The 144,179-nt window shown below is 33.8% G+C and overlaps 3 protein-coding genes and 5 pseudogenes across 3 annotated transcripts; all 8 read right to left on the bottom strand.

Moving 5' to 3' along the window:
* Nucleotides 1-36,307: 36,307 nt before the first annotated feature.
* On the bottom strand, nucleotides 36,308-39,318 carry LOC139875038 (protein TRAUCO-like; annotated as a pseudogene).
* Nucleotides 39,319-42,994: 3,676 nt separating this feature from the next.
* Nucleotides 42,995-43,987, bottom strand: LOC139877605 (uncharacterized). Its single transcript, XM_071865033.1, has 4 exons — nucleotides 43,973-43,987; nucleotides 43,528-43,868; nucleotides 43,353-43,411; nucleotides 42,995-43,276 (listed from the first exon to the last, which is right to left on the bottom strand). Exons 2-4 carry the CDS (start codon nucleotides 43,808-43,810, stop codon nucleotides 43,127-43,129), a joined length of 492 nt encoding a protein of 163 aa, XP_071721134.1. The 5' UTR covers nucleotides 43,811-43,868; nucleotides 43,973-43,987; the 3' UTR covers nucleotides 42,995-43,126.
* A 1,400-nt stretch (nucleotides 43,988-45,387) lies between these two features.
* On the bottom strand, nucleotides 45,388-66,241 carry LOC139875037 (TMV resistance protein N-like). The gene is made up of 7 exons (XM_071862417.1): nucleotides 66,133-66,241; nucleotides 62,221-62,394; nucleotides 59,672-59,859; nucleotides 47,235-47,266; nucleotides 45,650-46,757; nucleotides 45,431-45,541; nucleotides 45,388-45,393 (listed from the first exon to the last, which is right to left on the bottom strand). Exons 1-7 carry the CDS (start codon nucleotides 66,239-66,241, stop codon nucleotides 45,388-45,390), a joined length of 1,728 nt encoding a protein of 575 aa, XP_071718518.1.
* Nucleotides 66,242-71,863: 5,622 nt separating this feature from the next.
* Nucleotides 71,864-74,873, bottom strand: LOC139875036 (protein TRAUCO-like; annotated as a pseudogene).
* Nucleotides 74,874-78,549: 3,676 nt separating this feature from the next.
* LOC139876924 (uncharacterized) lies at nucleotides 78,550-79,423 on the bottom strand. Its single transcript, XM_071864321.1, has 3 exons — nucleotides 79,083-79,423; nucleotides 78,908-78,966; nucleotides 78,550-78,831 (listed from the first exon to the last, which is right to left on the bottom strand). Exons 1-3 carry the CDS (start codon nucleotides 79,363-79,365, stop codon nucleotides 78,682-78,684), a joined length of 492 nt encoding a protein of 163 aa, XP_071720422.1. The 5' UTR covers nucleotides 79,366-79,423; the 3' UTR covers nucleotides 78,550-78,681.
* Nucleotides 79,424-79,558: 135 nt separating this feature from the next.
* Nucleotides 79,559-83,325, bottom strand: LOC139875035 (TMV resistance protein N-like; annotated as a pseudogene).
* A 41,644-nt stretch (nucleotides 83,326-124,969) lies between these two features.
* On the bottom strand, nucleotides 124,970-127,980 carry LOC139875034 (protein TRAUCO-like; annotated as a pseudogene).
* Nucleotides 127,981-131,656: 3,676 nt separating this feature from the next.
* Nucleotides 131,657-136,431, bottom strand: LOC139875033 (TMV resistance protein N-like; annotated as a pseudogene).
* Nucleotides 136,432-144,179: the final 7,748 nt, after the last annotated feature.

The following is a 144,179-nucleotide window of genomic DNA, read 5'->3' as shown; positions in this document are numbered from 1 at the left end:
TTTTCAGTTTTACCCTTACATTTTCTTTCTCCTTTAATCTAACAATATAAATTAAGTGCATAATAGAACTTAAGCTTCTTATTCTTTTCTATTTATAGAAGTGGACTATTAATTTGGGACATTCCAAAATGGAATACTGGACTATTAATTTCTATTAATTTGGGACGGAGGGAGTAATAAATAAAATAACACCATCAACCAATTTATATTTCAAACTACCAATTAACAATTCATAATATTAACAATTCATGATTTAGTCACCCGAGATCCAAAATTTTGACAATTCCTGCAAAGTGGGAATTAAACTTCAACGTGAAAGTAGGTAATGAACTAGTCGTGTAGTTTGAAGGGCTATATGCCTTGTCATTCCTTATAATTTCAAGACGCTCGACTAGAGTGCCCAAGCCTAATCCTAGGTATTCTCCATCAGCAAACTACTTGCTCTATACTGAGAACGGTGAACCCGAAAGTTACTTTGAGGCAAGGAAATCAAAAGAATCCATACAATGGAAGCTTGCCATGAAAGAAGAGATGGGGTCACTTGAGAAGAATAAAACTTGGTCACTAGTGAAATTACCTCATGATAAAAGGGCGTTGCAAAGTAAATGGGTGTATCGAATCAAGAATGAGTTGGATGGCAAGAAAAGGTACAAGGCTCGTTTGGTGGTTAAAGGCTTTCAACAAAAGGAAGGGGTTGACTACAACGAGATATTTTCACCCGTAGTTAAAATGACTACTATTCGTTTGGTACTTTCCATGGTTGCATCCGAGGACTTACATCTTGAACAACTAGATGTGAAGACCGCATTCTTACATGGTAACCTTGATGAAGAATCTATATGAAGCAACCCGAGGGCTTTGAGGTAAAGGGTAAAGAGAAGTGGGTTTGTAAGATAAAGAAAAGTTTGTATGGATTGAAGCAAGCACCTCGACAATGGTACTTGAAGTTTGACGAGTTTATGAAGAAGATTGGTTTCTTAAGATGTGAAGCGGATCACTGTTGTTACTTGAAGAAATTAAAGTCTTGTTACATAATCTTATTCTTGTATGTTGATGACATGTTACTTGCAGGTTCCAACATGTTCAAAATCAACAAGTTGAAGGGAATACTTTCCCATGAGTTCGATATGAAAGATCTTGGTGGTGCTAGGCAAATACTTGGCATGATTATTGTGTGTGATCGTGTGAAGGGTACTCTATACTTGTCTCAATCCAAATATATTGAGAAAGTTGTAGAGAGGTTTAACATGAAAAATTCAAAGGCTCGTTCTATGCCTTTGGGTAGCATGATAAAGTTATCGAAAAGTCAATCACCTAAAACGGAAGAAGACAAAACGGAAATGGAAAAGGTTCCATATGCATCGGTCGTGGGTAGTATTATGTATGCCATGGTTTGTACAAGACCCGATATTGCTCACGCAGTGGGAGTTGTAAGTCGTTATATGTCTAATCCGGGAAAAGAGCATTGTGAAGCGGTTAAATGGTTGCTTCGTTATTTGAAAGGTACTTCTAATATGAGATTGTGCTTCTCTAAAAGCAATGTCATACTTAGAGGTTATGCGGATGCTAATTTGGGTGGATGTAATGATTCAGGGAAAAGCACTACGGGTTATGTTTTCACAATAGGGAAGACGGCGGTTAGTTGGATGTCTCGACTACAAAATAGTGTTGCTTTGTCAACCACTGAGGCCGAATATATGGCTATTGCGGAAGCTTCTAAAGAGCTTGTTTGGTTGAAGAACTTCTTAGGTGAATTGGGTAAAAGACAAGACTATTGCGTCTTGTATTGTGATAATCAAAGTGCGATACATCTTGGGAAGAATCCGGTGTTTCATAGTCGTACGAAACACATTAAGTTAAGGTATCATTTTATTCGTCAACATATAAATGATGGTACTTTAGCATTGGTGAAAGTCCTTGATACAAAGAATCCTGCCGACATGTTTACTAAGGTGGTTACGACGGAGAAGTTGAGGTTTTGCATTGCCTCAACCGGTCTTCTCATGACTTGATGAGAGAAGACGTCGACTAGGGAATTAGAGAGTTGATATTTCAATTCTAACAAGTAGTGTTGAAGACCTTGTATCGAAAGTCTGCTCATCCGAAGTATGTGTTGAGTGTGCATGTCCCAAATGGAGTTTGGCGGTATAATGGTGGTTTAACGTTCTTGGTTAGGTCGTTGATATTTTGGGTTGACGAAGGTTGGGTTTGTTCAAAGTCTCCAAGTGGGAGATTGTTGGAAATATGGAGATCTTTAAACAATAAAGGAAAGGAAATTAGAGGGAAGATGTTAGGAAACTCACAAGAAGCTTCCACGAAATTGTTAGGAAACTCACATGTAGCTTCCACGAAGTTGTTAGGAAACTCACATGTAGCTTCCACGAAACTGTCAGGAAACTCACTTGTAACTTCCATGAAGCTGTCAGGAAACTAACATGAAGCTTCAAGGAAATGTTTTAGCTTACTCAAACTATTCTATTAATAGACCCTCTTGTAACTCATTGTAAACACACCAAGAAAAATTATCAATAATATTCCCTAGTTGGCCGTGGACTAAAGCAATCACTACGATTGCATATAACCACGTTATCTCGCTTGTGTCGATTTACTTTTCTAGTCTATTATCTTTCGTTCATTATTGTGGGTGAGTGATTCTATTGAATTACTGTTGTTGTTTGGGTCCTAAATCCTTACAGAACGTGCACTTATTAAAACAGATTTCAAATCACAGCCGGCTGATTAACTTTGATTTAATGCAAAATTCAAATAAACAGTTATATTGACTATTGAAATGCTTTAATATCAGCGACAACATGGTACATACTCATCCCGTGGAATGAGTAGGCGACTGTTTTTGATGACATCATGTACGATTTGATGGACAATCCAATAGTTATAGCAGTTACTTCTTGCAGAGTTGCAGACCAAAGATATTCAACAGTCAATTAAAAAAATGCACCTGCTATTAAAATTTTTCAGTTTTATTCATATTTGGATTTAATGGTTACAAATAGTAACAACACATTCAAAATGGTTGCATTATAGAACAAATGCAGTAAAAAGCTACTCCATCCACTCACTGGTATTTCAACCCAGATGATCCAGCAGGAACCATAAAGAAATAAACCCCATGGCTTTTCAGACCATGCTCTTTACATTTTATAGTCACTGTTGTTGCGGGTGTACTTTAAGCTGTCAGCTACTTCTTGATCCCATGCCACCCATTGAGGTTAATATTTAATTGAAACCTTGCATTACGTGTTTTACAGTCAGTTGAATTCACGTGTGAGGGGGTCATCGAGCAAATTGGGGTGACACAAAGATTGGTTCTACACTTCTACAGAGCCTGCGAGAGTTGTTAAAACTTATTGTGTGAAAAAAACATTTAAACTTATGATATTACTGCTTTTCAGCCGGTTAGCGTAACTGCTTCACTGACTCCTATCATGATATCCATATTTGTTTAATCTCTGTAAGTTAACTAATACATATAAAATGAGTCAAAAAAATATTTTACTTTACACTTGCTTACTTCAGAGGTTGACATTTTACACATCCTATATACTGTTAAATTATAAGACCCACATGTACAAGTGTACGTGTTGAGGACGCCACCGCCACCACCACCACCCACCGAAACCAAACAAAGCCCAGTACCCCAACAGCCAATTGAAGCAACAGGCAACAACGACAACACCACCACCTCTCGATCAACAGCCAAATTCAATTGTGCCAAAATCTTTATATCTATTTTTCCATACAACTCACAATGGTAACTCTTTGATGATACACTTCACTTGCCATCTGATTTTGTCCTCTTCACTTTATGATATAAATAGTAGTGCTCTCTATCGTCAGCTAATGTTATTTGTGAGTTACTTTGACGCACACAAGGTGTTTGATTAAATGTCACCCAGACGGCCATACAAGTTCTGTTATTTCAATTTGATTTGTTGTTTTAAAAGTCATCTTTGTAAATTAAAAGTTTGATTAGATTTTTATATGACATGAAACTTATCTGGATGCCTTAGTGAATGGTGAGTTGAATAGAAGTATTCTTCTCTTGTTAATCTGTATATACATAAATACATATGTACTCAGTTGTTATATCTTGCTTATGTATAAAGTCTAACAATCTATATTTCGAATGTAAAATGTGATAATGATTTATGCATACTGGATATAAATGTATGTGATCTCCATCTATCGATAAATTCATTTTGGTCCTTATACATGCCTTTTAACTTGATATTTTGCAGTATGAGGTGTTTGCAACCCAAATGAAAAATGGTGAAAAATAACACTTACTTAAATATCTACCTTTTGTAAATTTTATATAGCTACCAAATAGGTCTGTATTGCATGTACAGTATTATTCAAAACTAACTTGCCACTAGTTAAATGTGTACTACAGCTGATTATTATCTTAATCTACTACGTTAACAGCAATGACCATGCTTTATCTTCCTAAGTACTTTGAAAGTGACCGTTAATATCTGACACCAGTATGTGATGAACCAAGTGTATCAGTTATAACACTATTTATTTCAGATCATGACAACGCAGCATTACAAGGTTTTTTGGTAACATCCTGGAAGAGCAAAAATATATATATATATATATATATATATATATATATATATATATATATATATATATATATATATATATATATATATATATATATATATTAATTAATAGTATTAAATTTAGATGTGTTTGAGTGTTTGTGAAGTGTACCTCTATTGCTCTAACAGGCTTGTTGGACTTATTTTCTGAGAAAGCTCTAAAAAATGCTGTATGTTCTGATAAAAAGTGATACATAAAATGTTAATTGTTATGTTGTGTCGGGATACAAGTCAAATGACTCATCCCAATCACCTACTTTTTCACCAAGTGTTGATAAAATTGAAGATCTACCTTTAACTAAGAATTCTTGACGTGAAACTCCCCCAAAACACCAGTTGTATAGAAAGTACTCTCCGACAGTTAATTGAAAAGCGGAGAGATCACCACCAATTATATGATTCCATGATTTGTAATAACCCAATGCATCTTTTTCTTCATCTTCAATACTTGCATCATCATACACAAAACTAACCCCACACTCCCGTGTACCTTCTTCACGAAACTCATGTGTGAGCATATTAATAGTGACGTGGTCCCCAGCTTCCATGTCATTCACTGTAAACATCCAATGACTTATGTATGTTACACACTCCCCACCTGCTTTGACTTCATCGAAGATGCGGTTCTTTGTTATATTAAAAAATGTAATAGTTGGCAAGGTTAGTCTAATTTGGTTGGATGTTCTTTGTCATGATCTATTCATTTATAGATTAATAGTATGGTGGTCATATTACCACATAATATCTGCCGCATGAAATTATGCATCTTAGCCATATTTATTACTAACAGCGGTTGTGTTTTGTGGTTCCAGGCACTAATTTTTCAAAATATCACATCATGGCACAAATCACACCTCTCGCACAACTCAGGCCGGGTTACCGAAACAGAGTTAACGAAGCAAGAGTATACGGTAAGTGGAATTGTAGAAACACCTCCGCAGTAGCACTAACCGGATATGGTTATATGCTTATTGACCTGACGATCAGCATATGTCATTCACATGTAATCCAATTCTGTGTAAATTTGGTAACATCATGGAATCAAATGCAATTTTTTGTGGTTACCTATCACTAACTTAGATTAAAAGCGAAATTCAAAATAAACAGTTAGATTGACTATTTTAATGCTTTAATTTCAGCGACGACATGGTACAAGCTCACCCTGTGGAGACAAGAAAGTGGTTATAATTTTCAGTGACTTCTTGCAGACCAAAAATTTTCAACTGTCAGCATAATTCTCAGTTTATTATATTTGGATTTAATCGTTATAATTTACAAATAGTAACAACACATTCAAAAAGTTTGAGCTTAAGTAACTTGTTTGCATCAATATGTTAATTACCAACGATTTTTGACGTTAACAATCTAGTTTCAGATTTGTGTTCTGATTTGTAATGACCCGGAAATTTCCGATCAAATTTAAACTCTAATCTCTATATGTATCCGACACGATAAGCAAAAACCTTAATGTTGAGTCTAGAAAGCTTGAAATCTATATTCGGATAATCAGTTACCCTTTGACCTTCAACTATTTTCGACGATTCACGAACTATTAGGTGCAAGTAAATATATATATATATTTAATAAAAAAAATTATTATATAACATATTATGTGATTATTAAGTATGAAATAATTAGTAATAATAAGTTAAAATGTAATTGTTATTTGATAATGCTAAAAACGAACATATATTTCATAGCATTATTCCTCAAGAAAGACAAGCTTTTAGTTGCAATTGTTCTATTTACAAGTGATATTCGTTTAAATAATAAAAGGTGAAGACAAAAGACAGATTCGATGAATTGAAGACGCAAACGACCAAAAAGCTCAAAAGTACAAAAGACAATCAAAGAGGTTCCAATTATTGATAAGAAACGTCTCGAAATTACAAGAGTACAAGATTCAAAACGCAAAGTACAAGATATTAAATTGTACGCAAGGACGTTCGAAAATCCGGAACCGGGACCAGAGTCAACTCTCAACGCTCGACGCAACGGACTAAAAATTACAAGTCAACTATGCACATAAATATAATATAATATTTAAATAATTCTTATAATTATTTATATATTATATAAATATTTAAAACCGTCGGTAAACAAAGAGCCAAACTCGTGTGAGCTATAAAAGCAAACTCCGCGACTCGCGGAGTTTGAAGGCCAAAAGGGCCGCGAGTCGCGGAGCCCCAAGTTTTGAAACTCCCTATAAAGCCAACCGAATTCTGATCATTTTTATCATATTTTTTTCCTTCTTCTCTCAATATATACGTAATATATATATTTATATTTTAATTTTAATTTTAATTTTAATTATAATCCTAATAATAAGGGTATGTTAGCGAATGTTGTAAGGGTGTAAGTCAAAATTCTGTCCGTGTAACGCTACGCTATTTTTAATCATTGTAAGTTATGTTCAACCTTTTTATATTAATGTCTCGTAGCTAAGTTATTATTATGCTTATTTAAAATGAAGTAATCATGATGTTGGGCTAATTACTAAAATTGGGTAATTGGGCTTTGTACCATAATTGGGGTTTGGATAAAAGAACGACACTTGTGGAAATTAGACTATGGGCTATTAATGGGTTTTATATTAACTAAACAATACCTTGTTAATTTAATATACAAACTTATAATTCGACGTATTTATATATAACCACATACGCTTGACTGGGTACGGTGGGCGGGATATCTATAAATACCAATAATTATTCATTTTACCGGATACGGAACTGGATTAATAGATAATAGACTTGTTGAAACAGGGGTGAATTACATTCAAGGGTAATTGGTGTAATTGTTAACAAAGTAGTAAAACCTTGGTTTACACGCAGTCGATAACCTGGTGTATTCATTAAACAAAGTATTAAAACCTTGTTACAATTCGAATCCCCAATTAGTTGGAATATTTGACTTCGGGAATAAGAATAATTTGACGAAGGCTTTCGCTCTTTATATTTATGACTGATGGACTATCATGGACAAAATTCGTATGGACATATTAAATAATCCAGGACAAAGGACAATTAACCCATGGGCATAAAACTAAAATCAACACGTCAAACATCATGATTACGGAAGTTTAAATAAGCATAATTCTTTTATTTCATATTTAATTTCCTTTATTTTATATTTAATTGCACTTCTAATTATCGTATTTTTATTTATTGTTATTGTATTTAATTGCACTTTTAATTATCGTACTTTTTAATTATCGCAAGTTTATTTTATCGCACTTTTATTATTCTCAATTTCATTATCTTTATTTACTTTACGCTTTAATTTAAGTCTTGTATTTATTTTTAATATTTTACATTTGGTTTTAACTACGATTAAAGTTTTAAAATCGACAAACCGGTCATTAAACGGTAAAAACCCCCCTTTATAATAATAATATTACTTATATATATATATTTGTATTTTTATAAAAGTAAACTAATATAGCGTTAAGCTTTGTTTAAAAAGATTCCCTGTGGAATGAACCGGACTTACTAAAAACTACACTACTGTACGATTAGGTACACTGCCTATAAGTGTTGTAGCAAGGTTTAAGTATATCCATTCTCTAAATAAATAAATATCTTGTGTAAAAATGTATCGTATTTAAAAGTATTTCCTGCTAAAATTTAATAGTATTTTATACCCCTTAGCTTTGACATCAAGTATTTTTGGCGCCGCTGCCGGGGAACTCTCTTAAACGCCGGAAGCGTAACGCTAATATAAAAAAAAAAAAAAGATTTTTAGTTAACTTTTATTAAAATTCACTTTTGTAAAAATACGTTTTAAATATTCGAAAATATAAAAAGAAAAAAACAAAAATATAAGTATTTTTAAGATTTTGTTAAATATTTAAGTTTTATAAAGTTTCTTTAGTTTGTAAAAATATAAGTTTTATTTAATTTATTTTATAAATATATTTTATAAATACAAAAACCGAAAAAAAATATATATATAAATCTAGTTTTAAGATTTTTATTTATAAAATTATAAAATATTTCTATTTTAGTTTTTAGATATAAGTTTTTATTATATAAATACTTTTATTAAAACAGAAAATATAAAACAATTAAATAAAAAAAAAACGCGTCGAATTTTAAATAAGCTGTCATTTGAATTTCTGAACCCCGCGACTCGCAGGGTTTGCTGCCTTGAATACCGCGACTCGCGGAGTAAACCTGACACGCTGACAGAAACCCTAATTCAGCATTAATTACGGGTAATTATTAATTAATTATTATTATAAAACCTAATTATTATTATTATTATTATTATAATTAGTTTTATTTTAAGTTTTACTTTTTATTTAATTTGTTTTATTTAGTTAAATTAGTTTTATTAAATTATAAAATTAATAGTTTTAATAAATAAAAATAATATTTTTATAAAAATTGTAATTTTTACAACTTTTAGTATATTTTTATATTTTGTCCCTTTTTAATCGTTTTAGCGTAATATTTGTATTTTTAGCTCATATTTAGTTTTAAACTTAGTTTTTGCCATAGTTATCTTTACTTCTAGATTTTTAGGCTTTGCCGTAGAATCCCTTAAGTGCTTTTTCTTTAGACTAAGATTTAAGTGCTTTAGAATTTTGCGACGCCTTTTTAAGTTTTAGTTTCTTTTTAAGTTATTTCCAATTGGGATTTAGTTTTTCCTGTAAGCTTTAATATTTTTAGACGACTTTTACCTATGTATCAATTATCATTCCAATTAGTAATCTCAATTTACGATTATAATTTTAAGTTAGTTGTAGTAATAAGGTTAGGATAGTCAAGTATTTTTAAGTTTTATAAGTTTCTTTTATTTTTCCGTCACCTTTTATTTTTCAACCATTTTTCTTTTTCGACCTTTTTCGACGAACTCTTTTACTTTCTTATTTCTCGCTATTCTAGTTTTAGGACATAGATTTTTATTCTACTTCTTATCTAAATTTCTTAAAATTACGAAAATTTATTTTAAGTGGTTAAATTAATAGACATCAAAATTTTCTGGTTCGTAGTAATAGTTGGATTTGTACGTGGACCTGGTTATTGGAGCCAAACAGTCCTCAATTATATTGAGACCAAACGAATCCTGCCCCTCTGCTGCATCTTTTGGCTATTCGAAACGTGGGCAAAATCAGAAAAGTCTATTGATTGGATAACTTATTATAATTTTTCTTTCCTTTTAAAAACTAATAGGATATTCAGTGAATGCACCGAGCAAGACGTTCACCACCTTTTGTACGTTCACCACCTGTAACTAGATCAAGACATTTAGCAAATATTACCTCCGTTGATTTTTCTTTAGAATCGTCATCCAGTCGACCAAGTACTCCAGTTCAAATTTCCGATAATCCATTTTTTGAACCCGACCTCACAATTGAGAATCCGGAGAATATTCAGGAACGATTCGTAGATCCTGAACCACTAAACTTTCCTCCGGAACCACCAATCATTCAAACAGAGATTGTTGAGGAACGAACCATTAAATCAGAATCCTCTAGTGATTCCGATTCAACAAATTCAATTATGGAGAATCTGGAACCTTTAAGTATGGAAGACCGAATGAGAGCTAAACGCACTGGCCAAGGTCACGCAATTACTCATCCAGACATTAATGCGCCAGATTATGAAATCAAAGGACAAATTCTACACATGGTGACTAATCAATGCCAATTTAGTGGTGCGCCGAAGGAAGATCCAAATGAACATCTACGTACCTTTAATAGGATCTGCACACTATTTAAAATCCGAGAAGTAGAGGATGAACAGATATATCTCATGTTATTTCCCTGGACTTTAAAGGGAGAAGCCAAAGATTGGTTGGAATCATTACCTGAAGGGGCGATTGAGACATGGGACGTTTTAGTTGAAAAATTTCTTAAACAATTCTTTCCTGCATCTAAAGCCGTAAGACTTCAAGCAGAAATTGTTACGTTTACACAGAAGCCAAATGAAACTCTATATGAGGCATGGACAAGATATGGAAAGTTATTAAGAGGATGTCCGCAACATGGTTTAGATACCTGTCAAATAGTACAAATATTCTACCAAGGATGCGACATCACTACAAGGAAAGACATAGATATAGCAGTTGGTGGTTCTATTATGAAGAAAACCGAAACTGATGCTTACAAAATTATTGATAACACTGCTTCCCACTCACATGAGTGGCACCAAGAAAAAGATATCGTTAGATCATCTAAAGCAGCTAGAGCCGATTCTAGCCATGACTTAGATTCCATTTCTGCAAAGATAGATGCTGTGGAGAGACGAATGGAAAAGATGACTAAGGATATTCACTCAATACGAATTAGTTGTGAGCAGTGTGGAGGACCACATTTGACAAAAGATTGTCTCAGTATTGAATTAACAATGGAACAAAGAGAGAATATTTCATACATAACCCAAAGGCCTGGAAATAATTATCAGAATAATTATCAACCGCCAAGACCGATTTACAATCAAAACCAGAATTATAACAGAAATATTCCATACAACAACCAACAAGGTCCTAGCAATCAACAAGTATCCAATAATACTTACAATCAGCAAAGACCTAATTTTCAAAACAAACCACCACAACAAACCGATGATAAAAAGCCGAATTTAGAAGATATGATGACGAAGCTAGTTGAAACTCAAACGCAGTTTTTCACATCTCAAAAACAAACCAATGAACAAAATGCTCAAGCATTTAGAAATCAACAAGCTTCTATTCAAAATCTGGAACAAGAAGTAAGTAACCTAGCAAGGTTAATAGGTGAAAGAAAACCGGGAAGTCTACCTAGTGATACAAATGCTAACCCCCGGAATGAAACAGCTAAAGCCATTACCACAAGAAGCGGTACAACACTTAAACCACCTGAAATACCTGTAACTTCTGATGAAGCTATTCCTACTCCACAAGAACCACAACCTGATCAAGATAAGGAAAAAGAACCGGTAGTTGAAAAGGTTAATGAAGATAACACAGTTAAGGCTAAACCTTATGTTAAACCATACCAACCACCACTTCCTTACCCGAGTAAAATGAAGAAAGAGAAACTTGAAGCCGAGCAATCCAAATTCTTGGATATGTTTAAACAGATAAATGTAAATCTTCCTTTCATTGATGTGATTTCAGGAATGCCTAGATATGCTAAATTCTTGAAAGATCTAATCTCAAATAGAAAGAAAATGGAAGAACTCTCGGCTGTTACTATGAATGCTAATTGTTCAGCAGTGCTGTTGAATAAGATACCAGAAAAACTATCTGATCCAGGAAGTTTCACAATTCCATGTTTTCTGGGTAGTCTTAGTTCAATAGAAGCATTGACAGACTTAGGTGCTAGTATAAATCTAATGCCGTATTCACTATACGCTAAACTAGACCTTGGAGAATTGAAACCAACCAGAATAAGCATACAACTAGCCGATAGATCAATAAAATATCCTAGAGGGATAATGGAGAACATGCTAGTTAAAGTTGGTACTTTAGTATTTCCAGTAGATTTTGTTGTTTTGGACATGGAAGAAGATTCTCAAGTTCCTCTCATATTAGGAAGACCATTCTTAAACACGGCTAAAGCAATGATAGACGTGTTCGGTAAGAAATTGACCCTAAGTATAGAGGATGAGAGTGTTACCTTTTCAGTTGATAGAGCAATGCAACAACCGCAATCTGCAGATGATACATGTTATTATATTCAAACTATAGATGCACATGCAGAATTATTAGAAGAATTTCCAGAATTACAAGGAACAGGAGATTGTTCTTTAGGAGAAGGTAATGAGCCAATTGATGAAGCTGAAATGTTAGCTACACTTATAGCTAATGGATATGAACCAACAACAGAAGAAATTCAAATGCTAAAAGAAGAAGACAGATATCGATATAAATCATCGATAGAAGAACCACCGAAATTAGAGTTAAAGCCACTTCCAAACCATTTGGAATACGCTTATTTACATGGTGAATCTGAATTACCTGTAATAATATCATCTTCTCTTACTGAAAATGAGAAATCACAACTCATTTCTATGTTGAAAGCTCATAAACCAGCCATTGCATGGAAGATTCATGATATTAAAGGAATAAGTCCTTCGTATTGCACACATAAAATCCTTATGGAAGAAGGTCATAAAACGTATGTGCAACGCCAACGAAGACTAAATCCTAATATGCAAGATGTAGTTAAGAAAGAGATTATTAAACTGCTAGATGCAGGTTTAATTTATCCAATCTCTGATAGTCCATGGGTAAGCCCAGTTCAATGCGTGCCTAAGAAGGGTGGCATGACTGTCATTACAAATGAGAAAAATGAGCTATTCCTACTAGGACTGTAACAGGATGGCGTGTGTGTATTGATTATAGAAAATTAAATGACGCCACCAGAAAAGATCACTTTCCCTTACCTTTCATAGATCAAATGTTGGAAAGATTAGCCGGAAATAGTTACTATTGTTTTCTAGATGGATTTTCCGGATATTTTCAAATTCCAATAGCACCCGAGGACCAAGAGAAAACCACATTCACGTGCCCTTATGGTACTTTTGCTTACAAACGCATGCCATTTGGACTTTGCAATGCCCCTGCAACCTTTCAAAGGTGTATGATGGCGATTTTTCATGACATGATAGAAGAATGCATGGAAGTTTTCATGGATGACTTTTCAGTCTTCGGTGATACATTTGAATCATGTCTAGCTAATCTTGAACGAATGCTTATTAGATGCGAACAATCAAATCTAGTACTTAATTGGGAGAAATGCCATTTCATGGTTAAAGAAGGCATCGTTCTTGGACATAAAATTTCAAAAGAAGGAATTGAAGTGGATAGAGCTAAAGTAGATGTAATTGCTAAACTTCCACATCCCACCAATGTTAGAGGAGTTAGGAGTTTTCTAGGGCATGCCGGTTTTTACCGACGTTTCATAAAAGATTTTTCTAAAATTGCCACTCCTATGAATAAACTCCTAGAAAAGGATGCTCCATTCATCTTTTCAGATGAGTGTATCAAATCTTTTAATATTCTTAAAGAGAAACTCACTAATGCGCCAATCATGATAACACCAAATTGGAATCTACCATTTGAACTAATGTGCGATGCAAGTGATTTTGCAATGGGAGCCGTTTTAGGACAAAGGATTGAAAAACGATTTCAACCTATATATTATGCTAGTAAGACGTTACAAGGAGCACAAACGAACTATACAACTACTGAAAAAGAACTCCTTGCTATTGTCTTTGCTTTTGACAAATTTCGATCATATCTCGTTCTAGCAAAAACGGTGGTCTATACCGACCATTCTGCTCTTAGATACCTATTTTCAAAACAAGATGCTAAACCAAGATTAATCCGTTGGATCTTACTCTTACAAGAGTTTGATATTGAAATCCGAGATAAAAGAGGAGCAGAAAATCTCGCCGCTGATCATCTTTCTCGTCTTGAAAATCCTGAGTTAGAAGTTCTAAATGAATCGGCCATACAAGACAACTTTCCTGATGAATATCTATTGAAGATAGATTATAAAGAAATTCCATGGTTTGCAGACTATGCAAACTACTTAGTTTGTGGATTCCTTGAAAAAGGATTATCGTACCAAAGACGAAAGAAATTCTTCAGTGATATAAAACACTATTTTTGGGAAGATCCACATCTGTTTAAAAGTTGTCCCGATGGAATAATACGCCGATGTGTATTTGGAGATGAAGCTAGTAAAATTTTAAACCATTGTCACACAGGACCAACAGGAGGGCATTATGGGCCTCAACTAACAGCAAGAAAAGTTTATGATGCTGGATTCTATTGGCCTACAATTTACAAAGACGCACACCTTCTTTGCAAATCATGTGATGCTTGTCAAAGGGCCGGAAAAATAAGTCAACGTGATGAAATGCCACAAAATGTCATACAAGTATGTGAAGTATTTGACATTTGAGGTATTGACTTTATGGGTCCATTTCCAAAATCTCATAATAATCTCTATATTCTCGTAGCCATTGATTATGTATCTAAATGGGCGGAAGCACAAGCTCTCACAACTAACGATGCACGAGTTGTAGTCAACTTTTTAAAATGTCTTTTTGCAAGGTTTGGAACACCGAAAGCTTTAATAAGTGATCGGGGTACTCATTTCTGTAATAATCAACTTGAGAACGTTCTTAAAAGATATGGAGTAACTCATAAAATCTCCACCGCATATCATCCACAAACAAGTGGACAAGTTGAAAATACCAACCGAGCTTTAAAACGTATTCTAGAGAAAACCGTAGGATCAAATCCGAAGGAATGGTCCATTAAATTGGAGGATGCACTCTGGGCTTTTAGAACAGCCTACAAAACTCCAATTGGAACCACACCTTTTAGACTTGTTTATGGAAAAGCATGTCATCTTCCAGTAGAAATTGAACACAAAGCATTTTGGGCTTTGAAGACATGTAATCTTGATTTACATGAAGCTGGACGTCTACGATTAAGTCAACTAAACGAATTAGAAGAATTAAGACATGAAGCATACGAAAATTCGTTAATCTATAAAGAAAGAACGAAGAAATGGCATGATAAAAGAATCAGAAGTTCAAAAGAATTTAAGGAAGGAGACAGAGTTCTTCTTTTCAATTCACGATTCAAGCTATTTCCTGGAAAATTGAAATCAAGATGGTCTGGACCATTCATAGTCAAAAGAGTTTTCCCATACGGAACGATAGAATTGATAAATTCAAATGGGATTGAATCTAAAGTTAATGGTCACAGAGTTAAACATTACATACATGGTCCGATGGAAGTCGACAACGAAGTTAATCACAATTTCGACACCACAGCTAACTAAGTGTGGGGAGAATCAAGTCTTTAAAGGATAATATGTATTTCTGTTAGAGTTAGATTGTCTGTTTTCGTGTAGTTCTCGAAAATGGAACCCGAATGGTCTTTCCCTAGCAGACCCTAAAGAACTAGTCTTCTCCCCCCATTCTGAATTTTTTTTTTTTTTTAGGTTTTTACAAAATGAAGACTGCCTGTGAACTAAACCATGGTCTAATGCTACACGCTTTGATCACTAAACGTAATAATGACATACTACCGAGTGAAATAGTATCAGTAATCAGAGAAAGAATGGACGGAGTTAGAAAAGAATCCAGATGCGAAGATAATAAGTTACAATTTGGTAAAGGAAAATCAAAATCCGCAGCGAAAAGAAGAGCACGACACCTAGAAAGATGTCACAAATGCGGAAAATGGTCACAAGGAGGTAAATGTTCAAATAATCAAACCTATTCAAACACCGAATTTGTTACTTTATGCAGAGACGGACCGTTCATATGTTTAGAAGAAAAGACACTGAATGCTCGAGGTTACGCCTATGTAGCTATGGAAAACCAATTAAACTGACTATCTTATGAATGGGATAGATCATATAACTAAGAAATCTATTTCACAGGTATGTTTGTACAGTTTTTATTTTTATTTTTATTTTTAACCTTTTGATAATAAACGCTAATTTGTTCGCTATAAAGTATTAAATTGGTATTGAATAAAATTAGGTTTGGCGACCGAAATTGTTGATATCATCCAAAAATTTATTACATCACTGCGAAATTTAACGTTTATTCTTAAGGTATAAATATCTTTAATCAATCAACCCAAAATATTTCAAAAATTCGTCATGAGTTAAATTAGGTTTTGGAACCGAAATTACTTTACCGAAAAGAGGGGCGCATATTTTTGATAATATTTGATTGATTAAAGTGGGATAAAAAGCCAAAAAGATTTTTAATTTTATTTTTACCATGTTTTTAAAATTAATATTTAAATCTTAAATTAATATTGTAAACTTTATAAAATCAATATATTTAAAATTGTAAATATTTGAAAAATTAATATAAGTTTGGTGTGAATTTATAATATGAATTTTTAAATTAAGTTTGGTGTGATTTTTTTATATTAATTTTGAATTTTATATTTAAATTGTGTGAATTTAAAAACAAAAATTTACTTTATCTCATTAAGTTAAAAATATGATTTTTAAAATTCGTCGTAAGTTGAAGACTAGGTCTTTGAACCGAAATTGCTTTACCCAAGAGAGGGACGAGAACTTTTATTATCATTATTTTTAATCTTATTGAATTAAAGTATGCCAAAAACATTAAAAAAACCCCAAAAATCTTAGCTTTTAAAACAATCGCTACAAAAAGACAAATTTTAAAATTTTGTCGAAGGACGGACTAGGACATCGATCCGAAACGACCTCGTCCTAAATAACAAGGGAAACAAAATTTTAAAATTAATTACTTAATTGTTTTAATTAGTATAAGTTAAAAAAAAAAATACCAAACTCCGCGACTCGCGGAGTTTGAAGGGTCCAAACACCGCGAGTCGCGGGAGGACCAAAATACAGAAAAAAATATAAACGCAAAAACTGATCAGTCCACACCCCAAAAACAGAAAACACTGCGAAATACTCCGAAAAAACACCCAAAAACACCCCCAAAATCACAATTTTTAACCGTTAATCATCAAATCATTTACTAAAATCATGTTGAGAAGGATGCTATCAAGGAATTACTCAAGAAAAACGGTAAATTTCTACACCTAAACACCATTTAATCCGAAATTAGTGTTCTTGAGCAATTTTTTCCCCAATTTGATTTTGATGCTTTTTAGTGTAATTAGGCTTAAATTGTTTATGTATTATGCTTGTATAACCTAGATTGATGCTGTTTAACATGATTAGAAGCCTTAAACTTCAAATTTTGAGTAATCTAGGGTTTGTGTTCTTGAGCAAATTTGGGGCTTTTTGATATAAACAGGTTATGGCCGATTTTTGTCATGAATTGTTGCTAAATTAAGTAGTGTAACATGTTTAGGTAGTTAAATGATCCAAACATTGAGCCTAAACATGATTTTGAGAATTAAAGTGGACTTTTTCAAGTCTAAAAATTCATGAACTTGATTTTAGAGAGATAATGCCATTTGAAACTTGTTTAATTGCTAGTAATGATTATTTTGACATGTTATTTGAGTTGAATGCTTATGAACTTGGCGAACATTTTCGTATATGCTTATTTGAAAAAGTGTAGATTTGATAAAAATGTGAAAATGAGCTTAAGTTTGATATAAATTGATCATGTCATTGTAATTATTTTGATTGATTATTTTGCTGACACTAATGCATATTTGGATGCACAAAAATTGTGTTTGATGTGTTTTGCAGACTGAAAGGGGTGAATCTTCATCCCAAGCCCGCAATGCTCCTGTTGAGAATGCGGAACAACAGGAGGTGGATAACTACTACAAGCAAGATATACCTCATCCAGTCATGACATTTTCTGATATACACTTGAAAGAATTGCACCCGAACCTGAGATTTGACAGACTTTGGATAGATTATCCAAAATATCAAAGGGGTTTGCATACTCTTCATTCTAAGGTTGTTGAGGTACCTAGAGTCATAGAATGGGGACCATTAGAAGCTGTAGAATTGGCCGGGCCAATTAGGGAATTACTTGCACAGAGGTATGGTAATTCTACTTTTAATGACTGGGTACGTTTATTCACCATGCGTAGACCTGTATATAAAGTATGGTGTGAAGAATTGTTGTGTAGTATAGAATTAAATGATCGGGTAGCTAGTTTAACCGATCGATCTTTTATTAGATTTTTGTTAGGAGGTTCGATGCGCCACATGTCTTTACTAGACATGGCTCAGGCTTTACGTATATATACGCCTGCAGAGTTAGCATCTGCCGATTGTAGAGGGTTGATACTAAATGGTAGAAAGATAGATGAAAATTTTGATACACACGGTGTGTGGAGTCAAATGACAAGCCATCACCGTTTCAAAGGGGGAAATTACTCTTATTTGGATATAGATAGAGCTGAATTAAGAGTGATTCATAGGTTTTTAGCTAATTTGATTACACAAAGAGGTAAGAACAAGGAAAAGGTAAATGAACAGGATTTGTTTTACCATATGTGTATTCGAGACCCACAAAGCGCTGTAAGTATACCTTATTGTGTGGGTTATTATTTATCAGCTATGGTTAGGGGGATGAGACCGCATAGCATAATAGGAGGTGGTATTTTTATTACTTTGATTGCTGAATATCTCGGTGTGGATATAAGTCGGGGGGGATTATTAGTAGAAGAACCAGAACCCCGCGATACTATAGGTTTAAATGTATACCATGGTGCGAAAGTTTTGAAGAGGCGAAATAACGCCGCAGTACAATACCATGGTAGACATCCACAGGTTGAGAGAAACCAACAGTAAGGTAATGTAGGAGGGGAAATGAGATGCAAGAAATGCAAAGGTTTATAGCTGCACAGGAGTACGAAAATGCTAGACAGAGAGCATTTGAAGATTGGCAAGTTCATCAAAACCAAATCATAGCTCATTGCCAACATATAGGTAGAAACTATATTCCTACACCAAAACCCATATTCCCTCACTGGTCTATAGAGATGCAACCACCATATCCTACGTATAACCCTGCCGAAGCATTCTATAGCACCTATGGTTATGCTTGGAACCCCTATTGGTATCAATATCATCCCTAGTCTACTTAGTTTTATTTATTTTGTAATTTGTAATATTGATACGTTTAATACTTATGTTAATATTGTAATAGTTTTTATAATTTCCTAACTTTTATTCTTAGATTTTAATAATTTTTGAATGTGGAGTAATATACCAAACTTCAAAAATATGTATATATGTTTGCAGTTTATCTTATGTACACAACAGGGTAAAACAACGCATTTTCAAAGACTGGCATTAAGTTCAGCAAAAGCAACTAATTTTGACGACAAGATGCAAAATATATGTGAAATAACAACAAGACGGAATGAACAAATGATGTGCACCATTTATCATTCAGCAAACAAACGCCAATATATTTGGAAACTTTGGTAAAAATTTAATCATTTTCACACAAATCACCCTCAATAATTTAAATTGTTACTGATTTCTTGCAAATGAGGGCATTGCAAGATCTTAAGTGTGGGAAGGGGTTAAATTGTTTCGGACTTTAAAATTTTTACTTTATTGGTTACCATTAGAAATACTAGTAAAGCAGTAGTTGTATTAGAATCTAGTGCTCTCTGATAATAAAGAACAGCCCTAGTCTTATATACTGACTACCCAATTCTAGTAAAATTTTTCAAAATATTCAATTAAATGAACTCAAAATCATGTTTATACATATTTATGAACAATAAAACTAGGTTTTAACACCGAAATTATTGTTACCTCAGAAAGGACATAAATTGAGAAACAAACCAAAATGTTAAAATTCATTTAAAATGGAATAGAGGACGATAAAAAGGAAAATAAAAGCCAAGTGTGGGAAAATTTACCAAGTTATCTTAAACATATGTCACATATATCTGTAACAAATAACTGAAAATACTTTTGCTTTGAACTAAACTAAAAAGTTTTACCTGATTTACTGTAAGAAAGATGGATCTACACGATAAATCAATTCCATCATTAAAAGGAAGTAAAGTCTTCCGAAAAAGACACGCGCTTCTTGATTTAGGTCATGAAGTTGTCGTCCAGACCAGCTGTAGGTTGACGAAAAATCTAGAAAAGTCATCACTAAAATCAGCAGGAAATCCACGGACCTCAGCATTAAACAGGGTCGCCAAGTGGTCAGATTTATCCTAACCATGAGAAGGATTTATCTCGTACAATGGGGGGCACCATGCAAATTAGCTGGATAAGACTAATAAATCAGATCCCCAGAAAGGATAATCTCCTTAAAAGATCAAAAATCAGCTTTTAAGCCTGATATTACTCAATCCTTGAGATTGACCTTAAAGATTGAGAATTACAAACTCATGGAATTCAATGATATCTAAACTCGAGCTTGAACGAGAAAATATTTTGATCAAAATTACAAACCGATTTGTTTTCTGAAAACCCTATTTTCAATGCGTTCATTACCATTGAACGTAAAATCCTAGGAATTCACCTGGAATTCATTAGGTCACCTGAACCAAATCGGGTGTCAACCGTAAGAACGGTGGTTGCATAGCATGGTCAAAGACAGGACCTTGTGCAGACCGAAAAATCATAAGGGTGAGCTTTACTATTGCTCCTACCAAGGATAGTAATTGCGTCCGACACGTTATAGACCATAATTAAAAGCATGTCAGGGGACATTGCCTTAGCAGTTACTTGTTCAATGCTTTCCTTTACAACCAGACGGTAGTTTACCGAAAGGTAATATACGGGATAAGTAAACTGGACGTGTTGCTTTCCAAATACAAGGTTAGCAAGTGGGTGACACAAAACCATAAGTTTTGAGCTAAAATTTTCAAATCTGAAACCCACCAAACCCACAAAAATATTTTGCAAACACCGGTAAAGGGTTATTCCGGAAAACTTATCTAGGGTAAAAACTAGATTTAATTTTCAAAAGATCAAATGTTTTCATAAAGATCCAATTTCCTTAATGGATCCAAAATTTTTATAGTCATGTGGGACTGTAAACCATATCGTTACTACCATTGTTTATACCGCCATATAGAAATCACTGATGTACAAAGTGTGAAGAATAAAGAAGTGATTCTAGTATTTCAAGACGATATTGCTTGAGGACAAGCAACGCTCAAGTGTGGGAATATTTGATAATGCTAAAAACGAACATATATTTCATAGCATTATTCTTCAAGAAAGACAAGCTTTTAGTTGCAATTGTTCTATTTACAAGTGATATTCGTTTAAATAATAAAAGGTGAAGACAAAAGACAGATTCGATGAATTGAAGACGCAAACGACCAAAAAGCTCAAAAGTACAAAAGACAATCAAAGAGGTTCCAATTATTGATAAGAAACGTCTCGAAATTACAAGAGTACAAGATTCAAAACGCAAAGTACAAGATATTAAATTGTACGCAAGGACGTTCAAAAATCCGGAACCGGGACCAGAGTCAACTCTCAACGATCGACGCAACGGACTAAAAATTACAAGTCAACTATGTACATAAATATAATATAATATTTAAATAATTCTTATAATTATTTATATATTATATAAATATTTAAAACCGTCGGTAAACAAAGAGCCAAACTCGTGTGAGCTGTAAAAGCAAACTCCGCGACTCGCGGAGTTTGAAGGCCAAAAGGGCAGCGAGTCGCGGAGCCCCAAGTTTTGAAACTCCCTATAAAGCCAACCGAATTCTGATCATTTTTATCATCTTTTTTTCCTTCTTCTCTCAATATATACGTAATATATATATTTATATTTTAATTTTAATTTTAATTATAATCCTAATAATAAGGGTATGTTAGCGAATGTTGTAAGGGTGTAAGTCGAAATTCTGTCCGTGTAACGCTACGCTATTTTTAATCATTGAAAGTTATGTTCAACCTTTTTATATTAATGTCTCGTAGCTAAGTTATTATTATTCTTATTTAAAACGAAGTAATCATGATGTTGGGCTAATTACTAAAATTGGGTAATTGGGCTTTGTACCATAATTGGGGTTTGGATAAAAGAACGACACTTGTGGAAATTAGACTATGGGCTATTAATGGGTTTTATATTAACTAAACAATACCTTGTTAATTTAATATACAAACTTATAATTCGACGTATTTATATATAACCACATACGCTTGACTGGGTACGGTGGGCGGGATATCTATAAATACCAATAATTATTCATTTTACCGGATACGGAACTGGATTAATAGATAATAGACTTGTTGAAACAGGGGTGAATTAAATTCAAGGGTAATTGGTGTAATTGTTAACAAAGTAGTAAAACCTTGGTTTACACGCAGTCGATAACCTGGTGTATTCATTAAACAAAGTATTAAAACCTTGTTACAATTCGAATCCCCAATTAGTTGGAATATTTGACTTCGGGAATAAGAATAATTTGACGAAGGCTTTCGCTCTTTATATTTATGACTGATGAACTATCATGGACAAAATCCATATGGACATATTAAATAATCCAGGACAAAGGACAATTAACCCATGGGCATAAAACTAAAATCAACACGTCAAACATCATGATTACGGAAGTTTAAATAAGCATAATTCTTTTATTTCATATTTAATTTCCTTTATTTTATATTTAATTGCACTTCTAATTATCGCATTTTTATTTATTGTTATTGTATTTAATTGCACTTTTAATTATCGTACTTTTTAATTATCGCAAGTTTATTTTATCGCACTTTTATTATTCGCAATTTCATTATCGTTATTTACTTTACGCTTTAATTTAAGTCTTGTATTTATTTTTAATATTTTACATTTGGTTTTAACTGCGACTAAAGTTTTAAAATCGACAAACCGGTCATTAAACGGTAAAAACCCCCCATTATAATAATAATATTACTTATATATATATATTTGTATTTTTATAAAAGTAAACTAATATAGCGTTAAGCTTTGTTTAAAAAGATTCCCTGTGGAACTAACCGGACTTACTAAAAACTACACTACTGTACGATTAGGTACACTGCCTATAAGTGTTGTAGCAAGGTTTAAGTATATCCATTCTCTAAATAAATAAATATCTTGTGTAAAAATGTATCGTATTTAAAAGTATTTCCTGCTAAAATTTAATAGTATTTTATACCCCTTAGCTTTGACATCATTATTGTTATCATTATTAATATCATTTAATATCATTGAAACTAGTAGTAAAATTATAATTTTTATTATTAATATTATAATTAGTATTATTATTAGTAATACGAATAATATTATTATTACCATTTTTATAGTTAATGTTATTATTATTATCTAATAATATTATAACTATTATTAGCATAATTATTATTAGTTTCTTGATCATTTCTAATATAATTAATTGTATTAATATTATTATACTTATGCATTATTTAATTATTAATAATATTAAAAATAAATTATATATATATATAAAACCTAGGTATAAACGCGTGTAATAGCAGATATGTATATCACTATCTATCTGATGGGGATAACAACAAAATTTCTTTTACTCTTCTTTATTTCTGGTTACCCGTGACTATATGTCACCTTCTTTTATAAATTGACTGGAGATATTAACAGATGTATTATTCGACCCTTTATCCTCAATCACTCAATTACACACTCTAAATCATTTACAGCAGCTATTAGACTTCCGGTTACAAACACCATCTAGCCACTCAAACGGCCACAACCATATCTATCTCTTTTCTTTTCTTCTTGTCCTTCCTGCTATCCGAGAACTATCACTCGCATCATCATCAACCCATGAAGAAACCTGCAACCGCTGCTATTTCCGTCTCTATCGCGAATCAACCCACTCCCTCACCTTTGTAAACACCATCGACCACAAACCCTCGAACACCACCATAACCACCTTTTGTTACTATATGAATAAGCTTCGGTATCGTTTGATAAACACCACCTTCGACAATCATCATGAACCATGAACCATCTTCTCTCTCTTACTCTCTCTTCTTGAATCATAAACATGAACTACCTTCAAGATCAACCGTAGCGCCACCACCATTTGATTTACTTTTCTATAACAACCATCTTCGTCACCCCATGATCCCTGCTACTGCTACGTTTGTGAATCTGTTTTTCTCGATTACCTTCAATTACGTTCAACAAGAACAAAACCCATAAACCTCCACCACCACGAAACCCTAATCGTACTTGCTGAAACCGCTGCCTTGTTTTCACCTTCTGATACGTCGAGCAGCAACAACAGTGAGGAACTACAACGATGATGAAGACTCAAACGATGACAATGAGATGATTAGCTATTACAACAAATGGGTGTGATATTGTGGCCGACAATCACACCTCACTCATTTGTTTTTATCAAAGTTTCAAAAAGCAATTAACCCCACTTGTTTAAAAAAAAAAAAGAGAAAACCTAATACTATATTAACGATTGATATTAAAGTGTCGGTTAAATCATTTGAAGTTAATAGGGTCTATTTAGGAGTTTAATCAGTCCATCAATCCAAAAATCGATCGGGCTTAGTAATTAAACTTATGGGCTAATGTTGGGTCGAATTCTTTGGGCCGAGATCGAATTATACCAATTGATGAATCAAAAATCGGGCTTATACTTTGCTGGTGAACTGTGAGGTTAAAATGATAAAGAGGATGAGGATATAAGTTATATGTTTTTTTAATCGATCCTAAAACAGAAATGAATAAGGGGAGTAGTGGTTAAGGGTGTTGATTCTAACCAAGAGATCTCAAGTTCGAGCCCGGTCTCTGATGAATTTCTTTTATATAAAAAAAAAGCCTATTTTGGAAAGGTAGTTTTATTATGTTATTTTATTATTATTATGATTATTATCTTTAGTATTATTAACATCATTATTAGTAAAAATATTATTATAGATATTATAGATATTATAGTTATTATTATTATTATTATTACTATTATTAAAAGAACCATTATTTTTTTGAAATTATCATTTTTATTAAAAACTACATTTTTATTTTCATTAAAATTATTAGTACTATCTTTATCATCAATATTAAAATTATCATTATTATTATTATTATTAGAATTATCAAAATTTTATCATAATTAGTATTATTTTTATCGTTACTGTTAAAATTTTCTATATAAAAATATATTTATTATGAGTTATACTAATATTACATAATATTATGTTCTAATTAATATAATATTAAAACATTAATTAAATTATATATATCAAATAAGTATCATAACAAAATATATAAATTTGCTCAAATACGATTATGTGTATTAATAAATATACAAATGATATAGGTTCGTGAATCCGAGGCCAACCTTATACGTGATTAGTGGTGTTATATGTATTTTTACTACAAAATACAGTATGGTGAGTATATAGTCCCTTTTTAAACTCTAAATATTTTGGAATGAGAATACATGCATTTTATGATTTACGTTATGGACACAAGTGATCAAAAATAAATTATATGTTGAGTTGTACCATGGCATATTTCTTTATACTTGGTAGCTGATATTTACATGAGGAATGTAAACGCGAATCCTGTTGATAGATCTATCGGGCCTGACAACCCCAACCGGGCTGGACGACCATTTTTCAACGGTTGCACAGTACTTCGTTTCTGTATACTACACTTGGTACGGTGTAGCGATTATTTAAGAATATGCTGCGATGATTTAAATGTTAAGTATGGTTACCAAGTGCTCAACTACTTTTACATACACTTGCGAGTGTATTATGTTTAAATATATGAAATCTTGTGGTCCATAGTTATAACGCTGCTAGCAATAAAACCTATATCTCACCAACTTTATGTTGACGTTTTAAAGCATGTTATTCTCAGGTACGAATTAAGTCTTCCGCTGTGCATTAGCTCATACTAAAGACATTACTTGATGTCGATCATCGCGATGGAACCAAATGTTGATGACTTCGTCCAGGAGGATTAGGACGGGTTGTTAAAGTTGGTATCAGAGCGGTGGTCTTAGCGAACCAGGTCTTCCATTAGTGTGTCTAACTGGTAGTTGTTAGGATACATTAGTGAGTCTGGACTTTGACCGTGTCTACATGTCAAAAAGTTTTGCTTATCATTTCTAGTCGGAAACCATCTGCTTATCATCCTTAGGGAATTGCCTGCTTATCATTCTTAAGTCTAGACACGTCTTACTGCATTTAGTGCATCGATAGTGTATAGACAAAATTCATATCTTAACGCATCTGTAGATTTGCCTGATATATGCCGTAAATTCTTCTGTAGTCTACAAAATCTTTAGTATTATATATAGATATTCTATGAAGTTAGAATATCATTCTATATTCGAAAATTATTTCACATCGAAGATCCCTTCCATTCATCAAATTGCCCTCTTAGCAAAGAACCTGAAGCACTTACCGACGAACCTATTCGAAACACCATTTTCTCGCTCATTTCTGGAGTATCTCGTTACGATTATATACTATCCCATATTTCGAATCTTGTTCATTCGATCGTTCCAACCGTCAATCATCCCGATATAACAGAAGAAGTCAACGAGCTTCACGTTCGAGTAGTGGCTTTGGAGAATCTGGTGCAAAGGATACAAACACCACCAGCAGCACCGGCAGCATAACCAGAACCGCCAGTAACATCAAAATCGTAATCTTCGGTACCAGCATCTTTACCAGCATCAATGGCATCACCATCATCAACGCCGACAGTACCCTTATCACCCCAAACCACAACCATGTCGTAAACCTCAACATCACAATATGTACCTCGGATATCAGCATCACACGTCCCAATATCACCGTCTGTACTTCGAATATGATCTTCGTTTTACATATCATTCTATATCGATTATCCTCGTTGTACGTATCGTTCTACTTCATTTATCTTCGTTCGACATGACGATTATGTAATCTCTGATGTTTTAGAGATTATGTAATCAAGTATTAACAATAAATCAAATGAGTTTAATATCTTGTTGACTCATTAAATCTATGATTACATCTGAAGAAAATATATATGCAGGTATATTTTCATAAAGATTGTAATTAAAAATCCTCTTGAACAAACTATTAATAATGAAAAATATTTTAACGGGTAGGTAGTACCCGAGGAATATTTAGATTTGACAATAATAAGTTACACTGAACATTCTCCGAATCTGATTCAACGGACATTTGTTATTCTATTTACAACCACCGTTATACGTATCCGTTCACCACAAAATAACCATTTCTGTTCGAATTTCATATTTGGATTTTGACCTATCAGAATCCAACAAGTGGCATAACGAAGAAAACATTGGACAAAATAAAAAGTGTTAGAAACAAACGAATTAACTAATTGAAATATTGTTAGGAATCTACGCTAACTGTTCCTAGCAAACTGTTCCTGGCTAACATTTAATTTATCGCAATTTACATTCTCGCAATTTTATTTCTGCACTTTACATACCGTCGGGACACATGTACAACAATACGTCGGATTAATTCTGAGACAACACGTTGTATAATGGGTCATGATATATATTTATTTATTTTACGCACTTTAAATAACGGGACACGTATGCAAGGTTTCGACTTATCATATTGACCCATCTATATATATATTTCGGAACAACCGTAGACACTCTATATGTGAATGTGGGAGTTGGCTATACAGGGTCGGAGTTGATTCCAAAATATATATATACTTTGAGTTGTGATCAATACTGAGACCGGTACACGGGTCACGATAAGTATTAATTAATTCGAATGTTATATATTAAATTATATATATATTATTGAGCTATCGGACTATTGGACAATTGGACTATTGGACTGCTAACTTTGGACAATTAAAATGAATTAAAATATCGATTATAACATATGAAACTAAACAATTCTTCAAGCTTGCCACTTGAATTCGTCTTAAACCTCATTTGCACCCCGACGATTACAATCCACGTTCAAATATATCATGATTCTTAAAAACACCTCGATCGAGAAGTTGAACCAGCCGCACCTCGTCGACGGAAGAAAGATTTATGCATACAGTTATGCACCTGAAAAACTTTCGAAACCGAAGATATAGTTAAAACGTATCCGCGTCGAATTCCTTATCATTCATTAGCAGAAACAACTTTACAATTCCTTTTCAAAGTAACCAATTTTGTTACAGCTCCACTTCGACTTCTCAGAAAGACTAGCCTTATTATAATCTCTATATATATACGATATCCTTTCGCCGTCGTTACCGAAGAACCTTTTATATTCCACGACATCATCAGCAGATGTACCAGCAGATCATCATTCCTTTGGCGAAATCAGCAATCAGTATTCCTAAAATCTCGTAGAACTTCTCCAGTTATACCTACAACGTGTATCCCTAAGAATTTCATACTCCAAAAGTGAAGTTCTGAAAAACATCTTGAACTACAGATAATTCTTGAAATGTTGATGAAGCAGCAAAAACTGTAAACGACTTTAACAGTCAAAAGTGTGACAATAAAATACAGTGAGTTGGTAAAGCTCATAAAAAGAGAAGGAAAATGGATTGAGCCAAGTATGAAAGAGGTTGTGAATAAATCACAAAGAATGGAACCTGCCATCAAAGAATCCAAACGATTCAGTGCCTGCTGAAACCGTTAGTAAGAACCCTACTCCTTATTCTAAACCTTTCCAGAAGATATTCATCATCATCATCTTATCTTAGATATTATAAGATATCTTCATATCTTCCGTTATACATATTCTCCATATTACTGGAGATATTTTCACAACTATTCTTATCTGGGATCATTTATCTCTCCGTAACATCTGCGTTACAACATAAAAGAAACTGTGTTAGTTTCTAAGTTCTAAAACCTTCGAGTTTAAAATAGGAATGTTCTGAAGCAGTGTTGGGAACTGATGCATGAATTAGTATAATATAATGAAACTTGATCAACTTCATTATATTACAGTAAGTCGTGTTGAGTTTCTAATGGAATGTGATGATTCACAGTACCATCATCATGTGCCATGTTACACGACTCTTACATTCTATCCAATCTCCAAACATATTAAGAACATATCATCTTGATAGTCCTATCTTTCCAGGATATTCTGGTAATTTGACAAATCAAAATCATGCCATTACCATTTCTTTCTGAAAGCATTAGCTATGTTCATTTCAAATTTCATATCTAAGAATTCCGGACCATTGCTCGCCTGACTTGAGGACGGGTAGGAGAAACGAAGGGATAGATTTATAGTTAAATATCCGACAGAGAAATCGAAACAGATTGCCGCATTAAATCAAAGAAGATCCTGATTTTCTAAATCGCCGAAACACCAAATCTTACTACGCAAGATTTTCTTTAAATCCCGAAAGTCAATAGTAACTAAATCATCGGTTGAAACGAATATATTTACTCATTTCACTCTTTTGTGATAGCTTCACTCGTACGCTTCACATGATCGAATCGTTCTATCTAAATCTTTCAATAATGATAAAACTCCATTATTACCTCATCTTTGTCATGAAGACATTCTTATTGTTATCTATGACGACCTCTATCAAATTTCAGGGACGAAATTTCTTTAACGGGTAGGTACTGTAATGACCCGGAAATTTCCGATCAAATTTAAACTCTAATCTCTATATGTATCCGACACGATAAGAAAAAACCTTAATGTTGAGTCTAGAAAGCTTGAAATCTATATTCGGATAATCAGTTACCCTTTGACCTTCAACTATTTTCGACAATTCACGAACTATTAGGTGCAAGTAAATATATATATATTTAATAAAAAAAAATTATTATATAACATATTATGTGATTATTAAGTATGACATAATTAGTAATAATAAGTTAAAATGTAATTGTTATTGTTATCATTATTAATATCATTTAATATCATTGAAATTAGTAGTAAAATTATAATTTTTATTATTAATATTATAATTAGTATTATTATTAGTAATACGAATAATATTATTATTACCATTTTTATAGTTATTATTATCTAATAATATTATTATTATCTAATAATATTATAACTATTATTAGCATAATTATTATTAGTTTCTTGATCATTTCTAATATAATTAATTGTATTAATATTATTATACTTATGTATTATTTAATTATTAATAATATTAAAAATAAATTATATATATATAAAACCTAGGTATAAACGCGTGTAATAGCAGATATGTATATCACTATCTATCTGATGGGGATAACAACAAAATTTCTTTTACTCTTCTTTATTTCTGGTTACCCGTGACTATATGTCACCTTCTTTTATAAATTGACTGGAGATATTAACAGATGTATTATTCGACCCTTTATCCTCAATCACTCAATTACACACTCTAAATCATTTACTGCAGCTATTAGACTTCCGGTTACAAACACCATCTAGCCACTCAAACGGCCACAACCATATCTATCTCTTTTCTTTTCTTCTTGTCTTTCCTGCTATCCGAGAACTATCACTCGCATCATCATCAACCCATGAAGAAACCTGCAACCGCTGCTATTTCTGTCTCTATCGCGAATCAACCCACTCCCTCACCTTTGTAAACACCATCGACCACAAACCCTCGAACACCACCATAACCACCTTTTGTTACTATATGAATAAGCTTCGGTATCGTTTGATAAACACCACCTTCGACAATCATCATGAACCATGAACCATCTTCTCTCTCTTACTCTCTCTTCTTGAATCATAAACATGAACTACCTTCAAGATCAACCGTAGTGCCACCACCATTTGATTTACTTTTCTATAACAACCATCTTCGTCACCCCATGATCCCTGCTACTGCTACGTTTGTGAATCTGTTTTTCTCGATTACCTTCAATTACGTTCAACAAGAACAAAACCCATAAACCTCCACCACCACGAAACCCTAATCGTACTTGCTGAAACCGCTGCCTTGTTTTCACCTTCTGATACGTCGAGCAGCAACAACAGTGAGGAACTACAACGATGATGAAGACTCAAACGATGACAATGAGATGATTAGCTATTACAACAAATGGGTGTGATATTGTGGCCGACAATCACACCTCACTCATTTGTTTTTATCAAAGTTTCAAAAAGCAATTAACCCCACTTGTTTTAAAAAAAAAAAAAAGAGAGAAAACCTAATACTATATTAACGATTGATATCAAAGTGTCGGTTAAATCATTTGAAGTTAATAGGGTCTATTTAGGAGTTTAATCAGTCCATCAATCCAAAAATCGATCGGGCTTAGTAATTAAACTTATGGGCTAATGTTGGGTCGAATTCTTTGGGCCGAGATCGAATTATACCAATTGATGAATCAAAAATCGGGCTTATACTTTGCTGGTGAACTGTGAGGTTAAAATGATAAAGAGGATGAGGATATAAGTTATATGTTTTTTTTAATCGATCCTAAAACAGAAATGAATAAGGGGAGTAGTGGTTAAGGGTGTTGATTCTAACCAAGAGATCTCAAGTTCGAGCCCGGTCTCTGATGAATTTCTTTTATATAAAAAAAAAAAAAGCCTATTTTGGAAAGGTAGTTTTATTATGTTATTTTATTATTATTATGATTATTATCTTTAGTATTATTAACATCATTATTAGTAAAAATATTATTATAGATATTATAGATATTATAGTTATTATTATTATTATTATTATTACTATTATTAAATTATTATTATTATTACTATTATTAAAAGAACCATTATTTTTTTTGAAATTATCATTTTTATTAAAAACTACATTTTTATTTTCATTAAAATTATTAGTACTATCTTTATCATCAATATTAAAATTATCATTATTATTATTATTAGAATTATCAAAATTTTATCATAATTAGTATTATTTTTATCGTTATTGTTAAAATTTTCTATATAAAAATATATTTATTATGAGTTATACTAATATTACATAATATTATGTTCTAATTAATATAATATTAAAACATTAATTAAATTATATATATCAAATAAGTATCATAACAAAATATATAAATTTGCTCAAATACGATTATGTGTATTAATAAATATACAAATGATATAGGTTCGTGAATCCGATGCCAACCTTATACGTGATTAGTGGTGTTATATGTATTTTTACTACAAAATACAGTATGGTGAGTATATAGTCCCTTTTTAAACTCTAAATATTTTGGGATGAGAATACATGCATTTTATGATTTACGTTATGGACACAAGTGATCAAAAATAAATTATATGTTGAGTTGTACCATGGCATATTTCTTTATATTTGGTAGCTAATATTTACATGAGGAATGTAAACGCGAATCCTGTTGATAGATCTATCGGGCCTGACAACCCCAACCGGGCTGGACGACCAGTTTTCAACGGTTGCATAGTACTTCGTTTCTGTATACTACACTTGGTACGGTGTAGCGATTATTTAAGAATATGCTGCGATGATTTAAATGTTAAGTATGGTTACCAAGTGCTCAACTACTTTTACATACACTTGCGAGTGTATTATGTTTAAATATATGAAATCTTGTGGTCCATAGTTATAACGCTGCTAGCAATAAAACCTATATCTCACCAACTTTATGTTGACGTTTTAAAGCATGTTATTCTCAGGTACGAATTAAGTCTTCCGCTGTGCATTAGCTCATACTAAAGACATTACTTGATGTCGATCATCGCGATGGAACCAAATGTTGATGACTTCGTCCAGGAGGATTAGGACGGGTTGTTAAATGATTGTTACAAATTTGTAGTTGACTACAAAAGATATGCTAGACCACAAGAACCAGTTACTCCAAATTCCAGGATCGAAGCTACTTTGGGGCTGTGAAGAGTTGGCAAATCTATCTACAACCAACAATTGTTTTTGTTCCAATTGAACCAATACTGAAACCTGAATAGTAACAACACATTCACAAACCTGGCACAACTTTAGCAGGCTCTTCTTTTGCATCTGCAGCATAAGCATACTTTTGGCCCTTATACATAACCAACTGTGGCTGTTTGGGTGCATACTCATTCCCATCGAGTAAATTAATATAAAACCCAATTACATCACCTTCAACTTATCCTTCATCCCCATACTTCTCCCTCAAAGCTTTATGCACTTTACTCCCATCAATATCTCTCTGCCCGTAACTATTCCCATCGTATCCAACTGGCGCCTGCAAATCGCCCTTTTCAGTCGACCACCCAAGTCTAGTATGCCATGTATCACCTATACTCACAACCTTAATTTCAAAATACCAAGCTTCATCCATCACACCTCTAGCAGCCCTAACCATTCTATACCCTTTACAGCTCCCTTCACTTAACCTATCTTCACTCAATTCCACTTTCTCCGCCTTATAAACTTTTGATAAACAAATTTTGATATATGCAATATCATCACAACTCTAGTACCTGTGAATCGGTGCAATTAAAACAGAATCCTGTGTTTGAGCAGTAGCAGTTGTGGTACTTTTGTTCCTCCTTTTCCCCTTTCATGATGCAGGTGTCAACCACACACCGTTAGATTCCTTCTTCTTCTTCCTCTTCCTCTTCCTCTTCCTCTTCCTCTCAACAACAAACAAGTCAACAAGATCACCTTGCGATTTCTTTATATTTCTATTTTTTTACTTTGTTTTAATTTCTTTCCGACACAAAAGCTGTTAGTCGTCACAAACACACAACAAGTTTTGGTCATAAAATCTTTCTTTGTTCAAATTTTTTGTATTCTTATCCGTTCCTAATCGGCGTGGGATGAGCCCCCTAGCTTGACTAGGTTTCATATCCTGAAGAAAAAAAAATAAAAAAAACACACTTTTTTGCAGCATTGAAGAACATTGGTACTGTCGACAAAGTTGTCTGCTCAAGTTCTGCTCAATCCTTAGGTAAAGCAAGCCACGACGTAGAAAAAAAGAATCAACAACAACAACAATACCCAATCCCGCACATGCGAGGTATGGGGGAGGTGAGATGTAGACAATCCTTCCTCTACCGTAGAGTAAGAGAGAAGTCGTTTCTTTAACCCTGAGTCGAGGCCCATAGGAAGAGAAAGTCATCCCCTCTCTACTCCAGGGCAGAGAGATTGCTTCCGTGAGAACCTTCGGCAAAAAAAAAAAATTTAAATAAATAAACTGAAAAAAAAGAAACTCCGTGAAAATGGTTTAATCAAATTTCCATGGGTTTTAAAGGCTGCCTGAAAATCAATTTAGGCTCAAAGATGCTAGGTGGAAGTTGTTGCAAAAGCAAAGAGCCAAACACCCGTGACAAACCAAACACCACTCATGCACCTTTACGGTAGACATCCCCGAAGCCACACGACTAAAGGAAACCAACCAAGCTCACGAGCAAAGAGAGTCGTCCTTAGCCATAATAGCCCCAAGATGCGCGCGCGCGCACACACACACACACACACACATACATATTCGTACATACACACATACACAAACCTATATACATGCCTACATACATTCGTACACAAACGTACCTACATACATACATACATACACACATACATACATACCATGCACACCTACATAAGCATACCATGCACACGCACGCACGCACGCACGCATGCACGCACGCACACACACACACACATACATACATACAAAAGCATATACATACATGCAAAAACATACATACCTACATCCATATACGTTGATACATACCAAGTCAACCATAAATCTACATCATACATACATAGAACACTTAGAAAGAAGATACATAAGCATACGTCCATCTTTGTATAACTGCATACATATGCATACCTACAAACATAAACATAAATACATACATTCCAAAACCTACATATGTAAAGTTTTCTGCTCTTTTTATCTTTTCTTCATCGATCGAGATTGGGTTAGTGTTGCCGAAGATCATTTCGAGATCTTCGAACATATTTAAGGGTACGAAAGAAGAATCAAATCAGTCAAGTTCCATGGGCCCAAAACATGGAGCTGACATTGAAATCTGAAATCATCTTCAGAGAAATAATTAAAGCTCTTCTTGAGTAAACTAAATTTGGTTGTTTCACACCTTTGGCCAATTTGATTCGTTGGAGAGATAAACCGGTGGCTGGTTAGTAAAGTCAAGTTTTTGGCCTTATCTTGCGCTTGAACAGTTGAGCGGCCGCCAGCCCTTCCGTGCAGATTCAATCGGACGACGAATTCTTGCACCAGTGATTTCGTATCCGGTCAAAATCTTGGAATAAAATCCAGTTGGAAAAGGAAATCGAATTAGAGATAAGCTCTCGCAAGAATTGTATGGGAGTCGTCCTCAGAGAGACTTCCCGAATGACCGTAGTTACGGAAAAGGAAACGCAGTCAAGCAAGACACAACGATATTAGCGAAGTCAGTCTACTCGGTGCAATAAATGAGGAAAAAAACTCTTTAATTTTTTTATTAATATTAATTGGTTTGTTTCAGTCCGAAGTTTCACGATTTCGCCGTTCGGACTGCAGAGAAGTGTTAGATAATATGTTGTGGCCCAAATCAATTGTGGGCTTAGGGTCCATTAGTGCTACTAAGGTTTATTAGGGTTGCTATGTATCTATAAATATTGCATGAATAATAAATCATAACATACGGGTTTTATTGTCTAACATAAATGACCTCAAAAGTTTATGCTCTACCATTCCCAAATTAGGTGTCGTAGAAGAGAAAGGAAAGGTCGCATGTTTAATTTATTTATTTATTTATTTATTACTAAAAGTCAATACTGGTCAATGCGCTACTCGTCCCCGATTCAACGTACTCATCCCCGATTCAACGTACTCGTCCCTCCAAGGTCCCAACCCACTCGTCCTGACTTGCGGCTTTTACAACCTTGGGCGTAACATGAGAAAGATAAAGCATATTGATAATTGATAATTTAACTTATAACACAAAACCTTATATTCGTCTTTCATTAATCTCGAAGGATTTATATGGTGACACATTACTCTTCACATCTAGAGTACGTTCCTGACAAGGCATGAGCATGTTGAGTGAACAGGCCAAGAGAATAGGTTACCCGCGTGCTCGCCTTTAATGACACTTAGCAGGATTATCATATAGCGGCAATAGTCAAGTCTTAAAGTTGCCTAGCTACTTAAGCCTATGACTTATAAACTACAACTCACTTAGCTGTTTAATTTTTAAGCAACTAATATTAAAATGTCTCATACAATGGACAATCCATATGAAACTAGTGGTCCTAATCCCCATTTAGTGCATCACCAAGCGTAGAAGATGATGAAGGATACAAGACTATGTACCTTTTTACAGAACCTCTTTCCATAAATTGAAACTAATCAACTGATACTTGTGTGTTTCCGCCATGTCAATGGTCGTCTTCTTTTACAACTTTCAGCCTGGGGCCCATTACAATGGCGCCAAAAGTATTTCCTGAAAGAAAAAAGAAAAAAACTTGCATCACAAAAACCAACCACGATTCGGCGTTCCTCTTCCTTAAGTACAATTAAATAGATTTATATGCCACGTGCAAAGAAATTGAAATACAACTTGCCTTTCAAAAAAAAAGAAAGAAAAATGAAAAGAAATTGACATACACAGACCCATTGTCAATCTGCTGGGAGTAAGGTTACACATTAAATGACAAAAGAAAGAAAGAAGGCCCGACTAATAAACATTGCACGCAAGGATTGGGAACGGCCTAAACTGGTATGACTAAAATCAAACCATAAGAAAAAGCTATTAGGCCAATAAAGGTTGTTCTAAATTCAATAATAAATCAAGTTATGTGAGTTCTGAAATCCGAAAACTTTGCAATCGTACAGCAACAAAAAAGAACAAAGTTACAACTATCAAAGAGTCAAATGAACCCCGTTGCAGAAATATGCTAGACACGTTATTATTGCTTTTCTTTGGACACACCGTTTTGAATTCTTCCATCAAAACCATGATATGGAGCTTCAACCATTAGTGTTGGGATAGAGCGTCCACCAAAGTCTTCCGGAAAGGCTTCAAAATTGGGACCAAAGTTGAATTTGACAACGCAATTAGTCTTATGTGGAATAGTATACATTGAAGCAGCATGATAGTAACGCCCACCATTGAGATCCTTGTATGCAGACCCTTGACAAATTCCATTTTTGAAAAAAAAAAAAAAAAAAAAAAACATATTTCACTTCCTGCACAATAAAATAATATATTGTATCTCTTCGTACTACAAGATAATCAGATTTGGAGAAAATAGAAATTCCAGAATGGATAATACAAAATTTGGAGTAACAACATTTACAAAGTGAACACATAACATACCAGATTCAGCAGGCAAACTTTCTTGCTATTTCGTTTTATGATTGACAGGCTAGAACAAATGAAGTACTATAGTATAAATTGTCTGAGATTTTCTACTTTCATAATTCAATATTGTTCTTTAAGTGTGTCAACTTAAACAATCAATCATAAAATTTGCTATTAATCAAAACAAATCGGCCCATTTAAACAGCTCAAAGATCAACAGCTCTGCAGAAAACTATACCATGTTAAGCTAAAAGTGATGTTCTAGTACCTACTAATATCTGCCTAAACTAACTTATAGTGGCCAATAAAAAAAGTTGATGCACTTGCATCAAATACTGTAGTACACCAAAAAGATCTAGCTCAACAACAGTATGAAGTTTTTACTTTAAATCTCTTTATAATCGAATTTCTTGACCAAAATTTAATCTACAAGCTATAGATCCTGCTTCAAAATATAAAAAAAAAAAAAAAAAATTGGCCTACAAATTAAATGATATTGCAATCATAGTCACATATGATGTGTTATCCTTTGTAACAGATCTCCCCTTTCTTATCTATGAACTTTTTGAAGGTCTTTAATACAGTTCTACCACATATAACCATTACCATATGAGATAATCTTCATTAAAGCACACATTCTATTTGGTTGTAGTAACAATAGAGAACAAACCCCATATAAAATTTGAAGAGCACGAGAAATGATTTTCTAAAATAAACCAAATCAATTAACAGCACTGCATCAATATACCCAAATCATAAGAAGCACAAAGGTCCAAATAGCTCAATTAGACAACAGCAAACACTAAACAGATAAACAGTCACAAACCTGGCAAAACTTTAGCAGGTTCTTCTTTAGCATCTGCAGCATAAGCATACTTTTGGCCCTTAACCAACTGTGGTTGTTACGGTGCATACCCGTTCCCATCTGGCAAATTAATATAAAAACCCAATTACATCACCTTCAACATATCCTTCATCCCCATACTTTACCTTAAAGCTTTATGCACTTTACTCCCATCAATATCTCTATACCCATAACTATTCCCATCCTATCCAACTGGCGCCTGCAAATATGCCTTTTCGGTTGACCACCCAAGTCTAGTATGCCCTTAATTTCAAAATAACAATCAAGCTCCATCCATCACACCTCTAGTAGCCCTAACCATTCTATACCCTTTACACCTCCCTGCACTGTACCTATCTTCACTCAATACCACTTTTTCGGCATTATAAACTTTTGATAAATAAATTTTCATATCCGCAGAATCATCATTCTTATCGGCGTACCTATGAATCGGTGCAATTAAAACAGAATCCTCTGTTGTTTGAGCAGTAGCAGTTGTGGTACTTTTGGTCCTCCTTTCCCCCTTTCGTGATGCTGGTTTCGTCTACACGCTGTTTGATTTACTCTTACTTTTCTTCTTCTTACAGTTACTTGATTTGTTACCTTTTGGTTTTGCAATTTCCGGTAGTATTGGCGTAACCAGTTTTGCTGCAGCTACATCAATAGACATTTCATCCTCTTCATCCGGTTCTGGTACGAGTGATGATATGCTTTTAATTTTTACACTACTGGTTCGTCGTTATCTGATATGTACTCCCTGAATTCTGAACTGAATAGAGGACTCACTTGTTACACAATGAAAACTACAGAAATTAGAAACAAGCCTTGAACAATGTAACAAATTTTTTAATTGAATTACTCAATTAGGGTTACAAGAATTGAGGGAAAGAAGAATACAATTTGACTGAATGACTAAATATGTTACTGAACTAGCTACTTATGACACCAGGTAGCTAATAACAGAATCTGTTGTACAACTGTTTCTCTGGCCTAATTGAACTTGATTGTAACTAACGCATGTGACCTGTACATATCATTATCCTCCAGATCGTCTTTGGAGGATATGACTTTGGTGAAATTAGGTGAGCGTTTAGGGTTTGGTTCAATGTCTGAGAGTTCTTCAGATTGAAGTGGATCATCTTGGTGCCGGAATCTGTGTCAGGAGTTGCGGAGGTCGTAGATGTGGTCATAATTTTAGTGGTTAGGGTTTCGTCAACGACTGTAGTGGTGAGTTCACGTTTTTGGATCCATCATTGGTCATCATGATCGTCCATTGTTTCCTCGTAAAGCGTCCAACTAGAAACTGAAACGGGAAAAGAAAACCAAGAGGCGAATTTGAATTTGAAACGCAACCTGAAAACGGAAAATAAGAAATTGAATCCTAAGATATGTTAAAAGTGTGTTTTTTTTTATAAATGAAATGAAATGAAGGGAAGGGAAGGAGAATGAAGGAGAGGTAACTCAACCTTTCATTGAAAGGAAGAGATGAAGAGTAAAATACTCATTCATTCTCCGCCCTTTCTTTCCTGTAAAAGCTACAAATCAATTCCTTTCTTTCAAAATACTCAAAGTCTAAGGTTGCATTCTCGAGCTTTTTTGTGAAAGAAAAGAAAGGAGTTGGAGGGAGACTAGATTAGTTATGGATTCTTAGTTTTTTAGGGATGAAAGGGGAGGGGAGGAGAGTAAAGGAATAAAGGGGAGAGTAGAAGGGTTTTTTGTTTAGATCATTATCCGCCCAATTTTGAGCTTATTGGGATGGATAAGAGTTGTTACATATCTTAAAGACAATTTTGTCCTCTTACTTTTGACTTCTTTACACCTCAAAACTCTATAAGTTGTACTCCTAACTTGCACTCAAAATATTACTCGTGCACTACAACAAATTTGATATTTAAGCATGCATAAATGTACACACTTTTAAGAAATGTGTATTTTTTTGTTAAATTCCCCACACTTGTAAATGTGTGTAAATGTATTACACTTATAAGTGTAGAATATCATTATAGTTTCACACATAAAAATGTAGAGAAAAAAGTTCACACTAATTTGTGTGTAAAATTATAATTATAACCACACTTAAGAGTGTTAAGTTGATTTTGTCGCACATGATTTGTTCACGCTCCCCCTTGTGTGAAGAAATGAGGTGTAAGAAATTTTACTCACATTTTTAAATGTGATTAAATTTGTATTTGTACACACTAATAAATGTGAACAAACTTTTCCTACAATTTTAAATGTGAAATTTGAATAACATTTAACATTTATAAATGTAACAAACTTATACATATTTATAAGTGTGAGGAATTTGATAAAATGCTCACACTTTCTTACAAGTGTGTAAAAATATGCGTGAACAATTGCTAAATTTGTTGTAGTGGTATATTTATTTTTATTTATATTAAATATTAAAATTTAGTATTATATTATATATATACTCCATACTCCATACAATATATACCCCGTAAATAATATTTTGTGTGTGTTATTATTATATTCATTCAATTCAAATTAGTTATCGATTATATTTGCCATCTCGAATTTTTAAAGGTGATTTACTTGTTAATATTTATTGTTTATAATACATACAGTAATATAAGATACGGGCTGAGTTTTGCTATAATACGAAGTATACAAACTCTGTATATAATATAGTTGAGTGTATGTTTCGATGAATGTTAATTTACACATAAATGATAACTATAGTCAATGGGTATTATCCTAAAATTGTTTAATTTATTTAATTTTCTTTTTTTTTTTCTCTATACAACTCAAAAATAAAAATAAATAATTACTTTTATTTCTTTTCTTTCCCTTCTTTACAATTCGAGAATACATTTAAGTTTGTTCATATTACATTCATTTCCATCATTCTACTCTCCTTCTAATTCTTTTCCACTCTTTTCAACTTAAAAAAAACTCGAGAACACAGTGTAAACGCGAATCAGAAAACGGAAACGAGAATCTGAAAAGTGGAACGTAAATATGAAAATTGAAACGCTTATCATAAAACTTCGATAAACGGGTCTTGACCCAACCCAACCGACCCGGCCCAACCCAACTGACCTGGCCCAACCCGTTCACCCCAGCCCTTTTAAACCTTTTGAAAATTCTCAGACCTTCGACCCATGACCTCTTTCGACCCAACCCCATTCAGGTCTCGACCTAAACCAACCCGACCTTGTGTGTATATAAGAGACATGATAGTTAATTTTTTCAAGCCGTGAACAAATTTAAAGCTCTATCAAAACTGTTGCGTCGTTCACATGAGAAAAGCAAACTATTGCCAAGAAGGTCTAGCTGCCGGACCTACTTCAAGTATTCTTGTGTTTTTTTATTTGTTCTGTTCCTACTCTCTGGCCGTAGTTTTTTTTTGTGTTTTGCACTATCTTTGGAGTGGAGGCACATACAGACTTGATAACAGTTACGTCGTAGATTATAATAAGGCTCTGTGTTTGATATTCCACGGTCACTTAAATGTAGAGTGTTGCAGCTGGACGATGTTATTAACGTATCTATTAAAATATATTTCAAAGGGCACATATCATGTTCGTGTTGAGGCGCGGATTTCTAGGTTAGTTGGTTCTGAGGCAGAACTTATGACAAATCCGTTGCAGCTCAGCCACATATAAATGAAGTACAAAACTTCATTGATGCCCGTTATATTAGTCCTCATGCGTGTTGGAGAATCTTCAATTTTTCCAATACATTTTAGAATGCCGCGGGTACAAATTTTGGCGGCTCCTTTATAGAATATGTAACTCTTGACATTTGAAGGGAGTCAGCCACTTCAGTCGATTGTCAATGTCCCATGGCGTAAAAACAACTTTTAGAGAGTGGCTACATTTTAACGGTGTCAGCGATGCGGATTGTTTTATAACCTACCTGGTGATATGCTTAACCGGAATCTATGATTGGAGTTAAGCTATTCAACTATTCGGAGAACACAATTGGAAGAAATTTTCTCTAATCAGTTGATATTATTGCCAAAATTGAGAATTACAGAGTATAGAGAGAAAGGAAATTAAAACTAAAGGAATTGAGGCGAAGCCCTAATCACCTATTAACAGCTAATTCTGTTACAACGAACATCAACGACAACTCTAATTGACATATTAACAACTTCCTCTTGAACTGTAATTTTTCTCACGTGCATTGCACCTGACCTTGTCACATATTAATTGTAATTATTTCATTTACTTTCTTTTTAATTCGAGAATACATTTACTTATTTGATTTTACATCAATTTATCCTTAATCTCCCTTCCCCTTTCCACCCCATTCGTTTCCATCGAATAAAAAATTTAGAACACGGCGAGAGTTAAAGTCATTCACATGTTAAACCCTTGCCTCCTAATACCATTCCTCCTCCCCAAGTTTCTCAATTCCATTTTCCCCCAAATCCCCTTGACCTTCGGTGTTTGATCTCAGTCTTGGCAATGGATAATATTAGTTATTGTTTATTACTTGTGCTCATTGAATTATACATATAAACTGCTTTATATGACTTTACTTACACACACAGTATCATTTAGAGCATATATATCATCATCATTATAGTTATTGCATAAAACCTTAACAAAGTCACTTTTACATCGATTTCTATATATAACACGTGTGTTCGTGAAAAATAATCGGGTGGGTGGGGTCCCCTCAATACCAAGAACAATTCTTATCATAATTTCCATCCACGTACATAGATATTACAGTACATGCATTCACGTAACTATACATTCACAACAATTAGATAATCCAATTACAATTGCCATTGCATTTTACTTTTCTTCAAATTTCTTCATAAGCCCAAGACTATATTGGTTTTGTTGTTTCCCTGAATACATTACGAGGTTCTTTGGTAACTGATATGTCTTATTCGAGATAGACAAATCTCCTTAAGAATTGAAGAAGAAAGAAGTAGAATTGAGAATTTTATTACTGAAATCTGATGATCAATACAACAGTTACAACTTGTATTTATACATTTGACTTCAGATAATCTTAGCCATTAACTACAAACAACCAAACTATCTTGAATAACAGAATCCAACTACTTCAACTACTTTCCACAGCTTTCTTTTTCTTCTTTGTTAATTGATAGTCACTAGTCCACTTTGGTTGTATCTTCAATCGTTTAGGTCTTTCATTGTTGACTCCACAGTTGACTTTAGAGTTGACTCTACCTTGAGCTGTATCAGTAACATCCTACAAGAGAAAAAAAGGATTGATTATTAATTCATGTTATTAATTTTAGAAGTGTTTTAGTGTTTGTAAAGTGTACCTCTATTTCTCTAACTGGCGTGTTGGACTTCTTTTGTGAGAAAGCTCTAAAAAATGGTTCTGATAAAAAGCGATCATAAATGGTTCATAGTTAAGTTGTATCGGGATACAAGTCAAATAACTGATACGAATCACCTACTTTTTCACCAAGTGTTGAGATGAAAATTAAGATCTACCTTTAACTACGAAGGGATTACGTGAAGATCGCCCAAAATACCAATGGCACAGAAGGTACTCTCCAGTAGTTGATCGAAAAGGGGAGAGATCACCACCAATTATATGATTCCATGATTTGTAATAACCCAACGCATCTTCTTCTTCTTCTTCTTTAATGTCGCCATCATCATACACAAAACTCACCCCACACTCCCTTATAACATGTTCATCAAGTACCTCTTTTAAGAACAACGTGGTAATAGTGACATGGTCACCAGGTTCCATGTCCTTCACTGTAAACATGCAATGGCTTATATATGTTACACACTCCCCACCTACGTTGACTTCTTCAATACAATGCCTGTATCTCCAATTGGTGTTTTTTGTTATATTAAAAATTGAAATAATTGGCAAGTTTAGTCTGATTTGGTTGGATACTTTAGCACATGAAGATTGATGCATTACCACACAGCAAAAATTCAATCCCCTGAGTTTTTTAGGAGATGAAGGGAAGGGTGAATGATATTGGTTCCCCGTTTGTTACATCAGTAATCCAATTTGGCATCTGCTCCCCACCATAAATTGTGCTGAATATTCCAAATTCATAATACATCTGCCAGTTAAAATTCAATTAAACCAGCTTAATCAATTACAAAGCATACATACATCACATTCACATTTCACATAATAAGATATATACTATTTTTATTGTTATATAACAATGATAAACCTGGGTTTGAGATCCCTCTGATTCCGCAATATATCTATATCTATTATAAGTTTCAATGTGTCTTGTTTTAGTGAACTCTAAATTAGTCCACCCCAAATTACGTAATACAGCTTCCTCGACACCTGCCATAGGTTGGATTTTGACCACACCATCGATTTCAATGGATGAAGAAGCTAGTGGACGCAAATTCATATTTAACTTCAGTTGACACAATTCTGGATGAAATGACATTTTCCGTAGCAGATTAGTGTTACTGTTGGAATGACGGTACGCCAACAATCTTAAGGTACATGGAGGATGTTCGATTGATGTCAGCATATCACACTTATTCATATCAAGTCTCTCTAGGTTTGGAAGGGTTCTCACACAATTGGGCATCGAAACTATTGGATTACCGTTCAAGATTAAATCCTTCAACAGGGATAGGCAACTCCAGTTGATGGGAAAGTCTTCGCATGACAAATTATTATTTGAAAGCGCCAAAATTACTAATGAGCTTGAAAAATACAACTCGCTGAAACCGAAATCCCTCGAAATAGCCTCGACAGTGCCAGAGGAAGATGGCCGTTGTAACTTCAGGTCAATTAAGCTATCATTGACCTTCTTCAATGTCTTAAATGGAATCTCATTCGTATTACACCCATCCAGGTATAGTGTTTTGACATTTTTGAAGATGTCGATATTTGTTAGAAGCTTTCTACACTTGTTGCAGTCACGGAGATCGACAAAAGAAAGTTGATGACATTGCTCAATTGTTTCACAAACCTCAACCAAACTCGTGCATTTTTCAAGAATTAACATCTCGAGTGCAGGGAATTCACAAAAACCACCAAGAGTATGAAGCTGAAAACAGTGGCCCAGATCAAGAATCTTCAAACATCCAAGCAACCTGTTATCTTTTGAGTACGATTCACTCACCTGTTCAAATGGTGTAATTATCAGTATACGACTCAGCATCTATCTAAGAACAATTAAAATTGAAGTGGATCGATCAATCTACCTTTTGCTTGTCTCCAGGTCGTAGCATGTTATTAGAAGAGACATCAAAAGATTTGATATTGCTATAACGCAATGAGAGGTGAACTAGCTTCTTCATTGGTAATTCAGAAGGCATAGACTCTAAAGGGGGAAAAATACAAGCACAACTCTATTAAATCTGTTGGAAAGTTCTCATAAGAGCCTTTGAGGATAACATGTGTGAGTATTAGTATCTTCAGATTATCCATGTTACAAAATGCATCTGTTTCCAGCTCAAGTAATGATCCAAGCGGGCCAATGCAGAGACCTTTAATATTTCTAGTACCCTAATAAGAAAAAAAAAAATGCAGCAAATATTAAGAATTATAAGAAAATAGTATATAAATAAAACTATAAGTATTTTTACTAATTGACAAGACAGTTTGTTCACATACAGTCTTTTTTTTCAACACGTCGATTGAGTCCTCATTACCCCATAAAAAACTACGCTCCCATGGATTCTCAGATTCAAGATCTACAACATATTTTCCCATCTCTTGAATTAATGAATGCATATGAAACTCGCCATTCCTTCCAATACGAAGAAGACATCTGTCGATGAGATGTTCAATCCCAGTGCTAGTGTTTAAATTACATTCATGTAGCACGGTTTCTGCAAAACCTCTATCCATCCCAACAAAAAGGCATGCAATATACTTAAACAATTCCTTGTCATTTTTGGACTCCAAAGATTCAAAGCTCATTTTCAAGATATTATTTACACGGGAAACATGTCCCTCGGGTCCTTTTTTTAGTTCTTTTATGCAGCTTTCCCAATAAGAAAGATCTCGATTATATAGATTACTGCCCAAAACTTTGAGAGCCAATGGATGTCCTTGACAATACTTCAAAATATCCTCTGAAACCACTTTATAGCCATCTTTAAGCTCTTCACAATTGAACGCATGATGACACAAAAGCTTTAGTGATGCGTCGTTACATAAGTGTTCAAGTGGGTACTTTTTATGTCTGTATTCAGCTTTCGCTTTGCATAGTTCACACCTCTCTGTCAACGACATGTTCCTGGTCGTTATAATGATTTTGCTTCCTTGATTAAAACCCTTGTTTCCCAGTAAAGCGTCCAACTGCTCTATACTATCAATATCGTCAAGAACTATCAACACTTTATTAGAGGCTACAGAAACATCATGAACTTGAATTGAACTTGCTTTTGAAATATCATTACAAAGTTGATTTTTTAAATCAAGCAATCCCTTAATATTTCCATCACACTTCCTACTAATATCTTCAACGATGCTGCTTGTATCGAACTCGCGACAATATGAGTCATATATATATTTGGCTAAGGTTGACTTTCCAATCCCACCCATACCATATATACTAAGAATGTCGACTGTATGTGATGATCCATCTTTCAACCATGAACTGACGTATTCAATTGCATCTTCCTTTCCAATAAGTAGTGGTAAACTAGTCCTTACGGGTACACGTATTCTTTTGGAAAGTTCTTTAACAATTTCTTTGATGAACTCAGTCTCCAGCCTGAAAATTAATTTTGCATAGAGAACCTTGGATTATTTATTTTTTTATTTTGGCGAAAAAAAAAACTTTATTACTAAACCAAGAACAACAACCACCATACAAATATAACCGATCTAAGAAAATTAAAACATAACTCATACAAAACAACCTTTGATGAGATCGTATACATTTAGCAGGATATTAAATGGTAGTAGTAATGAATCAGTGGTTAATTTTCATATAGTGTATTTAAATTCGGTCATTCGGTGGTAAGTTCATTGGATGCATCGAACATCCAACATCCATCATACTGAATTTGGATATTTCAATTACTCAAATAAGATCTTACAAACTTGGACTGTATATAAAAAAAAAATTGTACTATTTATACAGTATATAGTAAACTAAAAATCCTGATTATCCAGCACACAAAGTTGATCAGGATTGTCAACCTCATCAATTGTATTCAAAAAAATGGAGAAAAAAAAAGTAGTTTACCTGCCCTTTACATCCAAGCCAGTTAAATCTTCCTTTCATTGATGTGATTTCAGGAATGCCTAGATATGCTAAATTCTTGAAAGATCTAATCTCAAATAGAAAGAAAATGGAAGAACTCTCGGCTGTTACTATGAATGCTAATTGTTCAGCAGTGCTGTTGAATAAGATACCAGAAAAACTATCTGATCCAGGAAGTTTCACAATTCCATGTTTTCTGGGTAGTCTTAGTTCAATAGAAGCATTGACAGACTTAGGTGCTAGTATAAATCTAATGCCGTATTCACTATACGCTAAACTAGACCTTGGAGAATTGAAACCAACCAGAATAAGCATACAACTAGCCGATAGATCAATAAAATATCCTAGAGGGATAATGGAGAACATGCTAGTTAAAGTTGGTACTTTAGTATTTCCAGTAGATTTTGTTGTTTTGGACATGGAAGAAGATTCTCAAGTTCCTCTCATATTAGGAAGACCATTCTTAAACACGGCTAAAGCAATGATAGACGTGTTCGGTAAGAAATTGACCCTAAGTATAGAGGATGAGAGTGTTACCTTTTCAGTTGATAGAGCAATGCAACAACCGCAATCTGCAGATGATACATGTTATTATATTCAAACTATAGATGCACATGCAGAATTATTAGAAGAATTTCCAGAATTACAAGGAACAGGAGATTGTTCTTTAGGAGAAGGTAATGAGCCAATTGATGAAGCTGAAATGTTAGCTACACTTATAGCTAATGGATATGAACCAACAACAGAAGAAATTCAAATGCTAAAAGAAGAAGACAGATATCGATATAAATCATCGATAGAAGAACCACCGAAATTAGAGTTAAAGCCACTTCCAAACCATTTGGAATACGCTTATTTACATGGTGAATCTGAATTACCTGTAATAATATCATCTTCTCTTACTGAAAATGAGAAATCACAACTCATTTCTATGTTGAAAGCTCATAAACCAGCCATTGCATGGAAGATTCATGATATTAAAGGAATAAGTCCTTCGTATTGCACACATAAAATCCTTATGGAAGAAGGTCATAAAACGTATGTGCAACGCCAACGAAGACTAAATCCTAATATGCAAGATGTAGTTAAGAAAGAGATTATTAAACTGCTAGATGCAGGTTTAATTTATCCAATCTCTGATAGTCCATGGGTAAGCCCAGTTCAATGCGTGCCTAAGAAGGGTGGCATGACTGTCATTACAAATGAGAAAAATGAGCTATTCCTACTAGGACTGTAACAGGATGGCGTGTGTGTATTGATTATAGAAAATTAAATGACGCCACCAGAAAAGATCACTTTCCCTTACCTTTCATAGATCAAATGTTGGAAAGATTAGCCGGAAATAGTTACTATTGTTTTCTAGATGGATTTTCCGGATATTTTCAAATTCCAATAGCACCCGAGGACCAAGAGAAAACCACATTCACGTGCCCTTATGGTACTTTTGCTTACAAACGCATGCCATTTGGACTTTGCAATGCCCCTGCAACCTTTCAAAGGTGTATGATGGCGATTTTTCATGACATGATAGAAGAATGCATGGAAGTTTTCATGGATGACTTTTCAGTCTTCGGTGATACATTTGAATCATGTCTAGCTAATCTTGAACGAATGCTTATTAGATGCGAACAATCAAATCTAGTACTTAATTGGGAGAAATGCCATTTCATGGTTAAAGAAGGCATCGTTCTTGGACATAAAATTTCAAAAGAAGGAATTGAAGTGGATAGAGCTAAAGTAGATGTAATTGCTAAACTTCCACATCCCACCAATGTTAGAGGAGTTAGGAGTTTTCTAGGGCATGCCGGTTTTTACCGACGTTTCATAAAAGATTTTTCTAAAATTGCCACTCCTATGAATAAACTCCTAGAAAAGGATGCTCCATTCATCTTTTCAGATGAGTGTATCAAATCTTTTAATATTCTTAAAGAGAAACTCACTAATGCGCCAATCATGATAACACCAAATTGGAATCTACCATTTGAACTAATGTGCGATGCAAGTGATTTTGCAATGGGAGCCGTTTTAGGACAAAGGATTGAAAAACGATTTCAACCTATATATTATGCTAGTAAGACGTTACAAGGAGCACAAACGAACTATACAACTACTGAAAAAGAACTCCTTGCTATTGTCTTTGCTTTTGACAAATTTCGATCATATCTCGTTCTAGCAAAAACGGTGGTCTATACCGACCATTCTGCTCTTAGATACCTATTTTCAAAACAAGATGCTAAACCAAGATTAATCCGTTGGATCTTACTCTTACAAGAGTTTGATATTGAAATCCGAGATAAAAGAGGAGCAGAAAATCTCGCCGCTGATCATCTTTCTCGTCTTGAAAATCCTGAGTTAGAAGTTCTAAATGAATCGGCCATACAAGACAACTTTCCTGATGAATATCTATTGAAGATAGATTATAAAGAAATTCCATGGTTTGCAGACTATGCAAACTACTTAGTTTGTGGATTCCTTGAAAAAGGATTATCGTACCAAAGACGAAAGAAATTCTTCAGTGATATAAAACACTATTTTTGGGAAGATCCACATCTGTTTAAAAGTTGTCCCGATGGAATAATACGCCGATGTGTATTTGGAGATGAAGCTAGTAAAATTTTAAACCATTGTCACACAGGACCAACAGGAGGGCATTATGGGCCTCAACTAACAGCAAGAAAAGTTTATGATGCTGGATTCTATTGGCCTACAATTTACAAAGACGCACACCTTCTTTGCAAATCATGTGATGCTTGTCAAAGGGCCGGAAAAATAAGTCAACGTGATGAAATGCCACAAAATGTCATACAAGTATGTGAAGTATTTGACATTTGAGGTATTGACTTTATGGGTCCATTTCCAAAATCTCATAATAATCTCTATATTCTCGTAGCCATTGATTATGTATCTAAATGGGCGGAAGCACAAGCTCTCACAACTAACGATGCACGAGTTGTAGTCAACTTTTTAAAATGTCTTTTTGCAAGGTTTGGAACACCGAAAGCTTTAATAAGTGATCGGGGTACTCATTTCTGTAATAATCAACTTGAGAACGTTCTTAAAAGATATGGAGTAACTCATAAAATCTCCACCGCATATCATCCACAAACAAGTGGACAAGTTGAAAATACCAACCGAGCTTTAAAACGTATTCTAGAGAAAACCGTAGGATCAAATCCGAAGGAATGGTCCATTAAATTGGAGGATGCACTCTGGGCTTTTAGAACAGCCTACAAAACTCCAATTGGAACCACACCTTTTAGACTTGTTTATGGAAAAGCATGTCATCTTCCAGTAGAAATTGAACACAAAGCATTTTGGGCTTTGAAGACATGTAATCTTGATTTACATGAAGCTGGACGTCTACGATTAAGTCAACTAAACGAATTAGAAGAATTAAGACATGAAGCATACGAAAATTCGTTAATCTATAAAGAAAGAACGAAGAAATGGCATGATAAAAGAATCAGAAGTTCAAAAGAATTTAAGGAAGGAGACAGAGTTCTTCTTTTCAATTCACGATTCAAGCTATTTCCTGGAAAATTGAAATCAAGATGGTCTGGACCATTCATAGTCAAAAGAGTTTTCCCATACGGAACGATAGAATTGATAAATTCAAATGGGATTGAATCTAAAGTTAATGGTCACAGAGTTAAACATTACATACATGGTCCGATGGAAGTCGACAACGAAGTTAATCACAATTTCGACACCACAGCTAACTAAGTGTGGGGAGAATCAAGTCTTTAAAGGATAATATGTATTTCTGTTAGAGTTAGATTGTCTGTTTTCGTGTAGTTCTCGAAAATGGAACCCGAATGGTCTTTCCCTAGCAGACCCTAAAGAACTAGTCTTCTCCCCCCATTCTGAATTTTTTTTTTTTTTTAGGTTTTTACAAAATGAAGACTGCCTGTGAACTAAACCATGGTCTAATGCTACACGCTTTGATCACTAAACGTAATAATGACATACTACCGAGTGAAATAGTATCAGTAATCAGAGAAAGAATGGACGGAGTTAGAAAAGAATCCAGATGCGAAGATAATAAGTTACAATTTGGTAAAGGAAAATCAAAATCCGCAGCGAAAAGAAGAGCACGACACCTAGAAAGATGTCACAAATGCGGAAAATGGTCACAAGGAGGTAAATGTTCAAATAATCAAACCTATTCAAACACCGAATTTGTTACTTTATGCAGAGACGGACCGTTCATATGTTTAGAAGAAAAGACACTGAATGCTCGAGGTTACGCCTATGTAGCTATGGAAAACCAATTAAACTGACTATCTTATGAATGGGATAGATCATATAACTAAGAAATCTATTTCACAGGTATGTTTGTACAGTTTTTATTTTTATTTTTATTTTTAACCTTTTGATAATAAACGCTAATTTGTTCGCTATAAAGTATTAAATTGGTATTGAATAAAATTAGGTTTGGCGACCGAAATTGTTGATATCATCCAAAAATTTATTACATCACTGCGAAATTTAACGTTTATTCTTAAGGTATAAATATCTTTAATCAATCAACCCAAAATATTTCAAAAATTCGTCATGAGTTAAATTAGGTTTTGGAACCGAAATTACTTTACCGAAAAGAGGGGCGCATATTTTTGATAATATTTGATTGATTAAAGTGGGATAAAAAGCCAAAAAGATTTTTAATTTTATTTTTACCATGTTTTTAAAATTAATATTTAAATCTTAAATTAATATTGTAAACTTTATAAAATCAATATATTTAAAATTGTAAATATTTGAAAAATTAATATAAGTTTGGTGTGAATTTATAATATGAATTTTTAAATTAAGTTTGGTGTGATTTTTTTATATTAATTTTGAATTTTATATTTAAATTGTGTGAATTTAAAAACAAAAATTTACTTTATCTCATTAAGTTAAAAATATGATTTTTAAAATTCGTCGTAAGTTGAAGACTAGGTCTTTGAACCGAAATTGCTTTACCCAAGAGAGGGACGAGAACTTTTATTATCATTATTTTTAATCTTATTGAATTAAAGTATGCCAAAAACATTAAAAAAACCCCAAAAATCTTAGCTTTTAAAACAATCGCTACAAAAAGACAAATTTTAAAATTTTATCGAAGGACGGACTAGGACATCGATCCGAAACGACCTCGTCCTAAATAACAAGGGAAACAAAATTTTAAAATTAATTACTTAATTGTTTTAATTAGTATAAGTTAAAAAAAAAAAATACCAAACTCCGCGACTCGCGGAGTTTGAAGGGTCCAAACACCGCGAGTCGCGGGAGGACCAAAATACAGAAAAAAATATAAACGCAAAAACTGATCAGTCCACACCCCAAAAACAGAAAACACTGCGAAATACTCCGAAAAAACACCCAAAAACACCCCCAAAATCACAATTTTTAACCGTTAATCATCAAATCATTTACTAAAATCATGTTGAGAAGGATGCTATCAAGGAATTACTCAAGAAAAACGGTAAATTTCTACACCTAAACACCATTTAATCCGAAATTAGTGTTCTTGAGCAATTTTTTCCCCAATTTGATTTTGATGCTTTTTAGTGTAATTAGGCTTAAATTGTTTATGTATTATGCTTGTATAACCTAGATTGATGCTGTTTAACATGATTAGAAGCCTTAAACTTCAAATTTTGAGTAATCTAGGGTTTGTGTTCTTGAGCAAATTTGGGGCTTTTTGATATAAACAGGTTATGGCCGATTTTTGTCATGAATTGTTGCTAAATTAAGTAGTGTAACATGTTTAGGTAGTTAAATGATCCAAACATTGAGCCTAAACATGATTTTGAGAATTAAAGTGGACTTTTTCAAGTCTAAAAATTCATGAACTTGATTTTAGAGAGATAATGCCATTTGAAACTTGTTTAATTGCTAGTAATGATTATTTTGACATGTTATTTGAGTTGAATGCTTATGAACTTGGCGAACATTTTCGTATATGCTTATTTGAAAAAGTGTAGATTTGATAAAAATGTGAAAATGAGCTTAAGTTTGATATAAATTGATCATGTCATTGTAATTATTTTGATTGATTATTTTGCTGACACTAATGCATATTTGGATGCACAAAAATTGTGTTTGATGTGTTTTGCAGACTGAAAGGGGTGAATCTTCATCCCAAGCCCGCAATGCTCCTGTTGAGAATGCGGAACAACAGGAGGTGGATAACTACTACAAGCAAGATATACCTCATCCAGTCATGACATTTTCTGATATACACTTGAAAGAATTGCACCCGAACCTGAGATTTGACAGACTTTGGATAGATTATCCAAAATATCAAAGGGGTTTGCATACTCTTCATTCTAAGGTTGTTGAGGTACCTAGAGTCATAGAATGGGGACCATTAGAAGCTTTAGAATTGGCCGGGCCAATTAGGGAATTACTTGCACAGAGGTATGGTAATTCTACTTTTAATGACTGGGTACGTTTATTCACCATGCGTAGACCTGTATATAAAGTATGGTGTGAAGAATTGTTGTGTAGTATAGAATTAAATGATCGGGTAGCTAGTTTAACCGATCGATCTTTTATTAGATTTTTGTTAGGAGGTTCGATGCGCCACATGTCTTTACTAGACATGGCTCAGGCTTTACGTATATATACGCCTGCAGAGTTAGCATCTGCCGATTGTAGAGGGTTGATACTAAATGGTAGAAAGATAGATGAAAATTTTGATACACACGGTGTGTGGAGTCAAATGACAAGCCATCACCGTTTCAAAGGGGGAAATTACTCTTATTTGGATATAGATAGAGCTGAATTAAGAGTGATTCATAGGTTTTTAGCTAATTTGATTACACAAAGAGGTAAGAACAAGGAAAAGGTAAATGAACAGGATTTGTTTTACCATATGTGTATTCGAGACCCACAAAGCGCTGTAAGTATACCTTATTGTGTGGGTTATTATTTATCAGCTATGGTTAGGGGGATGAGACCGCATAGCATAATAGGAGGTGGTATTTTTATTACTTTGATTGCTGAATATCTCGGTGTGGATATAAGTCGGGGGGGATTATTAGTAGAAGAACCAGAACCCCGCGATACTATAGGTTTAAATGTATACCATGGTGCGAAAGTTTTGAAGAGGCGAAATAACGCCGCAGTACAATACCATGGTAGACATCCACAGGTTGAGAGAAACCAACAGTAAGGTAATGTAGGAGGGGAAATGAGATGCAAGAAATGCAAAGGTTTATAGCTGCACAGGAGTACGAAAATGCTAGACAGAGAGCATTTGAAGATTGGCAAGTTCATCAAAACCAAATCATAGCTCATTGCCAACATATAGGTAGAAACTATATTCCTACACCAAAACCCATATTCCCTCACTGGTCTATAGAGATGCAACCACCATATCCTACGTATAACCCTGCCGAAGCATTCTATAGCACCTATGGTTATGCTTGGAACCCCTATTGGTATCAATATCATCCCTAGTCTACTTAGTTTTATTTATTTTGTAATTTGTAATATTGATACGTTTAATACTTATGTTAATATTGTAATAGTTTTTATAATTTCCTAACTTTTATTCTTAGATTTTAATAATTTTTGAATGTGGGGTAATATACCAAACTTCAAAAATATGTATATATGTTTGCAGTTTATCTTATGTACACAACAGGGTAAAACAACGCATTTTCAAAGACTGGCATTAAGTTCAGCAAAAGCAACTAATTTTGACGACAAGATGCAAAATATATGTGAAATAACAACAAGACGGAATGAACAAATGATGTGCACCATTTATCATTCAGCAAACAAACGCCAATATATTTGGAAACTTTGGTAAAAATTTAATCATTTTCACACAAATCACCCTCAATAATTTAAATTGTTACTGATTTCTTGCAAATGAGGGCATTGCAAGATCTTAAGTGTGGGAAGGGGTTAAATTGTTTCGGACTTTAAAATTTTTACTTTATTGGTTACCATTAGAAATACTAGTAAAGCAGTAGTTGTATTAGAATCTAGTGCTCTCTGATAATAAAGAACAGCCCTAGTCTTATATACTGACTACCCAATTCTAGTAAAATTTTTCAAAATATTCAATTAAATGAACTCAAAATCATGTTTATACATATTTATGAACAATAAAACTAGGTTTTAACACCGAAATTATTGTTACCTCAGAAAGGACATAAATTGAGAAACAAACCAAAATGTTAAAATTCATTTAAAATGGAATAGAGGACGATAAAAAGGAAAATAAAAGCCAAGTGTGGGAAAATTTACCAAGTTATCTTAAACATATGTCACATATATCTGTAACAAATAACTGAAAATACTTTTGCTTTGAACTAAACTAAAAAGTTTTACCTGATTTACTGTAAGAAAGATGGATCTACACGATAAATCAATTCCATCATTAAAAGGAAGTAAAGTCTTCCGAAAAAGACACGCGCTTCTTGATTTAGGTCATGAAGTTGTCGTCCAGACCAGCTGTAGGTTGACGAAAAATCTAGAAAAGTCATCACTAAAATCAGCAGGAAATCCACGGACCTCAGCATTAAACAGGGTCGCCAAGTGGTCAGATTTATCCTAACCATGAGAAGGATTTATCTCGTACAATGGGGGGCACCATGCAAATTAGCTGGATAAGACTAATAAATCAGATCCCCAGAAAGGATAATCTCCTTAAAAGATCAAAAATCAGCTTTTAAGCCTGATATTACTCAATCCTTGAGATTGACCTTAAAGATTGAGAATTACAAACTCATGGAATTCAATGATATCTAAACTCGAGCTTGAACGAGAAAATATTTTGATCAAAATTACAAACCGATTTGTTTTCTGAAAACCCTATTTTCAATGCGTTCATTACCATTGAACGTAAAATCCTAGGAATTCACCTGGAATTCATTAGGTCACCTGAACCAAATCGGGTGTCAACCGTAAGAACGGTGGTTGCATAGCATGGTCAAAGACAGGACCTTGTGCAGACCGAAAAATCATAAGGGTGAGCTTTACTATTGCTCCTACCAAGGATAGTAATTGCGTCCGACACGTTATAGACCATAATTAAAAGCATGTCAGGGGACATTGCCTTAGCAGTTACTTGTTCAATGCTTTCCTTTACAACCAGACGGTAGTTTACCGAAAGGTAATATACGGGATAAGTAAACTGGACGTGTTGCTTTCCAAATACAAGGTTAGCAAGTGGGTGACACAAAACCATAAGTTTTGAGCTAAAATTTTCAAATCTGAAACCCACCAAACCCACAAAAATATTTTGCAAACACCGGTAAAGGGTTATTCCGGAAAACTTATCTAGGGTAAAAACTAGATTTAATTTTCAAAAGATCAAATGTTTTCATAAAGATCCAATTTCCTTAATGGATCCAAAATTTTTATAGTCATGTGGGACTGTAAACCATATCGTTACTACCATTGTTTATACCGCCATATAGAAATCACTGATGTACAAAGTGTGAAGAATAAAGAAGTGATTCTAGTATTTCAAGACGATATTGCTTGAGGACAAGCAACGCTCAAGTGTGGGAATATTTGATAATGCTAAAAACGAACATATATTTCATAGCATTATTCTTCAAGAAAGACAAGCTTTTAGTTGCAATTGTTCTATTTACAAGTGATATTCGTTTAAATAATAAAAGGTGAAGACAAAAGACAGATTCGATGAATTGAAGACGCAAACGACCAAAAAGCTCAAAAGTACAAAAGACAATCAAAGAGGTTCCAATTATTGATAAGAAACGTCTCGAAATTACAAGAGTACAAGATTCAAAACGCAAAGTACAAGATATTAAATTGTACGCAAGGACGTTCAAAAATCCGGAACCGGGACCAGAGTCAACTCTCAACGATCGACGCAACGGACTAAAAATTACAAGTCAACTATGTACATAAATATAATATAATATTTAAATAATTCTTATAATTATTTATATATTATATAAATATTTAAAACCGTCGGTAAACAAAGAGCCAAACTCGTGTGAGCTGTAAAAGCAAACTCCGCGACTCGCGGAGTTTGAAGGCCAAAAGGGCAGCGAGTCGCGGAGCCCCAAGTTTTGAAACTCCCTATAAAGCCAACCGAATTCTGATCATTTTTATCATCTTTTTTTCCTTCTTCTCTCAATATATACGTAATATATATATTTATATTTTAATTTTAATTTTAATTATAATCCTAATAATAAGGGTATGTTAGCGAATGTTGTAAGGGTGTAAGTCGAAATTCTGTCCGTGTAACGCTACGCTATTTTTAATCATTGAAAGTTATGTTCAACCTTTTTATATTAATGTCTCGTAGCTAAGTTATTATTATGCTTATTTAAAACGAAGTAATCATGATGTTGGGCTAATTACTAAAATTGGGTAATTGGGCTTTGTACCATAATTGGGGTTTGGATAAAAGAACGACACTTGTGGAAATTAGACTATGGGCTATTAATGGGTTTTATATTAACTAAACAATACCTTGTTAATTTAATATACAAACTTATAATTCGACGTATTTATATATAACCACATACGCTTGACTGGGTACGGTGGGCGGGATATCTATAAATACCAATAATTATTCATTTTACCGGATACGGAACTGGATTAATAGATAATAGACTTGTTGAAACAGGGGTGAATTAAATTCAAGGGTAATTGGTGTAATTGTTAACAAAGTAGTAAAACCTTGGTTTACACGCAGTCGATAACCTGGTGTATTCATTAAACAAAGTATTAAAACCTTGTTACAATTCGAATCCCCAATTAGTTGGAATATTTGACTTCGGGAATAAGAATAATTTGACGAAGGCTTTCGCTCTTTATATTTATGACTGATGAACTATCATGGACAAAATCCATATGGACATATTAAATAATCCAGGACAAAGGACAATTAACCCATGGGCATAAAACTAAAATCAACACGTCAAACATCATGATTACGGAAGTTTAAATAAGCATAATTCTTTTATTTCATATTTAATTTCCTTTATTTTATATTTAATTGCACTTCTAATTATCGCATTTTTATTTATTGTTATTGTATTTAATTGCACTTTTAATTATCGTACTTTTTAATTATCGCAAGTTTATTTTATCGCACTTTTATTATTCGCAATTTCATTATCGTTATTTACTTTACGCTTTAATTTAAGTCTTGTATTTATTTTTAATATTTTACATTTGGTTTTAACTGCGACTAAAGTTTTAAAATCGACAAACCGGTCATTAAACGGTAAAAACCCCCCATTATAATAATAATATTACTTATATATATATATTTGTATTTTTATAAAAGTAAACTAATATAGCGTTAAGCTTTGTTTAAAAAGATTCCCTGTGGAACTAACCGGACTTACTAAAAACTACACTACTGTACGATTAGGTACACTGCCTATAAGTGTTGTAGCAAGGTTTAAGTATATCCATTCTCTAAATAAATAAATATCTTGTGTAAAAATGTATCGTATTTAAAAGTATTTCCTGCTAAAATTTAATAGTATTTTATACCCCTTAGCTTTGACATCATTATTGTTATCATTATTAATATCATTTAATATCATTGAAACTAGTAGTAAAATTATAATTTTTATTATTAATATTATAATTAGTATTATTATTAGTAATACGAATAATATTATTATTACCATTTTTATAGTTAATGTTATTATTATTATCTAATAATATTATAACTATTATTAGCATAATTATTATTAGTTTCTTGATCATTTCTAATATAATTAATTGTATTAATATTATTATACTTATGCATTATTTAATTATTAATAATATTAAAAATAAATTATATATATATATAAAACCTAGGTATAAACGCGTGTAATAGCAGATATGTATATCACTATCTATCTGATGGGGATAACAACAAAATTTCTTTTACTCTTCTTTATTTCTGGTTACCCGTGACTATATGTCACCTTCTTTTATAAATTGACTGGAGATATTAACAGATGTATTATTCGACCCTTTATCCTCAATCACTCAATTACACACTCTAAATCATTTACAGCAGCTATTAGACTTCCGGTTACAAACACCATCTAGCCACTCAAACGGCCACAACCATATCTATCTCTTTTCTTTTCTTCTTGTCCTTCCTGCTATCCGAGAACTATCACTCGCATCATCATCAACCCATGAAGAAACCTGCAACCGCTGCTATTTCCGTCTCTATCGCGAATCAACCCACTCCCTCACCTTTGTAAACACCATCGACCACAAACCCTCGAACACCACCATAACCACCTTTTGTTACTATATGAATAAGCTTCGGTATCGTTTGATAAACACCACCTTCGACAATCATCATGAACCATGAACCATCTTCTCTCTCTTACTCTCTCTTCTTGAATCATAAACATGAACTACCTTCAAGATCAACCGTAGCGCCACCACCATTTGATTTACTTTTCTATAACAACCATCTTCGTCACCCCATGATCCCTGCTACTGCTACGTTTGTGAATCTGTTTTTCTCGATTACCTTCAATTACGTTCAACAAGAACAAAACCCATAAACCTCCACCACCACGAAACCCTAATCGTACTTGCTGAAACCGCTGCCTTGTTTTCACCTTCTGATACGTCGAGCAGCAACAACAGTGAGGAACTACAACGATGATGAAGACTCAAACGATGACAATGAGATGATTAGCTATTACAACAAATGGGTGTGATATTGTGGCCGACAATCACACCTCACTCATTTGTTTTTATCAAAGTTTCAAAAAGCAATTAACCCCACTTGTTTAAAAAAAAAAAAGAGAAAACCTAATACTATATTAACGATTGATATTAAAGTGTCGGTTAAATCATTTGAAGTTAATAGGGTCTATTTAGGAGTTTAATCAGTCCATCAATCCAAAAATCGATCGGGCTTAGTAATTAAACTTATGGGCTAATGTTGGGTCGAATTCTTTGGGCCGAGATCGAATTATACCAATTGATGAATCAAAAATCGGGCTTATACTTTGCTGGTGAACTGTGAGGTTAAAATGATAAAGAGGATGAGGATATAAGTTATATGTTTTTTTAATCGATCCTAAAACAGAAATGAATAAGGGGAGTAGTGGTTAAGGGTGTTGATTCTAACCAAGAGATCTCAAGTTCGAGCCCGGTCTCTGATGAATTTCTTTTATATAAAAAAAAAGCCTATTTTGGAAAGGTAGTTTTATTATGTTATTTTATTATTATTATGATTATTATCTTTAGTATTATTAACATCATTATTAGTAAAAATATTATTATAGATATTATAGATATTATAGTTATTATTATTATTATTATTACTATTATTAAAAGAACCATTATTTTTTTGAAATTATCATTTTTATTAAAAACTACATTTTTATTTTCATTAAAATTATTAGTACTATCTTTATCATCAATATTAAAATTATCATTATTATTATTATTATTAGAATTATCAAAATTTTATCATAATTAGTATTATTTTTATCGTTATTGTTAAAATTTTCTATATAAAAATATATTTATTATGAGTTATACTAATATTACATAATATTATGTTCTAATTAATATAATATTAAAACATTAATTAAATTATATATATCAAATAAGTATCATAACAAAATATATAAATTTGCTCAAATACGATTATGTGTATTAATAAATATACAAATGATATAGGTTCGTGAATCCGAGGCCAACCTTATACGTGATTAGTGGTGTTATATGTATTTTTACTACAAAATACAGTATGGTGAGTATATAGTCCCTTTTTAAACTCTAAATATTTTGGAATGAGAATACATGCATTTTATGATTTACGTTATGGACACAAGTGATCAAAAATAAATTATATGTTGAGTTGTACCATGGCATATTTCTTTATACTTGGTAGCTGATATTTACATGAGGAATGTAAACGCGAATCCTGTTGATAGATCTATCGGGCCTGACAACCCCAACCGGGCTGGACGACCATTTTTCAACGGTTGCACAGTACTTCGTTTCTGTGTACTACACTTGGTACGGTGTAGCGATTATTTAAGAATATGCTGCGATGATTTAAATGTTAAGTATGGTTACCAAGTGCTCAACTACTTTTACATACACTTGCGAGTGTATTATGTTTAAATATATGAAATCTTGTGGTCCATAGTTATAACGCTGCTAGCAATAAAACCTATATCTCACCAACTTTATGTTGACGTTTTAAAGCATGTTATTCTCAGGTACGAATTAAGTCTTCCGCTGTGCATTAGCTCATACTAAAGACATTACTTGATGTCGATCATCGCGATGGAACCAAATGTTGATGACTTCGTCCAGGAGGATTAGGACGGGTTGTTAAAGTTGGTATCAGAGCGGTGGTCTTAGCGAACCAGGTCTTCCATTAGTGTGTCTAACTGGTAGTTGTTAGGATACATTAGTGAGTCTGGACTTTGACCGTGTCTACATGTCAAAAAGTTTTGCTTATCATTTCTAGTCGGAAACCATCTGCTTATCATCCTTAGGGAATTGCCTGCTTATCATTCTTAAGTCTAGACACGTCTTACTGCATTTAGTGCATCGATAGTGTATAGACAAAATTCATATCTTAACGCATCTGTAGATTTGCCTGATATATGCCGTAAATTCTTCTGTAGTCTACAAAATCTTTAGTATTATATATAGATATTCTATGAAGTTAGAATATCATTCTATATTCGAAAATTATTTCACATCGAAGATCCCTTCCATTCATCAAATTGCCCTCTTAGCAAAGAACCTGAAGCACTTACCGACGAACCTATTCGAAACACCATTTTCTCGCTCATTTCTGGAGTATCTCGTTACGATTATATACTATCCCATATTTCGAATCTTGTTCATTCGATCGTTCCAACCGTCAATCATCCCGATATAACAGAAGAAGTCAACGAGCTTCACGTTCGAGTAGTGGCTTTGGAGAATCTGGTGCAAAGGATACAAACACCACCAGCAGCACCGGCAGCATAACCAGAACCGCCAGTAACATCAACATCGTAATCTTCGGTACCAGCATCTTTACCAGCATCAATGGCATCACCATCATCAACGCCGACAGTACCCTTATCACCCCAAACCACAACCATGTCGTAAACCTCAACATCACAATATGTACCTCGGATATCAGCATCACACGTCCCAATATCACCGTCTGTACTTCGAATATGATCTTCGTTTTACATATCATTCTATATCGATTATCCTCGTTGTACGTATCGTTCTACTTCATTTATCTTCGTTCGACATGACGATTATGTAATCTCTGATGTTTTAGAGATTATGTAATCAAGTATTAACAATAAATCAAATGAGTTTAATATCTTGTTGACTCATTAAATCTATGATTACATCTGAAGAAAATATATATGCAGGTATATTTTCATAAAGATTGTAATTAAAAATCCTCTTGAACAAACTATTAATAATGAAAAATATTTTAACGGGTAGGTAGTACCCGAGGAATATTTAGATTTGACAATAATAAGTTACACTGAACATTCTCCGAATCTGATTCAACGGACATTTGTTATTCTATTTACAACCACCGTTATACGTATCCGTTCACCACAAAATAACCATTTCTGTTCGAATTTCATATTTGGATTTTGACCTATCAGAATCCAACAAGTGGCATAACGAAGAAAACATTGGACAAAATAAAAAGTGTTAGAAACAAACGAATTAACTAATTGAAATATTGTTAGGAATCTACGCTAACTGTTCCTAGCAAACTGTTCCTGGCTAACATTTAATTTATCGCAATTTACATTCTCGCAATTTTATTTCTGCACTTTACATACCGTCGGGACACATGTACAACAATACGTCGGATTAATTCTGAGACAACACGTTGTATAATGGGTCATGATATATATTTATTTATTTTACGCACTTTAAATAACGGGACACGTATGCAAGGTTTCGACTTATCATATTGACCCATCTATATATATATTTCGGAACAACCGTAGACACTCTATATGTGAATGTGGGAGTTGGCTATACAGGGTCGGAGTTGATTCCAAAATATATATATACTTTGAGTTGTGATCAATACTGAGACCGGTACACGGGTCACGATAAGTATTAATTAATTCGAATGTTATATATTAAATTATATATATATTATTGAGCTATCGGACTATTGGACAATTGGACTATTGGACTGCTAACTTTGGACAATTAAAATGAATTAAAATATCGATTATAACATATGAAACTAAACAATTCTTCAAGCTTGCCACTTGAATTCGTCTTAAACCTCATTTGCACCCCGACGATTACAATCCACGTTCAAATATATCATGATTCTTAAAAACACCTCGATCGAGAAGTTGAACCAGCCGCACCTCGTCGACGGAAGAAAGATTTATGCATACAGTTATGCACCTGAAAAACTTTCGAAACCGAAGATATAGTTAAAACGTATCCGCGTCGAATTCCTTATCATTCATTAGCAGAAACAACTTTACAATTCCTTTTCAAAGTAACCAATTTTGTTACAGCTCCACTTCGACTTCTCAGAAAGACTAGCCTTATTATAATCTCTATATATATACGATATCCTTTCGCCGTCGTTACCGAAGAACCTTTTATATTCCACGACATCATCAGCAGATGTACCAGCAGATCATCATTCCTTTGGCGAAATCAGCAATCAGTATTCCTAAAATCTCGTAGAACTTCTCCAGTTATACCTACAACGTGTATCCCTAAGAATTTCATACTCCAAAAGTGAAGTTCTGAAAAACATCTTGAACTACAGATAATTCTTGAAATGTTGATGAAGCAGCAAAAACTGTAAACGACTTTAACAGTCAAAAGTGTGACAATAAAATACAGTGAGTTGGTAAAGCTCATAAAAAGAGAAGGAAAATGGATTGAGCCAAGTATGAAAGAGGTTGTGAATAAATCACAAAGAATGGAACCTGCCATCAAAGAATCCAAACGATTCAGTGCCTGCTGAAACCGTTAGTAAGAACCCTACTCCTTATTCTAAACCTTTCCAGAAGATATTCATCATCATCATCTTATCTTAGATATTATAAGATATCTTCATATCTTCCGTTATACATATTCTCCATATTACTGGAGATATTTTCACAACTATTCTTATCTGGGATCATTTATCTCTCCGTAACATCTGCGTTACAACATAAAAGAAACTGTGTTAGTTTCTAAGTTCTAAAACCTTCGAGTTTAAAATAGGAATGTTCTGAAGCAGTGTTGGGAACTGATGCATGAATTAGTATAATATAATGAAACTTGATCAACTTCATTATATTACAGTAAGTCGTGTTGAGTTTCTAATGGAATGTGATGATTCACAGTACCATCATCATGTGCCATGTTACACGACTCTTACATTCTATCCAATCTCCAAACATATTAAGAACATATCATCTTGATAGTCCTATCTTTCCAGGATATTCTGGTAATTTGACAAATCAAAATCATGCCATTACCATTTCTTTCTGAAAGCATTAGCTATGTTCATTTCAAATTTCATATCTAAGAATTCCGGACCATTGCTCGCCTGACTTGAGGACGGGTAGGAGAAACGAAGGGATAGATTTATAGTTAAATATCCGACAGAGAAATCGAAACAGATTGCCGCATTAAATCAAAGAAGATCCTGATTTTCTAAATCGCCGAAACACCAAATCTTACTACGCAAGATTTTCTTTAAATCCCGAAAGTCAATAGTAACTAAATCATCGGTTGAAACGAATATATTTACTCATTTCACTCTTTTGTGATAGCTTCACTCGTACGCTTCACATGATCGAATCGTTCTATCTAAATCTTTCAATAATGATAAAACTCCATTATTACCTCATCTTTGTCATGAAGACATTCTTATTGTTATCTATGACGACCTCTATCAAATTTCAGGGACGAAATTTCTTTAACGGGTAGGTACTGTAATGACCCGGAAATTTCCGATCAAATTTAAACTCTAATCTCTATATGTATCCGACACGATAAGAAAAAACCTTAATGTTGAGTCTAGAAAGCTTGAAATCTATATTCGGATAATCAGTTACCCTTTGACCTTCAACTATTTTCGACAATTCACGAACTATTAGGTGCAAGTAAATATATATATATTTAATAAAAAAAAATTATTATATAACATATTATGTGATTATTAAGTATGACATAATTAGTAATAATAAGTTAAAATGTAATTGTTATTGTTATCATTATTAATATCATTTAATATCATTGAAATTAGTAGTAAAATTATAATTTTTATTATTAATATTATAATTAGTATTATTATTAGTAATACGAATAATATTATTATTACCATTTTTATAGTTATTATTATCTAATAATATTATTATTATCTAATAATATTATAACTATTATTAGCATAATTATTATTAGTTTCTTGATCATTTCTAATATAATTAATTGTATTAATATTATTATACTTATGTATTATTTAATTATTAATAATATTAAAAATAAATTATATATATATAAAACCTAGGTATAAACGCGTGTAATAGCAGATATGTATATCACTATCTATCTGATGGGGATAACAACAAAATTTCTTTTACTCTTCTTTATTTCTGGTTACCCGTGACTATATGTCACCTTCTTTTATAAATTGACTGGAGATATTAACAGATGTATTATTCGACCCTTTATCCTCAATCACTCAATTACACACTCTAAATCATTTACTGCAGCTATTAGACTTCCGGTTACAAACACCATCTAGCCACTCAAACGGCCACAACCATATCTATCTCTTTTCTTTTCTTCTTGTCTTTCCTGCTATCCGAGAACTATCACTCGCATCATCATCAACCCATGAAGAAACCTGCAACCGCTGCTATTTCTGTCTCTATCGCGAATCAACCCACTCCCTCACCTTTGTAAACACCATCGACCACAAACCCTCGAACACCACCATAACCACCTTTTGTTACTATATGAATAAGCTTCGGTATCGTTTGATAAACACCACCTTCGACAATCATCATGAACCATGAACCATCTTCTCTCTCTTACTCTCTCTTCTTGAATCATAAACATGAACTACCTTCAAGATCAACCGTAGTGCCACCACCATTTGATTTACTTTTCTATAACAACCATCTTCGTCACCCCATGATCCCTGCTACTGCTACGTTTGTGAATCTGTTTTTCTCGATTACCTTCAATTACGTTCAACAAGAACAAAACCCATAAACCTCCACCACCACGAAACCCTAATCGTACTTGCTGAAACCGCTGCCTTGTTTTCACCTTCTGATACGTCGAGCAGCAACAACAGTGAGGAACTACAACGATGATGAAGACTCAAACGATGACAATGAGATGATTAGCTATTACAACAAATGGGTGTGATATTGTGGCCGACAATCACACCTCACTCATTTGTTTTTATCAAAGTTTCAAAAAGCAATTAACCCCACTTGTTTTAAAAAAAAAAAAAAGAGAGAAAACCTAATACTATATTAACGATTGATATCAAAGTGTCGGTTAAATCATTTGAAGTTAATAGGGTCTATTTAGGAGTTTAATCAGTCCATCAATCCAAAAATCGATCGGGCTTAGTAATTAAACTTATGGGCTAATGTTGGGTCGAATTCTTTGGGCCGAGATCGAATTATACCAATTGATGAATCAAAAATCGGGCTTATACTTTGCTGGTGAACTGTGAGGTTAAAATGATAAAGAGGATGAGGATATAAGTTATATGTTTTTTTTAATCGATCCTAAAACAGAAATGAATAAGGGGAGTAGTGGTTAAGGGTGTTGATTCTAACCAAGAGATCTCAAGTTCGAGCCCGGTCTCTGATGAATTTCTTTTATATAAAAAAAAAAAAAGCCTATTTTGGAAAGGTAGTTTTATTATGTTATTTTATTATTATTATGATTATTATCTTTAGTATTATTAACATCATTATTAGTAAAAATATTATTATAGATATTATAGATATTATAGTTATTATTATTATTATTATTATTACTATTATTAAATTATTATTATTATTACTATTATTAAAAGAACCATTATTTTTTTTGAAATTATCATTTTTATTAAAAACTACATTTTTATTTTCATTAAAATTATTAGTACTATCTTTATCATCAATATTAAAATTATCATTATTATTATTATTAGAATTATCAAAATTTTATCATAATTAGTATTATTTTTATCGTTATTGTTAAAATTTTCTATATAAAAATATATTTATTATGAGTTATACTAATATTACATAATATTATGTTCTAATTAATATAATATTAAAACATTAATTAAATTATATATATCAAATAAGTATCATAACAAAATATATAAATTTGCTCAAATACGATTATGTGTATTAATAAATATACAAATGATATAGGTTCGTGAATCCGATGCCAACCTTATACGTGATTAGTGGTGTTATATGTATTTTTACTACAAAATACAGTATGGTGAGTATATAGTCCCTTTTTAAACTCTAAATATTTTGGGATGAGAATACATGCATTTTATGATTTACGTTATGGACACAAGTGATCAAAAATAAATTATATGTTGAGTTGTACCATGGCATATTTCTTTATATTTGGTAGCTAATATTTACATGAGGAATGTAAACGCGAATCCTGTTGATAGATCTATCGGGCCTGACAACCCCAACCGGGCTGGACGACCAGTTTTCAACGGTTGCATAGTACTTCGTTTCTGTATACTACACTTGGTACGGTGTAGCGATTATTTAAGAATATGCTGCGATGATTTAAATGTTAAGTATGGTTACCAAGTGCTCAACTACTTTTACATACACTTGCGAGTGTATTATGTTTAAATATATGAAATCTTGTGGTCCATAGTTATAACGCTGCTAGCAATAAAACCTATATCTCACCAACTTTATGTTGACGTTTTAAAGCATGTTATTCTCAGGTACGAATTAAGTCTTCCGCTGTGCATTAGCTCATACTAAAGACATTACTTGATGTCGATCATCGCGATGGAACCAAATGTTGATGACTTCGTCCAGGAGGATTAGGACGGGTTGTTAAATGATTGTTACAAATTTGTAGTTGACTACAAAAGATATGCTAGACCACAAGAACCAGTTACTCCAAATTCCAGGATCGAAGCTACTTTGGGGCTGTGAAGAGTTGGCAAATCTATCTACAACCAACAATTGTTTTTGTTCCAATTGAACCAATACTGAAACCTGAATAGTAACAACACATTCACAAACCTGGCACAACTTTAGCAGGCTCTTCTTTTGCATCTGCAGCATAAGCATACTTTTGGCCCTTATACATAACCAACTGTGGCTGTTTGGGTGCATACTCATTCCCATCGAGTAAATTAATATAAAACCCAATTACATCACCTTCAACTTATCCTTCATCCCCATACTTCTCCCTCAAAGCTTTATGCACTTTACTCCCATCAATATCTCTCTGCCCGTAACTATTCCCATCGTATCCAACTGGCGCCTGCAAATCGCCCTTTTCAGTCGACCACCCAAGTCTAGTATGCCATGTATCACCTATACTCACAACCTTAATTTCAAAATACCAAGCTTCATCCATCACACCTCTAGCAGCCCTAACCATTCTATACCCTTTACAGCTCCCTTCACTTAACCTATCTTCACTCAATTCCACTTTCTCCGCCTTATAAACTTTTGATAAACAAATTTTGATATATGCAATATCATCACAACTCTAGTACCTGTGAATCGGTGCAATTAAAACAGAATCCTGTGTTTGAGCAGTAGCAGTTGTGGTACTTTTGTTCCTCCTTTTCCCCTTTCATGATGCAGGTGTCAACCACACACCGTTAGATTCCTTCTTCTTCTTCCTCTTCCTCTTCCTCTTCCTCTTCCTCTCAACAACAAACAAGTCAACAAGATCACCTTGCGATTTCTTTATATTTCTATTTTTTTACTTTGTTTTAATTTCTTTCCGACACAAAAGCTGTTAGTCGTCACAAACACACAACAAGTTTTGGTCATAAAATCTTTCTTTGTTCAAATTTTTTGTATTCTTATCCGTTCCTAATCGGCGTGGGATGAGCCCCCTAGCTTGACTAGGTTTCATATCCTGAAGAAAAAAAAATAAAAAAAACACACTTTTTTGCAGCATTGAAGAACATTGGTACTGTCGACAAAGTTGTCTGCTCAAGTTCTGCTCAATCCTTAGGTAAAGCAAGCCACGACGTAGAAAAAAAGAATCAACAACAACAACAATACCCAATCCCGCACATGCGAGGTATGGGGGAGGTGAGATGTAGACAATCCTTCCTCTACCGTAGAGTAAGAGAGAAGTCGTTTCTTTAACCCTGAGTCGAGGCCCATAGGAAGAGAAAGTCATCCCCTCTCTACTCCAGGGCAGAGAGATTGCTTCCGTGAGAACCTTCGGCAAAAAAAAAAAATTTAAATAAATAAACTGAAAAAAAAGAAACTCCGTGAAAATGGTTTAATCAAATTTCCATGGGTTTTAAAGGCTGCCTGAAAATCAATTTAGGCTCAAAGATGCTAGGTGGAAGTTGTTGCAAAAGCAAAGAGCCAAACACCCGTGACAAACCAAACACCACTCATGCACCTTTACGGTAGACATCCCCGAAGCCACACGACTAAAGGAAACCAACCAAGCTCACGAGCAAAGAGAGTCGTCCTTAGCCATAATAGCCCCAAGATGCGCGCGCGCGCACACACACACACACACACACATACATATTCGTACATACACACATACACAAACCTATATACATGCCTACATACATTCGTACACAAACGTACCTACATACATACATACATACACACATACATACATACCATGCACACCTACATAAGCATACCATGCACACGCACGCACGCACGCACGCATGCACGCACGCACACACACACACACATACATACATACAAAAGCATATACATACATGCAAAAACATACATACCTACATCCATATACGTTGATACATACCAAGTCAACCATAAATCTACATCATACATACATAGAACACTTAGAAAGAAGATACATAAGCATACGTCCATCTTTGTATAACTGCATACATATGCATACCTACAAACATAAACATAAATACATACATTCCAAAACCTACATATGTAAAGTTTTCTGCTCTTTTTATCTTTTCTTCATCGATCGAGATTGGGTTAGTGTTGCCGAAGATCATTTCGAGATCTTCGAACATATTTAAGGGTACGAAAGAAGAATCAAATCAGTCAAGTTCCATGGGCCCAAAACATGGAGCTGACATTGAAATCTGAAATCATCTTCAGAGAAATAATTAAAGCTCTTCTTGAGTAAACTAAATTTGGTTGTTTCACACCTTTGGCCAATTTGATTCGTTGGAGAGATAAACCGGTGGCTGGTTAGTAAAGTCAAGTTTTTGGCCTTATCTTGCGCTTGAACAGTTGAGCGGCCGCCAGCCCTTCCGTGCAGATTCAATCGGACGACGAATTCTTGCACCAGTGATTTCGTATCCGGTCAAAATCTTGGAATAAAATCCAGTTGGAAAAGGAAATCGAATTAGAGATAAGCTCTCGCAAGAATTGTATGGGAGTCGTCCTCAGAGAGACTTCCCGAATGACCGTAGTTACGGAAAAGGAAACGCAGTCAAGCAAGACACAACGATATTAGCGAAGTCAGTCTACTCGGTGCAATAAATGAGGAAAAAAACTCTTTAATTTTTTTATTAATATTAATTGGTTTGTTTCAGTCCGAAGTTTCACGATTTCGCCGTTCGGACTGCAGAGAAGTGTTAGATAATATGTTGTGGCCCAAATCAATTGTGGGCTTAGGGTCCATTAGTGCTACTAAGGTTTATTAGGGTTGCTATGTATCTATAAATATTGCATGAATAATAAATCATAACATACGGGTTTTATTGTCTAACATAAATGACCTCAAAAGTTTATGCTCTACCATTCCCAAATTAGGTGTCGTAGAAGAGAAAGGAAAGGTCGCATGTTTAATTTATTTATTTATTTATTTATTACTAAAAGTCAATACTGGTCAATGCGCTACTCGTCCCCGATTCAACGTACTCATCCCCGATTCAACGTACTCGTCCCTCCAAGGTCCCAACCCACTCGTCCTGACTTGCGGCTTTTACAACCTTGGGCGTAACATGAGAAAGATAAAGCATATTGATAATTGATAATTTAACTTATAACACAAAACCTTATATTCGTCTTTCATTAATCTCGAAGGATTTATATGGTGACACATTACTCTTCACATCTAGAGTACGTTCCTGACAAGGCATGAGCATGTTGAGTGAACAGGCCAAGAGAATAGGTTACCCGCGTGCTCGCCTTTAATGACACTTAGCAGGATTATCATATAGCGGCAATAGTCAAGTCTTAAAGTTGCCTAGCTACTTAAGCCTATGACTTATAAACTACAACTCACTTAGCTGTTTAATTTTTAAGCAACTAATATTAAAATGTCTCATACAATGGACAATCCATATGAAACTAGTGGTCCTAATCCCCATTTAGTGCATCACCAAGCGTAGAAGATGATGAAGGATACAAGACTATGTACCTTTTTACAGAACCTCTTTCCATAAATTGAAACTAATCAACTGATACTTGTGTGTTTCCGCCATGTCAATGGTCGTCTTCTTTTACAACTTTCAGCCTGGGGCCCATTACAATGGCGCCAAAAGTATTTCCTGAAAGAAAAAAGAAAAAAACTTGCATCACAAAAACCAACCACGATTCGGCGTTCCTCTTCCTTAAGTACAATTAAATAGATTTATATGCCACGTGCAAAGAAATTGAAATACAACTTGCCTTTCAAAAAAAAAGAAAGAAAAATGAAAAGAAATTGACATACACAGACCCATTGTCAATCTGCTGGGAGTAAGGTTACACATTAAATGACAAAAGAAAGAAAGAAGGCCCGACTAATAAACATTGCACGCAAGGATTGGGAACGGCCTAAACTGGTATGACTAAAATCAAACCATAAGAAAAAGCTATTAGGCCAATAAAGGTTGTTCTAAATTCAATAATAAATCAAGTTATGTGAGTTCTGAAATCCGAAAACTTTGCAATCGTACAGCAACAAAAAAGAACAAAGTTACAACTATCAAAGAGTCAAATGAACCCCGTTGCAGAAATATGCTAGACACGTTATTATTGCTTTTCTTTGGACACACCGTTTTGAATTCTTCCATCAAAACCATGATATGGAGCTTCAACCATTAGTGTTGGGATAGAGCGTCCACCAAAGTCTTCCGGAAAGGCTTCAAAATTGGGACCAAAGTTGAATTTGACAACGCAATTAGTCTTATGTGGAATAGTATACATTGAAGCAGCATGATAGTAACGCCCACCATTGAGATCCTTGTATGCAGACCCTTGACAAATTCCATTTTTGAAAAAAAAAAAAAAAAAAAAAAACATATTTCACTTCCTGCACAATAAAATAATATATTGTATCTCTTCGTACTACAAGATAATCAGATTTGGAGAAAATAGAAATTCCAGAATGGATAATACAAAATTTGGAGTAACAACATTTACAAAGTGAACACATAACATACCAGATTCAGCAGGCAAACTTTCTTGCTATTTCGTTTTATGATTGACAGGCTAGAACAAATGAAGTACTATAGTATAAATTGTCTGAGATTTTCTACTTTCATAATTCAATATTGTTCTTTAAGTGTGTCAACTTAAACAATCAATCATAAAATTTGCTATTAATCAAAACAAATCGGCCCATTTAAACAGCTCAAAGATCAACAGCTCTGCAGAAAACTATACCATGTTAAGCTAAAAGTGATGTTCTAGTACCTACTAATATCTGCCTAAACTAACTTATAGTGGCCAATAAAAAAAGTTGATGCACTTGCATCAAATACTGTAGTACACCAAAAAGATCTAGCTCAACAACAGTATGAAGTTTTTACTTTAAATCTCTTTATAATCGAATTTCTTGACCAAAATTTAATCTACAAGCTATAGATCCTGCTTCAAAATATAAAAAAAAAAAAAAAAATTGGCCTACAAATTAAATGATATTGCAATCATAGTCACATATGATGTGTTATCCTTTGTAACAGATCTCCCCTTTCTTATCTATGAACTTTTTGAAGGTCTTTAATACAGTTCTACCACATATAACCATTACCATATGAGATAATCTTCATTAAAGCACACATTCTATTTGGTTGTAGTAACAATAGAGAACAAACCCCATATAAAATTTGAAGAGCACGAGAAATGATTTTCTAAAATAAACCAAATCAATTAACAGCACTGCATCAATATACCCAAATCATAAGAAGCACAAAGGTCCAAATAGCTCAATTAGACAACAGCAAACACTAAACAGATAAACAGTCACAAACCTGGCAAAACTTTAGCAGGTTCTTCTTTAGCATCTGCAGCATAAGCATACTTTTGGCCCTTAACCAACTGTGGTTGTTACGGTGCATACCCGTTCCCATCTGGCAAATTAATATAAAAACCCAATTACATCACCTTCAACATATCCTTCATCCCCATACTTTACCTTAAAGCTTTATGCACTTTACTCCCATCAATATCTCTATACCCATAACTATTCCCATCCTATCCAACTGGCGCCTGCAAATATGCCTTTTCGGTTGACCACCCAAGTCTAGTATGCCCTTAATTTCAAAATAACAATCAAGCTCCATCCATCACACCTCTAGTAGCCCTAACCATTCTATACCCTTTACACCTCCCTGCACTGTACCTATCTTCACTCAATACCACTTTTTCGGCATTATAAACTTTTGATAAATAAATTTTCATATCCGCAGAATCATCATTCTTATCGGCGTACCTATGAATCGGTGCAATTAAAACAGAATCCTCTGTTGTTTGAGCAGTAGCAGTTGTGGTACTTTTGGTCCTCCTTTCCCCCTTTCGTGATGCTGGTTTCGTCTACACGCTGTTTGATTTACTCTTACTTTTCTTCTTCTTACAGTTACTTGATTTGTTACCTTTTGGTTTTGCAATTTCCGGTAGTATTGGCGTAACCAGTTTTGCTGCAGCTACATCAATAGACATTTCATCCTCTTCATCCGGTTCTGGTACGAGTGATGATATGCTTTTAATTTTTACACTACTGGTTCGTCGTTATCTGATATGTACTCCCTGAATTCTGAACTGAATAGAGGACTCACTTGTTACACAATGAAAACTACAGAAATTAGAAACAAGCCTTGAACAATGTAACAAATTTTTTAATTGAATTACTCAATTAGGGTTACAAGAATTGAGGGAAAGAAGAATACAATTTGACTGAATGACTAAATATGTTACTGAACTAGCTACTTATGACACCAGGTAGCTAATAACAGAATCTGTTGTACAACTGTTTCTCTGGCCTAATTGAACTTGATTGTAACTAACGCATGTGACCTGTACATATCATTATCCTCCAGATCGTCTTTGGAGGATATGACTTTGGTGAAATTAGGTGAGCGTTTAGGGTTTGGTTCAATGTCTGAGAGTTCTTCAGATTGAAGTGGATCATCTTGGTGCCGGAATCTGTGTCAGGAGTTGCGGAGGTCGTAGATGTGGTCATAATTTTAGTGGTTAGGGTTTCGTCAACGACTGTAGTGGTGAGTTCACGTTTTTGGATCCATCATTGGTCATCATGATCGTCCATTGTTTCCTCGTAAAGCGTCCAACTAGAAACTGAAACGGGAAAAGAAAACCAAGAGGCGAATTTGAATTTGAAACGCAACCTGAAAACGGAAAATAAGAAATTGAATCCTAAGATATGTTAAAAGTGTGTTTTTTTTTATAAATGAAATGAAATGAAGGGAAGGGAAGGAGAATGAAGGAGAGGTAACTCAACCTTTCATTGAAAGGAAGAGATGAAGAGTAAAATACTCATTCATTCTCCGCCCTTTCTTTCCTGTAAAAGCTACAAATCAATTCCTTTCTTTCAAAATACTCAAAGTCTAAGGTTGCATTCTCGAGCTTTTTTGTGAAAGAAAAGAAAGGAGTTGGAGGGAGACTAGATTAGTTATGGATTCTTAGTTTTTTAGGGATGAAAGGGGAGGGGAGGAGAGTAAAGGAATAAAGGGGAGAGTAGAAGGGTTTTTTGTTTAGATCATTATCCGCCCAATTTTGAGCTTATTGGGATGGATAAGAGTTGTTACATATCTTAAAGACAATTTTGTCCTCTTACTTTTGACTTCTTTACACCTCAAAACTCTATAAGTTGTACTCCTAACTTGCACTCAAAATATTACTCGTGCACTACAACAAATTTGATATTTAAGCATGCATAAATGTACACACTTTTAAGAAATGTGTATTTTTTTGTTAAATTCCCCACACTTGTAAATGTGTGTAAATGTATTACACTTATAAGTGTAGAATATCATTATAGTTTCACACATAAAAATGTAGAGAAAAAAGTTCACACTAATTTGTGTGTAAAATTATAATTATAACCACACTTAAGAGTGTTAAGTTGATTTTGTCGCACATGATTTGTTCACGCTCCCCCTTGTGTGAAGAAATGAGGTGTAAGAAATTTTACTCACATTTTTAAATGTGATTAAATTTGTATTTGTACACACTAATAAATGTGAACAAACTTTTCCTACAATTTTAAATGTGAAATTTGAATAACATTTAACATTTATAAATGTAACAAACTTATACATATTTATAAGTGTGAGGAATTTGATAAAATGCTCACACTTTCTTACAAGTGTGTAAAAATATGCGTGAACAATTGCTAAATTTGTTGTAGTGGTATATTTATTTTTATTTATATTAAATATTAAAATTTAGTATTATATTATATATATACTCCATACTCCATACAATATATACCCCGTAAATAATATTTTGTGTGTGTTATTATTATATTCATTCAATTCAAATTAGTTATCGATTATATTTGCCATCTCGAATTTTTAAAGGTGATTTACTTGTTAATATTTATTGTTTATAATACATACAGTAATATAAGATACGGGCTGAGTTTTGCTATAATACGAAGTATACAAACTCTGTATATAATATAGTTGAGTGTATGTTTCGATGAATGTTAATTTACACATAAATGATAACTATAGTCAATGGGTATTATCCTAAAATTGTTTAATTTATTTAATTTTCTTTTTTTTTTTCTCTATACAACTCAAAAATAAAAATAAATAATTACTTTTATTTCTTTTCTTTCCCTTCTTTACAATTCGAGAATACATTTAAGTTTGTTCATATTACATTCATTTCCATCATTCTACTCTCCTTCTAATTCTTTTCCACTCTTTTCAACTTAAAAAAAACTCGAGAACACAGTGTAAACGCGAATCAGAAAACGGAAACGAGAATCTGAAAAGTGGAACGTAAATATGAAAATTGAAACGCTTATCATAAAACTTCGATAAACGGGTCTTGACCCAACCCAACCGACCCGGCCCAACCCAACTGACCTGGCCCAACCCGTTCACCCCGGCCCTTTTAAACCTTTTGAAAATTCTCAGACCTTCGACCCATGACCTCTTTCGACCCAACCCCATTCAGGTCTCGACCTAAACCAACCCGACCTTGTGTGTATATAAGAGACATGATAGTTAATTTTTTCAAGCCGTGAACAAATTTAAAGCTCTATCAAAACTGTTGCGTCGTTCACATGAGAAAAGCAAACTATTGCCAAGAAGGTCTAGCTGCCGGACCTACTTCAAGTATTCTTGTGTTTTTTTATTTGTTCTGTTCCTACTCTCTGGCCGTAGTTTTTTTTTGTGTTTTGCACTATCTTTGGAGTGGAGGCACATACAGACTTGATAACAGTTACGTCGTAGATTATAATAAGGCTCTGTGTTTGATATTCCACGGTCACTTAAATGTAGAGTGTTGCAGCTGGACGATGTTATTAACGTATCTATTAAAATATATTTCAAAGGGCACATATCATGTTCGTGTTGAGGCGCGGATTTCTAGGTTAGTTGGTTCTGAGGCAGAACTTATGACAAATCCGTTGCAGCTCAGCCACATATAAATGAAGTACAAAACTTCATTGATGCCCGTTATATTAGTCCTCATGCGTGTTGGAGAATCTTCAATTTTTCCAATACATTTTAGAATGCCGCGGGTACAAATTTTGGCGGCTCCTTTATAGAATATGTAACTCTTGACATTTGAAGGGAGTCAGCCACTTCAGTCGATTGTCAATGTCCCATGGCGTAAAAACAACTTTTAGAGAGTGGCTACATTTTAACGGTGTCAGCGATGCGGATTGTTTTATAACCTACCTGGTGATATGCTTAACCGGAATCTATGATTGGAGTTAAGCTATTCAACTATTCGGAGAACACAATTGGAAGAAATTTTCTCTAATCAGTTGATATTATTGCCAAAATTGAGAATTACAGAGTATAGAGAGAAAGGAAATTAAAACTAAAGGAATTGAGGCGAAGCCCTAATCACCTATTAACAGCTAATTCTGTTACAACGAACATCAACGACAACTCTAATTGACATATTAACAACTTCCTCTTGAACTGTAATTTTTCTCACGTGCATTGCACCTGACCTTGTCACATATTAATTGTAATTATTTCATTTACTTTCTTTTTAATTCGAGAATACATTTACTTATTTGATTTTACATCAATTTATCCTTAATCTCCCTTCCCCTTTCCACCCCATTCGTTTCCATCGAATAAAAAATTTAGAACACGGCGAGAGTTAAAGTCATTCACATGTTAAACCCTTGCCTCCTAATACCATTCCTCCTCCCCAAGTTTCTCAATTCCATTTTCCCCCAAATCCCCTTGACCTTCGGTGTTTGATCTCAGTCTTGGCAATGGATAATATTAGTTATTGTTTATTACTTGTGCTCATTGAATTATACATATAAACTGCTTTATATGACTTTACTTACACACACAGTATCATTTAGAGCATATATATCATCATCATTATAGTTATTGCATAAAACCTTAACAAAGTCACTTTTACATCGATTTCTATATATAACACGTGTGTTCGTGAAAAATAATCGGGTGGGTGGGGTCCCCTCAATACCAAGAACAATTCTTATCATAATTTCCATCCACGTACATAGATATTACAGTACATGCATTCACGTAACTATACATTCACAACAATTAGATAATCCAATTACAATTGCCATTGCATTTTACTTTTCTTCAAATTTCTTCATAAGCCCAAGACTATATTGGTTTTGTTGTTTCCCTGAATACATTACGAGGTTCTTTGGTAACTGATATGTCTTATTCGAGATAGACAAATCTCCTTAAGAATTGAAGAAGAAAGAAGTAGAATTGAGAATTTTATTACTGAAATCTGATGATCAATACAACAGTTACAACTTGTATTTATACATTTGACTTCAGATAATCTTAGCCATTAACTACAAACAACCAAACTATCTTGAATAACAGAATCCAACTACTTCAACTACTTTCCACAGCTTTCTTTTTCTTCTTTGTTAATTGATAGTCACTAGTCCACTTTGGTTGTATCTTCAATCGTTTAGGTCTTTCATTGTTGACTCCACAGTTGACTTTAGAGTTGACTCTACCTTGAGCTGTATCAGTAACATCCTACAAGAGAAAAAAAGGATTGATTATTAATTCATGTTATTAATTTTAGAAGTGTTTTAGTGTTTGTAAAGTGTACCTCTATTTCTCTAACTGGCGTGTTGGACTTCTTTTGTGAGAAAGCTCTAAAAAATGGTTCTGATAAAAAGCGATCATAAATGGTTCATAGTTAAGTTGTATCGGGATACAAGTCAAATAACTGATACGAATCACCTACTTTTTCACCAAGTGTTGAGATGAAAATTAAGATCTACCTTTAACTACGAAGGGATTACGTGAAGATCGCCCAAAATACCAATGGCACAGAAGGTACTCTCCAGTAGTTGATCGAAAAGGGGAGAGATCACCACCAATTATATGATTCCATGATTTGTAATAACCCAACGCATCTTCTTCTTCTTCTTCTTTAATGTCGCCATCATCATACACAAAACTCACCCCACACTCCCTTATAACATGTTCATCAAGTACCTCTTTTAAGAACAACGTGGTAATAGTGACATGGTCACCAGGTTCCATGTCCTTCACTGTAAACATGCAATGGCTTATATATGTTACACACTCCCCACCTACGTTGACTTCTTCAATACAATGCCTGTATCTCCAATTGGTGTTTTTTGTTATATTAAAAATTGAAATAATTGGCAAGTTTAGTCTGATTTGGTTGGATACTTTAGCACATGAAGATTGATGCATTACCACACAGCAAAAATTCAATCCCCTGAGTTTTTTAGGAGATGAAGGGAAGGGTGAATGATATTGGTTCCCCGTTTGTTACATCAGTAATCCAATTTGGCATCTGCTCCCCACCATAAATTGTGCTGAATATTCCAAATTCATAATACATCTGCCAGTTAAAATTCAATTAAACCAGCTTAATCAATTACAAAGCATACATACATCACATTCACATTTCACATAATAAGATATATACTATTTTTATTGTTATATAACAATGATAAACCTGGGTTTGAGATCCCTCTGATTCCGCAATATATCTATATCTATTATAAGTTTCAATGTGTCTTGTTTTAGTGAACTCTAAATTAGTCCACCCCAAATTACGTAATACAGCTTCCTCGACACCTGCCATAGGTTGGATTTTGACCACACCATCGATTTCAATGGATGAAGAAGCTAGTGGACGCAAATTCATATTTAACTTCAGTTGACACAATTCTGGATGAAATGACATTTTCCGTAGCAGATTAGTGTTACTGTTGGAATGACGGTACGCCAACAATCTTAAGGTACATGGAGGATGTTCGATTGATGTCAGCATATCACACTTATTCATATCAAGTCTCTCTAGGTTTGGAAGGGTTCTCACACAATTGGGCATCGAAACTATTGGATTACCGTTCAAGATTAAATCCTTCAACAGGGATAGGCAACTCCAGTTGATGGGAAAGTCTTCGCATGACAAATTATTATTTGAAAGCGCCAAAATTACTAATGAGCTTGAAAAATACAACTCGCTGAAACCGAAATCCCTCGAAATAGCCTCGACAGTGCCAGAGGAAGATGGCCGTTGTAACTTCAGGTCAATTAAGCTATCATTGACCTTCTTCAATGTCTTAAATGGAATCTCATTCGTATTACACCCATCCAGGTATAGTGTTTTGACATTTTTGAAGATGTCGATATTTGTTAGAAGCTTTCTACACTTGTTGCAGTCACGGAGATCGACAAAAGAAAGTTGATGACATTGCTCAATTGTTTCACAAACCTCAACCAAACTCGTGCATTTTTCAAGAATTAACATCTCGAGTGCAGGGAATTCACAAAAACCACCAAGAGTATGAAGCTGAAAACAGTGGCCCAGATCAAGAATCTTCAAACATCCAAGCAACCTGTTATCTTTTGAGTACGATTCACTCACCTGTTCAAATGGTGTAATTATCAGTATACGACTCAGCATCTATCTAAGAACAATTAAAATTGAAGTGGATCGATCAATCTACCTTTTGCTTGTCTCCAGGTCGTAGCATGTTATTAGAAGAGACATCAAAAGATTTGATATTGCTATAACGCAATGAGAGGTGAACTAGCTTCTTCATTGGTAATTCAGAAGGCATAGACTCTAAAGGGGGAAAAATACAAGCACAACTCTATTAAATCTGTTGGAAAGTTCTCATAAGAGCCTTTGAGGATAACATGTGTGAGTATTAGTATCTTCAGATTATCCATGTTACAAAATGCATCTGTTTCCAGCTCAAGTAATGATCCAAGCGGGCCAATGCAGAGACCTTTAATATTTCTAGTACCCTAATAAGAAAAAAAAAAATGCAGCAAATATTAAGAATTATAAGAAAATAGTATATAAATAAAACTATAAGTATTTTTACTAATTGACAAGACAGTTTGTTCACATACAGTCTTTTTTTTCAACACGTCGATTGAGTCCTCATTACCCCATAAAAAACTACGCTCCCATGGATTCTCAGATTCAAGATCTACAACATATTTTCCCATCTCTTGAATTAATGAATGCATATGAAACTCGCCATTCCTTCCAATACGAAGAAGACATCTGTCGATGAGATGTTCAATCCCAGTGCTAGTGTTTAAATTACATTCATGTAGCACGGTTTCTGCAAAACCTCTATCCATCCCAACAAAAAGGCATGCAATATACTTAAACAATTCCTTGTCATTTTTGGACTCCAAAGATTCAAAGCTCATTTTCAAGATATTATTTACACGGGAAACATGTCCCTCGGGTCCTTTTTTTAGTTCTTTTATGCAGCTTTCCCAATAAGAAAGATCTCGATTATATAGATTACTGCCCAAAACTTTGAGAGCCAATGGATGTCCTTGACAATACTTCAAAATATCCTCTGAAACCACTTTATAGCCATCTTTAAGCTCTTCACAATTGAACGCATGATGACACAAAAGCTTTAGTGATGCGTCGTTACATAAGTGTTCAAGTGGGTACTTTTTATGTCTGTATTCAGCTTTCGCTTTGCATAGTTCACACCTCTCTGTCAACGACATGTTCCTGGTCGTTATAATGATTTTGCTTCCTTGATTAAAACCCTTGTTTCCCAGTAAAGCGTCCAACTGCTCTATACTATCAATATCGTCAAGAACTATCAACACTTTATTAGAGGCTACAGAAACATCATGAACTTGAATTGAACTTGCTTTTGAAATATCATTACAAAGTTGATTTTTTAAATCAAGCAATCCCTTAATATTTCCATCACACTTCCTACTAATATCTTCAACGATGCTGCTTGTATCGAACTCGCGACAATATGAGTCATATATATATTTGGCTAAGGTTGACTTTCCAATCCCACCCATACCATATATACTAAGAATGTCGACTGTATGTGATGATCCATCTTTCAACCATGAACTGACGTATTCAATTGCATCTTCCTTTCCAATAAGTAGTGGTAAACTAGTCCTTACGGGTACACGTATTCTTTTGGAAAGTTCTTTAACAATTTCTTTGATGAACTCAGTCTCCAGCCTGAAAATTAATTTTGCATAGAGAACCTTGGATTATTTATTTTTTTATTTTGGCGAAAAAAAAAACTTTATTACTAAACCAAGAACAACAACCACCATACAAATATAACCGATCTAAGAAAATTAAAACATAACTCATACAAAACAACCTTTGATGAGATCGTATACATTTAGCAGGATATTAAATGGTAGTAGTAATGAATCAGTGGTTAATTTTCATATAGTGTATTTAAATTCGGTCATTCGGTGGTAAGTTCATTGGATGCATCGAACATCCAACATCCATCATACTGAATTTGGATATTTCAATTACTCAAATAAGATCTTACAAACTTGGACTGTATATAAAAAAAAAATTGTACTATTTATACAGTATATAGTAAACTAAAAATCCTGATTATCCAGCACACAAAGTTGATCAGGATTGTCAACCTCATCAATTGTATTCAAAAAAATGGAGAAAAAAAAAGTAGTTTACCTGCCCTTTACATCCAAGCCAGTTAAATTAGAAACTTTTGTAAGTGCTTCCTTCCATATTTCTATCTTCTCTGCTAATTTCATTTTTTTCTCCACATCTGTTTCTGCTTCCATCTTCTGTTTATGTTCTGCCATTGCCTCTCCGAAGCTGTTTTGTTGCTTCCTGACGTCAGTGGGTTCGACATGATAGAAGATGGGGATAACTATTTGTTTGAAGTTCTTATGTCGGTCAAGAATCAATACAAGTTCATCAAGGCGCCATGTAGAAGAAGCATAATTCTTAGACAACACGATAATAGAAGCCCTTGATGATTTAATTGCACTCTCCAATTTGGGTTTCAAATAAAACCCGATTGGAATCTCTTCATTGTCCAACAAGGTTTTGAGATTATCACGTTCAAGGGCTTGGTGGAGGTGACTGGTGAAGCTAAGACGAGTATCAATACCTCGAAAGCTCAAAAATACGTCATACTTTTCATCATGATTATTACTTGATGAAGATTGTTCTAAACCATCAGTAAGAATAACCATAACCATTTTAGTGAAATTGGAATGTTATGAGTGAGTTGTGAAATGAGCTGCAACTAGCATATGGTTTTGTATCAGATCCAGATTTACTTTTCAAAGATCAACGACCCAGTCAACAACTAATGAGTACATTTTATAACAAAATTACTAAAATAGTCCTTATAATTTGTCCAAAAATACTGTTTTGGTCCTTTGTGTTTTTTTACTAAAAAGGTTTGTGTCTGTGTGGTATATAGTCTCTCAAACTGGTTGTTAAAAACACCTACATGAAACATGTGCAAAGCACGTTGAGGATATTTTGAGTTTTTTAAGAGAGTATTGTACTTCCAAAAAATATTTAAGAGAAGATGGTACTTCAATAAATATTTTTCAAAACATTATAATATTTCTTTTTCCTATTTTCCTGTTATTCTTACTAACTTCAACAGAAACAGTTTTATCTTACTAACTTCACCTGGCTTAGCATTAAGGGTGTACCAATTTCATGTTGGACTGAAGAGAATTTCAAAAAAATAACAGGATGGTATGGAAATATTTTCGACTGTTACAATTGCAACCTAAATGGGAATCAAAACTTGGTTGTCGGAAAAATACTGGTCAAACTCCGGGGACACCAATTATTGAATGAAACAGTCGAAGCTAAGGTTGGTGAGAAACTATTTTATGTTCAAGTAATAGAAGAAGTAAACGGTAATGTAGAAATTGAAATGGAGGAAATAGAAAACTTAGACTCTGAATCTTCAGACGAAGAATCCTCATTCCCACTTGAAAAGATGAACGGAAAAGCTGAGTCCCTGGACACGTAATTTATAAATAAGAACAAATTGTCAATCATTGAGAACTAGACAAAGGATAGTGGAAGATTGAATCTCATAAAGACTCGATTGATCTATTTAGTTTCAAACGTACAAAAACGTTTTCAGTTTAAAAAGAACTTTATTATTAAAACGTATATAACTTTTATAAATATCTAGAACCACTTTGACAACTCATTACTTAACTAGTATGATAAAGATAACGATATTTATATTTTATTTTATTAAATATATATAACGATTTAAATTAATATTATATATATTTATACGCGTATAATACGTACATAGTTTTATACTTTTACTATACTTAAACTTTACCTTTACTTTATTTTTACTTTACTTTAACTTTAATAATTCATACTTTAATAATATATACTTTAATAATTCACTTTAATAATTCATACTTTAATAATTCACTTTAATAATTCATACTTTAATAATTCATTTTAATAATTCAAAAATCTATTATAAATAGAATTCAATAGGTTTCATTATTTCATAGAAACTTGAAAATATTTTTCTCTAAACTCTCTCAATCGATTTACATATATATATTTACTCCGTATTATTTCAAGATATTATTAGTATACATAAAATATTACGACGGAGTGTTGTCCGAGTGATTTCGAAATTGTTTTTCGAGTAGGATATGATTAAGGAAATTATGGGTTATAGCTATGGAGGTGATTGAGTATGGTTCATGGGTATGCTCGTGAGGTCAATATAGTGTTTATCATTTTCGTTGCGTCTACGTACCTTTCCTGCAATATTGAATCTCAATATTGATACGTGAGTACTCATAATTTAACTTTTACATACTAATAGTGTATCCCTGACTAGTGCTCGAGTATTTAGGATTATGCATGCTTGTACTTTTGATATTGCCCTTAGACAGGTTAGGTTGAATCTTGAATTAGTTACACTTGCGGTTGAGATAAGGTATAAGATATGCATGTCCTTGGAAAGCTAGCGAAAAATTAAGAACTTTTCCTTTAGATATCGAATGGTTTCGATGAACGGATTAGAAGTTATAATCAATTGAATTTTCGATATTTTTATTAAAAATGATTATTATTATCGTCGTTTTTATCGTCGTTCTAGTTTTATCTTATTATTATCATTATTATTATCTTTATCAATAAAAGGGATTTATCATTAAAAATTGTTTTTTTATTACTATCGTTATTATCGTTAAAGTTATAATTAGTATTATTATTATTATTATCCAATTATCATTATTATTATTATTATTATTATTATTATTATTATTATTATTATTATTAGTATTATTATTATTATTATCATTATTAATATATATATATATATATCATTATTTAAAAATGGTTATTGTTATTATTATTATTACTATATTATCATTAAGATAATTATTAGTATTATCGTTAATAATATTATAGTAACTATCATTATTAATATTAGTGTAATTAAAACAAATAATTGTAACACCTAAATATTTTGATTACTATTATTATCATTATTATGAACACGATATAAAAGACGATTAAAAGCTATTAAACGAAACGATTAGGAAATAATGAGTAAGAGTATCATGATGAAATTAAAATATTATAAGATATTAATTTAGATAAAATTATCGTTCTTATTATTTTTATCATTACTATTATTATTAAAAGTATCGTTAGTATTAAAACTATCATTTTAACAAAAATTATCATTTTAATAGAAATGTCATTGTTACTATAAAATATCATTATTATTATTATTTTAAATAGAATTATTATTTTAAAGATAATATTAAAAATTATCGTAAATATTAAAGTTATCATAATTAGAATTATCGTTTTATCATAATGTCATCTTAGTAATTATAAATATTGATATTTTTATAATAATAATTATTATTACAAAATAATACAACTTTTACTTACTATCATTATAGATATTATTTTATAAAATAAATATGTGATACAAACATATTTTACTACATGTAATAACTTACTTTAATAATACCTATCATATTATCTTTATGATATTAAATGAACCCTATAAATTTTATTACTTAATATATATAAAAGTATATTTGATTATATAAATTTAATATAAAATTTTATTTATTAATAAATAAATTATATTATTTACTCTAATAAATCTTTTTAAAATATTTAAAAATATAAAACGACGATATTTAAACTATATATTAATCATGTATAGATTTTTAGAAATTATTTTGAGTCAAATTTACTTTTGTTGACTTTTGCATATTAGTCTCGAGCATTAGGATTGTGGTACACTATGACTTGACCTAATTTGTTAGACAAATATTGACCAACATATAAATATATATAATTAATTTAGGTTCGTGAATCCGAGGCCAACCTTGCACTTGTTCAATGACGTTATATGTATTTTTACTACGAAATACAGTATGGTGAGTTTCATTTGCCTTTTTACCCTTTATATTTTTGGGCTGAGAATACATGCGCAACTTTTATAAATGTTTTACGAAATAGACACAAGTACGTGAAACTACATTCTATGGATGAATTATCGAAATCGAATATGCCCCTTTTTATTAAGTCTGGTAATCTAAGAATTAGAGAACAGACACCCTAATTGACGCGAATCCTAAAGATAGATCTATTGGGCCTAACAAACCCCATCCAAAGTACCGGATGCTTTAGTACTTCGAAATTTATATCATGTCCGAAGGAGGATCCCGGAATGATAGGGGATATTCTTATATGTATCTAGTTAATGTCGGTTACCAGGTGTTCACCATATGAATGATTATTTTTGTCTCTATGCATGGGACGTATATTTATGAGAACTGAAAATGAAATTCTTGTGGTCTATTAAAATGATAGAAATAAATGATTATGATAAACTAATGAACTCACCAACCTTTTGGTTGACACTTTAAAGCATGTTTATTCTCAGGTGTTAAAGAAATCTTCCGCTGTGCATTTGCTCATTTTAAAGATATTACTTGGAGTCTTTCATAGCATATTTTGAAGAACGTTGCATTCGAGTCATTGAGTTCATCAAAGATTATTATTAAATCAATTTATAGTTGGATAGTGGATATTATGAAATGGTATGCATGCCTGTCAATTTTCGATGTAAAGAAAGTTTGTCTTTTAAAAACAAATGCAATGTTTGTAAAATGTATCATATAGAGGTCAAATACCTCGCAATGTAATCAACTATTGTGAATCGTTTATAATGTATATGAACGGGTCCTTTCAGTTGGTATCAGAGCGGTGGTCTTAGCGAACCAGGTCTGCATTAGTGTGTCTAACTGATAAGTCGATAGGATGCATTAGTGAGTCTGGACTTCGACCGTATCTGCATGTCAAAAGTTTTGCTTATCATTTTGTGTCGAAAATTAACTACTTATTATCCTCAGAAAATTACCTGCTTATCATTTTTAGTCTAAGACACGTCTTGCTGTATTGATTGCATGAATAGTGTATAGACAAAAATTCATATCTTAGCATATCTGCTAAATCATATCTTATCGTATCTGTTACTTTAAACTTTGCCTGACATATCCCGCAAAGTCCTCCGTAATCTACGAAATCTTTTGATCTATATATATATATATATATATATATATATATATATATATTCTATGTAATTAGAATACCATCCGTTAGCCAAAATCATTTCATATCGGAAAAAAAAAATCCTTTATCCAATCGTACGAAATGGAATTCGTCATCAGTTCAAGTCACTAAGATTCCGAAATGGAATCCCATTCAAGCTCCGAAAGCAGTGTGACCGGAATAGATCAACCAATCAGTCATCACCTATTCTGGATGAATTGGGGATGGGTTCGTAGCCTCCTCAATCATTGGAGACAAGAACGGGTCCTTTCAAGTCCCTGGACACGTCAGCAAGTCCAGACCATGTTAATGACAGTCTCGGAATAGCCAAAACCCTAACGGTAGTATGGCCTCGGTCAATGCAAATCTCGAATCCACACCTGATATTAGCAATAAATTCGCAAAAGGCTCTGTATTTTCCAAGGAGGACAATTTTAATGAAGAGGAAGAAAGGAACTTTTTAAATTCGGTTAACCCTAATAATGTTAACAATAAACCGTACTCCCCCACTCCCTCAAGCCCATCAACCTCTTCCAGCCCAATACCCGATACTTGCCCTCAAAACAACACCACATCCTTAAGCCCAAACACAAGCCCAATATTTAGCAACACCCCAACCCACAAAAATGACCCAATCAACACAGCTTCAAACGACCCATCTTTTGATGAACAGTTAGGACTTGCTAACCCATGTTTCAATTACATCCTGCACAGCCCAGCTCCACAACCAATTCATCCCTAGCCATTTTTCTTCCAATCCATCCCCGTTAAGAAACAGAGAAAACCAAAAATCGTCAAAAAACCATGTATAACTCCTACAATTCAAAACTCCACAGAATCACCCCAACCTGTAAATAAAAAAAGGAAAAAATCACACAGCAGTACTAATTCCCAAAATTCGAAAGATGTTCTGTGGTCAAAGCTAAGGAAGTGGAACACCTTATCAAGGATTCACAACATTTTCTGTTTACTTTTCAGTTTAAGTAAATGTTATAAAAATACTGTAATTTTTGTTTACTTTTCAGTTTTACCCTTACATTTTCTTTCTCCTTTAATCTAACAATATAAATTAAGTGCATAATAGAACTTAAGCTTCTTATTCTTTTCTATTTATAGAAGTGGACTATTAATTTGGGACATTCCAAAATGGAATACTGGACTATTAATTTCTATTAATTTGGGACGGAGGGAGTAATAAATAAAATAACACCATCAACCAATTTATATTTCAAACTACCAATTAACAATTCATAATATTAACAATTCATGATTTAGTCACCCGAGATCCAAAATTTTGACAATTCCTGCAAAGTGGGAATTAAACTTCAACGTGAAAGTAGGTAATGAACTAGTCGTGTAGTTTGAAGGGCTATATGCCTTGTCATTCCTTATAATTTCAAGATGCTCGACTAGAGTGCCCAAGCCTAATCCTAGGTATTCTCCATCAGCAAACTACTTGCTCTATACCGAGAACGGTGAACCCGAAAGTTACTTTGAGGCAAGGAAATCAAAAGAATCCATACAATGGAAGCTTGCCATGAAAGAAGAGATGGGGTCACTTGAGAAGAATAAAACTTGGTCACTAGTGAAATTACCTCATGATAAAAGGGCGTTGCAAAGTAAATGGGTGTATCGAATCAAGAATGAGTTGGATGGCAAGAAAAGGTACAAGGCTCGTTTGGTGGTTAAAAGCTTTCAACAAAAGGAAGGGGTTGACTACAACGAGATATTTTCACCCGTAGTTAAAATGACTACTATTCGTTTGGTACTTTCCATGGTTGCATCCGAGGACTTACATCTTGAACAACTAGATGTGAAGACCGCATTCTTACATGGTAACCTTGATGAAGAATCTATATGAAGCAACCCGAGGGCTTTGAGGTAAAGGGTAAAGAGAAGTGGGTTTGTAAGCTAAAGAAAAGTTTGTATGGATTGAAGCAAGCACCTCGACAATGGTACTTGAAGTTTGACGAGTTTATGAAGAAGATTGGTTTCTTATGATGTGAAGCGGATCACTGTTGTTACTTGAAGAAATTAAAGTCTTGTTACATAATCTTATTCTTGTATGTTGATGACATGTTACTTGCAGGTTCCTACATGTTCAAAATCAACAAGTTGAAGGGATTACTTTCCCATGAGTTCGATATGAAAGATCTTGGTGGTGCTAGGCAAATACTTGGCATGAGTATTGTGTGTGATAATGTGAAGGGTACTCTATACTTGTCTCAATCCAAATATATTGAGAAAGTTGTAGAGAGGTTTAACATGAAAAATTTAAAGGCTCGTTCTATGCCTTTGGGTAGCATGATAAAGTTATCGAAAAGTCAATCACCTAAAACGGAAGAAGACAAAACGGAAATGGAAAAGGTTCCATATGCATCGGTCGTGGGTAGTATTATGTATGCCATGGTTTGTACAAGACCCGATATTGCTCACGCAATGGGAGTTGTAAGTCGTTATATGTCTAATCCGGGAAAAGAGCATTGGGAAGCAGTTAAATGGTTGCTTCGTTATTTGAAAGGTACTTCTAATATGAGATTGTGCTTCTCTAAAAGCAATGTCATACTTAGAGGTTATGCGGATGCTAATTTGGGTGGATGTAATGATTCAGGGAAAAGCACTACGGGTTATGTTTTCACAATAGGGAAGACGGCGGTTAGTTGGATGTCTCGACTACAAAATAGTGTTGCTTTGTCAACCACTGAGGCCGAATATATGGCTATTGCGGAAGCTTCTAAAGAGCTTGTTTGGTTGAAGAACTTCTTAGGTGAATTGGGTAAAAGACAAGACTATTGCGTCTTGTATTGTGATAATCAAAGTGCGATACATCTTGGGAAAAATCCGGTGTTTCATAGTCGTACGAAACACATTAAGTTAAGGTATCATTTTATTCGTCAACATATAAATGATGGTACTTTAGCATTGGCGAAAGTCCTTGATACGAAGAATCCTGCCGACATGTTTACTAAGGTGGTTACGACGGAGAAGTTGAGGTTTTGCATTGCCTCAACTGGTCTTCTCATGACTTGATGAGAGAAGACGTCGACTAGGGAATTAGAGAGTTGATATTTCAATTCTAACAAGTAGTGTTGAAGACCTTGTATCGAAAGTCTGCTCATCCGAAGTATGTGTTGAGTGTGCATGTCTCAAATGGAGTTTGGCGGTATAATGGTGGTTTAACGTTCTTGGTTAGATCGTTGATATTTTGGGTTGACGAAGGTTGGGTTTGTTCAAAGTCTCCAAGTGGGAGATTGTTGGAAATATGGAGATCTTTAAACAATAAAGGAAAGGAAATTAGAGGGAAGATGTTAGGAAACTCACAAGAAGCTTCCACGAAATTGTTAGGAAACTCACATGTAGCTTCCACGAAGTTGTTAGGAAACTCACATGTAGCTTCCACGAAACTGTCAGGAAACTCACTTGTAACTTCCATGAAGCTGTCAGGAAACTAACATGAAGCTTCAAGGAAATGTTTTAGCTTACTCAAACTATTCTATAAATAGACCCTCTTGTAACTCATTGTAAACACACCAAGAAAAATTATCAATAATATTCCCTAGTTGGCCGTGGACTAAAACAATCACAACGATTGCATATAACCACGTTATCTCGCTTGTGTCGATTTAATTTTCTAGTCTATTATCTTTCGTTCATTATTGTGGGTGAGTGATTCTATTGAATTACTATTGTTGTTTGGGTCCTAAATCCTTACAGAACGTGCACTTATTAAAACAGATTTCAAATCACAGCCGGCTGATTAACTTTGATTTAATGCAAAATTCAAATAAACAGTTATATTGACTATTGAAATGCTTTAATATCAGCGACAACATGGTACATACTCATCCCGTGGAATGAGTAGGCGACTGTTTTTGATGACATCATGTACGATTTGATGGACAATCCAATAGTTATAGCAGTTACTTCTTGCAGAGTTGCAGACCAAAGATATTCAACAGTCAATTAAAAAAATGCACCTGCTATTAAAATTTTTCAGTTTTATTCATATTTGGATTTGATGGTTACAAATAGTAACAACACATTCAAAATGGTTGCATTATAGAACAAATGCAGTAAAAAGCTACTCCATCCACTCACTGGTATTTCAACCCAGATGATCCAGCAGGAACCATAAAGAAATAAACCCCATGGCTTTTCAGACCATGCTCTTTACATTTTATAGTCACTGTTGTTGCGGGTGTACTTTAAGCTGTCAGCTACTTCTTGATCCCATGCCACCCATTGAGGTTAATATTTAATTGAAACCTTGCATTATGTGTTTTACAGTCAGTTGAATTCACGTGTGAGGGGGTCATCGAGCAAATTGGGGTGACACAAAGATTGGTTCTACACTTCTACAGATCCTGCGAGAGTTGTTAAAACTTATTGTGTGAAAAAAACATTTAAACTTATGATATTACTGCTTTTCAGCCGGTTAGCGTAACCGCTTCACTGACTCCTATCACGATATCCATATTTGTTTAATTTCTATAAGTTAACTAATACATATAAAATGAGTCAAAAAAATATTTTACTTTACACTTGCTTACTTCAGAGGTTGACATTTTACACATCCTATTTACTGTTAAATTATAAGACCCACATGTACAAGTGTACGTGTTGAGGATGCCACCGCCACCACCACCACCCACCGAAACCAAACAAAGCCCAGTACCCCAACAGCCAATTGAAGCAACAGGCAACAACGGCAACACCACCACCTCTCGATCAACAGCCAAATTCAATTGTGCCAAAATCTTTATATCTATTTTTCCATACAACTCACAATGGTAACTCTTTGATGATACACTTCACTTGCCATCTGATTTTGTCCTCTTCACTTTATGATATAAATAGTAGTGCTCTCTATCGTCAGCTAATGTTATTTGTGAGTTACTTTGACGCACACAAGGTGTTTGATTAAATGTCACCCATACGGCCATACAAGTTCTGTTATTTCAATTTGTTTTGTTGTTTTAAAAGTCATCTTTGTAAATTAAAAGTTTGATTAGATTTTTATATGACATGAAACTTATCTGGATGCCTTAGTGAATGGTGAGTTGAATAGAAGTATTCTTCTCTTGTTAATCTGTATATACATAAATACATATGTACTCAGTTGTTATATCTTGCTTATGTATAAAGTCTAACAATCTATATTTCGAATGTAAAATGTGATAATGATTTATGCATACTGGATATAAATGTATGTGATCTCCATCTATCGATAAATTCATTTTGGTCCTTATACATGCCTTTTAACTTGATATTTTGCAGTATGAGGTGTTTGCAACCCAAATGAAAAATGGTGAAAAATAACACTTACTTAAATATCTATCTTTTGTAAATTTTATATAGCTACCAAATAGGTCTGTATTGCATGTACAGTATTATTCAAAACTAACTTGCCACTAGTTAAATGTGTACTACAGCTGATTATTATCTTAATCTACTACGTTAACAGCAATGACCAGGCTTTATCTTCCTAAGTACTTTGAAAGTGACCGTTAATATCTGACACCAGTATGTGATGAACCAAGTGTATCAGTTATAACACTATTTATTTCAGATCATGACAACGCAGCATTACAATGTTTTTTGGTAACATCCTGGAAGAGCAAAAAAAAATATATATATATATTATTAATTAATAGTATTAAATTTAGATGTGTTTGAGTGTTTGTGAAGTGTACCTCTATTGCTCTAACAGGCTTGTTGGACTTATTTTCTGAGAAAGCTCTAAAAAATGCTGTATGTTCTGATAAAAAGTGATACATAAAATGTTAATTGTTATGTTGTGTCGGGATACAAGTCAAATGACTCATCCCAATCACCTACTTTTTCACCAAGTGTTGATAAAATTGAAGATCTACCTTTAACTAAGAATTCTTGACGTGAAACTCCCCCAAAACACCAGTTGTATAGAAAGTACTCTCCGACAGTTAATTGAAAAGCGGAGAGATCACCACCAATTATATGATTCCATGATTTGTAATAACCCAATGCATCTTTTTCTTCATCTTCAATACTTGCATCATCATACACAAAACTAACCCCACACTCCCGTGTACCTTCTTCACGAAACTCATGTGTGAGCATATTAATAGTGACGTGGTCCCCAGCTTCCATGTCATTCACTGTAAACATCCAATGACTTATGTATGTTACACACTCCCCACCTGCTTTGACTTCATCGAAGATGCGGTTCTTTGTTATATTAAAAAATGTAATAGTTGGCAAGGTTAGTCTAATTTGGTTGGATGTTCTTTGTCATGATCTATTCATTTATAGATCAATAGTGTGGGGGTCATATTACCACATAATATCTGCCGCATGAAATTATGCATCTTAGCCATATTTATTACTAACAGCGGTTGTGTTTTGTGGTTCCAAGCACTAATTTTTCAAAATATCACATAATGGCACAAATCACACCTCTCGCACAACTCAGGCCGGGTTACCGAAACAGAGTTAACGAAGCAAGAGTATACGGTAAGTGGAATTGTAGAAACACCTCCGCAGTAGCACTAACCGGATATGGTTGTATGCTTATTGACCTGACGATCAGCATATGTCATTCACATGTAATCCAATTCTGTGTAAATTTGGTAACATCATGGAATCAAATGCAATTTTTTGTGGTTACCTATCACTAACTTAGATTAAAAGCGAAATTCAAAATAAACAGTTAGATTGACTATTTTAATGCTTTAATTTCAGCGACGACATGGTACAAGCTCACCCTGTGGAGACAAGAAAGTGGTTATAATTTTCAGTGACTTCTTGCAGACCAAAAATTTTCAACTGTCAGCATAATTCTCAGTTTATTATATTTGGATTTGATCGTTATAATTTACAAATAGTAACAACACATTCAAAAAGTTTGAGCTTAAGTAACTTGTTTGCATCAATATGTCAATTACCAACGATTTTTGACGTTAACAATCTAGTTTCAGATTTGTGTTCTGATTTGTAATGACCCGGAAATTTTCGATCAAATTTAAACTCTAATCTCTATATGTATCCGACACGATAAGCAAAAACCTTAATGTTGAGTCTAGAAAGCTTGAAATCTATATTCGGATAATCAGTTACCCTTTGACCTTCAACTATTTTCGACGATTCACGAACTATTAGGTGCAAGTAAATATATATATATATATATTTAATAAAAAAAAAATTATTATATAACATATTATGTGATTATTAAGTATGACATAATTAGTAATAATAAGTTAAAATGTAATTGTTATTTGATAATGCTAAAAACGAACATATATTTCATAGCATTATTCCTCAAGAAAGACAAGCTTTTAGTTGCAATTGTTCTATTTACAAGTGATATTCGTTTAAATAATAAAAGGTGAAGACAAAAGACAGATTCGATGAATTGAAGACGCAAATGATCAAAAAGCTCAAAAGTATAAAAGACAATCAAAGAGGTTCCAATTATTGATAAGAAACGTCTCGAAATTACAAGAGTACAAGATTCAAAACGCAAAGTACAAGATATTAAATTGTACGCAAGGACGTTCGAAAATCCGGAACCGGGAACAGAGTCAACTCTCAACGCTCGACGCAACGGACTAAAAATTACAAGTCAACTATGCACATAAATATAATATAATATTTAAATAATTCTTATAATTATTTATATATTATATAAATATTTAAAACCGTCGGTAAACAAAGAGCCAAACTCGTGTGAGCTGTAAAAGCAAACTCCGCGACTCACGGAGTTTGAAGGCCAAAAGGGCCGCGAGTCGCGGAGCCCCAAGTTTTGAAACTCCCTATAAAGCCAACCGAATTCTGATCATTTTTATCATTTTTTTTCCTTCTTCTCTCAATATATACGTAATATATATATATTTATATTTTAATTTTAATTTTAATTTTAATTTTAATTATAATCCTAATAATAAGGGTATGTTAGCGAATGTTGTAAGGGTGTAAGTCGAAATTCTGTCCGTGTAACGCTACGCTATTTTTAATCATTGTAAGTTATGTTCAACCTTTTTATATTAATGTCTCGTAGCTAAGTTATTATTATGCTTATTTAAAACGAAGTAATCATGATGTTGGGCTAATTACTAAAATTGGGTAATTGGGCTTTGTACCATAATTGGGGTTTGGATAAAAGAACGACACTTGTGGAAATTAGACTATGGGCTATTAATGGGTTTTATATTAACTAAACAATACCTTGTTAATTTAATATACAAACTTATAATTCGACGTATTTATATATAACCACATACGCTTGACTGGGTACGGTGGGCGGGATATCTATAAATACCAATAATTATTCATTTTACCGGATACGGAACTGGATTAATAGATAATAGACATGTTGAAACAGGGGTGAATTACATTCAAGGGTAATTGGTGTAATTGTTAACAAAGTAGTAAAACCTTGGTTTTCACGGAGTTGATAACCTGGTGTATTCATTAAACAAAGTATTAAAACCTTGTTACAATTCGAATCCCCAATTAGTTGGAATATTTGACTTCGGGAATAAGAATAATTTGACGAAGGCTTTCGCTCTTTATATTTATGACTGATGGACTATCATGGACAAAATCCGTATGGACATATTAAATAATCCAGGACAAAGGACAATTAACCCATGGGCATAAAACTAAAATCAACACGTCAAACATCATGATTACGAAAGTTTAAATAAGCATAATTCTTTTATTTCATATTTAATTTCTTTTATTTTATATTTAATTGCACTTCTAATTATCGCATTTTTATTTATTGTTATTGTATTTAATTGCACTTTTAATTATCGTACTTTTTAATTATCGCAAGTTTACTTTATCGCACTTTTATTATTCGCAATTTCATTATCGTTATTTACTTTACGCTTTAATTTAAGTCTTGTATTTATTTTTAATATTTTACATTTGGTTTTAACTGCGACTAAAGTTTTAAAATCGACAAACCGGTCATTAAACGGTAAAAACCCCCCTTTATAATAATAATATTACTTATATATATATATTTGTATTTTTATAAAAGTAAACTAATATAGCGTTAAGCTTTGTTTAAAAAGATTCCCTGTGGAACGAACCGGACTTACTAAAAACTACACTACTGTACGATTAGGTACACTGCCTATAAGTGTTGTAGCAAGGTTTAAGTATATCCATTCTCTAAATAAATAAATATCTTGTGTAAAAATGTATCGTATTTAAAAGTATTTCCTGCTAAAATTTAATAGTATTTTATACCCCTTAGCTTTGACATCAAGTATTTTTGGCGCCGCTGCCAGGGAAATCTCTTAAACGCCGGAAGCGCAACGCTAATATAAAAAAAAAAAAAAAAAAGATTTTTAGTTAACTTTTATTAAAATTCACTTTTGTAAAAATACGTTTTAAATATTTGAAAATATAAAAAGAAAAAAACAAAAATATAAGTATTTTTAAGATTTTGTTAAATATTTAAGTTTTATAAAGTTTCTTTAGTTTGTAAAAATATAAGTTTTATTTAATTTATTTTATAAATATATTTTATAAATACAAAAACCGAAAAAAAATATATATATAAATCTAGTTTTAAGATTTTTATTTATAAAATTATAAAATATTTCTATTTTAGTTTTTAGATATAAGTTTTTATTATATAAATACTTTTATTAAAACAGAAAATATAAAACAATTAAATATAAATAAAAACGCGTCGAATTTTAAATAAGCTGTCATTTGAATTTCTGAACCCCGCGACTCGCGGGGTTTGCTGCCTTGAATACCGCGACTCGCGGAGTAAACCTGACACGCTGACAGAAACCCTAATTCAGCATTAATTACGGGTAATTATTAATTAATTATTATTATAAAACCTAATTATTATTATTATTATTATTATTATAATTAGTTTTATTTTAAGTTTTACTTTTTATTTAATTTGTTTTATTTAGTTAAATTAGTTTTATTAAATTATAAAATTAATAGTTTTAATAAATAAAAATAATATTTTTATAAAAATTGTAATTTTTACAACTTTTAGTATATTTTTATATTTTGTCCCTTTTTAATCGTTTTAGCGTAATATTTGTATTTTTAGCTCATATTTAGTTTTAAACTTAGTTTTTGCCATAGTTATCTTTACTTCTAGATTTTTAGGTTTTGCCGTAGAATTCCTTAAGTGCTTTTTCTTTAGACTAAGATTCAAGTGCTTTAAAATTTTGCGACGCCTTTTTAAGTTTTAGTTTCTTTTTAAGTTATTTCCATTTGGGATTTAGTTTTTCCTGTAAGCTTTAATATTTTTAGACGACTTTTACCTATGTATCAATTATCATTCCAATTAGTAATCTCAATTTGTGATTATAATTTTAAGTTAGTTGTAGTAATAAGGTTAGGATAGTCAAGTATTTTTAAGTTTTATAAGTTTCTTTTATTTTTCCGTCACCTTTTATTTTTCAACCATTTTTCTTTTTCGACCTTTTTCGACGAACTCTTTTTCTTTCTTATTTCTCGCTATTCTAGTTTTAGGACATAGATTTTTATTCTACTTCTTATCTAAATTTATTAAAATTACGAAAATTTATTTTAAGTGGTTAAATTAATAGACATCAAAATTTTCTGGTTCGTAGTAATAGTTGGATTTGTACGTGGATCGGGTTATTGGAGCCAAACAGTCCTCAATTATATTGAGACCAAACGAATCCTGCCCCTCTGCTGCATCTTTTGGCTATTCGAAACGTGGGCAAAATCAGAAAAGTCTATTGATTGGATAACTTATTATAATTTTTCTTTCCTTTTAAAAACTAATAGGATATTCAGTGAATGCACCGAGCAAGACGTTCACCACCTTTTGTACGTTCACCACCTGTAACTAGATCAAGACATTTAGCAAATATTACCGCCGTTGATTTTTCTTTAGAATCGTCATCCAGTCGACCAAGTACTCCAGTTCAAATTTCCGATAATCCATTTTTTGAACCCGACCTCACAATTGAGAATCCGGAGAATATTCAGGAACGATTCGTAGATCCTGAACCACTAAACTTTCCTCCGGAACCACCAATCATTCAAACAGAGATTGTTGAGGAACGAACCATTAAATCAGAATCCTCTAGTGATTCCGATTCAACAAATTCAATTATGGAGAATCTGGAACCTTTAAGTATGGAAGACCGAATGAGAGCTAAACGCACTGGCCAAGGTCACGCAATTACTCATCCAGACATTAATGCGCCAGATTATGAAATCAAAGGACAAATTCTACACATGGTGACTAATCAATGCCAATTTAGTGGTGCGCCGAAGGAAGATCCAAATGAACATCTACGTACCTTTAATAGGATCTGCACACTATTTAAAATTCGAGAAGTAGAGGATGAACAGATATATCTCATGTTATTTCCCTGGACTTTAAAGGGAGAAGCCAAAGATTGGTTGGAATCATTACCTGAAGGGGCGATTGAGACATGGGACGTTTTAGTTGAAAAATTTCTTAAACAATTCTTTCCTGCATCTAAAGCCGTAAGACTTCAAGCAGAAATTGTTACGTTTACACAGAAGCTAAATGAAACTCTATATGAGGCGTGGACAAGATATGGAAAGTTATTAAGAGGATGTCCGCAACATGGTTTAGATACCTGTCAAATAGTACAAATATTCTACCAAGGATGCGACATCACTACAAGGAAAGACATAGATATAGCAGCTGGTGGTTCTATTATGAAGAAAACCGAAACTGATGCTTACAAAATTATTGATAACACTGCTTCCCACTCACATGAGTGGCACCAAGAAAAAGATATCGTTAGATCATCTAAAGCAGCTAGAGCCGATTCTAGCCATGACTTAGATTCCATTTCCGCAAAGATAGATGCTGTGAAGAGACGAATGGAAAAGATGACTAAGGATATTCACTCAATACGAATTAGTTATGAGCAGTGTGGAGGACCACATTTGACAAAAGATTGTCTCAGTATTGAATTAACAATGGAACAAAGAGAGAATATTTCATACATAACACAAAGGCCTGGAAATAATTATCAGAATAATTATCAACCGCCAAGACCGATTTACAATCAAAACTAGAATTATAACAGAAATATTCCATACAACAACCAACAAGGTCCTAGCAATCAACAAGTATCCAATAATACTTACAATCAGCAAAGACCTAATTTTCAAAACAAACCACCACAACAAACCGATGATAAAAAGCCGAATTTAGAAGATATGATGACGAAGCTAGTTGAAACTCAAACGCAGTTTTTCACATCTCAAAAACAAACCAATGAACAAAATGCTCAAGCATTTAGAAATCAACAAGCTTTTATTCAAAATCTGGAACAAGAAGTAAGTAACCTAGCAAGGTTAATAGGTGAAAGAAAACCGGGAAGTCTACCTAGTGATACAAATGCTAACCCCCGGAATGAAACAGCTAAAGCCATTACCACAAGAAGTGGTACAACACTTAAACCACCTGAAATACCTGTAACTTCTAATGAAGCTATTCCTACTCCACAAGAACCACAACCTGATCAAGATAAGGAAAAAGAACCGGTAGTTGAAAAGGTTAATGAAGATAACACAGTTAAGGCTAAACCTTATGTTAAACCATACCAACCACCACTTCCTTACCCGAGTAAAATGAAGAAAGAGAAACTTGAAGCCGAGCAATCTAAATTCTTGGATATGTTTAAACAGATAAATGTAAATCTTCCTTTCATTGATGTGATTTCAGGAATGCCTAGATATGCTAAATTCTTGAAAGATCTAATCTCAAATAGAAAGAAAATGGAAGAACTCTCGGCTGTTACTATGAATGCTAATTGTTCAGCAGTGCCGTTGAATAAGATACCAGAAAAACTATCTGATCCAGGAAGTTTCACAATTCCATGTTTTCTGGGTAGTCTTAGTTCAATAGAAGCATTGACAGACTTAGGTGCTAGTATAAATCTAATGCCGTATTCACTATACGCTAAACTAGACCTTGGAGAATTGAAACCAACCAGAATAAGCATACAACTAGCCGATAGATCAATAAAATATCCTAGAGGGATAATGGAGAACATGCTAGTTAAAGTTGGTACTTTAGTATTTCCAGTAGATTTTGTTGTTTTGGACATGGAAGAAGATTCTCAAGTTCCTCTCATATTAGGAAGACCATTCTTAAACACGGCTAAAGCAATGATAGACGTGTTCGGTAAGAAATTGACCCTAAGTATAGAGGATGAGAGTGTTACCTTTTCAGTTGATAGAGCAATGCAACAACCGCAATCTGCAGATGATACATGTTATTATATTCAACTATAGATGCACATGCAGAATTATTAGAAGAATTTCCAGAATTACAAGGAACAGGAGAATGTTCTTTAGGAGAAGGTAATGAACCAATTGATGAAGCTGAAATGTTAGCTACACTTATAGCTAATGGATATGAACCAACAACAGAAGAAATTCAAATGCTAAAAGAAGAAGACAGATATCGATATAAATCATCGATAGAAGAACCACCGAAATTAGAGTTAAAGCCACTTCCAAACCATTTGGAATACGCTTATTTACATGGTGAATCTGAATTACCTGTAATAAATCGTCTTCTCTTACTGAAAATGAGAAATCACAACTCATTTCTGTGTTGAAAGCTCATAAACCAGCCATTGCATGGAAGATTCATGATATTAAAGGAATAAGTCCTTCGTATTGCACACATAAAATCCTTATGGAAGAAGGTCATAAAACGTATGTGCAACGCCAACGAAGACTAAATCCTAATATGCAAGATGTAGTTAAGAAAGAGATTATTAAACTGCTAGATGCAGGTTTAATTTATCCAATCTCTGATAGTCCATGGGTAAGCCCAGTTCAATGCGTGCCTAAGAAGGGTGGCATGACTGTCATTACAAATGAGAAAAATGAGCTTATTCCTACTAGGACTGTAACAGGATGGCGTGTGTGTATTGATTATAGAAAATTAAATGACGCCACCAGAAAAGATCACTTTCCCTTACCTTTCATAGATCAAATGTTGGAAAGATTAGCCGGAAATAGTTACTATTGTTTTCTAGATGGATTTTCCGGATATTTTCAAATTCCAATAGCACCCGAGGACCAAGAGAAAACCACATTCACGTGCCCTTATGGTACTTTTGCTTACAAACGCATGCCATTTGGACTTTGCAACGCCCCTGCAACCTTTCAAAGGTGTATGATGGCGATTTTTCATGACATGATAGAATAATGCATGGAAGTTTTCATGGATGACTTTTCAGTCTTCGGTGATACATTTGAATCATGTCTAGCTAATCTTGAATGAAAGCTTATTAGATGCGAACAATCAAATCTAGTACTTAATTGGGAGAAATGCCATTTCATGGTTAAAGAAGGCATCGTTCTTGGACATAAAATTTCAAAAGAAGGAATTGAAGTGGATAGAGCTAAAGTAGATGTAATTGCTAAACTTCCACATCCCACCAATGTTAGAGGAGTTAGGAGTTTTCTAGGGCATGCCGGTTTTTACCGACGTTTCATAAAAGATTTTTCTAAAATTGCCACTCCTATGAATAAACTCCTAGAAAAGGATGCTCCATTCATCTTTTCAGATGAGTGTATCAAATCTTTTAATATTCTTAAAGAGAAACTCACTAATGCGCCAATCATGATAACACCAAATTGGAATCTACCATTTGAACTAATGTGCGATGCAAGTGATTTTGCAATGGGAGCCGTTTTAGGACAAAGGATTGAAAAACGATTTCAACCTATATATTATGCTAGTAAGACGTTACAAGGAGCACAAACGAACTATACAACTACTGAAAAAGAACTCCTTGCTATTGTCTTTGCTTTTGACAAATTTCGATCATATCTCGTTCTAGCAAAAACGGTGGTCTATACCGACCATTCTGCTCTTAGATACCTATTTTCAAAACAAGATGCTAAACCAAGATTAATCCGTTGGATCTTACTCTTACAAGAGTTTGATATTGAAATCCGAGATAAAAGAGGAGCAGAAAATCTCGCCGCTGATCATCTTTCTCGTCTTGAAAATCCTGAGTTAGAAGTTCTAAATGAATCGGCCATACAAGACAACTTTCCTGATGAATATCTATTAAAGATAGATTATAAAGAAATTTCATGGTTTGCAGACTATGCAAACTACTTAGTTTGTGGATTCCTTGAAAAAGGATTATCGTACCAAAGACGAAAGAAATTCTTCAGTGATATAAAACGCTATTTTTGGGAAGATCCACATCTGTTTAAAAGTTGTCCCGATGGAATAATACGCCGATGTGTATTTGGAGATGAAGCTAGTAAAATTTTAAACCATTGTCACACAGGACCAACAGGAGGGCATTATGGGCCTCAACTAACAGCAAGAAAAGTTTATGATGCTGGATTCTATTGGCCTACAATTTACAAAGACGCACACCTTCTTTGCAAATCCTGTGATGCATGTCAAAGGGTCGGAAAAATAAGTCAACGTGATGAAATGCCACAAAATGTCATACAAGTATGTGAAGTATTTGACATTTGGGGTATTGACTTTATGGGTCCATTTCCAAAATCTCATAATAATCTCTATATTCTCGTAGCCATTGATTATGTATCTAAATGGGCGGAAGCACAAACTCTCCCAACTAACGATGCACGAGTTGTAGTCAACTTTTTAAAACGTCTTTTTGCAAGGTTTGGAACACCGAAAGCTTTAATAAGTGATCGGGGTACTCATTTCTGTAATAATCAACTTGAGAAAGTTCTTAAAAGATATGGAGTAACTCATAAAATCTCCACCGCATATCATCCACAAACAAGTGGACAAGTTGAAAATACCAACCGAGCTTTAAAACGTATTCTAGAGAAAACCGTAGGATCAAATCCTAAGGAATGGTCCATTAAATTGGAGGATGCACTCTGGGCTTTTAGAACAGCCTACAAAACTCCAATTGGAACCACACCTTTTAGACTTGTTTATGGAAAAGCATGTCATCTTCCAGTAGAAATTGAACACAAAGCATTTTGGGCTTTGAAGACATGTAATCTTGATTTACATGAAGCTGGACGTCTACGATTAAGTCAACTAAACGAATTAGAAGAATTAAGACATGAAGCATACGAAAATTCGTTAATCTATAAAGAAAGAACGAAGAAATGGCATGATAAAAGAATCAGAAGTTCAAAAGAATTTAAGGAAGGAGACAGAGTTCTTCTTTTCAATTCACGATTCAAGCTATTTCCTGGAAAATTGAAATCAAGATGGTCTGGACCATTCATAGTCAAAAGAGTTTTCCCATACGGAACGATAGAATTGATAAATTCAAATGGGATTGAATTTAAAGTTAATGGTCACAGAGTTAAACATTACATACATGGTCCGATGGAAGTCGACAACGAAGTTAATCACAATTTCGACACCACGGCTAACTAAGTGTGGGGAGAATCAAGTCTTTAAAGGATAATATGTATTTCTGTTAGAGTTAGATTGTCTGTTTTCGTGTAGTTCTCGAAAATGGAACCCGAATGGTCTTTCCCTAGCAGACCCTAAAGAACTAGTCTTCTCCCCCCATTCTGAATTTTTATTTTTTTTTTAGGTTTTTACAAAATGAAGACTGCCTATGAACTAAACCATGGTCTAATGCTACACGCTTTGATCACTAAACGTAATAATGACATACTACCGAGTGAAATAGTATCAGTAATAAGAGAAAGAATGGACGGAGTTAGAAAAGAATCCAGATGCGAAGATAATAAGTTACAATTTGGTAAAGGAAAATCAAAATCCGCAGCGAAAAGAAGAGCACGACACCTAGAAAGATGTCACAAATGCGGAAAATGGTCACATGGAGGTAAATGTTCAAATAATCAAACCTATTCAAACACCGAATTTGTTACTTTATGCAGAGACAGACCGTTCATATGTTTAGAAGAAAAGACACTGAATGCTCGAGGTTACGCCTATGTAGCTATGAAAAACCAATTAAACCAACTATCTTATGAATGGGATAGATCATATAACTAAGAAATCTATTTCACAGGTATGTTTGTACAGTTTTTATTTTTATTTTTATTTTTAACCTTTTGATAATAAACGCTAATTTGTTCGCTATAAAGTATTAAATTGGTATTGAATAAAATTAGGTTTGGCGACCGAAATTGTTGATATCATCCAAAAATTTATTACATCACTGCGAAATTTAACGTTTATTCTTAAGGTATAAATATCTTTAATCAATCAACCCAAAATATTTCAAAAATTCGTCACGAGTTAAATTAGGTTTTGGAACCGAAATTACTTTACCGAAAAGAGGGGCGCATATTTTTGATAATATTTGATTGATTAAAGTGGGATAAAAAGCTAAAAAGATTTTTAATTTTATTTTTACCATGTTTTTAAAATTAATATTTAAATCTTAAATTAATATTGTAAACTTTATAAAATCAATATATTTAAAATTGTAAATATTTGAAAAATTAATATAAGTTTGGTGTGAATTTATAATATGAATTTTTAAATTAAGTTTGGTGTGATTTTTTTTATATTAATTTTGAATTTTATATTTAAATTGTGTGAATTTAAAAACAAAAATTTACTTTATCTCATTAAGTTAAAAATATGATTTTTAAAATTCGTCGTAAGTTGAAGACTAGGTCTTTGAACCGAAATTGCTTTACCCAAGAGAGGGACGAGAACTTTTATTATCATTATTTTTAATCTTATTGAATTAAAGTATGCCAAAAACATTAAAAAAACCCAAAAATCTTAGCTTTTAAAACAATCGCTACAAAAAGACAAATTTTAAAATTTTGTCGAAGGACGGACTAGGACATCGATCCGAAACGACCTCGTCCTAAATAACAAGGGAAACAAAATTTAAAATTAATTACTTAATTGTTTTAATTAGTATAAGTTAAAAAAAAAAAAAATACCAAACTCCGCGACTCGCGGAGTTTGAAGGGTCCAAACACCGCGAGTCGCGGGAGGACCAAAATACAGAAAAAAAATATAAACGCAAAAACTGATCAGTCCACACCCCAAAAACAGAAAACACTGCGAAATACTCCGAAAAACACTCAAAAACACCCCCAAAATCACAATTTTTAACCGTTAATCATCAAATCTTTTACTAAAATCATGTTGAGAAGGATGCTATCAAGGAATTACTCAAGAAAAACGGTAAATTTCTACACCTAAACACCATTTAATCCGAAATTAGTGTTCTTGAGCAATTTTTTCCCCAATTTGATTTTGATGTTTTTTAGTGTAATTAGGCTTAAATTGTTTATGTATTATGCTTGTATAACCTAGATTGATGCTGTTTAACATGATTAGAAGCCTTAAACTTCAAATTTTGAGTAATCTAGGGTTTGTGTTCTTGAGCAAATTTGAAGCTTTTTGATATAAACAGGTTATGGCCGATTTTTGTCATGAATTGTTGCTAAATTAAGTAGTGTAACATATTTAGGTAGTTAAATGATCCAAACTTTGAGCCTAAACATGATTTTGAGAATTAAAGTGGACTTTTTCAAGTCTAAAAATTCATGAACTTGATTTTAGAGAGATAATGCCATTTGAAACTTGTTTAATTGCTAGTAATGATTATTTGGACATGTTATTTGAGTTGAATGCTTATGAACTTGGCGAACATTTTCGTATATGCTTATTTGAAAAAGTGTAGATTTGATAAAAATGTGAAAATGAGCTTAAGTTTGATATAAATTGATCATGTCATTGTAATTATTTTGATTGATTATTTTGCTGACACTAATGCATATTTGGATGCACAAAAATTGTGTTTGATGTGTTTTGCAGACTGAAAGGGGTGAATCTTCATCCCAAGCCCGCAATGCTCCTGCTGAGAATGCGGAACAACAGGAGGTGGATAACTACTACAAGCAAGATATACCTCATCCAGTCATGACATTTTCTGATATGCACTTGGAAGAATTGCACCCGAACCTGAGATTTGACAGACTTTGGATAGATTATCCAAAATATCAAAGGGGTTTGCATACTCTTCATTCTAAGGTTGTTGAGGTACCTAGGGTCATAGAATGGGGACCATTAGAAGCTGTAGAATTGGCCGGGCCAATTAGGGAATTACTTGGACAGAGGTATGGTAATTCTACTTTTAATGACTGGGTACGTTTATTCACCATGCGTAGACCTGTATATAAAGTATGGTGTGAAGAATTGTTGTGTAGTATAGAATTAAATGATCGGGTAGCTAGTTTAACCGATCGATCTTTTATTAGATTTTTGTTAGGAGGTTCGATGCGCCACATGTCTTTACTAGACATGGCTCAGGCTTTACGTATATATACGCATGCGGAGTTAGCATCTGCCGATTGTAGAGGGTTGATACTAAATGGTAGAAAGATAGATGAAAATTTTGATACACACGGTGTGTGGAGTCAAATGACAAGCCATCACCGTTTCAAAGGGGGAAATTACTCTTATTTGGATATAGATAGAGCTGAATTAAGAGTGATTCATAGGTTTTTAGCTAATTCGATTACACAAAGAGGTAAGAACAAGGAAAAGGTAAATGAACAGGATTTGTTTTACCATATGTGTATTCGAGACCCACAAAGCGCTGTAAGTATACCTTATTGTGTGGGTTATTATTTATCAGCTATGGTTAGGGGGATGAGACCGCATAGCATAATAGGAGGTGGTATTTTTATTACTTTGATTGCTGAATATCTCGGTGTGGATATAAGTCGGGGGGGATTATTAGTAGAAGAACCAGAACCCCTCGATACTATAGGTTTAAATGTATACCATGGTGCGAAAGTTTTGAAGAGGCGAAATAACGCCGCAGTACAATACCATGGTAGACATCCACAGGTTGAGAGAAACCAACAGCAAGGTAATGTAGGAGGGGGAAATGAGATGCAAGAAATGCAAAGTTTTATAGCTGCACAGGAGTACGAAAATGCTAGACAGAGAGCATTTGAAGATTGGCAAGTTCATCAAAACCAAATCATAGCTCATTGCTAACATATAGGTAGAAACTATATTCCTACACCAAAACCCATATTCCCTCCCTGGTCTATAGAGATGCAACCACCATATCCTACGTATAACCCTGCCGAAGCATTCTATAGCACCTATGGTTATGCTTGGAACCCCTATTGGTATCAATATCATCCCTAGTCTACTTAGTTTTATTTATTTTGTAATTTGTAATATTGATACGTTTAATACTTATGTTAATATTGTAATAGTTTTTATAATTTCCTAACTTTTATTCTTAGATTTTAATAATTTTTGAATGTGGGGTAATATACCAAACTTCAAAAATATGTATATATGTTTGCAGTTTATCTTATGTACACAACAGGGTAAAACAACGCATTTTCAAAGACTGGCATTAAGTTCAGCAAAAGCAACTAATTTTGACGACAAGATGCAAAATATATGTGAAATAACAACAAGACGGAATGAACAAATGATGTGCACCATTTATCATTCAGCAAACAAACGCCAATATATTTGGAAACTTTGGTAAAAATTTAATCATTTTCACACAAATCGCCCTCAATAATTTAAATTGTTACTGATTTCTTGCACATGAGGGCATTGCAAGATCTTAAGTGTGGGAAGGGGTTAAATTCTTTCGGATTTTAAATTTTTTACTTTATTGGTTACCATTAGAAATACTAGTAAAGCAGTAGTTGTATTAGAATCTAGTGCTCTCTGATAATAAAGAACAGCCCTAGTCTTATATACTGACTACCCAATTCTAGTAAAATTTTTCAAAATATTCAATTAAATGAACTCAAAATCATGTTTATACATATTTATGAACAATAAAACTAGGTTTTAACACCGAAATTATTGTTACCTCAGAAAGGACATAAATTGAGAAACAAACCAAAATGTTAAAATTCATTTAAAATGGAATAGAGGACGATAAAAAGGAAAATAAAAGCCAAGTGTGGGAAAATTTACCAAGTTATCTTAAACATATGTCACATATATCTGTAACAAATAACTGAAAATACTTTTGCTTTGAACTAAACTAAAAAGTTTTACCTGATTTACTGTAAGAAAGATGGATCTACACGATGAATCAATTCCATCATTAAAAGGAAGTAAAGTCTTCCGAAAAAGACACGCGCTTCTTGATTTAGGTCATGAAGTTGTCGTCCAGACCAGCTGTAGGTTGACGAAAAATCTAGAAAAGTCATCACTAAAATCAGCAGGAAATCCACGGACCTCAGCATTAAACAGGGTCGCCAAGTGGTCAGATTTATCCTAACCATGAGAAGGATTTATCTCGTACAATGGGGGGGCACCATGCAAATTAGCTGGATAAGACTAATAAATCAGATCCCCAGAAAAGATAATCTCCTTAAAAGATCAAAAATCAGCTTTTAAGCCTGATATTACTCAATCCTTGAGATTGACCTTAAAGATTGAGAATTACAAACTCATGGAATTCAATGATATCTAAACTCGAGCTTGAACGAGAAAATATTTTGATCAAAATTACAAACCGATTTGTTTTCTGAAAACCCTATTTTCAATGCGTTCATTACCATTGAACGTAAAATCCTAGGAATTCACCTGGAATTCATTAGGTCACCTGAACCAAATCGGGTGTCAACCGTAAGAACGGTGGTTGCATAGCATGGTCAAAGACAGGACCTTGTGCCAGACCGAAAAATCATAAGGGTGAGCTTTACTATTGCTCCTACCAAGGATAGTAATTGCGTCCGACACGTTATAGACCATAATTAAAAGCATGTCAGGGGACATTGCCTTAGCAGTTGCTTGTTCAACGCTTTCCTTTACAACCGGACGGTAGTTTACCGAAAGGTAATATACGGGACAAGTAAACTGGACGTGTTGCTTTCTAAATACAAGGTTAGCAAGTGGGTGACACAAAACCATAAGTTTTGAGCTAAAATTTTCAAATCTGAAACCCACCAAACCCACAAAAATATTTTGCAAACACCGGTAAAGGGTTATTCCGGAAAACTTATCTAGGGTAAAAACTAGATTTAATTTTCAAAAGATCAAATATTTTCATAAAGATCCAATTTCCTTAATGGATCTAAATTTTTATAGTCATGTGGGACTGTAAACCATATCGTTACTACCATTGTTTATACCGCCATATAGAAATCACTGATGTACAAAGTGTGAAGAATAAAGAAGTGATTCTAGTATTTCAAGACGATATTGCTTGAGGACAAGCAACGCTCAAGTGTGGGAATATTTGATAATCCTAAAAACGAACATATATTTCATAGCATTATTCCTCAACAAAGATAAGCTTTTAGTTGCAATTGTTCTATTTACAAGTGATATTCGTTTAAATAATAAAAGGTGAAGACAAAAGACAGATTCGATGAATTGAAGATGCAAACGACCAAAAAGCTCAAAAGTATAAAAGACAATCAAAGAGGTTCCAATTATTGATAAGAAACGTCTCGAAATTACAAGAGTACAAGATTCAAAACGCAAAGTACAAGATATTAAATTGTACGCAACGACGTTCGAAAATCCGGAACCGGGACCAGAGTCAACTCTCAACGCTCGACGCAACGGACTAAAAATTACAAGTCAACTATGCACATAAATATAATATAATATTTAAATAATTCTTATAATTATTTATATATTATATAAATATTTAAAACCGTCGGTAAACAAAGAGCCAAACTCGTGTGAGCTGTAAAAGCAAACTCCGCGACTCGCGGAGTTTGAAGGCCAAAAGGGCCGCGAGTCGCGGAGCCCCAAGTTTTGAAACTCCCTATAAAGCCAACCGAATTCTGATCATTTTTATCATCTTTTTTTCCTTCTTCTCTCAATATATACGTAATATATATATTTATATTTTAATTTTAATTTTAATTTTAATTATAATCCTAATAATAAGGGTATGTTAGCGAATGTTGTAAGGGTGTAAGTCGAAATTCTGTCCGTGTAACGCTACGCTATTTTTAATCATTGTAAGTTATGTTCAACCTTTTTATATTAATGTCTCGTAGCTAAGTTATTATTATGCTTATTTAAAACGAAGTAATCATGATGTTGGGCTAATTACTAAAATTGGGTAATTGGGCTTTGTACCATAATTGGGGTTTGGATAAAAGAACGACACTTGTGGAAATTAGACTATGGGCTATTAATGGGTTTTATATTAACTAAACAATACCTTGTTAATTTAATATACAAACTTATAATTCGACGTATTTATATATAACCACATACGCTTGACTGGGTACGGTGGGCGGGATATCTATAAATACCAATAATTATTCATTTTACCGGATACGGAACTGGATTAATAGATAATAGACATGTTGAAACAGGGGTGAATTACATTCAAGGGTAATTGGTGTAATTGTTAACAAAGTAGTAAAACCTTGGTTTACACGCAGTCGATAACCTGGTGTATTCATTAAACAAAGTATTAAAACCTTGTTACAATTCGAATCCCCAATTAGTTGGAATATTTGACTTCGGGAATAAGAATAATTTGACGAAGGCTTTCGCTCTTTATATTTATGACTGATGGACTATCATGGACAAAATCCATATGGACATATTAAATAATCCAGGACAAAGGACAATTAACCCATGGGCACTAAAATCAACACGTCAAACATCATGATTACGGAAGTTTAAATAAGCATAATTCTTTTATTTCATATTTAATTTCCTTTATTTTATATTTAATTGCACTTCTAATTATCGCATTTTTATTTATTGTTATTGTATTTAATTGCACTTTTAATTATCGTACTTTTTAATTATCGCAAGTTTATTTTATCGCACTTTTATTATTCGCAATTTCATTATCGTTATTTATTTTACGCTTTAATTTAAGTCTTGTATTTATTTTTAATATTTTACATTTGGTTTTAACTGCGACTAAAGTTTTAAAATCGACAAACCGGTCATTAAACGGTAAAAACCCTCCTTTATAGTAATAATATTACTTATATATATATTTGTATTTTTATAAAAGTAAACTAATATAGCGTTAAGCTTTGTTTAAAAAGATTCCCTGTGGAACGAACCGGACTTACTAAAAACTACACTACTATACGATTAGGTACACTGCCTATAAGTGTTGTAGCAAGGTTTAAGTATATCCATTCTCTAAATAAATAAATATCTTGTGTAAAAATGTATCGTATTTAAAAGTATTTCCTGCTAAAATTTAATAGTATTTTATACCCCTTAGCTTTGACATCATTATTGTTATCATTATTAATATCATTTAATATCATTGAAACTAGTAGTAAAATTATAATTTTTATTATTAATATTATAATTAGTATTATTATTATTATTAGTAATACGAATAATATTATTATTACCATTTTTATAGTTAATGTTATTATTATTATCTAATAATATTATAACTATTATTAGCATAATTATTATTAGTTTCTTGATCATTTCTAATATAATTAATTGTATTAATATTATTATACTTATGTATTATTTAATTATTAATAATATTAAAAATAAATTATATATATATAAAACCTAGGTATAAACGCGTGTAATAGCAGATATGTATATCACTATCTATCTGATGGGGATAACAACAAAATTTCTTTTACTCTTCTTTATTTCTGGTTACCCGTGACTATATGTCACCTTCTTTTATAAATTGACTGGAGATATTAACAGATGTATTATTCGACCCTTTATCGTCAATCACTCAATTACACACTCTAAATCATTTACTGCAGCTATTAGACTTCCGGTTACAAACACCATCTAGCCACTCAAACGGCCACAACCATATCTATCTCTTTTCTTTTCTTCTTGTCCTTCCTGCTATCCGAGAACTATCACTCGCATCATCATCAACCCATGAAGAAACCTGCAACCGCTGCTATTTCTGTCTCTATCGCGAATCAACCCACTCCCTCACCTTTGTAAACACCATCGACCACAAACCCTCGAACACCACCATAACCACCTTTTGTTACTATATGAATAAGCTTCGGTATCGTTTGATAAACACCACCTTCGACAATCATCATGAACCATGAACCATCTTCTCTCTCTTACTCTCTCTTCTTGAATCATAAACATGAACTACCTTCAAGATCAACCGTAGCGCCACCACCATTTGATTTACTTTTCTATAACAACCATCTTCGTCACCCCATGATCCCTGCTACTGCTACGTTTGTGAATCTGTTTTTCTCGATTACCTTCAATTACGTTCAACAAGAACAAAACCCATAAACCTCCACCACCACGAAACCCTAATCGTACTTGCTGAAACCGCTGCCTTGTTTTCACCTTCTGATACATCGAGCAGCAACAACAGTGAGGAACTACAACGATGATGAAGACTCAAACGATGACAATGAGATGATTAGCTATTACAACAAATGGGTGTGATATTGTGGCCGACAATCACACCTCACTCATTTGTTTTTATCAAAGTTTCAAAAAGCAATTAACCCCACTTGTTTTAAAAAAAAAAAAAGAGAAAACCTAATACTATATTAACGATTGATATCAAAGTGTCGGTTAAATCATTTGAAGTTAATAGGGTCTATTTAGGAGTTTAATCAGTCCATCAATCCAAAAATCGATCGGGCTTAGTAATTAAACTTATGGGCTAATGTTGGGTCGAATTCTTTGGGCCGAGATCGAATTATACCAATTGATGAATCAAAAATCGGGCTTATACTTTGCTGGTGAACTGTGAGGTTAAAATGATAAAGAGGATGAGGATATAAGTTATATGTTTTTTTAATCGATCCTAAAACAGAAATGAATAAGGGGAGTAGTGGTTAAGGGTGTTGATTCTAACCAAGAGATCTCAAGTTCGAGCCCGGTCTCTGATGAATTTCTTTTATATAAAAAAAAGCCTATTTTGGAAATGTAGTTTTATTATGTTATTTTATTATTATTATGATTATTATGATTATTATCTTTAGTATTATTAACATCATTATTAGTAAAAATATTATTATAGATATTATAGATATTATAGTTATTATTATTATTATTATTACTATTATTAAAAGAACCATTATTTTTTTGAAATTATCATTTTTATTAAAAACTACATTTTTATTTTCATTAAAATTATTAGTACTATCTTTATCATCAATATTAAAATTATCATTATTATTATTATTAGAATTATCAAAATTTTATCATAATTAGTATTATTTTTATCGTTATTGTTAAAATTTTCTATATAAAAATATATTTATTATGAGTTATACTAATATTACATAATATTATGTTCTAATTAATATAATATTAAAACATTAATTAAATTATATATATCAAATAAGTATCATAACAAAATATATAAATTTGCTCAAATACGATTATGTGTATTAATAAATATACAAATGATATAGGTTCGTGAATCCGAGGCCAACCTTATACGTGATTAGTGGTGTTATATGTATTTTTACTACAAAATACAGTATGGTGAGTATGTAGTCCCTTTTTAAACTCTAAATATTTTGGAATGAGAATACATGCATTTTATGATTTACGTTATGGACACAAGTGATCAAAAATAAATTATATGTTGAGTTGTACCATGGCATATTTCTTTATACTTGGTAGCTAATATTTACATGAGGAATGTAAACGCGAATCCTGTTGATAGATCTATCGGGCCTGACAACCCCAACCGGGCTGGACGACCATTTTTCAACGGTTGCACAGTACTTCGTTTCTGTATACTACACTTGGTACGGTGTAGCGATTATTTAAGAATATGCTGCGATGATTTAAATGTTAAGTATGGTTACCAAGTGCTCAACTACTTTTACATACACTTGCGAGTGTATTATGTTTAAATATATGAAATCTTGTGGTCCATAGTTATAACGCTGCTAGCAATAAAACCTATATCTCACCAACTTTATGTTGACGTTTTAAAGCATGTTATTCTCAGGTACGAATTAAGTCTTCCGCTGTGCATTAGCTCATACTAAAGACATTACTTGATGTCGATCATCGCGATGGAACCAAATGTTGATGACTTCGTCCAGGAGGATTAGGACGGGTTGTTAAAGTTGGTATCAGAGCGGTGGTCTTAGCGAACCAGGTCTTCCATTAGTGTGTCTAACTGGTAGTTGTTAGGATACATTAGTGAGTCTGGACTTTGACCGTGTCTACATGTCAAAAAGTTTTGCTTATCATTTCTAGTCGGAAACCATCTGCTTATCATCCTTAGGGAATTGCCTGCTTATCATTTTTAAGTCTAGACACGTCTTACTGCATTTAGTGCATCGATAGTGTATAGACAAAATTCATATCTTAACGCATCTGTAGATTTGCCTGATATATGCCGTAAATTCTTCTGTAGTCTACAAAATCTTTAGTATTATATATAGATATTCTATGAAGTTAGAATATCATTCTATATTCGAAAATTATTTCACATCGAAGATCCCTTCCATTCATCAAATTGCCCTCTTAGCAAAGAACCTGAAGCACTTACCGACGAACCTATTCGAAACACCATTTTCTCGCTCATTTCTGGAGTATCTCGTTACGATTATATACTATCCCATATTTCGAATCTTGTTCATTCGATCGTTCCAACCGTCAATCATCCCGATATAACAGAAGAAGTCAACGAGCTTCGCGTTCGAGTAGTGGCTTTGGAGAATCTGGTGCAAAGGATACAAACACCACCAGCAGCACCGGCAGCATAACCAGAACCGCCAGTAACATCAACATCGTAATCTTCGGTACCAGCATCTTTACCAGCATCAATGGCATCACCATCATCAACGCCGACAGTACCCTTATCACCCCAAACCACAACCATGTCGTAAACCTCAACATCACAATATGTACCTCGGATATCAGCATCACACGTCCCAATATCACCGTCTGTACTTCGAATATGATCTTCGTTTTACATATCATTCTATATCGATTATCCTCGTTGTACGTATCGTTCTACTTCATTTATCTTCGTTCGACATGACGATTATGTAATCTCTGATGTTTTAGAGATTATGTAATCAAGTATTAACAATAAATCAAATGAGTTTAATATCTTGTTGACTCATTAAATCTATGATTACATCTGAAGAAAATATATATGCAGGTATATTTTCATAAAGATTGTAATTAAAAATCCCCTTGAACAAACTATTAATGATGAAAAATATTTTAACGGGTAGGTAGTACCCGAGGAATATTTAGATTTGACAATAATAAGTTACACTGAACATTCTCCGAATCTGATTCAACGGACATTTGTTATTCTATTTACAACCACCGTTATACGTATCCGTTCACCACAAAATAACCATTTCTGTTCGAATTTCATATTTGGATTTTGACCTATCAGAATCCAACAAGTGGCATAATGAAGAAAACATTGGACAAAATAAAAAGTATTAGAAACAAACGAATTAACTAATTGAAATATTGTTAGGAATCTACGCTAACTGTTCCTAGCAAACTGTTCCTGGCTAACATTTAATTTATCGCAATTTACATTCTCGCAATTTTATTTCTGCACTTTATATACCGTCGGGACACATGTACAACAATACGTCGGATTAATTCTGAGACAACACGTTGTATAATGGGTCATGATATATATTTATTTATTTTACGCACTTTAAATAACGGGACACGTATGCAAGGTTTCGACTTATCATATTGACCCATCTATATATATATTTCGGAACAACCGTAGACACTCTATATGTGAATGTGGGAGTTGGCTATACAGGGTCGGAGTTGATTCCAAAATATATATATACTTTGAGTTGTGATCAATACTGAGACCGGTACACGGGTCACGATAAGTATTAATTAATTCGAATGTTATATATTAAATTATATATATATTATTGAGCTATCGGACTATTGGACAATTGGACTATTGGACTGCTAACTTTGGACAATTAAAATGAATTAAAATATCGATTATAACATATGAAACTAAACAATTCTTCAAGCTTGCCACTTGAATTCGTCTTAAACCTCATTTGCACCCCGACGATTACAATCCGCGTTCAAATATATCATGATTCTTAAAAACACCTCGATCGAGAAGTTGAACCAGCCGCACCTCGTCGACGGAAGAAAGATTTATGCATACAGTTATGCACCTGAAAAACTTTCGAAACTGAAGATATAGTTAAAACGTATCCGCGTCGAATTCCTTATCATTCATTAGCAGAAACAACTTTACAATTCCTTTTCAAAGTAACCAATTTTGTTACAGCTCCACTTCGACTTCTCAGAAAGACTAGCCTTATTATAATCTCTATATATATACGATATCCTTTCGCCGTTGTTACCGAAGAAGCTTTTATATTCCACGACATCATCAGCAGATGTACCAGCAGATCGTCATTCCTTTGGCGAAATCAGCAATCAGTATTCCTAAAATCTCGTAGAACTTCTCCAGTTATACCTACAACGTGTATCCCTAAGAATTTCATACTCCAAAAGTGAAGTTCTGAAAAACATCTTGAACTACAGATAATTCTTGAAATGTTGATGAAGCAGCAAAAACTGTAAACGACTTTAACAGTCAAAAGTGTGACAATAAAGTACAGTGAGTTGGTAAAGCTCATAAAAAGAGAAGGAAAATGGATTGAGCCAAGTATGAAAGAGGTTGTGAATAAATCACAAAGAATGGAACCTGCCATTAAAGAATCCAAACGATTCAGTGCCTGCTGAAACCGTTAGTAAGAACCCTACTCCTTATTCTAAACCTTTCCAGAAGATATTCATCATCATCATCTTATCTTAGATATTATAAGATATCTTCATATCTTCCGTTATACATATTCTCCATATTACTGGAGATATTTTCACAACTATTCTTATCTGGGATCATTTATCTCTCCGTAACATCTGCGTTACAACATAAAAGAAACTGTGTTAGTTTATAAGTTCTAAAACCTTCGAGTTTAAAATAGGAATGTTCTGAAGCAGTGTTGGGAACTGATGCATGAATTAGTATAATATAATGAAACTTGATCAACTTCATTATATTACAGTAAGTCATGTTGAGTTTCTAATGGAATGTGATGATTCACAGTACCATCATCATGTGCCATGTTACACGACTCTTACATTCTATCCAATCTCCAAACATATTAAGAACATATCATCTTGATAGTCCTATCTTTCCAGGATATTCTGGTAATTTGACAAATCAAAATCATGCCATTACCATTTCTTTCTGAAAGCATTAGCTATGTTCATTTCAAATTTCATATCTAAGAATTCCGGACCATTGCTCGCCTGACTTGAGGACGGGTAGGAGAAACGAAGGGATAGATTTATAGTTAAATATCCGACAGAGAAATCGAAACAGATTGCCGCATTAAATCAAAGAAGATCCTGATTTTCTAAATCGCCGAAACACCAAATCTTACTACGCAAGATTTTCTTTAAATCCCGGAAGTCAATAGTAACTAAATCATCGGTTGAAACGAATATATTTACTCATTTCACTCTTTTGTGATAGCTTCACTCGTACGCTTCACATGATCGAATCGTTCTATCTAAATCTTTCAATAATGATAAAACTCCATTATTACCTCATCTTTGTCATGAAGACATTCTTATTGTTATCTATGACGACCTCTATCAAATTTCGGGGACGAAATTTCTTTAACGGGTAGGTACTGTAATGACCCGGAAATTTCCGATCAAATTTAAACTCTAATCTCTATATGTATCCGACACGATAAGCAAAAACCTTAATGTTGAGTCTAGAAAGCTTGAAATCTATATTCGGATAATCAGTTACCCTTTGACCTTCAACTATTTTCGACAATTCACGAACTATTAGGTGCAAGTAAATATATATATATTTAATATAAAAAAAATTATTATATAACATATTATGTGATTATTAAGTATGACATAATTAGTAATAATAAGTTAAAATGTAATTGTTATTGTTATCATTATTAATATCATTTAATATCATGGAAATTAGTAGTAAAATTATAATTTTTATTATTAATATTATAATTAGTATTATTATTAGTAATACGAATAATATTATTATTACCATTTTTATAGTTAATGTTATTATTATTATCTAATAATATTATAACTATTATTAGCATAATTATTATTAGTTTCTTGATCATTTCTAATATAATTAATTGTATTAATATTATTATACTTATGTATTATTTAATTATTAATAATATTAAAAATAAATTATATATATATATAAAACCTAGGTATAAACGCGTGTAATAGCAGATATGTATATCACTATCTATCTGATGGGGATAACAACAAAATTTCTTTTACTCTTCTTTATTTCTGGTTACCCGTGACTATATGTCACCTTCTTTTATAAATTGACTGGAGATATTAACAGATGTATTATTCGACCCTTTATCCTCAATCACTCAATTACACACTCTAAATCATTTACTGCAGCTATTAGACTTCCGGTTACAAACACCATCTAGCCACTCAAACGGCCACAACCATATCTATCTCTTTTCTTTTCTTCTTGTCCTTCCTGCTATCCGAGAACTATCACTCGCATCATCATCAACCCATGAAGAAACCTGCAACCGCTGCTATTTTTGTCTCTATCGCGAATCAACCCACTCCCTCACCTTTGTAAACACCATCGACCACAAACCCTCGAACACCACCATAACCACCTTTTGTTACTATATGAATAAGCTTCGGTATCGTTTGATAAACACCACCTTCGACAATCATCATGAACCATGAACCATCTTCTCTCTCTTACTCTCTCTTCTTGAATCATAAACATGAACTACCTTCAAGATCAACCGTAGCGCCACCACCATTTGATTTACTTTTCTATAACAACCATCTTCGTCACCCCATGATCCCTGCTACTGCTACGTTTGTGAATCTGTTTTTCTCGATTACCTTCAATTACGTTCAACAAGAACAAAACCCATAAACCTCCACCACCACGAAACCCTAATCGTACTTGCTGAAACCGCTGCCTTGTTTTCACCTTCTGATACGTCGAGCAGCAACAACAGTGAGGAACTACAACGATGATGAAGACTCAAACGATGACAATGAGATGATTAGCTATTACAACAAATGGGTGTGATATTGTGGCCGACAATCACACCTCACTCATTTGTTTTTATCAAAGTTTCAAAAAGCAATTAACCCCACTTGTTTAAAAAAAAAAAAAAAAAGAGAAAACCTAATACTATATTAACGATTGATATCAAAGTGTCGGTTAAATCATTTGAAGTTAATAGGGTCTATTTAGGAGTTTAATCAGTCCATCAATCCAAAAATCGATCGGGCTTAGTAATTAAACTTATGGGCTAATGTTGGGTCGAATTCTTTGGGCCGAGATCGAATTATACCAATTGATGAATCAAAAATCGGGCTTATACTTTGCTGGTGAACTGTGAGGTTAAAATGATAAAGAGGATGAGGATATAAGTTATATGTTTTTTTTAATCGATCCTAAAACAGAAATGAATAAGGGGAGTAGTGGTTAAGGGTGTTGATTCTAACCAAGAGATCTCAAGTTCGAGCCCGGTCTCTGATGAATTTCTTTTATATAAATAAAAAAAAAAGCCTATTTTGGAAAGGTAGTTTTATTATGTTATTTTATTATTATTATGATTATTATCTTTAGTATTATTAACATCATTATTAGTAAAAATATTATTATAGATATTATAGATATTATAGTTATTATTATTATTATTATTACTATTATTAAATTATTATTATTATTACTATTATTAAAAGAACCATTATTTTTTTTGAAATTATCATTTTTATTAAAAACTACATTTTTATTTTCATTAAAATTATTAGTAATATCTTTATCATCAATATTAAAATTATCATTATTATTATTATTAGAATTATCAAAATTTTATCATAATTAGTATTATTTTTATCGTTATTGTTAAAATTTTCTATATAAAAATATATTTATTATGAGTTATACTAATATTACATAATATTATGTTCTAATTAATATAATATTAAAACATTAATTAAATTATATATATCAAATAAGTATCATAACAAAATATATAAATTTGCTCAAATACGATTATGTGTATTAATAAATATACAAATGATATAGGTTCGTGAATCCGATGTCAACCTTATACGTGATTAGTGGTGTTATATGTATTTTTACTACAAAATACAGTATGGTGAGTATATAGTCCCTTTTTAAACTCTAAATATTTTGGGATGAGAATACATGCATTTTATGATTTACGTTATGGACACAAGTGATCAAAAATAAATTATATGTTGAGTTGTACCATGGCATATTTCTTTATACTTGGTAGCTAATATTTACATGAGGAATGTAAACGCGAATCCTGTTGATAGATCTATCGGGCCTGACAACCCCAACCGGGCTGGACGACCAGTTTTCAACGGTTGTACAGTACTTCGTTTCTGTATACTACACTTGGTACGGTGTAGCGATTATTTAAGAATATGCTGCGATGATTTAAATGTTAAGTATGGTTACCAAGTGCTCAACTACTTTTACATACACTTGCGAGTGTATTATGTTTAAATATATGAAATCTTGTGGTCCATAGTTATAACGCTGCTAGCAATAAAACCTATATCTCACCAACTTTATGTTGACGTTTTAAAGCATGTTATTCTCAGGTACGAATTAAGTCTTCCGCTGTGCATTAGCTCATACTAAAGACATTACTTGATGTCGATCATCGCGATGGAACCAAATGTTGATGACTTCGTCCAGGAGGATTAGGACGGGTTGTTAAATGATTGTTACAAATTTGTAGTTGACTACAAAAGATATGCTAGACCACAAGAACCAGTTACTCCAAATTCCAGGATCGAAGCTACTTTGGGGCTGTGAAGAGTTGGCAAATCTATCTACAACCAACAATTGTTTTTGTTCCAATTGAACCAATACTGAAACCTGAATAGTAACAACACATTCACAAACCTGGCACAACTTTAGCAGGCTCTTCTTTTGCATCTGCAGCATAAGCATACTTTTGGCCCTTATACATAACCAACTGTGGCTGTTTGGGTGCATACTCATTCCCATCGAGTAAATTAATATAAAACCCAATTACATCACCTTCAACTTATCCTTCATCCCCATACTTCTCCCTCAAAGCTTTATGCACTTTACTCCCATCAATATCTCTCTACCCGTAACTATTCCCATCGTATCCAACTGGCGCCTGCAAATCGCCCTTTTCAGTCGACCACCCAAGTCTAGTATGCCATGTATCACCTATACTCACAACCTTAATTTCAAAATACCAAGCTTCATCCATCACACCTCTAGCAGCCCTAACCATTCTATACCCTTTACAGCTCCCTTCACTTAACCTATCTTCACTCAATTCCACTTTCTCCGCCTTATAAACTTTTGATAAACAAATTTTGATATATGCAATATCATCACAACTCTAGTACCTGTGAATCGGTGCAATTAAAACAGAATCCTGTGTTTGAGCAGTAGCAGTTGTGGTACTTTTGTTCCTCCTTTTCCCCTTTCATGATGCAGGTGTCAACCACACACCGTTAGATTCCTTCTTCTTCTTCCTCTTCCTCTTCCTCTTCCTCTCAACAACAAACAAGTCAACAAGATCACCTTGCGATTTCTTTATATTTCTATTTTTTTACTTTGTTTTAATTTCTTTCCGACACAAAAGCTGTTAGTCGTCACAAACACACAACAAGTTTTGGTCATAAAATCTTTCTTTGTTCAAATTTTTTGTATTCTTATCCGTTCCTAATCGGCGTGGGATGAGCCCCCTAGCTTGACTAGGTTTCATATCCTGAAGAAAAATAAAATAAAAAAAACACACTTTTTTGCAGCATTGAAGAACATTGGTACTGTCGACAAAGTTGTCTGCTCAAGTTCTGCTCAATCCTTAGGTAAAGCAAGCCACGACGTAGAAAAAAAGAATCAACAACAACAACAATACCCAATCCCGCACATGCGAGGTATGGGAGAGGTGAGATGTAGACAATCCTTCCTCTACCGTAGAGTAAGAGAGAAGTCGTTTCTTTAACCCTGAGTCGAGGCCCATAGGAAGAGAAAGTCATCCCCTCTCTACTCCAGGGCAGAGAGATTGCTTCCGTGAGGACCTCCGGCAAAAAAAAAAAAATTAAATAAATAAACTGAAAAAAAAGAAACTCCATGAAAATGGTTTAATCAAATTTCCATGGGTTTTAAAGGCTGCCTGAAAATCAATTTAGGCTCAAAGATGCTAGGTGGAAGTTGTTGCAAAAGCAAAGAGCCAAACACCCGTAACAAACCAAACACCACTCATGCACCTTTACGGTAGACATCCCCGAAGCCACACGACTAAAGGAAACCAACCAAGCTCACGAGCAAAGAGAGTCGTCCTTAGCCATAATAGCCCCAAGATGCACACACACACACACACACACACACACATACATACATATTCGTACATACACACATACACAAACCTATATACATGCCTACATACATTCGTACACAAACGTACCTACATACATACATACATACACACATACATACATACCATGCACACCTACATAAGCATACCATGCACACGCACGCACGCACGCACGCACACACACACATACATACAAAAGCATATACATACATGCAAAAACATACATACCTACATCCATATACGTTGATACATACCAAGTCAACCATAAATCTACATCATACATACATAGAACACTTAGAAAGAAGATACATAAGCATACGTCCATCTTTGTATAACTGCATACATATGCATACCTACAAACATAAACATAAATACATACATTCCAAAACCTACATATGTAAAGTTTTCTGCTCTTTTTATCTTTTCTTCATCAATCGAGATTGGGTTAGTGTTGCCGAAGATCATTTTGAGATCTTCGAACATATTTAAGGGTACGAAAGAAGAATCAAATCAGTCAAGTTCCATGGGCCCAAAACATGGAGCTGACATTGAAATCGGAAATCATCTTCAGAGAAATAATTAAAGCTCTTCTTGAGTAAACTAAATTTGGTTGTTTCACACCTTTGGCCAATTTGATTCGTTGGAGAGATAAACCGGTGGCTGGTTAGTAAAGTCAAGTTTTTGGCCTTATCTTGCGCTTGAACAGTTGAGCGGCCGCCAGCCCTTCCGTGCAGATTCAATCGGACGACGAATTCTTGCACCAGTGATTTCGTATCCGGTCAAAATCTTGGAATAAAATCCAGTTGGAAAAGGAAATCGAATTAGAGATAAGCTCTCGCAAAAATTGTATGGGAGTCGTCCGAGAGACTTCCCGAATGACCGTAGTTACGGAAAAGGAAACGCAGTCAAGCAAGACACAACGATATTAGCGAAGTCAGTCTACTCGGTGCAATAAATGAGGAAAAAAACTCTTTAATTTTTTTATTAATATTAATTGGTTTGTTTCAGTCCGAAGTTTCACGATTTCGCCGTTCGGACTGCAGAGAAGTGTTAGATAATATGTTGTGGCCCAAATCAATTGTGGGCTTAGGGTCCATTAGTGCTACTAAGGTTTATTAGGGTTGCTATGTATCTATAAATATTGCATGAATAATAAATCATAACATACGGGTTTTATTGTCTAACATAAATGACCTCAAAAGTTTATGCTCTACCATTCCCAAATTAGGTGTCGTAGAAGAGAAAGGAAAGGTCGCATGTTTAATTTATTTATTTATTTATTACTAAAAGTCAATACTGGTCAATGCGCTACTCGTCCCCGATTCAACGTACTCATCCCCGATTCAACGTACTCGTCCCTCCAAGGTCCCAACCCACTCGTCCTGACTTGCGGCTTTTACAACCTTGGGCGTAACATGAGAAAGATAAAGCATATTGATAATTGATAATTTAACTTATAACACAAAACCTTATATTCGTCTTTCATTAATCTCGAAGGATTTATATGGTGACACATTACTCTTCACATCTAGAGTACGTTCCTGACAAGGCATGAGCATGTTGAGTGAACAGGCCAAGAGAATAGGTTACCCGCGTGCTCGCCTTTAATGACACTTAGCAGGATTATCATATAGCGGCAATAGTCAAGTCTTAAAGTTGCCTAGCTACTTAAGCCTATGACTTATAAACTACAACTCACTTAGCTGTTTAATTTTTAAGCAACTAATATTAAAATGTCTCATACAATGGACAATCCATATGAAACTAGTGGTCCTAATCCCCATTTAGTGCATCACCAAGCGTAGAAGATGATGAAGGATACAAGACTATGTACCTTTTTACAGAACCTCTTTCCATAAATTGAAACTAATCAACTGATACTTGTGTGTTTCCGCCATGTCAATGGTCGTCTTCTTTTACAACTTTCAGCCTGGGGCCCATTACAATGGCGCCAAAAGTATTTCCTGAAAGAAAAAAGAAAAAAACTTGCATCACAAAAACCAACCACGATTCGGCGTTCCTCTTCCTTAAGTACAATTAAATAGATTTATATGCCACGTGCAAAGAAATTGAAATACAACTTGCCTTTCAAAAAAAAAGAAAGAAAAATGAAAAGAAATTGACATACACAGACCCATTGTCAATCTGCTGGGAGTAAGGTTACACATTAAATGACAAAAGAAAGAAAGAAGGCCCGACTAATAAACATTGCACGCAAGGATTGGGAACGGCCTAAACTGGTATGACTAAAATCAAACCATAAGAAAAAGCTATTAGGCCAATAAAGGTTGTTCTAAATTCAATAATAAATCAAGTTATGTGAGTTCTGAAATCCGAAAACTTTGCAATCGTACAGCAACAAAAAAGAACAAAGTTACAACTATCAAAGAGTCAAATGAACCCCGTTGCAGAAATATGCTAGACACGTTATTATTGCTTTTCTTTGGACACACCGTTTTGAATTCTTCCATCAAAACCATGATATGGAGCTTCAACCATTAGTGTTGGGATAGAGCGTCCACCAAAGTCTTCCGGAAAGGCTTCAAAATTGGGACCAAAGTTGAATTTGACAACGCAATTAGTCTTATGTGGAATAGTATACATTGAAGCAGCATGATAGTAACGCCCACCATTGAGATCCTTGTATGCAGACCCTTGACAAATTCCATTTTTGAAAAAAAAAAAAAAAAAAAAAAACATATTTCACTTCCTGCACAATAAAATAATATATTGTATCTCTTCGTACTACAAGATAATCAGATTTGGAGAAAATAGAAATTCCAGAATGGATAATACAAAATTTGGAGTAACAACATTTACAAAGTGAACACATAACATACCAGATTCAGCAGGCAAACTTTCTTGCTATTTCGTTTTATGATTGACAGGCTAGAACAAATGAAGTACTATAGTATAAATTGTCTGAGATTTTCTACTTTCATAATTCAATATTGTTCTTTAAGTGTGTCAACTTAAACAATCAATCATAAAATTTGCTATTAATCAAAACAAATCGGCCCATTTAAACAGCTCAAAGATCAACAGCTCTGCAGAAAACTATACCATGTTAAGCTAAAAGTGATGTTCTAGTACCTACTAATATCTGCCTAAACTAACTTATAGTGGCCAATAAAAAAAGTTGATGCACTTGCATCAAATACTGTAGTACACCAAAAAGATCTAGCTCAACAACAGTATGAAGTTTTTACTTTAAATCTCTTTATAATCGAATTTCTTGACCAAAATTTAATCTACAAGCTATAGATCCTGCTTCAAAATATAAAAAAAAAAAAAAAAAATTGGCCTACAAATTAAATGATATTGCAATCATAGTCACATATGATGTGTTATCCTTTGTAACAGATCTCCCCTTTCTTATCTATGAACTTTTTGAAGGTCTTTAATACAGTTCTACCACATATAACCATTACCATATGAGATAATCTTCATTAAAGCACACATTCTATTTGGTTGTAGTAACAATAGAGAACAAACCCCATATAAAATTTGAAGAGCACGAGAAATGATTTTCTAAAATAAACCAAATCAATTAACAGCACTGCATCAATATACCCAAATCATAAGAAGCACAAAGGTCCAAATAGCTCAATTAGACAACAGCAAACACTAAACAGATAAACAGTCACAAACCTGGCAAAACTTTAGCAGGTTCTTCTTTAGCATCTGCAGCATAAGCATACTTTTGGCCCTTAACCAACTGTGGTTGTTACGGTGCATACCCGTTCCCATCTGGCAAATTAATATAAAAACCCAATTACATCACCTTCAACATATCCTTCATCCCCATACTTTACCTTAAAGCTTTATGCACTTTACTCCCATCAATATCTCTATACCCATAACTATTCCCATCCTATCCAACTGGCGCCTGCAAATATGCCTTTTCGGTTGACCACCCAAGTCTAGTATGCCCTTAATTTCAAAATAACAATCAAGCTCCATCCATCACACCTCTAGTAGCCCTAACCATTCTATACCCTTTACACCTCCCTGCACTGTACCTATCTTCACTCAATACCACTTTTTCGGCATTATAAACTTTTGATAAATAAATTTTCATATCCGCAGAATCATCATTCTTATCGGCGTACCTATGAATCGGTGCAATTAAAACAGAATCCTCTGTTGTTTGAGCAGTAGCAGTTGTGGTACTTTTGGTCCTCCTTTCCCCCTTTCGTGATGCTGGTTTCGTCTACACGCTGTTTGATTTACTCTTACTTTTCTTCTTCTTACAGTTACTTGATTTGTTACCTTTTGGTTTTGCAATTTCCGGTAGTATTGGCGTAACCAGTTTTGCTGCAGCTACATCAATAGACATTTCATCCTCTTCATCCGGTTCTGGTACGAGTGATGATATGCTTTTAATTTTTACACTACTGGTTCGTCGTTATCTGATATGTACTCCCTGAATTCTGAACTGAATAGAGGACTCACTTGTTACACAATGAAAACTACAGAAATTAGAAACAAGCCTTGAACAATGTAACAAATTTTTTAATTGAATTACTCAATTAGGGTTACAAGAATTGAGGGAAAGAAGAATACAATTTGACTGAATGACTAAATATGTTACTGAACTAGCTACTTATGACACCAGGTAGCTAATAACAGAATCTGTTGTACAACTGTTTCTCTGGCCTAATTGAACTTGATTGTAACTAACGCATGTGACCTGTACATATCATTATCCTCCAGATCGTCTTTGGAGGATATGACTTTGGTGAAATTAGGTGAGCGTTTAGGGTTTGGTTCAATGTCTGAGAGTTCTTCAGATTGAAGTGGATCATCTTGGTGCCGGAATCTGTGTCAGGAGTTGCGGAGGTCGTAGATGTGGTCATAATTTTAGTGGTTAGGGTTTCGTCAACGACTGTAGTGGTGAGTTCACGTTTTTGGATCCATCATTGGTCATCATGATCGTCCATTGTTTCCTCGTAAAGCGTCCAACTAGAAACTGAAACGGGAAAAGAAAACCAAGAGGCGAATTTGAATTTGAAACGCAACCTGAAAACGGAAAATAAGAAATTGAATCCTAAGATATGTTAAAAGTGTGTTTTTTTTTATAAATGAAATGAAATGAAGGGAAGGGAAGGAGAATGAAGGAGAGGTAACTCAACCTTTCATTGAAAGGAAGAGATGAAGAGTAAAATACTCATTCATTCTCCGCCCTTTCTTTCCTGTAAAAGCTACAAATCAATTCCTTTCTTTCAAAATACTCAAAGTCTAAGGTTGCATTCTCGAGCTTTTTTGTGAAAGAAAAGAAAGGAGTTGGAGGGAGACTAGATTAGTTATGGATTCTTAGTTTTTTAGGGATGAAAGGGGAGGGGAGGAGAGTAAAGGAATAAAGGGGAGAGTAGAAGGGTTTTTTGTTTAGATCATTATCCGCCCAATTTTGAGCTTATTGGGATGGATAAGAGTTGTTACATATCTTAAAGACAATTTTGTCCTCTTACTTTTGACTTCTTTACACCTCAAAACTCTATAAGTTGTACTCCTAACTTGCACTCAAAATATTACTCGTGCACTACAACAAATTTGATATTTAAGCATGCATAAATGTACACACTTTTAAGAAATGTGTATTTTTTTGTTAAATTCCCCACACTTGTAAATGTGTGTAAATGTATTACACTTATAAGTGTAGAATATCATTATAGTTTCACACATAAAAATGTAGAGAAAAAAGTTCACACTAATTTGTGTGTAAAATTATAATTATAACCACACTTAAGAGTGTTAAGTTGATTTTGTCGCACATGATTTGTTCACGCTCCCCCTTGTGTGAAGAAATGAGGTGTAAGAAATTTTACTCACATTTTTAAATGTGATTAAATTTGTATTTGTACACACTAATAAATGTGAACAAACTTTTCCTACAATTTTAAATGTGAAATTTGAATAACATTTAACATTTATAAATGTAACAAACTTATACATATTTATAAGTGTGAGGAATTTGATAAAATGCTCACACTTTCTTACAAGTGTGTAAAAATATGCGTGAACAATTGCTAAATTTGTTGTAGTGGTATATTTATTTTTATTTATATTAAATATTAAAATTTAGTATTATATTATATATATACTCCATACTCCATACAATATATACCCCGTAAATAATATTTTGTGTGTGTTATTATTATATTCATTCAATTCAAATTAGTTATCGATTATATTTGCCATCTCGAATTTTTAAAGGTGATTTACTTGTTAATATTTATTGTTTATAATACATACAGTAATATAAGATACGGGCTGAGTTTTGCTATAATACGAAGTATACAAACTCTGTATATAATATAGTTGAGTGTATGTTTCGATGAATGTTAATTTACACATAAATGATAACTATAGTCAATGGGTATTATCCTAAAATTGTTTAATTTATTTAATTTTCTTTTTTTTTTTCTCTATACAACTCAAAAATAAAAATAAATAATTACTTTTATTTCTTTTCTTTCCCTTCTTTACAATTCGAGAATACATTTAAGTTTGTTCATATTACATTCATTTCCATCATTCTACTCTCCTTCTAATTCTTTTCCACTCTTTTCAACTTAAAAAAAACTCGAGAACACAGTGTAAACGCGAATCAGAAAACGGAAACGAGAATCTGAAAAGTGGAACGTAAATATGAAAATTGAAACGCTTATCATAAAACTTCGATAAACGGGTCTTGACCCAACCCAACCGACCCGGCCCAACCCAACTGACCTGGCCCAACCCGTTCACCCCGGCCCTTTTAAACCTTTTGAAAATTCTCAGACCTTCGACCCATGACCTCTTTCGACCCAACCCCATTCAAGTCTCGACCTAAACCAACCCGACCTTGTGTGTATATAAGAGACATGATAGTTAATTTTTTCAAGCCGTGAACAAATTTAAAGCTCTATCAAAACTGTTGCGTCGTTCACATGAGAAAAGCAAACTATTGCCAAGAAGGTCTAGCTGCCGGACCTACTTCAAGTATTCTTGTGTTTTTTTATTTGTTCTGTTCCTACTCTCTGGCCGTAGTTTTTTTTTGTGTTTTGCACTATCTTTGGAGTGGAGGCACATACAGACTTGATAACAGTTACGTCGTAGATTATAATAAGGCTCTGTGTTTGATATTCCACGGTCACTTAAATGTAGAGTGTTGCAGCTGGACGATGTTATTAACGTATCTATTAAAATATATTTCAAAGGGCACATATCGTGTTCGTGTTGAGGCGCGGATTTCTAGGTTAGTTGGTTCTGAGGCAGAACTTATGACAAATCCGTTGCAGCTCAGCCACATATAAATGAAGTACAAAACTTCATTGATGCCCGTTATATTAGTCCTCATGCGTGTTGGAGAATCTTCAATTTTTCCAATACATTTTAGAATGCCGCGGGTACAAATTTTGGCGGCTCCTTTATAGAATATGTAACTCTTGACATTTGAAGGGAGTCAGCCACTTCAGTCGATTGTCAATGTCCCATGGCGTAAAAACAACTTTTAGAGAGTGGCTACATTTTAACGGTGTCAGCGATGCGGATTGTTTTATAACCTACCTGGTGATATGCTTAACCGGAATCTATGATTGGAGTTAAGCTATTCAACTATTCGGAGAACACAATTGGAAGAAATTTTCTCTAATCAGTTGATATTATTGCCAAAATTGAGAATTACAGAGTATAGAGAGAAAGGAAATTAAAACTAAAGGAATTGAGGCGAAGCCCTAATCACCTATTAACAGCTAATTCTGTTACAACGAACATCAACGACAACTCTAATTGACATATTAACAACTTCCTCTTGAACTGTAATTTTTCTCACGTGCATTGCACCTGACCTTGTCACATATTAATTGTAATTATTTCATTTACTTTCTTTTTAATTCGAGAATACATTTACTTATTTGATTTTACATCAATTTATCCTTAATCTCCCTTCCCCTTTCCACCCCATTCGTTTCCATCGAATAAAAAATTTAGAACACGGCGAGAGTTAAAGTCATTCACATGTTAAACCCTTGCCTCCTAATACCATTCCTCCTCCCCAAGTTTCTCAATTCCATTTTCCCCCAAATCCCCTTGACCTTCGGTGTTTGATCTCAGTCTTGGCAATGGATAATATTAGTTATTGTTTATTACTTGTGCTCATTGAATTATACATATAAACTGCTTTATATGACTTTACTTACACACACAGTATCATTTAGAGCATATATATCATCATCATTATAGTTATTGCATAAAACCTTAACAAAGTCACTTTTACATCGATTTCTATATATAACACGTGTGTTCGTGAAAAATAATCGGGTGGGTGGGGTCCCCTCAATACCAAGAACAATTCTTATCATAATTTCCATCCACGTACATAGATATTACAGTACATGCATTCACGTAACTATACATTCACAACAATTAGATAATCCAATTACAATTGCCATTGCATTTTACTTTTCTTCAAATTTCTTCATAAGCCCAAGACTATATTGGTTTTGTTGTTTCCCTGAATACATTACGAGGTTCTTTGGTAACTGATATGTCTTATTCGAGATAGACAAATCTCCTTAAGAATTGAAGAAGAAAGAAGTAGAATTGAGAATTTTATTACTGAAATCTGATGATCAATACAACAGTTACAACTTGTATTTATACATTTGACTTCAGATAATCTTAGCCATTAACTACAAACAACCAAACTATCTTGAATAACAGAATCCAACTACTTCAACTACTTTCCACAGCTTTCTTTTTCTTCTTTGTTAATTGATAGTCACTAGTCCACTTTGGTTGTATCTTCAATCGTTTAGGTCTTTCATTGTTGACTCCACAGTTGACTTTAGAGTTGACTCTACCTTGAGCTGTATCAGTAACATCCTACAAGAGAAAAAAAGGATTGATTATTAATTCATGTTATTAATTTTAGAAGTGTTTTAGTGTTTGTAAAGTGTACCTCTATTTCTCTAACTGGCGTGTTGGACTTCTTTTGTGAGAAAGCTCTAAAAAATGGTTCTGATAAAAAGCGATCATAAATGGTTCATAGTTAAGTTGTATCGGGATACAAGTCAAATAACTGATACGAATCACCTACTTTTTCACCAAGTGTTGAGATGAAAATTAAGATCTACCTTTAACTACGAAGGGATTACGTGAAGATCGCCCAAAATACCAATGGCACAGAAGGTACTCTCCAGTAGTTGATCGAAAAGGGGAGAGATCACCACCAATTATATGATTCCATGATTTGTAATAACCCAACGCATCTTCTTCTTCTTCTTCTTTAATGTCGCCATCATCATACACAAAACTCACCCCACACTCCCTTATAACATGTTCATCAAGTACCTCTTTTAAGAACAACGTGGTAATAGTGACATGGTCACCAGGTTCCATGTCCTTCACTGTAAACATGCAATGGCTTATATATGTTACACACTCCCCACCTACGTTGACTTCTTCAATACAATGCCTGTATCTCCAATTGGTGTTTTTTGTTATATTAAAAATTGAAATAATTGGCAAGTTTAGTCTGATTTGGTTGGATACTTTAGCACATGAAGATTGATGCATTACCACACAGCAAAAATTCAATCCCCTGAGTTTTTTAGGAGATGAAGGGAAGGGTGAATGATATTGGTTCCCCGTTTGTTACATCAGTAATCCAATTTGGCATCTGCTCCCCACCATAAATTGTGCTGAATATTCCAAATTCATAATACATCTGCCAGTTAAAATTCAATTAAACCAGCTTAATCAATTACAAAGCATACATACATCACATTCACATTTCACATAATAAGATATATACTATTTTTATTGTTATATAACAATGATAAACCTGGGTTTGAGATCCCTCTGATTCCGCAATATATCTATATCTATTATAAGTTTCAATGTGTCTTGTTTTAGTGAACTCTAAATTAGTCCACCCCAAATTACGTAATACAGCTTCCTCGACACCTGCCATAGGTTGGATTTTGACCACACCATCGATTTCAATGGATGAAGAAGCTAGTGGACGCAAATTCATATTTAACTTCAGTTGACACAATTCTGGATGAAATGACATTTTCCGTAGCAGATTAGTGTTACTGTTGGAATGACGGTACGCCAACAATCTTAAGGTACATGGAGGATGTTCGATTGATGTCAGCATATCACACTTATTCATATCAAGTCTCTCTAGGTTTGGAAGGGTTCTCACACAATTGGGCATCGAAACTATTGGATTACCGTTCAAGATTAAATCCTTCAACAGGGATAGGCAACTCCAGTTGATGGGAAAGTCTTCGCATGACAAATTATTATTTGAAAGCGCCAAAATTACTAATGAGCTTGAAAAATACAACTCGCTGAAACCGAAATCCCTCGAAATAGCCTCGACAGTGCCAGAGGAAGATGGCCGTTGTAACTTCAGGTCAATTAAGCTATCATTGACCTTCTTCAATGTCTTAAATGGAATCTCATTCGTATTACACCCATCCAGGTATAGTGTTTTGACATTTTTGAAGATGTCGATATTTGTTAGAAGCTTTCTACACTTGTTGCAGTCACGGAGATCGACAAAAGAAAGTTGATGACATTGCTCAATTGTTTCACAAACCTCAACCAAACTCGTGCATTTTTCAAGAATTAACATCTCGAGTGCAGGGAATTCACAAAAACCACCAAGAGTATGAAGCTGAAAACAGTGGCCCAGATCAAGAATCTTCAAACATCCAAGCAACCTGTTATCTTTTGAGTACGATTCACTCACCTGTTCAAATGGTGTAATTATCAGTATACGACTCAGCATCTATCTAAGAACAATTAAAATTGAAGTGGATCGATCAATCTACCTTTTGCTTGTCTCCAGGTCGTAGCATGTTATTAGAAGAGACATCAAAAGATTTGATATTGCTATAACGCAATGAGAGGTGAACTAGCTTCTTCATTGGTAATTCAGAAGGCATAGACTCTAAAGGGGGAAAAATACAAGCACAACTCTATTAAATCTGTTGGAAAGTTCTCATAAGAGCCTTTGAGGATAACATGTGTGAGTATTAGTATCTTCAGATTATCCATGTTACAAAATGCATCTGTTTCCAGCTCAAGTAATGATCCAAGCGGGCCAATGCAGAGACCTTTAATATTTCTAGTACCCTAATAAGAAAAAAAAAAATGCAGCAAATATTAAGAATTATAAGAAAATAGTATATAAATAAAACTATAAGTATTTTTACTAATTGACAAGACAGTTTGTTCACATACAGTCTTTTTTTTCAACACGTCGATTGAGTCCTCATTACCCCATAAAAAACTACGCTCCCATGGATTCTCAGATTCAAGATCTACAACATATTTTCCCATCTCTTGAATTAATGAATGCATATGAAACTCGCCATTCCTTCCAATACGAAGAAGACATCTGTCGATGAGATGTTCAATCCCAGTGCTAGTGTTTAAATTACATTCATGTAGCACGGTTTCTGCAAAACCTCTATCCATCCCAACAAAAAGGCATGCAATATACTTAAACAATTCCTTGTCATTTTTGGACTCCAAAGATTCAAAGCTCATTTTCAAGATATTATTTACACGGGAAACATGTCCCTCGGGTCCTTTTTTTAGTTCTTTTATGCAGCTTTCCCAATAAGAAAGATCTCGATTATATAGATTACTGCCCAAAACTTTGAGAGCCAATGGATGTCCTTGACAATACTTCAAAATATCCTCTGAAACCACTTTATAGCCATCTTTAAGCTCTTCACAATTGAACGCATGATGACACAAAAGCTTTAGTGATGCGTCGTTACATAAGTGTTCAAGTGGGTACTTTTTATGTCTGTATTCAGCTTTCGCTTTGCATAGTTCACACCTCTCTGTCAACGACATGTTCCTGGTCGTTATAATGATTTTGCTTCCTTGATTAAAACCCTTGTTTCCCAGTAAAGCGTCCAACTGCTCTATACTATCAATATCGTCAAGAACTATCAACACTTTATTAGAGGCTACAGAAACATCATGAACTTGAATTGAACTTGCTTTTGAAATATCATTACAAAGTTGATTTTTTAAATCAAGCAATCCCTTAATATTTCCATCACACTTCCTACTAATATCTTCAACGATGCTGCTTGTATCGAACTCGCGACAATATGAGTCATATATATATTTGGCTAAGGTTGACTTTCCAATCCCACCCATACCATATATACTAAGAATGTCGACTGTATGTGATGATCCATCTTTCAACCATGAACTGACGTATTCAATTGCATCTTCCTTTCCAATAAGTAGTGGTAAACTAGTCCTTACGGGTACACGTATTCTTTTGGAAAGTTCTTTAACAATTTCTTTGATGAACTCAGTCTCCAGCCTGAAAATTAATTTTGCATAGAGAACCTTGGATTATTTATTTTTTTATTTTGGCGAAAAAAAAACTTTATTACTAAACCAAGAACAACAACCACCATACAAATATAACCGATCTAAGAAAATTAAAACATAACTCATACAAAACAACCTTTGATGAGATCGTATACATTTAGCAGGATATTAAATGGTAGTAGTAATGAATCAGTGGTTAATTTTCATATAGTGTATTTAAATTCGGTCATTCGGTGGTAAGTTCATTGGATGCATCGAACATCCAACATCCATCATACTGAATTTGGATATTTCAATTACTCAAATAAGATCTTACAAACTTGGACTGTATATAAAAAAAAAATTGTACTATTTATACAGTATATAGTAAACTAAAAATCCTGATTATCCAGCACACAAAGTTGATCAGGATTGTCAACCTCATCAATTGTATTCAAAAAAATGGAGAAAAAAAAAGTAGTTTACCTGCCCTTTACATCCAAGCCAGTTAAATTAGAAACTTTTGTAAGTGCTTCCTTCCATATTTCTATCTTCTCTGCTAATTTCATTTTTTTCTCCACATCTGTTTCTGCTTCCATCTTCTGTTTATGTTCTGCCATTGCCTCTCCGAAGCTGTTTTGTTGCTTCCTGACGTCAGTGGGTTCGACATGATAGAAGATGGGGATAACTATTTGTTTGAAGTTCTTATGTCGGTCAAGAATCAATACAAGTTCATCAAGGCGCCATGTAGAAGAAGCATAATTCTTAGACAACACGATAATAGAAGCCCTTGATGATTTAATTGCACTCTCCAATTTGGGTTTCAAATAAAACCCGATTGGAATCTCTTCATTGTCCAACAAGGTTTTGAGATTATCACGTTCAAGGGCTTGGTGGAGGTGACTGGTGAAGCTAAGACGAGTATCAATACCTCGAAAGCTCAAAAATACGTCATACTTTTCATCATGATTATTACTTGATGAAGATTGTTCTAAACCATCAGTAAGAATAACCATAACCATTTTAGTGAAATTGGAATGTTATGAGTGAGTTGTGAAATGAGCTGCAACTAGCATATGGTTTTGTATCAGATCCAGATTTACTTTTCAAAGATCAACGACCCAGTCAACAACTAATGAGTACATTTTATAACAAAATTACTAAAATAGTCCTTATAATTTGTCCAAAAATACTGTTTTGGTCCTTTGTGTTTTTTTACTAAAAAGGTTTGTGTCTGTGTGGTATATAGTCTCTCAAACTGGTTGTTAAAAACACCTACATGAAACATGTGCAAAGCACGTTGAGGATATTTTGAGTTTTTTAAGAGAGTATTGTACTTCCAAAAAATATTTAAGAGAAGATGGTACTTCAATAAATATTTTTCAAAACATTATAATATTTCTTTTTCCTATTTTCCTGTTATTCTTACTAACTTCAACAGAAACAGTTTTATCTTACTAACTTCACCTGGCTTAGCATTAAGGGTGTACCAATTTCATGCTGGACTGAAGAGAATTTCAAAAAAATAACAGGATGGTATGGGAGTATTTTCGACTGTTACAATTGCAACCTAAATGGGAATCAAAACTTGGTTGTCAGAAAAATACTGGTCAAACTCCGGGGACACCAATTATTGAATGAAACAGTCGAAGCTAAGGTTGGTGAGAAACTATTTTATGTTCAAGTAATAGAAGAAGTAAACGGTAATGTAGAAATTGAAATGGAGGAAATAGAAAACTTAGACTCTGAATCTTCAGACGAAGAATCCTCATTCCCACTTGAAAAGATGAACGGAAAAGCTGAGTCCCTGGACACGTCAGCAAAACCAGACCATGTTAATGACAGTCTCGGAATAGCCAAAACCCTAACGGTAGTATGGCCTCGGTCAATGCAAATCTCGAATCCACACCTGATATTAGCAATAAATTCGCAAACGGCTCTGTATTTTCCAAGGAGGACAATTTTAATGAAGAGGAAGAAAGGAACGTTTTAAATTCGGTTAACCCTAATAATGTTAAACAATAAACCGTACTCCCCCACTCCCTCAAGCCCATCAACCTCTTCCAGCCCAATACCCGATACTTGCCCTCAAAACAACACCACATCCTTAAGCCCAAACACAAGCCCAATATTTAGCAACACCCCAACCCACAAAAATGACCCAATCAACACAGCTTCAAACGACCCATCTTTTGATGAACAGTTAGGACTTGCTAACCCATGTTTCAATTACATCCTGCACAGCCCAGCTCCACAACCAATTCATCCCTAGCCATTTTTCTTCCAATCCATCCCCGTTAAGAAACAGAGAAAACCAAAAATCGTCAAAAAACCCTGTATAACTCCTACAATTCAAAACTCCACAGAATCACCCCAACCTGTAAATAAAAAAAAAGGAAAAAATCACACAGCAGTACTAATTCCCGAAATTCGAAAGATGTTCTGTGGTCAAAGCTAAGGAAGTGGAACACCTTATCAAGGATTCACAACATTTTCTGTTTACTTTTCAGTTTAAGTAAATGTTATAAAAATACTGTACTTTTTGTTTACTTTTCAGTTTTACCCTTACATTTTCTTTCTCGTTTAATCTAACAATATAAATTAAGTGCATAATAGAACTTAAGATTCTTATTCTTTTCTATTTATAGAAGTGGACTATTAATTTGGGACATTCCAAAATGGAATACTGGACTATTAATTTCTATTAATTTGGGACGGACGGAGTAATAAATAAAATAACACCATCAACCAAGTTATATTTCAAACTACCAATTAACAATTCATAATATTAACAATTCATGATTTAGTCACCCGAGATCCAAAATTTTGACAATTCCTGCAAAGTGGGAATTAAACTTCAACGTGAAAGTAGGTAATGAACTAGTCGTGTAGTTTGAAGGGCTATATGCCTTGTCATTCCTTGTAATTTCAAGACGCTCGACTAGAGTGCCCAAGCCTAATCCTAGGTATTCTCCATCAGCAAACTACTTGCTCTATACCGAGAACGGTGAACCCGAAAGTTACTTTGAGGCAAGGAAATCAAAAGAATCCATACAATGGAAGCTTGCCATGAAAGAAGAGATGGGGTCACTTGAGAAGAATAAAACTTGGTCACTAGTGAAATTACCTCATGATAAAAGGGCGTTGCAAAGTAAATGGGTGTATCGAATCAAGAATGAGTTGGATGGCAAGAAAAGGTACAAGGCTCGTTTGGTGGTTAAAGGCTTTCAACAAAAGGAAGGGGTTGACTACAACGAGATATTTTCACCCGTAGTTAAAATGACTACTATTCATTTGGTACTTTCCATGGTTGCATCCGAGGACTTACATCTTGAACAACTAGATGTGAAGACCGCATTCTTATATGGTAACCTTGATGAAGAATCTATATGAAGCAACCCGAGGGCTTTGAGGTAAAGGGTAAAGAGAAGTGGGTTTGTAAGCTAAAGAAAAGTTTGTATGGATTGAAGCAAGCACCTCGACAATGGTACTTGAAGTTTGACGAGTTTATGAAGAAGATTGGTTTCTTAAGATGTGAAGCGGATCACTGTTGTTACTTGAAGAAATTCAAGTCTTCTTACATAATCTTATTCTTGTATGTTGATGACATGTTACTTTCAGGTTCCAACATGTTCAAAATCAACAAGTTGAAGGGATTACTTTCCCATGAGTTCGATATGAAAGATCTTGGTGGTGCTAGGCAAATACTTGGCATGAGTATTGTGCGTGATCGTGTGAAGGGTACTCTATACTTGTCTCAATCCAAATATATTGAGAAAGTTGTAGAGAGGTTTAACATGAAAAATTCAAAGGCTCGTTCTATGCCTTTGGGTAGCATGATAAAGTTATCGAAAAGTCAATCACCTAAAACGGAAGAAGACAAAACGGAAATGGAAAAGGTTCCATATGCATCGGTCGTGGGTAGTATTATGTATGCCATGGTTTGTACAAGACCCGATATTGCTCACGCAGTGGGAGTTGTAAGTCGTTATATGTCTAATCCGGGGAAAGAGCATTGGGAAGCGGTTAAATGGTTGCTTCGTTATTTGAAAGGTACTTCTAATATGAGATTGTGCTTCTCTAAAAGCAATGTCATATTTAGAGGTTATGCGGATGCTAATTTGGGTGGATGTAATGATTCGGGGAAAAGCACTACGGGTTATGCTAATTTGGGTAGATGTACCAGCAGATCGTCATTCCTTTGGCGAAATCAGCAATCAGTATTCCTAAAATCTCGTAGAACTTCTCCAGTTATACCTACAACGTCTATCCCTAAGAATTTCATACTCCAAAAGTGAAGTTCTGAAAAACATCTTGAACTACAGATAATTCTTGAAATGTTGATGAAGCAGCAAAAACTGTAAACGACTTTAACAGTCAAAAGTGTGACAATAAAGTACAGTGAGTTGGTAAAGCTCATAAAAAGAGAAGGAAAATGGATTGAGCCAAGTATGAAAGAGGTTGTGAATAAATCACAAAGAATGGAACCTGCCATCAAAGAATCCAAACGATTCAGTGCCTGCTGAAACCGTTAGTAAGAACCCTACTCCTTATTCTAAACCTTTCCAGAAGATATTCATCATCATCATCTTATCTTAGATATTATAAGATATCTTCATATCTTCCATTATACATATTCTCCATATTACTGGAGATATTTTCACAACTATTCTTATCTGGGATCATTTATCTCTCCGTAACATCTGCGTTACAACATAAAAGAAACTGTGTTAGTTTCTAAGTTCTAAAACCTTCGAGTTTAAAATAGGAATGTTCTGAAGCAGTGTTGGGAACTGATGCATGAATTAGTATAATATAATGAAACTTGATCAACTTCATTATATTACAGTAAGTCATGTTGAGTTTCTAATGGAATGTGATGATTCACAGTACCATCATCATGTGCCATGTTACACGACTCTTACATTCTATCCAATCTCCAAACATATTAAGAACATATTGTAACGACCCTGGAATTTCCAATGTTTATTTATTAATAATTATTGTTATTAATACGTGCGATTAGACAAATGTATGTTATTACATTTACATGTTGCCATGATTGCCCGAACTTGACTTTAATGGCCCGAAACGTCTTTGTGACACCCGTAACTTTCACGAATAATATTTTTAGATATTATTTACATTCATGATTAAATTTATTAATCATTTTAATTAACTAAGGCTATTAGTTAGTTACTTGGGCTTTAATCGGTTTAACTTGTGATTTATTTGAACTTGGGCTTTGATTAGTTAATGGACTCATGAATTAAGACTTGTAAGCCCACCCTACATTATTAATGGACCCTTTAGCCCACTCTTTCAAAGTGTAAGTATTACTTTAACCTTAACTAGTTAGTTTGGAAGACATGAAGAATCTAGTTACCATAATCCCCATGCATAACCATTCATTATCCAACTTTTGAACCTTTACTTGCAAGTGACCACAAAACTAATCCCTCCCCCCCCCCCATTTTCTGCTGTAAAACCGTGGGCACTTGTCCATGAGAGGGAGTTTAAATTTTTTTTCATTCACTTATTACTTACACTCTTCACTAGTTCCATTTTACTTCACACACATTCATCAAACTTACTCTCTTTTCTCTCTTTTTCTCTAAAAGATAGTAAGTAACTTGAAGCTCTTTCTCTTCTTCTTTTCTTGTTAAAAACCAAACCAACAACCCTTATTCATCATCATCATTTGTTGTTCTTTGTTGTTAATGTTACTTGTCTTGTTAATTGATATTATTTACTTACATGTTTCAAGAATCTAACTTTCTAGTTTGATTCATCTTTTATCTTGTTTTAATAAGAACAATCAAGAACTAAACTCTCTAGTTTAGGTTCTACATATATTGTTTCAAAAGATATAAGTTCATTGTTGTTGAAATCATACTTGTAAGTCATGGAAGTAAACTTAAAGTTTACTTTACTTAAAGATCAACTTTGGTTGAATCTTTAAAGTATGAGCAACCCTTGAACTAATTACTTGTTTCTTTATTTTATACACTTTAATTTCATGTAGTTAGTTTATATGGTCAAGTACTACAAGTTAGTCTTGATCTCATATCTCTTGAACAAATTAAGTTAACTTTGAAAGTTCAAGAACACACAAACAAGTTTTCTTTAAATATAACTTTGGATCTAGACTTTTGAGTCTTGGATCTTCAAGATCAAACTAAGAACTATGTTCTACTACTTATGATCTTGATTAGTTAGTTTACTTTCAAGTTTGTAACTTGTTATTAGCTTTAAAGTCCATGTATGTGTTAGATCTAAGACCTTGATGTAACTTTGGTTCATCAAACTTCATGCAACTCTTAAGTGAGTTGTGCTTCATGTCTTAGACTTGCACATGGGTTATGATGGTCAAGACTTGGTTGAGATGATGTAGATACATCAATGAGTTGTACACTTGAAGCTATATGCATCAAGGATGAGAACCATGATGAACATCAAGCACCAAGACCACCGGAACCCTTTTAAACTCACTGTTCTGTCCAAAACCTACTGACCTGATGATTCTGGAACAGACCAGTAGACCTGGGCTGTTCTAACCTTGATTTTTAGATAGAACTTTTCGAGTAGATAACTTTGGTATCAGAGCATTGGTTGTAGGGAATTAGGTTGCATTAGTGAGTCTAAGACCGACCCGAGTAGGATTCACTAATAGGACTAATCTACAACTTGCTAGTTTACGTGTTTCTGCTGAACTTACTGCATGCTGCTGCTTACTGTTACTGCTGTATGCCGTATGCTACTACATGATTTCACTACTGCATGATATTACTTGCTTTCGATTGCATGCTACTTCTGTACGATTCGTTATTATTGTCATGCTACTTATTGTTATACATGATTTAAACTGTTGGCCTATTATTTGCTTGCTTTATGACATACTGACATGGAAAATTTATTTTTCCTTGTTCAGATGTCGGATGTTCCACCTGCTGGCATTTCGGGCAGTACAGACTCAGACCCCGTCGCCCTACCTACTGCTACACCTGCTGCTGCTACTGCTGATACACCGGCCCCGACACCCACTAGTGATCCTGGCGCTTCTACTTCCGGAGCTGGTACTAGTGCACCTGCCCCAGTTTCTGCTCCCGGACCCTCGAGGTCACAGCCCCGCATTGGTGGTATTGAGATCCCCGCAGAGTTCGGGGAAGGGCCTTTTCGTAACCACATGCGCACGCCTTGCCGACGCACTCCCGACGGACGTTTAGTCGTGATTCCGCCAGGCAGACACAGACAGATGTTGGCCGCCTTCGGACGCTTCGGATTTCCAGCTCAGCCACCAGTGTCACCGCCACACGATTCGGATGACTCATCATCCGCCGATTCTTCATCATCAGACGACTCCAGCGATGATGAGGATCCTGCTGATAGACCTATTCAGGCACCCTCCACCCCGCCGAAGAAGCGGTACCGTTTCGACGGCACCGTCATTCAAGGGGTGAATAGAGGTCGTGCTTTTACTGACGCTTTTGGCCATCGTCGTAGGGTTACTGCTCATAAACGAGTTGTGCCATACCCTGCCGACCCACAGATACGTAAGGTTCCCCCGTTACGTATTGACTATTCCCGGACCGCTTACATCTAGGGACGTACCGTCTACATCCGGAGCCGGACCATCTACATCAGCACCACCCGCACCACCCGCCCCACCTGCACCGCCTGCCCCACCAGCTCCCTCTAACGAGGAACTGATGAGGGAGACTGAGACTCTCCGAGCTTGAGTCACTGAGCTCGAGGAGCAGTTGGCTCGAGGAGCAGTTCACCCGCCTTCACCGTAGGACTTTGTATTTAGATTTCATGATGTAATCTAGACATAGTTTCATGTATTTCATATGTATTGTACGAACTTATTCAGATGTATGAAACTTATTATTATTAATGAATGGAACTTTGCATTATTTAATTCTTGCACGATATTCTATTTACATTGCTGTACGATGATTCTGTGGTATTTGTACCTAGATGCATTATTTAATAACATGTGATGTTTTGATTCCATGTTGGTCACTATATACTGTATTATTACTACTTGCATGCTGGATTTTGACTTGGGTCAAAATTTTTGTTTAGAATACCATGACTAATGGAAGAACCACACCTACCGCCGCCCAGATTGAGGACATGATCAGCGAACGGGTCGCTGCAGCCCTAGCAGAAAGAAATCTCCAAGCTCCACCGCCACCACCACCAGTTATCCCACCCGTTCGAAATGGGTGTACATACAAGGAATTCCAGAGCTGCAAACCGCATAACTTCAGCGGCACCGAGGGACCAGTTGGTCTCACCAGATGGTTCGAAAAACTTGAATCAGTATTCCGAGTTAGCAACTGTTCGGAGGACAATAAGACCAAGTTTGCATCTTGCACGCTATCAGACAGCGCGCTAACGTGGTGGAACACGTTAGCTCAAGCGAAAGGTATCGATGAGGCGTATGCTACACCATGGGAGGAATTCAAGGCGGCTATGATTGATGAGTATTGTCCGAGAACCGAAATTCAGAAGATGGAAATCGAATTTATGCAGTTAAAGGCCGTAGGGAACGACCTTAACAGTTATAATCGTAGGTTTTTGGAGTTAGCATTAATGTGTCCGACCATGGTCACCCCCGAATTCAAGCGTATGGAGAAATACTTCTCGGGACTTCCTAAGTCCATCAAAGGAAATGTCACCTCATCCAAATCACCGAATGTTCCCGAAGCAATGCGCATGGCGCATACTCTCATGAATCAGATCCTTATTGATGAGCCGGAGA

The sequence above is a fragment of the Rutidosis leptorrhynchoides genome, chromosome 11 (assembly GCF_046630445.1).
Source record: "Rutidosis leptorrhynchoides isolate AG116_Rl617_1_P2 chromosome 11, CSIRO_AGI_Rlap_v1, whole genome shotgun sequence".
NCBI lineage: Eukaryota > Viridiplantae > Streptophyta > Magnoliopsida > Asterales > Asteraceae > Rutidosis > Rutidosis leptorrhynchoides.
Note: the sequence above shows the minus strand (reverse complement) of the source record. Positions and strands in the feature narration are given on the sequence as shown.

What these genes read in the sequence shown, in the direction of transcription:
- LOC139877605 (XM_071865033.1), bottom strand. Translation starts at nt 43,810, where the DNA reads ATGTTTACAGTGAAGGACATGGAACCTGGTGACCATGTCACTATTACC. An exon ending in TAATCCCTTCGTAGTTAAAG is followed by an intron (nt 43,412 to 43,527) that starts GTAGATCTTAAT and finishes GCTTTTTATCAG; the next exon opens with AACCATTTTTTAGAGCTTTC. An exon ending in CGCCAGTTAGAGAAATAGAG is followed by an intron (nt 43,277 to 43,352) that starts GTACACTTTACA and finishes TTTCTCTTGTAG; the next exon opens with GATGTTACTGATACAGCTCA.
- LOC139875037 (XM_071862417.1), bottom strand. Translation starts at nt 66,241, where the DNA reads ATGATTGTCGAAGGTGGTGTTTATCAAACGATACCGAAGCTTATTCAT. An exon ending in GGTCGATGGTGTTTACAAAG is followed by an intron (nt 62,395 to 66,132) that starts GTGAGGGAGTGG and finishes TTCGAAGTACAG; the next exon opens with ACGGTGATATTGGGACGTGT. An exon ending in GGCTTGGATGTAAAGGGCAG is followed by an intron (nt 46,758 to 47,234) that starts GTAAACTACTTT and finishes ATTAATTTTCAG; the next exon opens with GCTGGAGACTGAGTTCATCA.
- LOC139876924 (XM_071864321.1), bottom strand. Translation starts at nt 79,365, where the DNA reads ATGTTTACAGTGAAGGACATGGAACCTGGTGACCATGTCACTATTACC. An exon ending in TAATCCCTTCGTAGTTAAAG is followed by an intron (nt 78,967 to 79,082) that starts GTAGATCTTAAT and finishes GCTTTTTATCAG; the next exon opens with AACCATTTTTTAGAGCTTTC. An exon ending in CGCCAGTTAGAGAAATAGAG is followed by an intron (nt 78,832 to 78,907) that starts GTACACTTTACA and finishes TTTCTCTTGTAG; the next exon opens with GATGTTACTGATACAGCTCA.